The sequence below is a fragment of the Osmerus mordax genome, chromosome 13 (genome assembly GCF_038355195.1).
Source record: "Osmerus mordax isolate fOsmMor3 chromosome 13, fOsmMor3.pri, whole genome shotgun sequence".
NCBI classification, from domain to species: domain Eukaryota; kingdom Metazoa; phylum Chordata; class Actinopteri; order Osmeriformes; family Osmeridae; genus Osmerus; species Osmerus mordax.
Genome location: NC_090062.1, coordinates 7,642,170 through 7,780,656, shown reverse-complemented (window position 1 = coordinate 7,780,656; position 138,487 = coordinate 7,642,170). Strand labels below are relative to the sequence as shown.

The window sequence follows — 138,487 nt, the reverse complement described above, 5'->3', positions numbered from 1 at the left end:
TGTATGCTTACAATTTCAAGGGAGTCAGGTGGCTGAGCGGTTAGGGAATCGGGCTAGTAATCCGAAGGTTGCCAGTTCGATTCCCGGTCATGCCAACTGACGTTGTGTCCTTGGGCAAGGCACTTCACCCTACTTGCCTCGGGGGAATGTCCCTGTACTTACTGTAAGTCGCTCTGGATAAGAGCGTCTGCTAAATGACTAAATGTAAATGTAAATTTGTATAATAAAGATAGCTACTGTACACAGAAAAGCATTTAACTTCTTTGACCTACAGATAAAACATTTCAATAATTTTACTTTTAATTTGAAATCGGTTCTGTTGTTGACTGGAAGAATGTCAGCTTGTGTCACAATGTCATGCTGTTTAATGATTGTTAAGTCAACTATCTGTTTCTTTTTCACCAGGAAGCAGGACACAGAGGGAAGTTTGCGACATGGTCTCGATATCGCTGTTATTTCATTATTGTTCTTGTGGCTTTGACCCTAATTCTCTACAACACTGACCTAGTGGAAAGGACTGAGGACTTAGTCCCTAAATGGTGGATGAAGTTTGGTCAAGTTGGGAGTATGGTAGTTCCTGTCATTACTACATACTCAAACAGTACTGAAACTGTCATTCAGAATGCAACTGTCCAACAAGGAATTGAACTCAATGTCAAAAACATTAATACCACCATGGAGAATTCAACCGTGACAGAGGCACTAACTGTACCGAACCTCCTCCCGGTAGAACAAGCAGTGTCAACTGCACCTTATATTTCACCAGGATCTTTCCATGTGGAATACCCACATGAGTATCACTTCATTGTGGATGAACCTGAGGAATGTCAGGAGAAGAATCCCTTCCTGGTTTTAATGGTGCCAGTCGCACCTCACAACAGGGTGGCTCGTGACGCCGTCCGCAGTACCTGGGGTACTGAGAGTCTGATTCTGGGCAAAGTGGTGAGTCTGTTCTTCATGTTGGCACTGCCAAGTGGAGAAGGGGCAGAGAAGCTCCAAGAGCAAGTGCTGCAGGAGAGCAGAGAACATAGAGACCTTCTGCAGAGTGACTTCACAGACAGCTACAAAAACCTGACCATCAAGACCATGATGATGCTGAAGTGGCTGATCTTTCGCTGCCCCAACGCTTCCTACGCCATGAAGATTGACTCAGACATGTTTCTCAATGTGAACAGCCTGGTGCACATGCTGCTGACTGCACCACAGCACGACTACATGACTGGACTGGTGGCCAAATGGCCACTTGTTCTACGAAACCCTAACTCCAAATGGTACCTTCCTGAGAATGTTTTCCCTGACAAATTTTATCCGTCTTATGCTCTGGGACTGGGCTATGTCATGTCGTTAGACCTGGCCAAGAAGCTGGTGGAGGCATCCTGGAATGTTAAAGCCATTTACATAGAGGATGTTTATCTGGGACTTTGCATGAAACACCTGGGTATACAGCCCACTGACCCTCCCAGTCAGAACCTGTTTCAAGTTTTTCCTGTACCTTATAATCGCTGCAGCTATTCGAAGATAATAGCCACCACTACACACACTATCACAGATCAGGTTAACTTCTGGAAAGACTTGCACAAACCCGGACCTACATGTTAACATGACATTACAATAATATTATTTTACAGTGAGTCATAAACTTCAGAGATAGTGTTGGGAGGCAGAATTAAAGATGGGTTTTGTCGGTATGTCCTCCAATACAGGATGACCTTTGCTTTATACTACCTGCTCATGTTTGAGTAAAAAAAAAAAATACCTGGCACGCCACTCCCTCGGTTTGCAGACTCTGGGGCTAACCATGCAACGCAGCATACGTGAGTTTGGCCTGCTGCTGCTCTTTGTCTGCGTGGCTGTGGCCCTCTTCTCCCCGCTAGTCCATCTGGCCGAGAGCGAGAAGTCAGTGTTGATCAACATCAACACTGACTTCAGTCATTAGTAAGTAAGACTTTATTTATATAGCACTTTTCATACAAGAATTGCAGCTCAAAGTGCTTTACATAAAATCAACAAAAACAATAATACAAGTGTTGATCTAAAACGTTTAACAAACCAAACTAGCCGCACTCTATCTGCGGTCTCTCGAATCCATCTTAGATCCGAGCTGCCACTTGCAGTTTCTAATACACAAACATGACAAGGGGGTAGACAGGACGAGACTAGAAAGTTACAGCATAACATGAGGAGAGAGCTTTGTTACATCAGCATTCTGTATAATACAAAAAATAAACTATGTTGTGTGACAGTGTAGCAATATTTCAGCAATTGAGCATAAACAAAAAATACATTAAAACATGCCAACGCATTTATTATCTAAAGTGTCTACAAAGCATGTTTGTTCTAGCAATGACATGGAAAATAAGAAACATGTAAACTCAGCCTGTGTTTAGTTGTATGTTCTGCTGCGTCTCTATATTGATGTGCATTGATTTTTTTATGTGTGTGTGTGTTTCTAACTGCAGGGCTCACCTGTAAAATATAATTTTTTCCCTTGTTGTAACACCCTTATAACAAGGACATACAGTAAATTGGTCTTTAAAAAATTTGACAAACTGCTAATAATTTGGCCGTTTTCCACGTTAAGTAAAAAGTTCCTTTTTAGATTTGCAGACAGACAGACAGTTTATGCTACCTGTTCATGAAGCACTTTTAAATTGAAATTTAAAAGTGTAGGTCTTCACTTTAGATAGAAATTGCAAAGAAATCCAAGATGTCAGTGAGTACATCTACACCATCAAAAGGAGGAAACTCTAAGAGGAAGAGGTTTGGCAGACCCAAAGCCACTACAGAATTAGGTAACAAGTTTCAACAACCATCAACTGAGACTTGCTTACTTCGACCAGTGTTAAACTCTGCTTGAAGGTGTTGTCCTGTGAGCCGCCTATCACGCAAACTGTTGACTTTCAGAAACTTGTCTTCTGATTCTGTTTCTGAACAGCTTAAATTTCAATACAAATTGAAAAAAATGGGGTGTACATGCATTTACCAAAAGTGATGTACAAATAGCTCGTACAGTGGATGCACCATATAATCAGGAACTAGAAATATTATTATATATAAAATTCTAGTGGTTACCAAACAACTGTCTTTTTTAACAAGACAATAGCACCATCTCAACTCACCTCTATACTAGCATTAGCTTAACTATACAATTCTGCAGCTACGGCAGTGCAATGACAACCACAACATCATAGCTCTATGTAGTATTTCACAGTTGCCCAATCACAATCTTTAGGCCTACAAAGAAGCCACAATGTAAAAAAATAAATAAAGAGAACTCACATTCAATAGTTGTTGCTGAACATTACAGTATTTTCTACAGCAAAGATTTCATGTGGAAAAATCCACATCTACTTGAACTTGATCCATTGCAGTTTTCAAACTGATTTTGTGAATCTAATTTAGATAAAGCCTAAATGGATTAATACATGGAGCATTTACCATTACTATTTAAATACTGGATGTCTTCCAATACTGGACCCTAATGTGTCCACAATTAAAACAAATATTGCATTCATGTTACAAAATATTAATCAATAACACCTATGTTCACAATGATTCAGAATAATTAAATATGACTAATATGTCATTACATTTTACCTTCTACTGACCTACATACCAAAGGATACCAGTGCAAGGCCCTTTTGACATGGAAGGGAATGTCACAGCCCTACATTTGTCAAACTAACTAGAAGGATTTTAGAAATATGAGTTATAAAACAAACACAACTTTCATGTGAGAAAACTCACTACCAATTGTTTCTCTATGTTATCTAAATGAGACTAACTTGACTAAGGGACTGGGGCAGGCCACGAACGGGGTACAACACAGGTGCAGGCCACAGGAATGGTGACATAGTGTGCTTTGATCAAATATTGTTGGGGGTTGTAGGGACACAGAGTAATCTTCAGGACCCTCAGGGAAACATTCACAGGTACTGAGTTGTAGCTTATGTCTTCTTGCTTGTTAATGATACAGCCATCACACAGGCACTCTGCAATTGCGATTTTTTGTGGAATTCTGTCATCTTTCTCATCCATTCTACAAGAAACATTAAACAGGTTAGACATATCATGTCAAATCCCAATGAAAGTGCATGTCATAAAAGAGTGGGGCACAAAGTATCTCAAAAAACAAAATCTTAAAACACAGAGAATAGACCAGTGGCAAAACATTAGACTACAGGTCAAGAAGTTGCAGGTTTGAATCCCTCCGGGATAGTAATTTACTATACCTGAAAAACTAAAGTTACACGTTTGTCATATTTCGGTTAAATATTAAGGTCATATCGCTCTAATAGGTGCCATCTTACCTATACCGCCAGGGGGACAATGAGCGGTTGTTATACACCACCGACGAAGTTTGTAGTTGGAAGGATGAGCAAGTCTGTTTCAATTTCTGTGTCTTTGCTACAGCCGACGCAAATCTCCCAGCCCAAGAAACGTTCAGAAACCGTCTTGTTCGTAATTCGACAAGCGTTCGATTGAAGCAACCGTTTGCTGATGATTTCCAAGAAAAACTCAGAACACCCAAGATGCAAAGCACTGAAATCTGACATGACAAAAAAGACAATGCACAAAAAACTGCAACTCAACAATACCACGATTCTGACATTAAAATGCAAAAGCCTCGTCATATTAAAAGAAAAACTAATTTGAACACAAATGTCTCGGTAACCACCAGACTGATTTTTTCTTAGTAAAAAAATTTAATTGCGATTTTGAGTAAAAGCTTAGAGACTGACCCGTGCCATCCTGGACCAGCTTTCTCAGACAAACCTGCATGACACAGGTCGCCGTCCCTAATCTTCCATAGGCTGTCATTCAATATATAGTGGCAAATAATGACATCCGGGGAAATGTATTGGCTAGTAAGTCTAAATATTTACATTATTTCCCCTTTCCTCTCTCACAGTCCTTCCAGACAGTTCCGGAACTCTGAAATCCCCACCCCTCCCATTTTTTTTTCATACATGCCTTATATCCTAGTAATAGTAGTACATTGACCAAGCCATATATTTTAGCATTTGAATCTGGCATACTGGGGTATTTTGATTTTGATTTTTTTTGCAGTACCCTACTGGATATAATCAGTGTCCTATTTTGAATTGTATCATTGTGACTTAATATCTGCTGTGCAACTTGTCACAATAGTAAAACATTTTTTTATCACCATCAGCATTTAAACAGAATCAGAAATATATTTCACATAACGTACGCCCCTGCAGTTGCAGCTGTGGAATCTCTTAATTGTTGTGTTGCTTACACACTGCCCTGGCAGTGCCTGCATGGTAAAGATGAGAAAATTACCAAACATGTCCTTGTGACACATTCTGTGAGAATCACCTGCAACTAATATTAGGACTGCAAATGTTTAGTGGCAACAAATCTACAACAAAAAAGAACAACTCCTGGCATGTTCTGTCTCTTTTTCCTGGCCATGACCAGGGTCCATGACCAACGAACCTTGACCAATAGGCGGAAAATACAGTCTTTCTCAGAATTCAAAACTTTTTGTAACTTTGTGTGTCATACCTGAAATTCTTAAAGGCATAGGTAGTCATGGTGTGATGCAATGACTCCTCCCATTTATGATGGTGCTGAGTATAAATGTGTTGCAGATCTGTATTTGGAATCTGAAAATGAGAAAAGTGTAGACAATAAAGCCTCAATGCTCCTTATCTTTTTCTTTTCAAATTGACCCACACTTCCTTGTGGATGACATCACTTTAGTGTATAATGAAACCATGAAGCTATGTGACAGTGAATGCTGTGTGTAATGCAATAAAGGAAACTAAAGTTTTCCTAACTAAATAAACCTAAAGAATGGGTTACAAAGCAACAAGGCCAATGAATCCCTGGGCATTTTCACAAAAACTTCAGTTTCTGTGTATATGAGATATATATATACAGTAATTATTGTTGACCCTACACAATTGTGGCATTTATACTCTAATATTGCTAAATGAACAACCAGGTGTTCAATTGTAGGAAGAGATCAATAGGAAGATTACATCATATTGAATAATTAAGTTCAACTTACTGATAAATTAGTCGATTTGAAAGGTGGGTGCCTGCTCTCAAAGAGTTACCTGACAGTATCATCTGTCTGTACCACAAAATATGTAAACATTGCTTTTTTGAATGTATTTATTTTGTATTTTAATTTAAATATGCTTTGTCAGGTGACTATGAAATAGCCTAGTGCTTCTGGTGGATAAATGCAATACATGGACCATTGTATGAGACATAGGAAAACAACACTATGGTTACCCGTTGTGATACTTGAAACTTCAAAAAGTGTCATCATTGTTGTCTCTCAAAGAATGTGCTGACTGGATAAAAGTAAGAAAAAAAGCTCACGAGAACATTCTAAACTCCTCCTCTCCCTCCCAATCCCTTACATAAAAGAAAAAACCCTGCTCAGTCTTTATTTAGACCAGTTGGAACCCCAGGTATCCCAAACCTTAGAGACCCAGAGTAAGCTGCACTAATCAATTTCTTAGGATTCATAGCAGTCTACATATTTTTTAATGTCTCTGCAAACAACATTCAGAACTTGGCCAAGGAAGAGGAGTTCAGCTCCATATACCTCTGGCCATTATTTTTTTGTGGAGCAAGGTAGAAATAAAAATGTGAATTACAACTTCTTCATCCGTTTAGTAAATACTTTGAAGTATTAATGTTAACCAATGTTGTTTTGTTTTAGTCTTTCATTAGCAAAACAAATCACAAGAAACCAAATGATGACTGAAAGGTTTGTATGTTTACTGTTGACTTTTGTGTTTGTTTTGATTAAATATTCCTCAAGTTGGAAGCGGACTACCAAACACAAAGTCCCGCTTAGGAGATAAAATGGAAACTGGTATTTTTCATGAAGATTTTCATGTGAATGTGGGTCTTCAAAATGCTTCTGTATGGTTTTGACAACAAATCCTTACAGTAGGGCAACTGAAACTATGCTCTGACTTCACACTAAGCATTATGACACTCATCTGCTATGCAAAACTAGTAAAAGGTGTAATGGGTAACTGCAGTGTGTGTGTGACTGTGTGTGTGTGTGTGTGTGAGAGAGAGAGGTTTGTAACTTTAACAACCTAAATCTGCCATTGCTTTGGACTCTTTCAGTGCAAAAAAACATTTTGCCTAACTAAGTGTGGCTTAAGTCTGCTCAAGTCAGATGGCTGAGCAGTGAGGGAATCGGGTTAGTAATCCGAAGGTTGCCAGTTCGATTCCCGGTCATGCCAACTGACGTTGTGTCCTTGGGCAAGGCACTTCACCCTACTTGCCTCGGGGGAATGTCCCTGTACTTACTGTAAGTCGCTCTGGATAAGAGCGTCTGCTAAATGACTAAATGTAAATGTAAGTCCCATCCTTAGTTAACATTATTTTCCAGAACAAAACCGGTTTAGTAAGGGTATGGCAGACAATAGCTTCTTATTACAGGGCTCTCAAGTTTTATCAAAAGTTTGCCCTGGAACTTGAGAGACTTGTCTTATTGTTCTCTATTGCTGTGAAAGTACAAAGTCCGAAATCAATAAAGTCAGTTCTCAAATAGGTACAAGTTCAAGACAAAATCTAAGTAGGCCTATTTATTATACATTTATTATACTACCTAATTGTATAAAGTGGGACAAGTTATCCCTTATTTTCAGCTTGAGAAATTGTTGAAATGTGTGAGAATGAGAATGTTTCTCACGCATATTTTTAAGAGCTGTTCCTGCGACAAGGCACGAGCCAGTCTACTGTCAGCTCCAGTGCCTATCACTACTTGGCCAACAACTTTCCTTTCCATTCTTGTACACTGAGTAGGTGTGTTGTGTTCGACTTCATTGAAGACTTGAATGAAGTCGAACACCGCCGGCGCTGCAGTGTTTCCCAACCAGTGTGCCATCGTCAGGTGTGCCGTGGGAAATTATCTAATATCGCCTAATTAACCTGTAATAAAGTGAGGCAGATTCTTCATGCTTTGGCTTTTGCCTACTTTGTGAGTGCTTTGGTTCGAGTGAGTTCTAAATATTACCGACGCTTCCACCAGAGTGAGTTATTTTTCCAAAACGGAAGCTAGCTAGCTTTAGTTAGCTTCCGTTACCTAGCAACCTAGCATAATACTCGTACCAATGCTACCTGCTAGTTAGCCTCCTGATTGTACATTTGAAGCCATACTATAGCGTTTGTCATATAGTTTTTGTCTATCGGAAAATAGTCGAGGAGCAAGAGGAACTCATTGAACTGAAACAAGATCGTGGTTTAAAGCTAAACTTTGCTGATCTTCCTTTGGACAGTTTTTGGTTATCTGTTGCCAAGGAGTTCCCCATTCTAGCCAACAAAGCTATTTTGACATTGCTCCCGTTTTCAACCACATATCTGTGTGAGCTGAGCTTCTCAAGCTTGACTGCGATAAAAACTAAAAACAGAGAGAGACTGAGAGCAGTTGAGGAAAAGCTTCGTGTGTGTCTTTCTACCTTTACTGCCAGGATTATGGCAAGCCGTTTTATAATTTAACCAATGAATTCTTGACCAAAATTCGAATTCTTGATATCAACAATTGCATTTTGGATATCAAGAATGTTTCTCTGCACACAGTGACTTTACCAAAACACTGGAAATCTAACTCAAAATGAAATTATTCTGTCAAAGAATAACACTTGTTTTCACTTCACAAGGTACATGCAGTCAATCAAAGTACACCAGGTTTCAAAATACTGGCTATTGTTGACATAATAAAAACTGCATAGACTTATGTTTCAGGTATTTGCATGCAAACCATGCAATCCACCTTTACACAAAATTTCTTGGTTGGGAACTGTATGTCCACATGTACAATAATGTTCACATTCAAACACATTTAAGTAAAAAGCAAATCAGTTTTTTTCCCCTTACTGTTTACTAAAGGAAGTACAGTAGAAACACAGTATACAGTAATATAACAGAAAAAGTTTTAAAGTAATTCTTACAGTGAACAAAATATTGGTTTGTTGAAAGATGCGTATAATGGAAGCAACCGTTGACCGCCTCAACTTGGGTTGCACTCTTTCACCAGCCTCTCTTAGTGAAAGACCGTGGTTGATTACATGGTCAATGGCACGAAGTTCATCACTGACTACTGTTCTTGCAGCCCTTGGAATGCCACCACCACGCATTCTTACACCTCTACCTTGCCCTCTCCCTGGGCCCCTTGCTCTTCCTCGTCCAGACATTACAGTGTTTTCATTTTTCTGTTTCCAAAAACATAATTCCTCAAAGTCCTTCTTTTATAGTAATTGAAGGAAATAACCCCTGCCACTGAGTCTAAGCCAGACTGGAATCAGCTGTGGTTGGCCCACTTTACCCAACATAAATCAGCTGTGTGTCAAATTTTCAATTGTCTTTTTTTTAATTTTTTGCTGAGATATGTTGTTTTTGAACTAATATCATTGCAGAAGCAGATGTTTTTATACTGTAAGGTTTGGATAATTGTTTTTGCTATTGTGGGATGTCGTGTGTTAACATTCGTAAATACTACACAAACAATCCATCATTTTGTTGGGAGGTATAGCTTGTCTGTTAAGAAAATGTAAGTGTTGTGGAAATGTGTTCACTGACTGCATATTGTGTGAAAAATACATGAAATATGTGAATTGTGTTTACAGAAAAAAAAAGTGACAACTGTTTGGACAAATGCTTGTTAGCGACTAGCAATTTACAGCTTAATTAATCTGTTGAAAATAGTGTTGTGTAGACACAATAGATTTATTTGTACGTTTTTATTTAAGTCTCCACCTTCCATGTTTCAGTGAGTGCTGTTGGCCGTGTTGCGTCTTTGCTCCGCAGCTTCACTCGTTTTAAACCAACCAATCATCGCGCAACTCATCTATATATTCATGAGCATAACATAAAAGGGAGAATACCAGGGGCGATTCTAGGATCAGTCCTTTAGGGGTGCTCAGCTCTCAATGAGAATGTGACATGTATACAGTGCCTTGCAAAAGTGCTAAACCCCCTTGCTAACAGGCATGCAAACAGGTCAGGGGTAAAAAAGGTGAGAAGGATACGGTGAACCCCTGACCCTCTAGGGGGGTCCGGGGGCATGCTCCCTCGGAAGAAAATGTATTACATTTTAAAGTTAAATGCATGAATCTGGTAGCCTGGCTCTGCCCTCCTACGTAGTTCCACTGCATTTTGCTGCTGTACTGCGTCTGGGCTTAGATATATTTGTCAGATGTCTCCGGTAAACTTTTTACTGGTCCAATCAGCGAACAGAGGGAGTGTCTGAGAATGATGACGTTGATGTCGTGCGCTAGTTTGAGTTGTAGTTCCGTAATGGCGGCAGATAAAAATGCAAGCGAAACCATTTGGCCATTGTGGCAACGCTGCCGAATATCCAGACGTTAAAGCCGGAGCAAGAACAATCTTTGATCCCCACGGGGTTCGTTTGATTTTCCAGCTAGCTCCGTTAGTGGTGAAGGAGTTGGCTAAGGTGAACGCTAGCGATTGGTTATACCAGATCCAGAGTGGCTCTGGGAAGATCCAATAGTTTTAAACTTCAACAGAGTACCCGCCTTCAAGGAAGTTAACGCTTGTCAATGGATTGAGCCCAGACTCTCTGGGTCTGGTTAGGACCAGGCTATGAATCTGGTGCACTTTGAGAGCAAAATTAAGAGGCTAGATCTATGTAGAATCTGTGCTCTTGTAAACAATGTCATGTTCTTTTAACCATAAAGACATTTTTTGTATAGCGTACATCATAAAAAACAATTAAACAAATGGTATTACCTGTGTTGAACTACTTTAAAAAGCAAAAGTCAAAAGCATCACTTACTGTAAAGCAAACACACATCCAATAGAAATCATTTTTAATATTGTATTAAAATTGTTTCTACTAGATGATGTAAGATGGGTCTGTAAACCTCTCCCCACTCTGCCTCTGATTGTCTGTGAGGTTTAGGCATTAGGAGTGACGATTGGTTCCAGAGCCAGTTGAAAAGTTGGGAAGCAAGGGTAAAATGCTGTGTTGGCCACGGCCACTACCCGCCACGACGCTAATTTATCTGGATAACAATTAATACATGTATGTATTATTATGCAAACATTTAATGAATGAAAAAACTAAGGATGTCCCTTTCTTGATGAACCACCAGCATCAAATGATAATAAACAATAATAATTTTTATTTTTTTATTATTATTATTTCTAGGGGTGCTGAGATTAAATTTAGGGGTGCGTGAGCACCCCTAAAAAGGTTCTAAATCGCCACTGGAGAATCGTTTTATTCCAGGGCTATTTCACAAGGTTCATTAGGGCACATAGAACAGCACCAGAGCAATTTTCAGCCCAACCAATGTTACATACCCTATTCGGAGACCTTAAGGAATAATGTGAAATACCCTATAAAATCAGTAAATGACCCTTTTAAATGCAGTTTAACCTGAAGGTAGGCTCAGACAGGTCGATAACAGCATTCTGACTCAGAATATCAGCTGTCCTGAAAACGGACCAAATGTTCACATGCCTATAGCCTAGACTGAAATGTACTCTGGTTACTCATACTAGTCCCCTCAATATACAATGAGAATAATTTGATGCTGGGATTTACGGAACAGAAATGACATGGGGGGTGCATTTCAGGGCACAACACTGGCCCATGGATATGAGGTGCTAGCGATGAGCCTGTAAAAACCAAAAGTTTCGACTGGAAAGTTAATTTCTAGCCTACCAAGCAGTACACTAGCCATGGACAAACGTGGTTTAAGGTAAACTTTCACGGATACCCATGGATATGAGGTGCTAGCGATGAGCCTGTAAAAAAACAAAAGTTTCGACTGGAAAGTTAATTTCTAGCCTACCTAGCAGTACACTAGCCATGGACAAACGTGGTTTAAGGTAAACTTTCACTTGGCAATTCAGCAAAACAAAATTCAAGTAATTCAGTACGGCCAAGTGACATTCCTGCAAAACTCTTTGTTGCAGCAATTTTTGCTGATAAACATTTTGAGGGTTTTGTTTTTTTAATGAATATTGGATATAGAAACAAATCTAGTGTGTCGTGTTGTATGTGTGTGTGTCGTGGATGTACAGCCCCAAAGACTGTGCTGATCGTTTATGCTCACCAGAGCTCATCCTCATTCAACGCTGCAGCCAGCTTGCAAGACAGAGCAAGGCTACAAGGTCATAGTTTCTGACCTGTATGCCATGAACTTCAAAGCCTCTGCTACACAGCAGGACGTCACAGGTTTTCTTTTTCTGTCTCCCTAACCTAACACACACAATTAGACAAAATATCTTAAATGTGCACACATCCAAAGACATACACATATATGATATTGAAAACACTGTGACTTGTGCTAGGTGAGCTGAAGAAGCCTGATAATTTACAACATAGAGACGAGTGCATGCACGCATGGAAGGAGGGCTGCCTCACTTTGTGTTGTGGTATGTTTCCTGTGCACTCATGCATCTTTCTTTCTCACTGTGATTAGTATCGTGATTAACTACTTTCACTACTACTTTTAATTTCTCTCTCTCATGTGTATTTGTTGATGAACATGAACAGAGTCTTGACTCAAGGCTTTGCCTCTACCTTGCAGAGGATTTATAACAACGGCTTAACCCTCGTGCTGCCTTTCGGGTCACATGACCCAAAAGTTCATAACAAACCATCGTTGTGTTTACCCAATTTTACCCAATACAAAAACAAATAAAAATAATTTTCTTTTAACCATTCCAATGTGGGGGGTCTGAGACAGTCCGACAGTTAAAAGAAAATGCTTCACTTTGTTTTTGTATGAGGTAAATTTGTCGCAATACGAAGGTGGGTCACAATGACTGATGGGTCAGAATGACCCGAAGATAACACAAGGGTTGGTCCTCTTTGTTTTGTCTCTGTGTACAAGCATGAATGTCATACATTGGGGCGAGATTAAGTTTGTGATACTTTTTATCAAATGTATTCATTTTGTGTAAGTGTGGTACAACTTTATAAAGACTAAACCTACATTGTTTGATTAGGAGATAACGGGTTGAAAAAAACAAGGATTTTAGTTGTGTGAAATGGGTTCCTTTTCTTGTCGGACAAAAAAGCACTTTTGTCCACCACCGGAGCAATGAATAGCATGTTCAGTCCTGATGGTATCCACGGAAATATCAATGTAACATTATGGCCCTTGCAGGTGAGCAAGGACAGTATGTTGAGAAATAGAGAAAACAACATAGATTAAATGTGCAAATATAGATTTCCCTCCAAGTCACCTGTCTTGTACATTACAAAATGGCATTCTACACTTTTGTGGGTTCCAAGTCCTTGCACCGCAGATCTCCTGGTGCCCTGCTCACTGTCCACCTTTAGTGCGCACTACTATGTTAGAGGACTGGCGAACCAGACTGAGAGGCTTGACGCCTTGACCTTTGCTCCCTGCGAGCTCTTTGATCTCAGTATTCCAGGGTTTTTTAAACTTCGTCCAGATGTGAGGAAGGAACGCAGCTTTCACCCCAGCGGTATCACTGTAGGCCAACATCTTTGCAAACCCCTCCCCATCGACAACCAGCTGAAAGCTCCACCCCATGACAAGAAGACAACTCCCTGACTCTTAAGAGAAGGCCTCCAAGTCAGCCTATAAGTCTTATACTACTGAAAGTGTTGTTTAGATCTTCAACTTCGAAGTAAAAATAAATTAAAAAGATGATACTTTATACGGAATAAAACTTTGTAAATGACCGTCCTGTGTACTATGTCTATTGTGGACTATTAAATAGTCTTGCTGATGCTTTTTCATTACTGGAATAATTCACACTGAAAATAATTTGCAGAAAGATTTAAAAAGCACTCGGATGCACTGTAAGCTTCTAAAGAGGGGCGAATTGTGATTGTGCAGTTCGACACAATAGTCTGTCAGATGTGGGATTAATGTATCCTGGAATGGGTGAGCATAGACAGGTTTATATGAAGATAAATGATTAATTAAACTTTTTACCAAATCTCATTTGAATATCTGGTAAAGTCATCGTGGATTTTGCATTTAAATCTTATGGGGCTCAGAAGATATTTGGGAGGTCCCCCTATAATCGGAATGGTACAGTCTTATAGTGACGTCATCATTTGGGCAATGCTAGGCCGGAGGAGCTTGTTTTGCTAAATTGTTGACGCTATAGTTTAACATTTCAATATTGTTTGGGGTATTGGACATACAATTAGTTATCTTTACGAATTAATTATTTGACGTGTATCATTTCAGTCACTATCGTGCGAAAGCGCTCAGAACCCGCAAACATGAAATGGATGTTTAAAGAGGATCATTCTCTGGGTAAGGTTTGTTTCATGACAAGGCAAATTAAAATGTCTATCGTCCTTGCACTTTTCCTGCTCTATACAAGTTATTAGGCTACTTGATAGCCTACGTTTCCGTCTTAATAGGTGAAGTGGCCTAGAGTTGAGGTTTCAATTTGTCTTTGTTTCAAGAACGAAAGTCCCGAACCATAACATGGTGAAATTTCAAGAACTGTTTAACATAACCTGATATACATTAGCAGTTTCTCGTCTAATATCTTAAATATATTGTTGTATAGTTTAAAGTAGATTTATTTATTTTGTTCAAGGTATATGAAGTCGGTAGAATTTCTGCAAACCCACGCATATAAATAAACAGGCCACGACTTGGTCTGTTTGAAAATGTAGGTTAATACTAAACGCGTTTTGGCAAAGGCTACATTTTTCTGCGACAAAAACTCCATTCACTGTGCAACGAAAACTTGAAAATACATTAAATCTAATAGCCTAATAAACAATAGTCTGGTTAAACGGGTCCATTAGATAATTCTGAACCATTCTGTTTTTTACACACCTATTTAAATTAATTCCAACGAAAGCCAGATTTATTATTTTAATGTATACGATTTTAAAATATTATCAGGTGTGTCTGCGAATTGACAGGTTTACTGAGGGATTACCCAAGGTGCACCTGTGTCCACAGCTGCTCCTTGTTGATCTGTGGAGCAGAGAATATCATGTGACACCAGCATTCAAATGTTGTACCTGTTAGGGAGACTGGCTCTACTGTCAATAGGCAAGAGTAAATAGGTCTACTGCCGGATTTGCACTGGTCTAAACTGTCACTCACTCTTGACCTAATCTCTTACTCTTTTTCCATCTCTATCGTTTTTCCCGAACAGAACATCGGTGCATAGAGTCTGCTAAAATACGTAATAAGTACCCAGACAGGGTTCCGGTGAGTGAGAGCTGAACTACCACATTGTTTGTGTCAATATGAATGACTAGTGGCATAATATTTTGGTGAATAAATTAATGTCTATTACCCTGTGTACCTAGGTTATTGTGGAGAAGGTGTCAGGATCACAGATTGTGGACATTGACAAGAGGAAGTATTTGGTTCCCTCCGACATCACTGTGGCCCAGTTCATGTGGATCATCCGAAAACGCATCCAGCTCCCATCTGAAAAGGCCATCTTCCTGTTTGTTGATAAAACTGTGCCTCAATCCAGGTCTGAAATCACCAGGAAAATACATGCATTTTAGTATCCAATAGCCGAGCGACTATTAGTTTGATTAGGTGGAACGGAAGTTTATGCATTCAAGCCAATCTGGGATGAATCACAATCCTATTCTGAAAAACACTATTAAGAATAGTGCTTTTTTCAAAAACATATCTTATTTGACATTTTATCATAGGTAAAGCGGACTAAGGTTAAGATATCAGAGCCTTAACTCTCATATAAAACAAAAAACCTGCTCTCATTCAAGTGAATAGAACAGTTTGTGCCTAAACAGCTTTACTGATGAGAATTTCAACCGCTTTATTATTTTATTCCTGGTCTTTCCCATTGCAGCATTACAATGGGACAGCTGTACGAAAAGGAGAAAGACGAGGACGGCTTTTTATATGTGGCATACAGTGGAGAGAACACCTTCGGCTTCTAGAACTGCATCATCATCATCATCATCATCATTATCATGATCAGCCTTATCTACCGAAACACCTGGCCACCCCATGGCCACATCCTCCCCATCATCTACATTCAATTACAATCACCCTTACTCACCCATTGATCAAAGCTGAATGAAACCCCACAGAGAATAAAAGAGGCTAAAGAAGTTGAGGTTTATAATAAGTGTAATCACTTAAATTTAAATTATTGAATGCACCAGTCTATTCTGTTCTTGCCCAATGCTATATTACTGACATACATATATATCACAAAATATACATCCATATATTGAGTTATGTATAGTGCATACATTGGAATTATTATTTTTATATAGCTGGGCTTTGCAATTAGGAGATGCTTGGTTTGTTTATTTTGTCATTGTTTTTTGTTTGCTTCGAGTTTTGCTTTCTTCCTTGAAGATTATATTTAAATACTTTTAATTATTTGAAAGGTAAGGTAGCTGGATGACCTAACCAATAAAAAGTAACAGTATCCCCTTGTTTTTATCTGAAAATTGTGTTTTATTTGACAATAAAAGTTACTGTTGAGTTTGGTGTATGGGACTCGGGGTCAATCAATTTTCAAGGAGTGTAATGTCTATTCTGTAGCATGAGACTTTCAATCACATCCTGAATAAGCTTAAGGGAACCCCACTCCCCTGCACACACACACCTTTTGTTTTTACAAGGTTTTCAAATTCACCTTATTTAAATTGGTCTAGCTGAAATAAAATCCTTAGCAATAAGATGTCATAATCTTATGATTTAAACTGATAGTCAAAAACGGAGTTAAGTCAGCCACTAGATGGCCATATCTAGTCATACAGTACTTTCACAAAAGAGAACCAATGCAACAACAGTTACTTGTAAATGACTAAATTGTGTACTAAATTATAAATGCATACCAAGTGATGGTAATTTATAATAAATACTTTGACAACTACAATTAGAACTAAAAAGTGTGCATTCACTGAAACCATCCTACCTAAGTATTAACAAGTATTTTATGTTTATCTACATTTTGTACTCAAACATGTAACACAATTGGTATATGATAGTGTACATATTCTTCTAACTTACACTATTGCTCTCATTCTTGCAGCTGATGCGTCTTCGATGACCGTAGCCATAGTGTTGAAATACTTCCTCCTTTATTTAATATTTGGATTATCTCTGTTTCCTCAACCGCTTCCTGAGAGACCGTGGTCATTTTTACACTTTGTGTCAAAGGAAGCCAGTCCATAGACTAGGGCAGTGTTTCTCAACTGGTGTTGAACATTAATGGTAAATACAGACCATTCCTTGACCGTAATCAACTGAACAACGTACATCTGATCCTTGATTTTCTGCTGTACTTTCTAAATGCACTATTTATATGTAGCTTTGGATAAAAACATCTGCTAAATGGAGAAAAGGGAAATGTATTTAGATTCATGTTCAACTTAAAATATAGGGTACTTAAAATGTGTTTTGAGTAGACTTGAGTTTACTAGATCTGAGCATTCCCAAAACAAAAATGTTTTATAAAACAACAGTTTTGAGAATTGACCAATTCAATTATCAAGTGTGCTCTAGCTTAGTACAATAGCATATACTGACTGATTTTATACTGTATCCTTATTTTATATAAATAAAAGCATTAAAGGTGTTTATCTACAGTGAATATTAGCAACAAAATTGCTTGTCCTATTTTGTCATCTGACAATTTAATCAACATTTAGAAGCACCTTTGTTGTCTGTTGTAAATCTTATGATTCACAAATAACAAAGATCACTTTTACATACTTACAACTTTACAACCATAACCCTGTCATGCAGAGACAACTGTAATGATTGGATAACACTTTATCTTTTATTTCTGTTCACATGCAAATTGTATTTGTTCTCAGTATATACAGGGAGTGGGGGAGGTTACACTGTAACTAAAATGTATTCATCCATTGTACTTCCTTTGAGACCCAATTCTTTGTAATCCTTTTCTGTGTATAGGGATAAATAAGTTGGTAAAAATGTGAATACTTTTCCTTGTCAATAAAAAATATTACAATTGTTGCAATCCTTGAGCTAACAGTGGATCGGCTACCATACAGAATTGTGATGGGCTATGCTGTTTTGGTTGATGACATCAGTGGCATGACAGGTGTGGTTGAGGACATCACCGATGACATGACAGGTGTTGAACGGCTACCAATCTTTTCTATGTGGTTTATCACCCAGTCCTGAGAGGGGTTAACACAAAACTTCTTGTTGGCTTTTGTTGTAAACCTGTAAATAGACACATTGAACACAAACATTACTCATTATAACACACATTAAACACTTTAGAGAAAATGTCGGCTACTCAGCATACTTTTTTGAATAATTAATAGGCCTATTCATCCTACTTACACTATTGCTCTGAAAGGGCAGCGACTAGGGGTCGCGGCAAACTCTTTTAACCTGTTCAGTGGAATCTTGTAGTCAATGAATCTTGGACAGCAGGAGCCTTTTGTAGTATCAATGGCCTCTGAAGCTGTGAAAACATTATTACACGCTGATTAACACATAGAAACCGTACTTCATGCAATCCAATTATCTGTCATGTACTCCTCATCAACAATGACACAGACGAACACTCACCCTTAGACATGTATATGGAGCAGAGCATCCCCAGAAGGAGTAGAGCGGTCATGTTCTGCATGGTCCTCACAGCGATGGGGAGAGATGCTAGGCTGGACTGAGAGACTGAGATCTTTTCAAATGATCTGGTGTGGCTCTGTGTCTGTCCTCACCTCTATTTTATAAGGAGCTGAAGGAACTCACATCATGTTTCCTCTCATTCTTGCAGCTGGTACTTCTTAGAAGGCCCTCCATCTTCTTCAAATACTTCCTTATCAACTTCTTGTTTCATTAATTTGGTTATATTTCCGATTATGCAAATTCTTGCATTACGCAGAAAATATTTTCATGTCAATGGAAGCCAACTTGTTCTTCCTGTTATTGGTTTCATAATGCTTTGCTACACTTTGCTGTAAAAATAAAGAAATTAGGTTTAATAGTACAAAAAAAATGTTGTCTTCTAATTCTCACATATTCTGTAACATTCTACAGGTACCAGGTAAGTTATGTAAGTAATTCATAAATAATTGTGTTTCATGTCATTCCTTTGCAACAGCATCAGTAATGTGTTCACACATAAATCCTTCAAAACTCTGCCAATTTGGTTTTAATACATAACATCTTAAACACTCAATAGACAATACACATCTTTACTAGATCTATAGTCAAATGTTTTTACACATACCTGGCGATTACAGTGTACAGTATTGGAAGTTCTCATTCAATATCTAGTTTTTAAGAAGCACCTGGGGATGTTAAAGATACTATATTGATTCTGTTGCCTCTAAGTTAATATTTAGCAGTATGCTTGTAGCAGTTTGAGAGCTTGAGTGCACGTTTACATTTAGTCATTTATCAGATGCTCTTATCCAGAGCGACTTACAGTAAGTACAGGGACATTCCCCCAAGGCAAGTAGGGTGAAGTGCCTTGCCCAAGGACACAACATCATTTTTCACGGCCAGGAATCGAACCTGCAACCTTCTGATTGGTAGCCCGATTCCCTCACCGTGCAGCCTCCTCTCTAGCCAGTGCAATACTGTTTTGGTACAGTTTTTGTTCCACTGGTGTCTGTAAACTATTAGTATTGATGTCTGAAATATATAATGACTGTAAAATGTATTCGTTGTAATGCTAAAATATGTCTGCCTCTGTAGGTATTTTTGAGAAAGTATCTTGAACCCATAAAGGGGTTTCCTTGTACAAGAATGAGGATGATAAAGGCGAAAACTGACTTTTTGACTAAAACATTTTGGGTTTAGGTTGACTATCATAATTCTCAGATGTATATATATATATCCAAACGTCATACTCATCTAAATCTAGCTTGACTGGTATGCATTTCCCCAAAAGTGTGCTTTGCCACATAGTTCATTTAACCCTTTACACAGAAAAGGGTTACAAAGAATTGGGTCTCAAAGGAAGTACAATGGATGAATACATTTTTTATTTACAGTGTAACTCCCCCCCCCTCTCCCTGTATATACTGAGAACAAATACTATTTGCATGTGAACAGAAATAAAAGATAAAGTTGTATCCAATCATGACAGGGTTGTGGTTTTGACAAAACATTTTTGGTTTATGTTGACTATCATAATTCTCAGATGTTTTGAAACCTAAATACCTAAAATAATGCTTGGTTTGATAAACTAATTAAAAAGTTAAAAAATAAGTCACACAAATAAGTGAAAGCACCTTTATATGCTTTAACCTTGTCTTGTTGAGATTCGTCCAGGGTACAAATACAAGCAAACAAGCACGAAACAGTTTACCACCACATGAAAATGTTTTTTGATAATATGAACAGGGTATATCTACTTGTAAGCAGCTTCTTCTTTAAAATATACTTCCTACAGTCCTGAAAAGCTTTAGAGGAAACAGACACCAGGGGAACAAAAACTGTAACAAAACAGTATGGCACAGTATTGTTCCTTCTACATCACGTGCACTCAACATGTGGACATAAGCTCTCAAACTGCTACAAGCATACTGCTAAATATTAACTTAGAGACAACAGAATCAATATAGTATATTTAACATCCCCAGGTGCTTCTTAAAAAACTAGATATTGAATGAGAACTTCCAATACTGTACACTGTAATCGCCAGGTATGTGTAAAAACATTTGACTATAGATCTAGTAAAGATGTGTATTGTCTATTGAGTGTTTAAGATGTTATGTATTAAAACCAAATTGGCAGAGCTGTGAAGGATTTATGTGTGAACACATTACTGATGCTGTTGCATCAGTAATGACTAAATGTTGCAAAGGAATGACATGAAACACAATTATTTATGAATTACTTACATAACTTACCTGGTACCTGTAGAATGTTACAGAATATGTAGGAATTAGAAGACAACATTTTTATTGTACTATTAAACCTAATTTCTTTATTTTTACAGCAAAGTGTAGCAGAGCATTATGAAACCAATAACAGGAAGAACAAGTTGGCTTCCATTGACATGAAAATATTTTCTGCGTAATGCAAGAATTTGCATAATCGGAAATATAACCAAATTAATGAAACAAGAAGTTGATAAGGAAGTATTTGAAGAAGATGGAGGGCCTTCTAAGAAGTACCAGCTGCAAGAATGAGAGGAAACATGATGTGAGTTCCTTCAGCTCCTTATAAAATAGAGGTGAGGACAGACACAGAGCCACACCAGATCATTTGAAAAGATCTCAGTCTCTCAGTCCAGCCTAGCATCTCTCCCCATCGCTGTGAGGACCATGCAGAACATGACCGCTCTACTCCTTCTGGGGATGCTCTGCTCCATATACATGTCTAAGGGTGAGTGTTCGTCTGTGTCATTGTTGATGAGGAGTACATGACAGATAATTGGGTTGCATGAAGTACGGTTTCTATGTGTTAATCAGTGTGTAATAATGTGTTCACAGCTTCAGAGGCCATTGATACTACAAAAGGCTCCTGCTGTCCAAGATTCATTGACTACAAGATTCCACTGAACAGGTTAAAAGAGTTTGCCGCGACCCCTAGTCGCTGCCCTTTCAGAGCAATAGTGTAAGTAGGATGAATAGGCCTATTAATTATTCAAAAAAGTATGCTGAGTAGCCGACATTTTCTCTAAAGTGTTTAATGTGTGTTATAATGAGTAATGTTTGTGTTCAATGTGTCTATTTACAGGTTTACAACAAAAGCCAACAAGAAGTTTTGTGTTAACCCCTCTCAGGACTGGGTGATAAACCACATAGAAAAAAATGGTAGCCGTTCAACACCTGTCATGCCATTGATGTCATCAACCAAAACAGCATAGCCCATCACATTTCTGTATAGTAGCAGATCCACAGTTAGCTGAAGGATTGCAACAATTGTAATATTTTTTATTGAAAGAAGGAAAAGTATTCTCCTTTTTACAACTAATTTATGATAATGTGGGACATATTTCTTTTTTTAATAAATGGGGTCTTCTCAAGATATATTGCCATTGTTGTAACTTTGATGAAAAGTGTAAATAAAATGAATAGCACATAACAGGCTATTAAGGAATCTATGTCCGTTCCAGTTTGAAACACAACTACGGCTTTATTTTATTTTTTACTTCTTTCCACAGTTTGAGTTGAGTTGGTTAAACCATTGTTTAGAATTAATAAAGCCCACATAATCCTCGGTATGTTTCATGGTTTGCAGGTGGTTAACTACACGTACTACGTCATTGCGTCAAATTAGTCCGCCGTGTCCACGCAAAGGAGTGGCACGCACGACGCATGGCTCGTTCATCAGCTGTGCCACCACGTCATATCTTCCAACACAATCCTCTGTTATCCGCGCCCCATACCCAGTACCGCTATATCTATTAAACAGTTTTTCCCCACCGGAAGCCTTCATGTGCACGCAAAAGCGTCATGAATGAAAATCATTGTCTGAATTCACAAATCTGAACTTAAACCCCAGGACACGCTGCAAGGTATGACATTTATTCGTCGTTTCGGTGTTTATTCCGATTCAGTAATCCCCGTTTCCTCTTTGTAAACGGAGAGTTAGACATTTTCGAGCAAGTAGCTAAGAAAACAAGACATGATGACAGGACAAGTGCATGTTTTGGTTTTCAGTCAATAAGTTATCAGTATGTTTTTTTCTTCTGCTCCAGTAGCCCTATCAAACAGTAATTGCTGCATGAATAGCCTATCCAACGTCCCACTGAATGAATGGCAAACATACTGTTTCAAAGTGTAAAGCGGAACGAAGAATTTGTTCTCGTTTGAACGTAATTACAGTACCAATTTATCGGTGACCAATTTCATATGAAGGTGTGAAGCCACACCTTGTCTTAAATTTCGTATTTTCTTACTTGCATGCCCTGTTTGTCCAGTAAACGACTTGTAATTCATTTTAGGTCTGTGACACGTTTTGTGTATATAGACAATTTCGTACTGGGCCTGCAAAGGAATTTCTGTACATAATGTTACAATGCCTAATACCAAACATTTTCTTTTGGGATCATTCACAGCGTTGGGGCGGGAGGAGTTTTTTTTTCCAGGGATGGTTGTGGATCTTGATGGGGGTTGTATGGATCGGGCCGAGGACGGGGATGTTAGGGGGAGTTGCAGGGACTTGCTGGGGCCAGAACATAGACCAGACCCACCCAAAACCACCATCACCTCTACCAGGTCTAGGGCCAGAACTGGCAGTGTCAACAAAAGGGAGCAAGTGTCTCAAAATGGACTTCAGGCTCAGTCTGGACCCTCCCACTCTAACTCTGGCCTGTCTAAAGAGGCAGTGGTGGAGAAGAGGCAGGCCACTGCTACGGCAACTACCATAGCGAGATCAGGGCTGGCCACTCCCAGACCACCACTCCGACGCCCCCTCAGCCTGGAGGTCACACCCCAAAGCTTCCGGAGGTCAGAGCCAGCAACAGACAGACGGGTCCTACAGCCTCCCTGGCGCAGCGGTGGCCCTTCACCCCCCGCCCGCAGCCTGACCAGCCCCAGCCTAGGCCCCGGGGGCTGGATGCGCCGCAGCGAGAGCACCTGCACGGTTAACTCCTCTCTAGGTCTCCGGACCGCCAGGGGGCGCATGCGCCCGGCCACCTCTCTGCCCCATATTGCTCGGGGGGTGGGAACCAGCACTCTGCCATCGCCTTCCACCCCCCGTGGACCCTGCCTGCTGGTGGCCCTCCGGCCTGTTAACCTGGATCAGGAGAAACAGGCATTCTTCCAATCTGACTACAAGTATGAGCCACAGTTTGAGTACTCCCAGCCCGAGCCCAGCACAGTGCTGGAGAAGTACAAGGAGGGTTCAGGCCTCTTTCTTTCACAGGTAGAGAACACATAGATAAAACATATTGGAGGGAGTAAGATATGGGCTTATGACAGCTTGGTGTGATATGACACTGTCAAGAGAACTGCCTATTGTATCAATCTTGTTTTTGTCTTGAATAAAAGTACTGAAGATCATTTTTGAATCTCTATCTTAGAAACCCAATATTAATTCAAGTGTTGTAAAACTGCTCTTTTAGACATAAAACCTAAACCACCCTTTGACTCCTTTTCTGTCTCCATCCATAGGCTGTAGGGATCATGGAGTGTGTTCTGAGGAAGTTTGGCTCCTATGAGAACTTTGAGGAGGTGACAGGAGGAAGTGTGCTACCCAAGAGTCGAGTCTGGGCAGCAGCTCGAAAGTACCTGCAGAAGGAGGGCTGTGTTGGAGAGGTGAGCTTGGGTGTCGGTTAAGAACGTACCATCCTCAGTATGTTTTTATGTGAAGATCGTAGATCAATGATGACAATTCTGCTGGTATGTGTTGATCCCGGTTTGTAGTCTTTGTCTCGATGATGATGATGATGGCATGTGGGAACTTTAGGTGGTGGTGTGTCTGTCTGAGGAGCTGCTGTCTCAGGCTGTGATGATGGTGGAGAGTTGCCGGCCTACCCTGACCATCAACCTGTCTGGGGCTCGGCAGCACTGGCTGGAGGGCATGCTGAGGCATGAGATAGGTAGGTACAGTAGACTGCACCTACACAGCCCTGACACCCATAGGTACTATTTCACCAGGGTTTTAGACAATTATTTATCTTGTTTGTTTGTGCCCATTTTAAGACTTAAGGAGAAGGAATGTCGCCAAGCATAACAAGCTTGTGACTCAATATTGTCAGGATTCTTTCCATCAGAAATTCTATCAACCTTCTGTCTCCAGTTTCCTTCAGTTTGTATTTACAATGCTGAGTGTACATGACAAACCAGGACCTTTTTTTGACCAATATCACCCTTTTTCCGTATAGGCACACACTACTTGCGTGGCGTGAACAACAATCTGCAGCCCTGGGGCACCTCGGTGGGTAGAAAGCAGTATGGCCTCAAGCCAGCCAATCCCACGGAGGAGGGCCTGGCGAGCTTGCACAGTGTGCTGCTGCGGAAGCAGCCGTACCTGTGGCGTGCGGCCCTGCTGTACTACACAGTGTACCACGCAGCTAATATGAGCTTCAGCCAGCTCTTTGGTCATATCGCCCGCTTTGTCCAGGACCCAGCAGTGCGTTGGGAGTACTGCCTGCGTGCCAAGAGGGGCCAGACGGACACTTCCCAACCAGGTGAGCATAAATGGACATACACACAACGTGTGTAATGATGTGCATGTGCACATGGCCTTATTTATACTGGCCAAGTATTCTAAGCTGAAAAATACATAAGACTACACGTACAGAAAATATTCTACACCCATGTTGACCCAACTGCATGATATGAGAAATAAGTTTTCATTTATTGTTGCTTTGTCTATGTCAGGTTGCTTCAGTAAAGATCAGGTTTACTTGGATGGAATCCTCAGGATTCTCCGACATCGGAGGAACATCGACTTCAAGATGTTAACCTCTCTGGGAAAGGTCAGTCTGAATCAACTTAGTGTACCTTGTAGACCTCTCCTAGGTTCTACCTACTAAAATACCTTGATTATGTGCTATTCTATGAACTGTGTGTCTGAAGCTTTGGATAAATGGTTGCTAAATGTACAGCCACCCATGATAATATTACTAATAATGATGATGGTAAATTCTATCTTGCACCCTTTTTAAGGTGTCCTATGAAGATGTGGAGAGGCTTCGTCACCAGGCGGTACTCCGTCGTACGAGAATCCCTCACTTCATGCAGGACCAAGAGCGTTATCTCCAGCACCTGGACAACATTGTGACAGTCAATGAAATAGATGATGCCCAGCTGCAAGAAATCCTACCATGATTTTCTACCAGGTTGGAGGTTACATCCATGAAACCAGGGATTATACATGTACCACAGCAATACCATGTGTAAAACATAGAACCTGTGGAACATATCGCCAGTTGGGACACTTGGATTGATACAGTATTATAAATTACTTGAGTATTGATGCAAAGACAGTACATGGGACTTGGATTATCATATCGTACAGGGGTTCATACGACAGGTGGATTATTATCTCCATTCTCGAATCATGTACTCTGCCAGTATCTATGAATCCTGTGAACATCAACGTTTGTCCAATGCATGTCTGGACAACATTTCCAACAAAGTATTGCAAACACACCCCTTGCTTCCACATGCCTTTACTCGCACCATAAAGTTACCTCAATACTGCAGTGCTAGGATATAAGACCTAGCATCAACCTGTATACATTTCGGTGCACACTTACATATTTAAACTGCATCCAACACTTGTGTGTTTTAGCCTTTGTAACTCATGTACTGTAATTATGCAAGTATTTATTATTTTAAGTTTGTTGTTTCATTGTACAGAAAACAAAATGAATGTCTATGGTATTAGCTTTATACTGTATCTCCCTTTTTGCGGAGGGGTTAGTTTACGCCTTAGATTTTTCAGCTTTGCAAAAGGGCACCAAGGAGCTCTCCATATAAGAACCCAGGGACAAAGTCAACTGAGACCTAGTGCCAATGGACTCAACTTTACACAACTCTTATAATGTTGTGTTTTATAATCAGACCATGATTGTGTTACCGAGAGCGTCCTTGGTGGTCTTTGATGTCAACGCTAATGTGATGTGATCGCCCAAGCTTCCGTGGCAACCAACCTTTGATCCTTAAGCCTATAGAGACAGCTTAAGATGATGTGCTACCATGGCTACCTTAATACACGTTCATGCCTGTCTGACAGGCAGCCAAAGCTGGCCAGTCACCATAGCTTCCTCATTACTTTGCATGACAGGCAGGTGAGTGATTGGCTGAGGAAAATAAGGGGGAGGGGTGTTTGTGGGCGTGCCTTAGATGGGTTTAGAACCCATCTATTTTAGCTAGCTAGGATGTATTTGTAGATACTGCATTTTAACCTTGGCAGTTTCGAGTCAGTTTTAGGGTGTTTGTTTAGTAGACGGGGCAAAGCCCCTGGTGACTCAAGAATTGTTCTGTAATGACAATGAATAAAATTTTCATTATATAACTTCTCATGAATTACCAGTCCAAACAAATTGATACATCAAATTAAAAAGTACATCTTTTCAGTATCTGTATATCTTAAGTTTGCCTTTGAAATTAAAATATGTGATTATAATAATGATCAGTATTGCAGGTTTGTTTACATTAGACACACTGGCAATTTAGAAATAAGTGGGCTGCTCCGCCTCCATAAATTTTACCTGACTTTTGAAAAGTAATTTGCCTGGGTTCAGTCTAAACAAACATTTATTTGTATTGCACGAATGTTGCACATGTTCTGGAAATAATCTGATATTTCCAGGCTATTTATTAAAACAACACTCCACACTCAGTGCCATCTTTGATTCTGTCAAAATTAAATGTGACATACTCTGATCTTTTTAGACATGTATGTAAAAGTCCTACAGTTGATAGCAAGCTTTAAGCTTTTTGGGCCCTTACTGCCACAGAACATACTATTGCCTCACCATGTTCTGTACACATGAAAAGGCAGATAGAAAGGTCTTTCTGGAGGCTTATCCACTGAACTTACATGGTTGTTCTCCAAACCAGATGCTCAGTAGTGTAGTGTGTGGGCTCTGCCCCTTCAGTCCGTTTTTCTTCTGCTGCCTTTCTGGACAACGGCAAATAAAGACAGGCCTGCGAATGCCTTTGGGATACTCTCCAATAGAAGGATATGAAAATGTATAATCAATAACTAATAGACTTAAAGGTGAGTATTGAGATTTCTCAAAGTTTTTGTTTTTCAAACCTTACTAATTAACTACATAAACCATTTATGTTATGACAGGCCCCCTGTTTCAGTTGATCTGTGACCATTTGATTGCTTTATATTTGGGATATTTTTTGACTGCTTGTCCATGTTTCTGAAGTTCATGCAAAGTACATTCAGTACTGAAATGAATTTGACAGCAGTTCAAAATGTCACGTTTAAATTGCTTTTGTCTGCTAAATATACATGATTTATTTAAATGCTTGGTGAGTGTAATGAATGAAATCCGAATCATCAGGCATGGGATCATCTTTAATTAACCTGGATATTCCAAGCTAGTTTGAAACAATCCAGTATTTTGTAATCCAACCTTCTCACCCTAAATCTAAACTCAGATTTTGTTTGTCCATATGCTCCTTCCTTAATAAATAAAATAAAGAGATGACACACAACCTGACACAATATTTACTTATTTCGATCAGACTGCTCTGACAAATGTATTTGGGACTGTGTTATCCCTTCAAATAACTAAATGCTCATGATACATACATTTACAATGAGAAAATTCTAATTTTTCATAAAATAACACACACCCTCTTTAAATAAAAATGGTTTATTCTCTTTCAATATAGTATTTGTTCTATCCATAGCAGAAAAGAGCCTCCATGCCACTCAGTGCTATTACCTGGAATATAATCTCAGGTCACCACAGCTTCATACTGACTCACACATATCTTACAGCACAACACTGGCTTTATACTGATCCAACAACAGTCACTTTGCTCATTTTAAAACTGGGGTTGAAATGGGGAGGGGGCAGGACTGGGATATGTGGAGGGGGTTCGAGAATGCAAGTCACACGTCGAAGCTTGGGTCCAATGCGCTTTGTTGGTGACTGGGCCAAGCAGTGCCACAAGGGGCCCTGGGGGATTGTGCAAGAAGATATTAGGTTTGAATCCAAGTGTGTTTGTGTTTGTATGTTGCTAATTGACATATCGCTCCAGTATGGCTGTTGACTTGGAGGCAGCGGTTTCTGCCACGAAAAGGTCACAAGTTGAGGTAACAAAGGTTTTCCTGGAAGAGGGAGAAAAATACAAACCAAGATAAGGCCCTCAATATGGGATCTGCTCAAACATTCCACTTCATCTCTAAGATTGGATCAGTTCAAGTCATGTGGTGGTCACCCAACATTGCCCTTATGACTAAATGTGTGTACATGTTGGCATATCACCTCCTCTCTGCTCATCATGTTGCATTGGAGCCACTTATTGCCTTTGTGCCATCTGTGTTGGAGTTTGATTGTTCCTTCAGCACGGGATCTGAGGGATAAAGACAATAACCATTCCACCTCAAATATGATAGAACAGAATAAACCCACCCTTCAATGCACACAATACACAAACTATTTGCGCTTCAGAGACAAGCATGTGTGACACACATAAATACACAAACACATGGATTCTACATGATTTCCAGACTGACAAGTGAGTGTGTGTGTGAGTATGTCTGTGCATATCACTAAAGAGATACACTTACAGAAGTAAGGGTGTTGCATGGCCTCCGCAGCAGTCAGCCTCTGCTGGTGGTCGTAGCGCAGCAGCTTGTCCAGCAGGTCCAAGGCCTCTGGGCTCACCAGGTGCTGGTTCTCCGTCTGGACAAACTGCTCCCAGCGCTTCCTCGTCTGCCTAGGAAGAGAAAGAGGTGGGTGGATAAGAAGGGAGGGGAGTGGATGAAAAGCGGGGAAGAGAGGGGAGTGGATGAGAAGTAAGCAGTGGGGTGGATGAAAAGATGGAGACCAAGGAGAGCATCCAAATCAATGTTAGACAATAAAATTTGATAAACTCCTAGACTGACAACCCTCATCAAGCTAGCCCTGTCTAAAGGGGGGTGGTACACTCACTGTCCCAGCAGGTCTTTAAAGCGGGTGTCCAGTTCTATGTGGTACTTGTGCAGGTAACCAAACAGCTCATCAGTCCCCAAAACCTTGGCAATGCGGACAAGCTAGGATTCAAGGCAAAATACAGTCCAGGTGTTAATAGCTACTTCTAAACATGGGCCATCAACATATGCAAAAAAAAAAAAAAAAAAAGGTTAACTGTTCATAATGGATGCTGTGTGTACATGAATTGTATGTTATAAGTGGATTGTACAGAAGACAGATCAACTTCAATTCAAATAATACATTTGTCAAAAGACACTATTCCTCTCTTTATTGTGTTTTTGTGCTGTAGTTACCTGGTCGTAGTTGTCCTGGCCATGGAAAAAGGGCTCTTTCAGGAAGATCATGCTTGCCAACATGCAACCTAGACTCCACATGTCCAAGCTGTAGTCATACATCTGGAAACACAACACCATGTTCTTTGAGCATGGCTCTTCACTTGTTGAACAATGTCTCATTAAATGACACTACCGATACAAATGCACTGACAGTGGTTATCCTATGCAGTTTGTGAGTGTGGTAAGTGTTACCGGTCCATACCTGATAGTCGACTAGTAGTTCTGGCCCTTTGAAATACCGGGATGCCACTCTGACATTGTACTCCTGAGCAGGATGGTAGAATTCTGCTAGTCCCCAATCTATGAGACGCAACTGTGCAACAGAAAGACAGCTTTTACAATACCCCACTGAGCTCTAATATTCAATGGGAATGTGTAGACCTGCAATATTTTTTCTAGTAAATTACTGACACCTAGCGTTTGATTGTCAACATGACAGACTAGACGAGGCAAGTAGATGTTTCCAAATCTGTTGTGCCATGACCCATTTTAGGCCCTTTGATGTTTTTTTTGGCCTCCATGAAAAAAGCTGGGGTACACTTTGTTGTAAGCAGCACTTTTTCCTGTGTACTAAGTTTACTATTGTTTCAAATGACTAAATGAATGCACCATCTGGCAATGCCAATACCAAAGAATCGACACATTTCTATTCACTTGCTGTTGTACGTTGTGACAATTGGAAAAACATAAAATAATATTTTCCCTAATCTACAATAATAACATTGTTCAACTCAGAAGTAGATCAAGAATTAAGGGCTGAAATTCTTTTGTATACTGTACTTTTCTCATCTGATGGTCAATCATCACGTTGTGTGGCTTCACATCCCTGTGCATGATACCCATACTGTGGCAGTAGTCCAGAGCCTTTGTGAGAAAGACCAGACACAAGCATGGTGTCAGTCATCCAACAAATCAATATACTACAGAAACACAAAGGGACTGAGGAGAAAGACCTTGGGATGTTGTTTTAGGTTTAACTACTCTTACCTTGAGAAGCTCATACATGTAGAAACGGATATCAAAGTCTGTGAGCTTCTGGTAAAGTTCCTGTGAAAAAAGAAAGGTTTAGTTTAGTGAAACCTTGAAAGCAGTATAAAGACAAGTTGCTTTAAAAGCCATTCTATAAACAAAAACTTGAGCTTCAGATGGATGTAATTTGTCTGTAAATTGTTAGGAATTAAGAAGAGAAATTAGTGCTTTTAATGTTAGAGTACATTTTTATTTAAAAATAGGATTTCAAGTTTAGTGTCTTTTAGCATATTTAGACTTAGATCTCAGAAAAATTAATTAAGTTGAACTAGTTAGATACAATTCAATATTAGTATCTTTGGAGGAATGTTTTTGACATTGGACATCAATGACTTAACATGAATGGTATTTCCTTAGTAGTTTCACATGAATGATCTTGACCAAACATCAGTACCTTAAAATCTGTGTTATTGATGCACTCAAAGACAAGCGCTGGTGTTCTGGACTGCAAGAAGAAGACAACAGGAATGCTTAATTGATGGGGAGGACAAAAATCAGCTTGACATACTGATTTGAATCCTCAAGCCCTACAGGCATGAATTTCAAGTGTATCAAATATGGAGGCCAGAGGAGAACACTCATAAGAACAACTATTCACATGCACCAAAGGTAAAGAGGAGACATACCACAGGATCCTTCACTGTGTCAACCAATCGAATAATGTTGGTTCCCCCTCGCAGGTTCTCAAGGATTTTGATCTCCCGCTTTATCTTCTTCTTCTTGACAGGCTACAAACGGTAAATCAACGGTAAAATTCAAAAAAGGAATAACTGTGGGAAAAACATTCACATCGTGTTGGGATTTAGCCTAGCCTGTACTGCCAAAGGTATAATAAATAAATACAACTTGTTTGGCAATATCTTGCTTGTATCTACTTTAATCATTGGTTTAAGAGCTCACCTTCAGGATTTTTACCACCACTTTCTCATTGTTACTGACGTTGATGGCCTCAAATACCTCACTGTATTTGCCTCTTCCTAATTTGCGGACCAACTGATAGTTGTCTTGATTGCTGCGGAAATAATTAAAACAATTAGCAGAGAAGGACAGGTTAAGTATTAAAGAATTATACCAAATTCGATTTAAGGCGGTTACAAAGTTGCTGACTAGTCTTACATTTGTAAATCAAATTATTTATGCTGGGGTAGTTATATTACACTGTGTTTAATCCAAATCTTTACGCCGACAGAACACCAGTCCATCATCATGCCTCAAACTGATAGTTACCTCCAGCTTGGCACGTGTGCATCATAGTCCCAATATTCTCTGCTCTTCTGCGTGTTGACATCGGTATACACCCGAGCTTTGCTACTGGCCGCGGGACCGGGCATCGCGAGCTTGGGCGCTCGTTGTTGATGAAGTTCACCTTGCACAGCAGTCCTCTTGGCGCGAAATTGGAAGGCAAAGCACAGACTTTCTGGGATTCCAGGCTTTATTATCTCAGAGTACAGTTTAACATTGGTTTGGGCGACTTTCGCCAGGAGTTGCTGACTGCAGTCTACTGCCAAATTCTTCCGACCAGCAGCACTTGCGGTGCGAATAGTTAGTGCTACAATGAACGAGTGCCTGAGCCCCCTGAACAGCCTGTTAGGCAGGATGTGATGATGGCCCGCCAGCTTCAGGGAGGCGACAGGAGAAGGGAGAAAGAGGATGAGGTAGAGCACAATATTGAAAATGTGGGATTCAATTGCGTACAGCTGGCAAACGGTATCTAACTCTAAAAAAAGATCGGAACTAACTAATAAGCTAACTAGCAAGCTACACAAATCAATAGGCCGAGAACAGGTTTAGCTAGCTTAGCTAACGTTAGCAAGCTAATTTAATTTGAAAGACCCCCCTCTTTGAGGGCAAGGGCCGAACAACACTATAAACAAGCGGGTATAAATATGAAACAATTTGCTTTACGAAAATTATATTTGTCAATAATTAGCTTGACAAATCAACTACTACGATAGCATTGCTAGCTACGTGTGAGCTTATTTGCTATAGAAATGGTGGTTGACAGCTGGCTAGCCCCGCACTCACTCACTGACTCAGAGGAAGTCCTACCGACATGTAGCACGCTATCAATGCTGTGCTTATGACCCTCACCGGGGCGCAGAGTTCGAATGATGTTGGAGAAAAAAAATCACTAAATAAAATCTTTGAATACCCGTTCCGAAATAGATGTATTTTAACGCTATCATCTGCTGCAAGAGAGCACCGCGATTCCTGCCGTTGCTGGTCTCCCGTTGCAACAAACATCACCCGGAAGTAATAATGTACATCCAGTAACCCCAAGGTTTTGAGTAGAAGAACCTGCCCAAGAAACTACATTGATATAATGAATGTCTTTGGTTGCATCAAGGCGTCCATGTCATCCCCTACTGCATTTTTTTGTGGTTATTTACTCACAGGCGATTATTTAACCTTTGCATTTTAAATACGTTTTTTTTAGACAGCACCTACTGGCGACACATTTATTGTAAGCTACTTGGACACAAAAGACTTTAATGTGATCATAGATTTATTTGTTGGTGAGATTTATTTATTTTTTTGCGCTGTCTGTTTACAGTATGAACATGATGTACATTTTCAAAGATTCAATGCACATATCTCCATTGCCACACAAATGATGCTCTAGAGTGCATTTCCACATGAAATAGGTTGGGGGGCATATGCACCACAACATAGCTGACCAGCACTGACATGCAGAAGAACGAGGCATATTGTTGGCAAAGTGCTTATACTACATGTGACTGAATTCTTACTCCTGATTGACTGGTCAAACTAAACATCCCATCTTAAATCCTTCCAAAATACTTAAGGTTTGGTTAGAGAAACTGGGAATATAGTTTATTGTAAATATAAAATAGCACAATGTATAACTAGCATACATTAACATTGTTATAATTTGCCCTCAACATTTACACTAACATCAGTCATCACACAACTTTCCCAGAGGCAACTCAGAACAATAATGAATTTTTTCCAAATAAGGTTAAATTCATGGAAACATCCCACACACCAACTAAGGCAGACTCTTCTAAATAATGATTACCTATAGATTTTAGTTTTTTTCACACAGTAACTGCTGATCTGAAGTTGTGGTGAGTGAAAAAAGTGCAGTCAACATGTCCATAACATCTCTAGTATGAGTCTTTGCCCTCTTTGAAAATCTAAATGATCTGAGTATAAAAGCAGGTCGCAGAAGCACAGTACATTTGAATCCTTTACATGAGCATATACATCTATGCTAAGTATACAAACAGTATGTCAAATAATTAGTAGATGAACATTGAAGGTATGAGCCAGTACACATGTTGGAGTTTCTACAGTTTGAAATCATACAGGATACGGAGCTAAGTTCATTTGGAAATGGCAAGTAACAGTTGCCATTTAATTATTATACAAGAATTATCTACAACATATTTACAAAAAGGATATACAGTGATTTGCAAAAGCATTCACTCCCTTGTAAACAAATCACTCAGTTCAACCGCACAGTCTAATTTCAGCATTGTACACTAGACTATGCTCTTGAAAACTGTGAGACAGAAGGGGATATTTTAAATGACAGCAAGTCAAGGGTTTTTGGTAGCAGACCAGAATCAAAACTGAACTCTGAACTCAGTCTCATCTCCAGTTACATTTTCAGAGATGTTTTATACATTTTATTTTCGATAAATTAATGAATTTATGTTTATTTTTACATTTTGTCAATTTGGGTTATTGTAAGTAGGCGGGTAGGAAAAAGCCATTTTGAAATTAATTTGTAAGGTTGAAAAAAAGTGAATTGTTTAATAATAGGAAGTAAATACTTCGCATGGTACTATATAAGATATAACCTATTACACTTGAACGACTTTTATCTTTATACAGTTGTGAAAGAAACAAACTACTATAATTCAACGCCAATGTTCAATAATGAATTCACAAATACTCATGCAGAAACCTTTTCATTTAGCCTACTACAGCGGTTTTGGGATTAGCCTGCCAGAGTATTCAGAGTTATGAGAAGGGGTTCTAGCAGTGCAAGAAACTAAATTCAATGTAAAGGAAAACAATTTAAGGACAACACTAAGACCAACATAAAGGCACATGGAATTTCCTACCTTCTTTTTTTTCTATTTTTTTTTTTTTTTTTACTTTAGACAAAACACATCATGCAATGGTAGGAGGTCCCACACTCCACCTTTGATCTTCAACTGTTTAAAATACCTTTCTCCGTTACATAGATTCTTTTTTAAAGTTGCATTTTGTGATTTCTCAATGGCCAATGAACATGCCTTCTGTAGATGTGGGCCATCAGATGAAGTTAGGAAGAAAAGTCCCAAAGTCACTTATCAGGACAAATTGTAAGTTGAGGATAAAAAATGAGCAAACTTATTTCTAAAGATATCAGTTAATGCATGAAGATGAAGAGTCAATGACATCTCTCCGTTAACAAAAGGAGACAAAGGTTTTTATGCAACATGGAAGGTGAGGTACAGTTTGTGTCTATAAATGCAAAGAATGATTGTGTCTATACATAAGTAGGGTGGTATATGGTGATACCCCATGCCCAGAGGGCCTTACTCTCACTGTGCACAGGGCCTCTGGTTGGCTAAATCATGGTATGCAGGGGGCCGCAGGATAGCCACTTCCTTCTGCAGTATGTTGGACTGTATGCTCCTGCAAGGCTGTCAGGTCAACAAAACGCTCACCACACCACACACACTTGAACTGGGTTTCCCGGGAGTGTACACTCTGATGCTTGGCCAGGTGTTCACGTTGCTTGAAACTCTTATCGCAACTGGCACATTTGTATGGTTTCTCTCCAGTGTGAACACGTCGATGGCGTTGTAGCTCAGAGGAGTACTTGAAGCGCTTTTCACAGTCCGGACACTTTAGCGGTTTCTCTCGAGTTGGGTCACAACGGTGCTGGACAAACTCAGAAGATGATACGAAACGCCGGTCACACAGGGAGCATTTGAGAGGTTTCTCCGTGCAGTGAGAGTTCTGGTGTCGTTGGAGTGTTGAATTTTTCTTGTATCCTTTACCACACACATCACATTTGTATGGCTTCTCCACTGGTGCAGAGCTAGACCCTGATCCGCCACATTTGTGCCTAAGCAGTTCTCCCGATTGGCTGAAACCCTTCTGGCAGGAAGCACACTTAAACAGGCTCTCCATGCCGTGGACTTGCTGGTGGTACAGCAAGTGAGATGGTTGCAGGAATCCCTTGTCACACAGGTTACACTTGAATGGGCGGTCTGCAGGGTTCTTGTGTGTGCGGCGGTGGCGCACCAGGGCGTACTGCTGCTTGAAGCTCATCTGACATTCCTCACACTGGAAGGGACGCTCCTCAGAGTGGGTTCGTTCGTGCTGCCGTAAGTCTGACGGACGCTTGAAGCCTTTTCCACAAGAGCCACAACGAAATGGCCGTTCCCCTATTGGCTGGCACTGGTGGTGCAGGAGCTCGGACGATTCCTTGAAGTGCATTTCGCACAAATTACACTTGAACAGATGCTCACCTGAATGAGCGTACATGTGGCGCACAAGGTGCGACCTGTGCTTGAAACACTTCTCACAGACAGCACACTTGTATGGGCGCTCCGAGCTATGGGTGCGCTGGTGGTGGGCCAGGTGAGATGACTGGCTGAAGCTCTTGTCACACGTGTCACACTTGTAGGGCTTCTCACCTGTGTGCACTCGTTCATGACGTGACAGCTCTGACAAATGGCGGAAGCCCTTATGGCACACTGAGCACTTATAGGGCCTATCCGGAGCAGAGGCCTCAAACGCTGTTGGGGCTGAGGCTCCCATCGCAGCACCACCGCTGGAAGCTTCGCCAGTAGATGCCTGCAGAGGATTAGCAGCGGAAGAAGTTGGGGTGGCATTTCCAGAGCCAGGTCTGTATGTTTTCTCACAGATGGAACATTTCATGGGATTGTTTCCATTGTTGTGTGCATTGTGATGCTGTGCTAGCGAGGTAAGCAGGGAGAACCCCATCTTACACACACCACACACAAAGGGCTTCTGCTCCACTTGTACACACTGGTGTTCCAGCAGGTCAGTGGCCTGGCTAAAGATCTTCATGCACTGCGTGCACTGAAAGGAACGGTCCTGGTTTACCATGCATTGATGCTCATGTGGATTGGCCAGGTGAGAGATATCATGGCCACAGGCTCCACACTTATGTCCTCCCTCACCACCTACCTGTAAGGAGGGCTGTTGGGAGGGCACAGAGAGCTGTTGGCCATGCTGGCTGTGTTGTGGTTGCTGTAGGGCTGAGTCAGGTTGCAGGACAACCCCATAAACTGCACAGCCAAGAGGGTTGTCGGTGGCCGGGGGAAGGGTGTGCACCACTGGCGGTGGGACCACAGCGTGCTGCTGCTGCCACGCCTCCGTCATCCTGCCACTTCGCATGTATGGATTCAGCTTTCAACTTGTGAAGAGGCCAAGAAGTTTCAAAAGGAGCCCGTTTGAAGAGATAAAGATTTGGCTTCAGATAAGATGTCACCAACAGCGTACTATTAACAACTGGAATGTGATCGTCCATAAGAGACTCTAATTGTCATATGGTCCAAAATGATGATCTTATCCTCTGTTTTCACTTTACCAGATGAAACCCTACAAAAGGGGAAAAAAGAGTCAAACATAAATTGAGTCATCAAGTAATCAGTTGTAAAAGAAGCTAGTTATCTCCCTCAGTACTGTCACTAGGCTACTATTCGCCGATGTTTAACGTGCATCACAGAAATTGTAATTGCTGCTACAAATACTTCCCAAGTAACAATCCAATAGCACACAACATAATTTATTTTATAATCCAAGTAATCAATTAAATATATTTAAGTTATGTTTTTCCAATGTGCACAATTGTTACAAATGAAAATGTAATAAACCCCATCACACTTCGTTTATGACATATTAGGAATAAATTAAGATTTTAGTAGATTAAATTGTGTTTATCTGGAAGAGATATTGACAGTCGTTAGACATTCATCTGCAGGTATTTTAAGCAACGGCTGATTTCAACAATCTCAACAGTAAAAGCAAACTGCTGTATTGTCATTATATCTTTTGATCATGGCTTTGCGATGTGCGATTGATGATGCTAACGCTAGCTAGCTAACGTTATGTGTGCGAGCAACGGTTTAGCAGGCAAAAAATGTGTGGTGCCAATGAAAGATATTAAGATAGCTCTAATCGTAAAATTGCAGAAGGATGACAATGCACGTAATTTTTCGGTTACTGCATATTTAGCTAGCTGGCGTGCCTTGTTGCTTGTGTTAGTTAGCTACAGTAGCTTGCTATATGTGGCTCGCGCAGGCATCAAAATGGATTTCCATTTGCAATTTGTTATTACCAAATGGACCAAATGTTTGCAGTGGGTCACAGTCCAAGTCTACAAGTGAGCAAGTAATACATATCAAAATAAGGTCAAGCTGTAGCAGACAATCGTTACCGGCTTGTTATTATACAGATATTTCCCGTAATTATTAGCTTCGCAGTAAGGCCCCCTGATGGTCTGTGATTCGACGAGACCATGGACTCTCAGTAGCCCTCGACCTGGGCCGCCCTGGCTGCAGCCAGCATACAGAGCTGCTTGGTTACAAAATATACAGCCACTAGCTTCAACATTTTTCCAGACATTGTCAGTGACAACTTACAATTTCAATGTATAATTGTGAGGCGTGTTTCCTTTTCGTATTTTTGACCAGCAGTCGACGACCTTCGAAAAAAATATTCTGCTGGATTGAAGACTGGGCGAGATGCGACTGAAACCAAACGCCATCCACTTCAAGCGCGCACCGGAAACATCCAGAGTCTGCTGCATAGTAGCTTACTGTACACATTTGGCTGTCTTTGCAGTCCATTGTGTGGAAATTCACTAAATCCGTGTGTTTATTTGTTTTTCATAGTAAAAGGGTGCAATACAAATCGTTTTGGCTGCTTATACAAATGTACACAAACATCTACTTAATGGTTACCGGTGTCGGTGGAGGTAATCAGGGATGTGTGATACTTTTTTGTGTGATGGGTTTCACAACTTCGCTACATCATGATACTAGTACATACACCAGTTTTGTGTAACTGAACTAGACATGTGCTGTCTGATAGCAGTAGCCTTGTTAAAACAAATCCATAACGTATTACAATAAGTGGTGGGCCATTTTATTCCAAGCCCTCACTGGACAATTTTCTGTAAATTCCTTCATTTTCTTCGACTCAACAACATATTGCTCCCTATCTCTGCTCTAGCCTACTGCACACACAAGGTTAACGGACACAACATAATTGGATCGACCAATTATTACATGTGAATTGTTAGAAATGCATTCAGATTGTCTGTTCTTGTGAGTGTTTATTTTGTTGTTTTTTGTGTTATTTGTTTATTATTTTTAACAATTACCCTGTACTACTTTTATGGTCTGTGCCCTAGCTGAAACTCCTATACAAGTTTCCCGATGGTGTGTGTGCCTCATTGTATATAGGGCCTTTACAACCTTTCTCTTAACCTTGTTGTCCTTTTTTGTATTGTGTACTACTTGCTAAGATTTATCAACAATATGAAATGATTCAATTATAAGTACCAATGGTTTTCTCTGACAAGCTTATTGTTTTGAAACAATGTACACAACAAGTACACTTTGTTGTATTTTGCTAATTGTTTTCATAAAATAAATCCCCAGTTGCCGTTGTAGACCCTTACAATGTGGATGATGGAAAGAAAGTCTCCACATTGTAGTGTATTATTTATTTGACAAACATAATTGTTTCTTTAAATACACACAGTTAGGCTTCATGTAACATTTTTATAAATTAGAAATATTTGGTAAAAAGACAGTTGCAATAACCACACCAGGCACCTAATTTCAAACAATTTATTATTTTCTCCACATAACTTCGAAACAACCTCATAAACCAAAGAGTAAGAAAGAGCATGCTTGGGCATGCAATGATGTCACAACATGATGATGTCACCGGGTGCGAAGTATAAAACATACAGTAGCAGAGAGTTTATTTTTATATCATTCACAAACTCAGGACATTTCAGTTTCCACTAGAGTTAAAAGCTAGCGTTTATTTTACACTGCTCTCAATGTCTCATGTCGCCTGTGTTGCTGGATAAAGCGACGAGAGGCTGAGAGACTCACAAACTGACACCAGATTGAGCAGGCTAAACAAACATGCTGAAAAATATCCCATCTGGCCCAAAGTGCCATGAAGTGACACTGAATAACCCAATCTTTCCCCTTTTGGACTCTGGTCCGAAAGTAGGAGTGAGAGAGACAGACAAAACAGTGCATGCCATTTCAGGGAGGGTCCCCTTCCTTAATGTCAAAGAGTCCTCACCTCCCCCTAGCCTGCCCACATAAGGGGTGTTTTATCAAGGAAATAAACAAATTTGAGACAAAAAATGAATAAATACGAGGCACTCAGCATTCTCTCTGTCTTGCAAACTGCAAAAAAGTAACAAACTTGAGTAATAATGATATACATACATATATATTTAGAATCAGTGGTTATAACTTAACAGTCTCAAAGCTGTACAAAGGGGCAAGCCTGAATCCTCTAAACCATGTTCCTCATAGTCAGTATTTTAGTGTTTGCCTCGTGTTGATGCGTGCGAGAGTGTGTGTGTGTAATGTGTGTTGAGACTGGATGTGATCTGTTGTGTAAGTGGTAGGGTTAAGATAAATTCCATCTAATTTACAGTTGATTCAGGAAACAAATTTAAGTTTGATTCATGAATCTATGCTCGCAGAGAATTTTGCGGTATATACAATTCATTAATCAAACTCAACCTTCTTAAAATTCCAATTCCCTGATTTGACCGGATGTTCAATGGCGTTGATCTCAACTCTCAGCTTATAGTAGCAGTGATAAGAATGAATAATATCTGGGTGGATTGTGTACAAATGAAGACAGAACATTGATGTAAGAAGGGATAGAAAGATGCTCTTTAAACTCCACACACCCTCATGCAATGGCTGTGTGTGTGTGTTGGTATAATGGTGAAAAAAAGAATCATGACGGAGCCCTTTAAAATGGATCTACTATTGCAGCATAGTTTTGTAGCATAGTGCTGATAGATCAGGGGTTGGTGGATGGGGCCAAGGGGTACAGGGGTTTAGGCTATAGGGTTTAAGGTATAGGGTGGATGAAATGTGTCTGCCATGCTCTAGGATATAGCATGTTTAATGGTTGGTAGAGACACACAAGGTGGGGCATAGGAGTTGCAGTATGCTTGTCTTGGATGAGCAAAGTGCGCAAAGGTTCTACCATCTCCTGTCCGTTTTTAAAGCTGGTGTCAAAAACCCATGCATGTGTGTAACCTACTATAACCACACCATCTTAAAACTGCACTCTTAGCTTTCTTACAATAGATATCTATGATGTCCTGCTATAGTCGCAAGCAATAAAGAGGCAATTCAAAAGGAACAGTTGTGAAGTAGAAACTCATGTTTCAGATAATAACATCAGACAAGATAACAACAGACCAATAGCAGACTTGTGCCTGTGCTTGGGCTGTGGGCTCCAGTTGGATGGACAGAATGTCTGTATCGATAAGTAATATAATGTTGGTAAGAATACGCCTTAGTAGATCATACCTGTAGAAGCTTAAATAAAGAAGTGAATGAACAAAATAGCTACTCCAATATTAAGTAAAATGACCATGACCACCAGAATAGAGCTGGAGCCCTATGGAAGAGAAAAGAGAAGAGAAAAGTTAGAGAAAGTTAATTTGCTGTAGATTATGCTGTCTAATTAAGTCAAGCAACCGCACACCAGTTTAATTCCACTTGATAATTTGAATGTTTGAATGGAATCCACAACATTAGTTACCTGGTTAACGTTAGTGTCATTCAATCATAATTTACCATAACCATCCTGAGCAGAGCATGCAGTTCACTCACTGAGTTTGATTTAAGGGTGAGATGCTCCCCGTCCTGCTCCAGTGTAATAGGCTGGGACTTTAGGGGTGGGGAGAGGGTGAGGTCCCTGTGCAGTGGCCACTCCTCCAACTCTGCCCCCACATTCAGACTGTCCAGCATCTGTACAGAGTCCATGGATCCCTCCTTCACTGGACGCAGGCCACGGGGCCGCACCCTGTTGCCTTTAGGGCCTGGAGATTCCTGGCCCAGCCCCCGGGGCATCTGGGAAATGGAGTCCGGGGGCTGAAGCCTCATATCTACTGTGTAGTCACCTAGCTTCTCGTCCTCCTGCTCTGTGAGGCGTGAGTGGGCGGGGCTCCACCTAAGGGTGCTTTCAGCAGTCCAGACCCCTGGGTGGCCGTCAAGCCCTTGGTCAGCCAAGGCATGCTCGCTAAGCTTGTGGTTGGAGGAGATGTGGTGCTTTGTGTGGTGGTTGGAGTATACATGCTCTGGTGGGTGGTGGTTGGAATACACATGCTCTCGAGGGTTGTAATTGGAGGAGACATGGTCCTTTGGGTTGTGATTGGAGCAGGTATAATCATGGGTCTTGTGATTGGAAGAAGCATGCTCAGAAGTCTTGTGATTGGACATGTTATGCTCCAAGGCCTTGTGATTGGATAAAATGTGCACCTGCGGCTTGTAATTGGAAGAGGCATGCTCGCAGGCCTTGTGATTTGTTGAAGTATGATCCCATGTTTTGTGATTGGAGGACGTGTACTCTCTCGACTTGTGATTGGACGACACATGCTTAGAGGGCTTTTGGTTGGATGAGGAATGCTCCCAGAACCTGTAGGAGGAAGTGTGCTCCTGGGACTTGTGATTGGATGAAGTTTTCTCCCTTGGCTTGTGATTGGAGGGGGCTTGTTCATGGCCATTAACTTGGCCTTCTTGTTCTTCCAGGAGGGAAGGGGTGGTGGAGCGACTACTACCCCCTCGATCTGGGTACATATCCTCTGTCCAGTTGTTAGCCCCGCCCCTGGGGAGGTCCATGCCCCGGCCCTCCACCAATACTTGGATCTCAGCTCCGCCTTGGTCGTCCACGGCACTCTGGCGCATGAAGCAGGCGTTTCTGGGGCGGTGGGCGTGCTTGGATGGACTGCGAGGAGGTGAGGGCGGGATGCTCAACACAGGGCTGAGATCAGGTGTTATTACAGGTGGTGTGGTGTCAGGCGTGCACAGCTCGGGACTGTCTGTTCCTGTGGAGATGACCTCATGGTCTTTGTCCTTGATGTCCTGGTGCTTGGGCCTCTGACACTCGAGTCCTAACAAACAGTTGGAGGACAGAACTCAATGAGGTGTTTTGGCAGACATCCACCACAAGTACATTAGAAGTACACAGGGATTTCAGTGTTAGCAGAAACATGTACAACAGAAAGAGAATAAGAATGCATTCTAGACTGGCTGAGTCAAACCGAGACAGTCACAGTTAGCTTCTGTCTGTGTCGGCAAGGATTTAAAGATACAGTTCACTTGAATTCTACAATGTTTATAGGATTATCCTCTTCAAATCCTACATGGCTAATATGGTGAGTATTACTGACAGGCAAAAGTAACGAACATGGTGGTACGTTAATATTACATTACATTTATGCATACATATTAAAGATTAGCATGTTTATTATTTGCTCATACTCAAGGTACAAAGGTCGGATTTCCGCTTTAAAATCACAGATCACATGTATAATGAGAGCAAGTTCTTTTGTATTTCTTTTTATTTAAGCAGACTGAATTATAAGTATGTTCGTTTGTTAACATGTAAATGAAGGGGGTTTAATATTTGTCCACACAATTAACCAAAACTACAACCAAAACTATTCCCCTATGTTTAAAGGAAGAGGGGTAAACTGAACAGTGTATTAACATTAACCAAAGTATGCCTATACCAATGGAATTACAGTTATTACCCTTACTTATCAACATATGACTAGCAATGCAACAGTAAGTTACACAATGAAGTAGAGACTCCTTCCAGAAACTCCAGATTTTAGCATGGCAGGGTGACTACAACTGTGTGTAAAGTAGTTAACTGTTGATTTACTTAACAGCAAATATTGTAAGTGTTCCAGATCCCCCCCTTTGTAATGATGTAACAAGTTTGGTGCCATTTCACATGCAATCAAGAGACACATGGAGTGTAGCAAGTAACTACCCTTTAACTTGGATTTTTTTTCCCATATTTAGCAACTTAATTGCTTGGTGACAATATTAATCAACCATCAATGAATAGGTTTAAATGTGGTCTGTCAGTTCAGTTTAGTTCTCCTCATTGCACACCCTTTGATGTGAAAAAAAGAAAACTTCCCATCCCTTGTTGCCTGTCTTCACACTCTCTTACATGAATACACTCCCACACATTCACTCTCACACTCTTACTGGAACCATTTATTTGGTCACCATCTAAGTTTTAGACTCACCATTTCCATAGATGTGGAAGGAAGGCGAGAGCTCTTTGGCAGCAACACGAGCCATTCGACACTCCTCTGTTGCCTTCTGGGCCACACCCTCTGCTGCCTCTGCCTTTCCACGGGCGTGGCTCATTCTGAAAGAGAAATACAAGATGTAATCAGTCACAACAGGTCACAACTTAAAATACCACTTGCATGCAACATATTCAGCTCCCTACAATACAGAGGTTTTTCTTTGTATTTGGGGTGCTCTGAGGAGTGTTGTGTACACAGTTCCCTTCTGCCCTGGTTTTATTGACATTCTTACCTTTTTAAGGAGAATGTTCCAGTGAGTGTATTACTTTCCGGGACATTACTGTACAGTATATGGCCTGGTTTTTTATTGTTTTCTGTCTGATATTCTCATAATGTGTTTTGCCACCAAGACAGCCTTGGACATTGTGATACACTCTTTAATACAGGGAAAAGATCATTCTCAAAAATATATTTATTGGCAGTACAGGGTATCTATATACAGTTTATTTGGATATAGATCATAAGGCTCTTTAGGACATTTCTATTTAGTTTTGCCTGTTCCTGAATATGGTTGATTTTAGTCTTGCTTTTATGGCTACCTCACAACACCCTGAAACCAATGTCACACTGATAATAACAGTGGTTAAGTTAGTCTCAGTGAGTACTGGGACTGATTCCAAGAACTGAATTCAAGTGGTGTCCAGGCAGAGGTATCTTACCTGGACAGGGCAATCTCCGCCTTCTGTTTGGCAATGTCCGCAGCTTTCTCAGCTGCCTCCACGGCCCGGTCCACCTTCTCCCTGATCTTACTGGCCCTCAGTGGGATGAGATTCTTGCGTTTGCCGCTCACCAGTGCATTCTGCTTGTACTTGCCTTCTTCTTTGGTGCCATCGGGGAACGTGGTGCACCCATAGCCATGCCGCTTGTTGGCGGCCCACTCCCCCTCATAGCGCATGCCGTCGGAGCGCCGGCTCACGCCCCAGCCCGCTCGTTGATCGCTCCTCCACTCTCCGGCATAGGTCTCAGTCACAGTGGCGTCCACAGGGGCACCCTGCTCACCCTCGCCCAGGCTGGCATTGGAGTGGATATCAGAGGCTGCTGAACTGACAGTGCTCATGCCGGCCTCGCTGCAGAAGGAGCTCTGCTTGCTGAGCTGGCTGGCCAGGGAACTCTTGGACTCGGAGCGTCGCAGTTTCAGCCCGCTCAGGATGGATTGGCGGAAGCGGCCTTTCCTCTTCCTCTGCCGGTCAGCTTCACTTGGGGCGGTGAGAGCAAAACCGCCTCTCCCCACGGGGCTCCCGGCCAGGCCCGCCACAACACCGTCTGTCGGCGTGATGGTGGTGCCATCCTCCAATAGGGTGGGCGGGCCATGGCTGTGCTCGGAGCGGAGCGAGTTTATGGACGTGCGCAGGGGGAAGAGGATGACGGCTGCCATGCCGTACGGCACGCTCTGCCGCACACCGTAGCCATGACGCATCCCGCCCAACCACTGGCCCTGGTATGTTCCTGAGAGAGCGCGAGAGAGAGAGAGAGAGAGAGAGAGAGAGAGAGAGAGAGAGAGAGAGAGAGAGAGAGAGAGAGAGAGAGAGAGAGAGAGAGAGAGAGAGAGAGAAAGAGGAGAGAGAGAGAGAGAATTTAAGTAAGATATGTCATTTATGTTTACAGTAGACTGAAATTACCAAAGTAAGTGATTAGTTGGTTGGCAATGATAAGTAAATAACATTAAACACAGACAGTATGAATGAACACTGAATGAGCTTTGTAGTAGTAGTAGTAGGTAGTAACAGTAGTAGTAGTAGTAGTACTAGTAGTAGTAGTAGCAGTATTATTACTAGCAGTATTAGTGGTGCATGAATGTGCACTTAATACAGGAGATGAACAGAGATTATCAACTTAAAAGTGTTGTTGTCAGTTGACACTTGCTGCTTAAATCCCTAAAATCCATGGGTGACTTTAACAAGGTTTCCACAACAAAGTACTACATATTAGCCAATAAGCCACATTACTGTCCCCTCTTTATAAAGACATTATAATGACTTCTTTGAGATGGTATACTTATGTGCTATGCCTGCCAGAGTGAAGGAGCCGTTCTGGTGAAAGCAATATGTTGGTGGTCGAGTGGAAATGTAATGAAGGCAAATTGAGCGCATGTTACACTATAAAAACATTGGGATTGGTTCAACCCCAGGCCAAATATGCATGTTTATATTTGCTGTGAGGCTGGCTAGTCACTATGAAATAATATTGACTTAATTCTGAAATACAACGTAAAAAGTGACAGATTTTCGTAACAATCAGGCGTTAATATAACCAAACGTTTTGTAAAATCAACAATATTCAGCCCCACAATGCATTTTCATCAACACTTTCACACTTTTAGTAGGTTTTGGTAATAATCTGTGTTATGTCTACTCTGCCGTAACCTACATGAATTGTTTAGTAGCCTATAAACAACACTCTCGCACGATCTTTGTCTGGCTCATCGGAGGAGCTCTCCGTGGTGCTGAAATCATAGCCCATCTAGCCAGGCAAAAAAAGCAGATATTTTCTCAAAGACAATTGTCTTTAAGAAAATATCTGACCCAATATCCGACACATCCCGACTCAATGGTTGTGTGATTCTCTTTACAATATGTCCCATGTGTGTTGGAAGCACGTTTATTGGGTTGTGGAAAATGTGTCAGCTCGTGCGTGCTATATTCATCTGTCGGCGGTTCTCCACGTGAGCGACTGGAGAGATATCTCGTGACGCAGTCTTTTTTGCAGTCATGTTAGAATGATGTTCCCGCTAATTCATAAACCAAATCATGCCGCGGAGTGGTTTGCCAACGATTGCAGTGGATTCGTTTTAGGCTACAACTGCTGATAAACAACCTTTACACCAATGCAGCACTGACAGACCGTTTTTCCACGGTCCCCTGCATCACTTATTGACCTCGCTCTTTCCCTTCACCGCACCCCCGCCTCCTCTCTTAGCTCATCCGGGTTCTGGGCAATGGAAGCGGTGGAGCTGCATTGGTTATCAAACGGCCTAGATAAGCGCCCAAGTCAGAAAACGCCACTGACAATGCCAAAGCGCCAATCAGGGCGCAGAACAGAGATAGTCTCCAGTGACACGCTGACCTGCTGTCTCTGCGTTACCATGGCGATTTACAGTACAGAGGCGTCTGTGGTATAATGCAAGCAGAAAAATGAGTAGCCTATGTACAGGGGAGGAGGATATGAAATGCTGTAAATGTGAAGATGCAACAGGACTAAAATTAGGAGTTAGATACTAAATGAAGATGGATTCATGATTTATACAGATTGTGGCTTCAAGTTTTTACCTTTTTAACAAAGTTCCTATTATGAAATCAATTGTAGACTTGGATTATTGTGTAGTGGTAGATTTGACTGTGAAGCTCAATTACAAATGAGAAATGAGAAACAATTAACACCAAAACTATGGTGTGCAGGTGTTTCCATTTATGTTTTGGGTTTGATGTTTTCTGTATCTATGATATCAATGCGACTGTAGATTTACCATGTTTAGGCTTGGGTTGTATCATCCCACAGTATCATCTGGAGGGAAGCTAGTGAGAGACACAGTAACAGTGTCTATGAGCTACAACTTGACTCCACAGCAGATTGGACTGAAGGTTGAGGGTTTGAAATGAAAGGAATAGAAGTGAAGGAATTTGTTGACAATGAGTCTTGGTTTGAAAAGTAGTGACTCTGCTTGTTGTTGAGTAACATGTTGTAGGTGTTTAAAGTGAGGGTTGGCTTAGTTCTTACCTCCGTCAGAGTATGTCTCAGTGCCGTATCCATCCTGTAGGCCGTTGCTCCAGGTTCCCTCATAGCGGGCCCCACTGGCCGTGCTCTCCAGCTGCCCATAGCGACCCTTGAAGCCCTGTGTCCACTCGCCCCTGTAATCCCAGCGGCCTTTGCTCTCCACGCCTACACCGTGGCGCTTGCCCTGTGCCCAGGTGCCCTGGTAACTATTCCCGCTTGGCCAGGTGTACACGCCCAGGATCTCAAAACCGTGGCTCCAGGCCCCTGCATACTCACCCTGGCCCTGTGGCCCCGTGCAGACCCCTCGCCCATGGGCCTTGCCCTGCTCCCACCCCCCGCAGTACGACCCCCCGTCATCAAAGTCAAACCTGCCTCCAGTGGACATGCATGAAACAGGTTTAGGCAAATCCTCAGAACGTCAAGAAGAAAGGCCCGGCTGACAGCTAAAGGATCAGGGGAAAGAGGCCGGGGATAGATGTGGTAACATGGAAGTACAGCACTCTAGTTCTTATTCCTCTCAGTTTTTTTCAACAATACAATGAGAATACAGGTTGATCGCCTCAAATAGAGAAAGGTTTAATCCCAACAGCATAACTTCAGGATAAAGTGGATCCTCACGATGGAAGTGGCTTCCTTTTCCGTGCTGGATGCTACTGTCGGGCACGCTACTTCCCATGGGCATGCAGGCAGTGAGCGCTCCTCCTTCTCCACCTCCCCCTCCTCCTCCACCCTCCTACTCCACACAGCCTCGCCAGCTGGGGAGCTCAGCAACCCACCTGCTTTGCTGCTTTGTGGGGCGCTCCAGACAGACTAGGCCCAGGCTTTTCAAGTACTCCCAGAGGCCCACACAGCGGCAGCAGCGACCGTGCTGGGCTCAATCAGACATTACACCACCCCTTCAGCCGTGCCGCACCGGCACACAGAAATGGAGAGAGATACAGGAGAGGGATGGTACCGCACCAGCACAAAAAAAAGAGAGTAGGAGAGACGATGAGGGTATTTCTATAACATGCCCTGGAAAAAGCAGTGCAGGTTCCCTGCAAACACACACACGTCCATAATCACACACACCTCAGACGACCTGACAGGCTGTGTATATCCCCTTTGCTCCTCTTATTCCTTGTTCTGTTTTTTTTTTCTTCCTCTCGCTGTGCTCCTGCTGTGATCTAGTGATGAGCTGGTCTCCATGAGATGGGGATGCAGAAAAAATGCACAATTATGCTCTTCTGTGTCCTTTTGTCCTCTCCATTTTAGTGCTCACATGATTCTGGATGGTTATTTTATCCCATTTCCCTTAAGTCATATTGTGCTCTTTCGCTCTGCCTTCCCCTCTCTCTCTGACTAAAATCTGCTCATTACAGGACTGTTCCACCCCAGCCAGTACCCCTCCCCCACACGCACACTCCTTCCCTCAGCTCTTAAAGAGATAGAGACGGAGGGACAGGGGGAAGAGCAATGCACGCTGAGCTCACTGCGCTGTTCCTTTGGGTATACACCATGCTTTTCCTAATTACCCAGCCTAATTTCACTGTCCTCTTCAATCCTCCTAGAAGAGACAGGGAAGTCAGCAATTCATTTATCCCCTACTAGTGGTTTGTAGCTTTCAAACCTTGAATTCCATTTTTTTAATCTGCTATTCACTGCTCATTGAATTGTTCTACAAAAACTAAAAAAATGACACGACTCCAAAGTCTACTGTATTGAATTTTACTGGCCATTTCAAGACATATACAATGGTAAATTAACAGAATTCCCCTATGTTAATGTTTAGTAATGTTTAGTAAGGAAGATGTTCCTTAACCTCTCTCTCACATCATTCAATTCCTTTTTCATCTTCCCTTTTCTTCTAGTAAGTATATATGTCACCATCCTAGTAGAATGGCACTACAATATGTGATCTTGAAGACACACAAATGACCTTCTAAACAGTTTAAAATCTTATTTTTATTTAGGACAGCCATCTATATGGAGCCATTATACATCAATAAACATATTTCGACAGCACGACAATCTTTTTCACATGAAACATTGATTAACAGTGACAAGCTACATGCAGACGTGGTGAAACACTTCACTGTGGTACTTAGATGTAGGTGGGACTGGGTGAAACTTGAGGAAAGCCATTACACAGTTAATTTGTTATATTTGCCATTCACATGACCAAATTGATGACATAATGAAATACAAGTCATCGAAAAACAAAATAAGAAAGAGCTTTGGGAATGGCCATTTCACTAGTCCATAGGGGATATAATGTATAAACAATCAATTAAAGATCAATACATCAATCAAGAACACCCTGACCCTAACAGCACTGACTATACAATGAGAACTGACTTGGAAGGAAATATTTCACAAGATGTAAATGTTGATTTAAAGTAAAGAGCACATTTATACTGAAATGTATTAGGAAATTGCATTTTGGATCACAAATTGTATTTCCCTCCAATCAAACTACCATCAGATCCTTGAACCCCCCCCCCCAAAAAAACACCCAGTAGGCAAGCATTCAGAAAAGCTGTTATGCTCTATAAAATATATTTAGTGGAACAAATTAATGAATCACCACGGAATAGGCGGCAATGATAGTGGGTGTGTTTGTCACGATCTCTCCTTCTGGGTGGTTTTCTTTTTCACAAGGGAATATCAAAGACTGATTTAGCTTGACAGATTGTCTCTGCACAATTTCTGAAAGCCTTGATAAAGTCCCTGATCGTAAGATAAATACACAAATGCTAAGCATTAATGGCAGTTTGTATTTAGTACTTTTGGAATCAGATTACTATAAGACCTAATGGATATAAATAAAAACCTGTGTTGTGTTGAAGGCTTTGACTGCTGCAACATGTGAGCTGCAAAGAACTGATAATTAGAATGTGAACCAGATTTATCCCTAGTTATAAACCACAAAGGCCCCTGGGGCCATAAACCACATTTCCAAGATTTTCATTTCTACAACACAATTCTACAGTGTAACTTATGTAACTATGCCATATGGACTAACAAGCTAAAAAAAAAAGTGCCTCCGTACATTAGAAATGTGCAATGGCCCTAAACTGTTTACCAATTGTGTGAAATAAAAGGCACTATGTATCTTAATCTACAGAAAATATGCCTTAATGTTAAAATTAGAAACTTTTAAAAATGTGATGAACAAGGTTTGTTTGCAATCACAGAGGTAGAATACTTTATTTTCAGTTCATCTATAATCAGTTTCATCACAGATCAAGTCAAGACCAAATTGACTGATTCACACCCAGACCAAACTACTGGAGACCGATAACTAGTCTGTCAGGCCTGAACACTTGGTCTTATCACGGTCCCTATCTCTTCCAATTATAAAAAAGAAACATAGACCAGACCAAGTCTATCCACCCTGTAAACCATTAGAAAGGTATAATAAGGACTGTAAATACCATTCTATAGCATCAATGCTACATTAAATCAGGTCAAAAGGCATTTCACTCAAGAGGAAAATGTAAAGTAACAGTTGAATAAAAAGTAACCTTGAAAAACACTCCTGACAACAGATTCTTGCAAAAACTGATAAGTGAAATAATTACTATATGTAGCTTAACATAGTAGTAATATCACAAATTAATTTAAAGGGATTTATAGTAAACAGAAAAGCTACTTTCTTCAAAAACAATCTGTGATATTGAGTAGTGGGGTCGAACCCAATTTATGTTTTTAATCACAACAATTGATCGGCAATGTTTCATCAACTAGCATTTTTATTTTCAAAATTCAACATTGTTACATGTACTGCAAGTGGATATAAATGTTTACAGTAACACATGAAGAACATACATGGTATCCAACCCCCCCAAAAAAGAATAAAAGTTACAAAACTGAAAATAGCTGGATGCACAAGTCCTCCTCAAAGGGGAATCAGGAGTAATTTCCCTCGGTTGTGCCTATGAAGGTAGGTGAGGCCATTTTGGCGGGTGGAAAGGCAGGGTTGCCAGGTTTGCTTAGCCTAGGTGAGAATATCGTGTGCCTGCTGCTCCACCAGCATGGCCATGTTCTTCACATCTCCACACCAGAAGTCTAGCCTCTCTTTCATGCCTTTGATCTGAAACCACAAAGGGAAGGTTCAAGAGGATAAGTTGCTTGACGGTTAATCATCAACACCTGTCATGAAGACCACTGGTAAAAGGTGGAGGCATTTCCCTGCAGTTTTCAATTCCAATATGTATTTGTACTGGCAAGGCACATGTTTAAAATGTACAGTTTACAAAAATTGGACTGGGGGGAAAAAAACAACACCTGTCATAATGGAGTGTTAAACACTAAACGTTAGCTGGGTCACTTGAATTTATAGGACATATTTTCCAAACGTACTTACCTTTTAAAATAAAACATTGGACTTAAGAATTATCATGCACAAAAGACTTCCTATTGGCAGAGAAAGGCTTTAAGTAATGGTTCACACCACACCAACTCAAACTCAGTCTTGGGGTGGTGTACACTTACCTGTTGCAGGTCCAGCACCCTTGGTTGCACCCAGGTCATCTGAACCTTCTGGTCCACCTCATCGATGTTGCCTTTGATCAGGCCCACTGACAAAGCCTTCATTACCAAGAGTTCAACCTATAATACAAAGCAGACATACAAAACATAGAACATACCATCACTACAAAGGCATTAAAGCAAAATGTGTCAGGTTCACCATAGGAAAATGTGTTTATCTGTCAATCAATACCATGTATTATATATGTATGTATATTTAGAATAACATGACATTGGATCTTTCCAAAACATTGACAAATGCTGATTACTACATATAGAAAAATGTCCAGGTCACAATGGGCACTGACAGAACTATTTAGTGGTGCAGGGCAAAGATTAATGTCACCCACTGTGTAATTGACTAGGAACAACATTGGCAACCACTTATATATGTTAATGTTCTTCTACAGTCTGTTAGGTCAGCAATCAGGTCACCAATTTGAAATAGAATTGACAAATGCAGATGTGATTGACAGATGAAATATGTGCTTAGCATCAAACTGACCTCATTTACAGGGATTTTGGCACTCTGTGAGATCTCATGGAAGGTCAGCTGTCTGTGGTTAGCTGGGCGGGTGAAAGTCATCTACAAGTAAGGAGAGAAGGGGGAAAATTATTTTGAGATACCAAAGTATTAAACATTCACTATGAAGAAAAATCACCTTGTTAGGATTACCCACCTCCATCACACAAAGGAGCTGAATCTTCTGCATCAGCTTAGCCTCATGTGTTGCCAGGTCAGGCTGCAACAAGACACATTCATTGAGTTCTGTTTTTGATAAGGCTGCATGCATCCATTGTACCTTTCATTTTTTGTATACATATTCATAAAAAGAAAACTACAAAAGAAAAGCTACAGAGCATGCCTTGTCTTTTCCAAATACAATAGAATGCCCAAATGCATATTTTACCACACTGTCACTAACCTGCTGGCCCCAGGCAGACTTGAAGGTCTGGAATTTCTCCACATTGCCCCCATTGAAGGCATACAGTGTGTCAATAAGCCATTGCTTGTCTGTGCTTCTTAAAGACTCAAGCACTGGATGCATGAGCTGCAGAAGCAATCATAGCCATTTGTGGAATAAAGGTAAACAATAAGAACATGAATATACATTTATTATTTATGTTAGTTGCAACAATTTGTAAACCGTGAAGAATTGTGCACGCCCCAACACACAGGCAATGTTTATTTACCAGCTCCCCGAAGTTGTAAACTCCTTCCCCCAAGAGTCCAGCCAAGCCCAATGTGAAAGCCCTTTCCTGCTTCTCTGTCTCTATAAGATGGGAATCAATTATCAATCCTAAAAACTATGACATAACTAATAACCGCAAAACAGAGTAGAGTACAACAGTCAGCACTACAGGAATATTCAGAAGACTATTAAAGTCATTGTCAGTGTGATTCCCTGTGGGCTGGTTTTAGCAGCCTCTCACAGTACCTGCCAAGTCTTTGATGTCCACACAGCCCAAGTAGCGCAGAGCATCCTTGTAGTAGTTGGCGTGGTTCCCAACAATGCGATAGTATTTGCTGGACAGGTCATAGAAGCGTCCATGGACTGACGTTACCCCAGGCAAATTGTTTAACATCTCATCAACTTCCTCAATGATTTTCTGTCAGGAGGAAGTTTTAAGTCATGGAGGTTTATCAGCTTTGCAGACATCAGTCCTTTGAAAGTGTCTAGTTAATAGTATCCAATGCAATGTACACATATGTCTCAGTCTTACCTTTGTTGCTGGAAGGTCACTGATCTCTAGCTTTAGAGTGCCAATAGACGTCTTACACAGAATGACTGCTTCATCACTGCTTTTCACCTGTAATATAATAGTTGAGTGTATATCAGAATATTGTAAACACACTGTCTTATTTCTTAAAAGATCTTAATCTTATTAAAATATTGACAAATTCTGGCTTACTTTTTCCTTGGTTTTCTCAAGGAAGGTGATGGCTTCTTTTGGATCTGAAAATGTAATTAATTACACAGAATGCTGAATTGTACTGTAAAATATTACTCACAATAATTTAAAGGTGAAAAACTCATGGCATCAGAGTATAAAGTATATGAGCAGAGCAGACTACAAATAAGGACCAAGCATTTACCTGTCATACGTCTAGTAACATATAGGATAATCTCCACTAGGGACAATGGGTTGATTCTGGTAGAAAGAAGTCAGGTGGTTGGGATAAATGAATGCAGCAAAACAGTGATTCATGCAAGAAAAATAAGCTTTTAATAGTTAATAGACATCCTTACCTGTGTTCAAAGTCACTGAGAAAATTTTCGTACAGCTGCAAAATTACAATGAAACGTTAACTAGTGATGTAGTTATAGCAAGACTGATTAACTTGTCAATAAATAGCTTACTGTACCTGTATGAGGCCATCCCCTGTGGCAAAGCAAGGATCCTTTACAAAGTCTGTCATCTTCAGTGTCAACTGATGCCACAGCCTACCGGGAGGTAAGACCAAAACAGATTGTGAGCCCCATTAGCTCATCACATATATCAATACAAAAGTAAGTTAACAGGATTACTTTTTAAATCATGTGTCCACAGCATTCTGCGCGACTAAATTCGCATCTGACTGCTACTACCCCATAGAACTAGCTGAATATATACATAGCTTTGAATGTAGCAAGCTAACATTTATTCAGAAAACATGCCTAACACACACACACAGTTAACTCTTATAATGACTGCATTGTAACCGTCCGCTTAAAGGAATAATTAATTAGCTATTGTAGCCTAGTATAGTAGCCACAATGCAATGTCAACTAAATCAACTAGTCAGCTAGCTAGACACCACTGGTGTCACCAGTCTTGCCTAGATAGGATATAACGTTAGTCTAAAGACTGATTGCGAGGTCGGTAGAGATAGCACTACTGGTGTAAAGTTTATTTTCATTTTAAAGCTGTTAAGAAACTCTTCCAACGACACAAGACACCTAAAATGGCTTTATTTGAGGATATGCTAGTCACATAACAGATTGCTGGCTAGCTAGCTAGTTAACTAACTCCATCCATGACTCAGCGGATGAATGACATGGAAAGCTAACGAGACTGCTAACGTTAGAGCTAGCTTGCTAACCAATTTGTTTGAAGTCTTTACTTTTTGTTGTATAACTCCTCCAATGTATGCCATTCTGCCGCCATCTCTGGGGTTGAGCTGGTGCTCTGTTGTTGTTTGAGGTACCCGGTGACATCTTTCATTGTTGCGGTCTGTGTGATTTTCTATTCCGATTTTGAGTTGAGACAAATAGCTTTAGCTGTTATCTGTAGCCAAGCGTTTTAATAAAGACTGCCTGGAAGCAAAGGAGCATGGGAGTTGACCTGGACGGAAATAGTTACTAGGTACCGTAGTACTACCGTAAATTCTATAGCAAACAGTCACACACTAGTATTACGTTGAAACGTTGACGTTCTGTTGAGTTACACAAGGACATATATATATATATATGAAATATGAAGGTAGTTATATTTACATAGAATAATGGTCTCTGGAAGTACGCCTATATAATGTGTTGCAATAGCTTTATTATCTGTAGGAATTGGTCATCAACTATAACTCAATTCGGATCTGTCCCACTTTTACAAGTTTGCGTTAGATTTAGATGTTGTCGTCATGACGTTAAAGGAAGACAACAAACAGGGGATCCAGTCCATAGATATATATATCTATGATCCAGTCCCCCATACAACTTACTTTTCTCTTAATTTCAGCATATTTGGGCATGGCTGAGTGAATTTACGACAGAACACCTTTAAATTAGTATTGCCCTGGAATGCAAAGCGTTTAGACGAATTGCTTTCATGTAATACAAACACGCAGTGCCATCCACCAGCGGAATATTGTATGCTCTGCAATGACTTATTTATTGACCTCGACATTGATTCTCAAATGCAGGTTGTGTTTATATCAGAATATTAGGTCAAAAAGAATGATCGCACTAAAAGGTAAGCTACTTTGCAGAATAAATTAATTGCTTTCTTTAAAAAAAGCAACACTGAGGATAGGCCTATTATGTGAATTTGACACTTCTTTTGTTTTTTACAGACCAACAGAAAAGATACATTTGTTTGGCTCAAAAGAAAATAGGCCGAACAACAAGACTCACGGGATTACAAACCGTAGGCCTACTGTCTGGGTAAATGCAGAAAGACAAGTCATAGTGTTGCACGTCCAGTTAATATTTTCACTCTAAACTCCAGTCTAGAATCTGGACAAAAATATTGTGCAGGCCTATCAGCACTGGATTACACTTTTGCATTCAAACAACAAAAGGGATTACATTGTAAACTGGTGCACCCTGCTGCCTAACATAGTGGTCCAGAAGCTGTGTATCATTTGAATAGCATCAAATCCAAACAAAATAATAGACTCATCTTCTGCAGTTACTTAGCCAACTCTATCCTACAGGACCTTCTGCCCCAGGTGGATTGGGGTCCGTAGGGTGTACTCCCGAGGTGGTGGTGCAAGCTCCAAACAGCAGACCCTTGAGGACATTGCCAAGTGCATCAAAGGGAGAGAATACAAAAGGATTGTGGTGATGGCTGGAGCAGGGATCAGCACTCCTAGTGGCATTCCAGACTTTAGGTGAAGAGTTTTAGAGATGAGATTGATCTGATGACTGCTGTGTCTTTGGTCATAAACAGTAAATAGTTTACAAATATCCCTACAAATGTATGTTCCACAGGAAAATGTGTTGTTTTCTCCTTCTGTTGACAGATCCCCAGGCAGTGGTCTCTATGACAATCTCCAACAGTACGACCTGCCTTATGCCGAAGCCATATTTGAAATAAATTTTTTCCACCACAAACCTGAACCTTTCTTTGCCCTAGCTAAAGAGCTGTACCCAGGGAATTACCAGCCAAATTTGACTCATTACTTTGTACGTCTTCTTCATGATAAGGGCCAGCTTCTCAGGATGTACACCCAAAATATAGATGGTTTGGAGCGATGTGAGTAGATTAACTTTACTTATAAATCTGACACTTTACACTTACAAAAAATGATTGTCAATAGAATATGAGTTTGATTTGATTTGTATCTCTCACTATCAGTCACGCACTCTCGTTCTTGGGGCAACCCCCCCCCCCACCCCCCCCCCCCCGCTTCTCTTGTTATGACTTAGTGGCAGGCATTCCTCCTGAGATGCTGGTGGAGGCACATGGCACGTTTGCCTCCGCTACTTGCACTGTTTGTCGCAGTGTGTATAAGGGAGAAGACCTGCGTGTGAGTTGCTCAAACTTTTATGCATATTTAGTCATGAGTAGTACTGGGTATGATTATGAGCTGTTCACTATCAATACATTTTACCAAAGAAATAGGCAGTGTTCTTCTTTTCATTATTATTGACAGAGTGTTTGTATAGTATAGTATATCCCATTTTGTGCCCACTTTTCCTCATGTAAGATAAAACATGTGTTTTAGAGTTTGACAGGCTTCACATGACATGTTATGATGACCAAATACGTTCTACATTTACATTTAGTCATTTTTTCTCTCTGCTTTTCAAAATCTCCTAGCCCGACATAATGGAAGGTAATATTCCTCAGTGCCCAACCTGTAAAGGAACGGTGAAGCCTGACATAGTCTTCTTTGGAGAAGAACTACCCCAGAACTTTTTCAAGTACCTCAAAGACTTCCCACTGGCAGATCTCCTTATCATCATAGGAACTTCACTGGAGGTGAGAAGCTGACTCCCTTCAACTCTCTTGAAAAGGGTGTATTAGTCAAAAATCTATTATATGTAATTAATATTTACGGGCTGTCAGTCAAACCCAAAAAGTAAATCATTTAAATTCAGTCAACAAAATATACCACTTTAATGTGTTAATGTGACCTTGAGTGACTGTCGTTTTGACTTGGTCCTGCAGGTGGAGCCCTTTGCCAGTCTGGCGGGTGCCGTACGTAGGTCTGTTCCCCGTCTTCTTATCAACAGGGACCTGGTGGGGCCTTTTGCCTGGGGGACCTCTTGGCCCAATGACGTGGCCCATCTCAGTGATGTGGTCAGTGGGGTACGTGCCCTGTCAGATGCCCTGGGATGGACACTGGAGCTGGAAACTCTCATCACTGCAGAGACTGAAAAGGTTGGTCTTAAATAACCACTTAGGGAAAATGTATGCATGTACACACATACTGTACACAGACAACTTTGTGTTCAGAGGCCTTGAATTTTCAGTGATGACATGATATTCCATTTGCAGGCTACAAAGAGCAGGGAGGAATGACAGGGGATTCATTAATCTCCCATCCAAAACTTTTTAATTATTCTTTGATCAACAGAAAAGTATCTGGGTCTTTGAAACACTCATGGAACATTGTCACATTGATTGCCTAGATTTAGGAGGTCTTTGTTAAGCATCTGTGTTGCTGTTCCATGCTACCAAGGAACTCAGATTAGTTTAAAGCCATATTTATAAATGCAAATAAGTTAAATGCTTTTATTTCATAATAATTGTATCTGTGTTGTATCACTTCTCTTTTATCAATGTGCTGCCACTGACCCATGAAGTGACATGGAAAGGTAAAAGGTACTATTTATTAGTCCTCAGTGAAATGTGTAAATAGGATTGTCATTTCCTTCTGTCCGGTGTCAGACAATAAAATATGGAAACTGTTCATGAGCATGTCCTTGCCTTTCACCAACAGAGGGAATCAAAGTAGTTTTAGTTAATTAAAGTCTGTTTAAATCAATATCTTTACATTGGCGATTAACTTTTAAGCCTGTTACATACATGCTCTACAAAAAAAATTAGACAGACCAAGAACCCTCCATCACGTTTGCAGTCTTCAGATATATATAGAGTTAAAATGATCACATTTTAACAGGATAGTTGGAGAGTTCATGATGGCATTTTGAAAGTAATCTCACAAAGTCTCTGAGTCTCTCAACAGATAATTGGGGTTTATGTACAATTAGCATGCTGATTAATATCACTAAAGGTCTACCCTCTTTTTATGAAAGAGGACTAATGGTCTAAATTACTCTGGATATTTTACATATTTTGTTAAAACCTAGTAGACCATGATATGGCTTTTGCATGCATTTTGCAACTAACATAATTAGTACAACATTTTGTATTTAAGAAAATGCTCAACGTAACTAATGCATAGTTATGTTGTAGCAACCTAGTGTAGCGCTTTATTATAACTGCATTGTAGTTATGTAGGAATATGTGCTTTAGACTTATCAAGCGGGTTGGTTCCCTTCCCTCCAAATCTAACAAATTATGCACTTGTTTTGACGTTCCTGTAACATTACAAAGAGTCACATCAGTGTTGTACTTTCATTATAGAAAAGGATTGGTCCTTAACCTAATAGTATTGATTTTCTCACACAAGTGCCATTTATTGTATTGATACATTTTTATCAATAGAATCAAGGCCCTTCATCACAACATTCTGAATGATGAAATATGGTACTGTATTAGTAAATTAAATAAGTAATTAAAACATAGTAAATTGGAGCAATACAAAGCAACAGGGTAGCGGAATGTAATGTTTGAAAACATCAAAAATACATAGTCTGTGTCACATAGAGTGTGATAGGTAATTGGTCATTGACAAAAAAAGAAACTGTCTTGCATAGTCGAAACATGGCAACATTTACATTGTTTCAGTAGGTAAGTTCAGCAGTTCAACAGAAGACTAATGGACATACATTATTTGTGAGACAGTCAGGGAGCTATGTGTTATAATCATGCATTCCTCATGAAGAAGTTCTAGAAAGCCCAAAGTTAAATTATTTGAATGCTAAGCATTTTAAGCTTTGTTTGGAAAAGGCATTTTTTTTAAATGGCCACATACCCAAGCACCGTTAAGAATGAAAGATAGAAAGGCACAAGTTTAAGTATCAGAAAGATGCTTTTTATTGGAAAGCTTCCACTTAAAACGTGGATATGGCATAACAACAGTAGGCACTGTCAATGACCAAACATACATACTGCTGTATCAGGCAGAAATATTGGCTTTGGTAAAATGGCAATAATAATAAAAACAATGTGAAATAATAAAACAAATACATTTGGAGAGATTTGTTTTTGAGGTTAATAAAGTATTGTGTATTCATACTGTAGGCTTATATGCTTTTTACAACGTTACTTATGTTTAAACATCATGAGTACTTAAGATTAAGATGTAGTCATGAAACGCTAGAATATAACTGTTAAATTCTTGAATGCATTTAGACCTCTTTTTAATATGATTATTTTTTAATATTCTTATTCATGCAATGCCCCAAACAATTAAAGGATAGGTTCAGAATTCAACTACATACATCTATATGTAAGTCAATATATCACTCCTGTGGAGTGACAGGACATTCAAGGTTAATGCTGTTTGATTTTCAGGACAAAGTTAAATTTCAAAGGTGCCCTAACTTTTCATTTTATCATGTTGAGGCTGCTCCAGGTATACTGATATAAAGGTATAAAAATAAACAAAAAGGCATGTCTGCACCTTTTTATAGCATGATGTTAGCATATCAGAGCCTATCCTTCAAAGTGTTGGCATGACAATCACACATTGATGTGATCATATACAGTTTCTGATCATAGTGCTATCCATTATACTGACAATGTTTTAAGGGCCTTGCTAGTCTCCAAGCAGCTGCTTTTTTACCTAATGGTCTTAGTTCTAGACCTACATAGTCTCATTTGTCAGAAATTGAGACTCCTGCATAGGGTGACCTATGACTCATCATGATTAGGTAGATTCTCCACTCAGGTCACACTTCATTTTCAGAAGGCGCTTATATGCATGGGATATCTTACGTAAATAAAGACACTACATTAACATTGTTCATGGTTTGATGAAAACCAAGAAATGTGCAGAAACTAGTGATTGACATCACTGTGTGACACATTGTCTTTGAAGAGGGGTTGTCTAATGCCAGAAACAGCTGTGAAAGAACTTTTTGAAAAACTTTCGGAATTCTGTATTGAAGACGGTGTAGATGATGGGGTTGAGTGCGCTGTTGACGTAACCCAGCCAGGTGACGGTGCTCATCAGACCGTCCGGGATATCACATGACTTGCAAAGGGCACGGGTGGTGTGCACTACAAAAAATGGCGTCCAGCAGAATAGAAAGCAACCTGAAAGGAATAAAAGTAGAAATTAAAGGGAGGGTTAGGAGCCTTGTTGTTGTTGATGTTTGAAAGGTATGAAAAGTGAAGGTAGGTGGGAGGAATGCATATTTATTGCATATATATTTACATATATATTTAAACAAAGCAATTAAAGAGATGTTTTGATATGGGCAGTTAATGTCCACCTTATCCAACAGGGAAGCTATTGAAACATTGTCTGAGCGGAGAAAAACACATCAAACAAGCCTGGAGTAGGCCATTTCATTAAACGTTTTAGCTGAATATATTAAATGACTGTAAGGACATTAGCCTGGAATGTCAGATTAGCGTATAGCAGTATAAATGTGTTTATATTCACCTTTTACTGCTCAGGGAGAAAGAAAAGAAAACTTTAGGAACTACACTGACTATCAAAGACAATATTATATAAGAAAGGGAATTATAGAATATAGGGTTTCAGGTCAGTGTAATAAATCAATCTTGGTACAAGGCTTGTAGACATGCATTCAAACCCAGTTAATTTAAGAGGGTGCAATGACAATAAATTATAATTTACACTGACCCACTGTATTAAATTAATCATGTTCTCTCCCTAGCAAAGAACAACCTGAAACGGCAAAAATAATAATACAATTGATCAAATAGCCATGAATATTCAGTCAGGCAATGAAGTTGCAATGCAAGCTAGGTTTGCACCTACCATACCCTCTTCAAGCACCTTTGCACTGTGATACTTTGCTATATGCCACAAGACAATTTTTGTTGAGTGGCTTGGTGTCCTTAATTAATCCAGGTCATTTTAACACTGAAAAAAAATGGGCATCTACATGGGCATTAGAAACAAAGCCCTAAACTATAGCCCAATAGATTAACATGTTGGGGCATATCAGGAACAAATACGTATAATCTAAATATTATACGTATATTATTTATAGGTATATATATATTATATCAAAAAATGCATTTACTTCAGTGTGCCGAACATTCAAAGACCTGTTTTTAATCTTCAATTACTACAGTTGACATGAAAAGGCAAAGGTACAATAAGTAATCTTATGTTGGGTGTGTTTCAATATAGAAACTGCATTCTGTGTTACCTGCTTATGCTAATGACTTTGGACAGCCTAAACTGCTTCCTGCTGTCACCTACATTATCTGCTGACAACCCAATTGGTAAAACATTTGTTAGTAAATCTACTGTAGCAACCAATGCATGAGCATCTGTGAAAACTCTGTTTGTTAAATTCAGGTTTGTCCCCATTAACCCACAAATCTACTTTGGATAATTAGTAAAAACCCAAAACAGAGATGTGTTTAGTCAGTGTACACAGTATGCACGCGCAAGAAATGTTGCGGCTAAAACTTAAGAGACACTGTGTTACATAATAATTGGATTGAAGGCTTTAACCTATACTTAGTCGGTCAGAAATGGTCAACCAAAAGCACTTTCAACCTAGAACTTGGACAACTGGTTGGTTTGCTCAATATAGCCTTCCATGACCAAAGATGATATAAAACCATGATATTTCAGATATGATAGCATTACTAATTAGCTAACCTATCTAGGGTGACATATTTTACCTTTGTGGTGAAAATATACACCACATTATGTTCAATCTATAGACTTGTGTCTTGTACGGGGTGTGCAGGGGAGACCTGGGGAAAATGTACAGTCTGGTGTTGTGCCAAAAAATGACTTTCTGTCAAAAAACGTATTCCTGTCCGAGGAAGCTGTAGGCTATCATCCGGTTTATATGTGTCCACAGCTGCTTTGGTCTGGATCAGACAATCATAACATGCAAATACAGATACATTTATGTCTCCGGTAACAGCAAAAGTAGGCCTATGTCTGAAACTTTACTTTAACCAAAGTAACACAGTTATGGCAAAAGTGTTTGCAGTTTGTTGCATAATCAGTGAAATGACATTTTTGTGATTAAAGGCAATACTAGCCCAATTGTTTTGTATGTTTATTTGTGTTTGGCATGTCTAATATCCTTGTTAAGGCCTATGCTTGGAAACTAGACTATATTAACATGATTAATTGATGAGTTATAAAATAAATAATCTCTTTTGCAAGAATACTTTTGACTCTGACTTATTTTACCTGTTACAAGCCCTTAATTAAAAGCAATCCCGTCTTTTTTTACCAGTTTAAATATCTTGACTGCTGACACAAATCCGTTTTTGGCAGAATGTAATTTTTTGGCACAACAAGGCCAATATTTCAAATATCCTCCTATCAGAAAATGTAGGCTGCACAGAGACCGAGCTTGATTAATAAGAAGACAATATATCGTTGAGGAATAAAAGTTACTCAAATATCTTTGTTACACTATTTTGATCTCTATAAATGTAGGCTACATGATAATGCAATCTAACCATCCATAAATAGAAAACTGACTTCTGCCTTTAGAACCATCCCACAAGCCTGACTTGGTAGTCTAATGTTCAAACTGGTGCCCACTGAAATTATTTGCGAAATTGACTCAAAATTCATCAAACTAATCAAATGTATTTTATAGTCAGATTATGCAATGTGGCAGACATAGTTCTATGAATGAACAATTGCAACCATTTGCATGCTAGTGAGATTTTCACATATTTATTTTCAGAGAATAAGAGAATGACTTAGACAAGTATCATGTTGCCAGAGTCAGATCCACTGAAAAGCCACAAGTATTGTGGGAAGCAAGCACTTTTTATTTTCTTTATTCCAATGGAAGTAATTTCACTGGGAAAGATAACATCTTTCATGAAAAATTCACTCCATCAGCCTGACACCAAGAAAATGACTCAAAGCTTCAAATTATTCATGAAAGATGTTGCTGTGGCCCAAAAATTTGAATTCCACAAACGATGGAGAACTCCCTCTTGAGGTATATCAATGTGAACTATCCTATTAATTCTGTCCTCCAGGCTCTTGATTAGCGCTAACATTTCCACCACAGTAGATCCAGATGAGCAGAAGGATTGTATCACACTCATCATTTGTATTGCCTAGTCATTATATTGTAAGTAGAGAATCCATTCTCATTTCCAGTAAAAAGCTGAACTAGAGGCCTGCTCTGATTTAGGGCTGCCTATGAAAATCAGTCAGCTGCATAATATTTCAGTCAATCATATTATTTCTATTGTAGCTATATTAGAATGGTCAAATAAAAACACAACTAACTAAGTAACATCCACATGCAGACAGATCAAGATGTTTCTGTAGGTGCACTGGCACACCAAAAGTAATATCACAGATGATACCACAGACAACAAAACATCACATTTGACCAAAGCTACCTACCAACAGAGCTCTCGCTTCAGTCATAGGTATAACCAGGTCATTCTCAGATGCAACAAGTCAAAGTTCTCAGTGCCACTTACCCACCACAACAGGGAGCACCCTCATGGCCTTCCTCTCCCGGCTGTTAATATTAGCTCTTGTTTTCCTCGGTGGCTGCTGGTTGTAAGAGGACAGGTCTGGGTAAGTTACAGTTTCAATGGAACTCTTCCTGTACTCTGGAGGAAAAGGGCAGTCCGGCTGCACACAGTCCTCTTCCTCCTCCAGGCCAGACTGGGCCAGGTCACGTTCGATGATCCTGGGCAGGGGCATGGTCAGTGGGCCAGGGAGGGGGTCTACAGGGGGTAGGGCGGCGGCAGCATGCTGGAGTTTCCGGCAAGCCTGGATGCTGTTCTTCAGCTTGGCCTTGCGAGCCTCCTCCCAGCGCCGAAGACCCCGGAAAATTCCAAAGTAGAGGAGCAGCATGATGGGGCAGGGGATGAAAAAGGAGCAGACGGAGGAGTACACCACATAGTTGTCATCCTCCAGCTTGCATTCGCTGGGGTCGCGTTGGGGGATATCATTGGGATCATTGATGCCAAACATAACGGGTGATGCAACGGCAAGGGCCAGGAGCCATGTGGCGGACAGCAGGATCATCTGACGGTGGTCCACATGTTTTCGGTTGTAGTTTAAGGGAATGGAAACTGCAATGAACCTGCAGAACAAGAAGAGGAGAGGGATGATTCAGAATAAAAAGGAGAGGGGACTTGGTTACCTCAGGTCTCACTTTGTCTTCCCCTTTGTGAATGCTAGAGGGCTGACATTTTGCTCTTGATCACCCCAACACATTCACCTGATCAAAGTTACAGTACAAGGCTGGGTGGTTTTCTGTTGTTTTATTGAGATCTATAATACTGCATCAGGGCAGCAAAAGAAGATCACCTCTTTGCATTAATCAGAAGAAACACAGACATGAATCAATTCAATCAAAAAATTATAAGACGTTGGGAATTATAATGCTGTTTACTGGTTTATCTATTAACAATGCCTTGCATTATGCAACAGTTGTCTGCAGAAGTAAATTGTGCAATTAAGTGGGTAACCGCAGATTTTCTTGGCCAAGCCTCCCAGCAATCACAACTCAGATTTTTAAAACATAAATTCTATGTTCAGTCTGATGAAATGTCTCCATGGGGAGTTTCCAGCATTTCCCACTCAGAGATCTAATCTGGTACTCCTTTCTCCATCACTCTCACTGTCCTGCTTTGCGCAAAATATTTTTGCAGATTCTGACTTACTGGGGAGCTGAGGAGTGAATCTCATCAGAAGTACGTTCAGCAGATGCACATCAAAGTGTGAAAGTAACTAATTCTACCACATAATTGTTAAAAATTAAGAGCATGACAAACTGCATTATGTGTGTCATATACTATAGATTTATAGTATTTAGTATAGCATTAACATTACATATTTTTATCCGAAGAGATGTTGAAAGGGGATCCGAACTTATGACCTCTTGATCTAATGAAATGCTCTACAACTGAGCTGAACCCATCCCCACCCAGCTAAGGAGATTGGCAGCTTTGTGATTTTAATAATTGTGCATTTTAAGATACAGTTAATTCCAGTAAAACTGTTTCATTTCATGACAACCAGCCAGTCACACAACAATTTTGCAGTGAGCTAGCAGATGTGCTGGGTGGACCGGACCCAGACTGACCTGTCAATGCTGATAGCGCAGAGGTTAAATATGGAAGCGGTGCACAGCATCACATCCATGGTCATCAGGCCGTCACACACCAGCATGTTTAAGGTCCACACTCCACCCTGGAACTGGATACAGCACACACACACACACACACACACACACACACACACACACACACACACACACACACACACACAAACACACAGTTCTAAATTCTGACACAATCAAATATGCAACAGTATTTCACCAATGTTTGTGTTTGCACTGTTTATTTATTATGTGTGAGTGAACGTGCCATCATTCCTCTATCAGCTGATTAATATCATGATGCTGACTTCTCAGTCTGTCCTCAACCACCCAGTAAATGGGAGTCTGACATTGCAAGAAGACAGTCCCAGAGATTTTAAACAAGTAGCAACTCTAACACTATCAGCAGATTAACTATTGCACCTCAAGTAATAAGATAACGGTGTCCCAAATAAGGAGTACTTAAATTAGGGGTACTTAAATGGCATCTTTGCACACCTCTAACAAAGTCATGTGATGCAGTCAGAAATAGCTCTATATTTAGATGTATATCAGATACACATTTTCCCCGTGTGATTATGCTGGTGTTAATAATGTACCAATTATCTGATTCACATGCGTCTCCAAATGACGCATACGTGATTCACAGCTGTATAAAATGACTGACCTTTAGTAACAAGGCAATCGGAAAATTTGACAGCTGAGAGAAAGGACAAGGGAATTACATAAACGGGATGTTCTTTCTCTTTAGCTCTTTTTAGGTGCTCGGTCTTATATCGAATCATCACCAATTATAGCTTACTTAAAACTATTACAAAAGTCAGACAAGCATAAGCCTTCAGACATTCAAGAGTATCAACTAAAACACAATTATTAGGAATCAGTGCTGAAGCATGTTATCATGATCAACTTTATCCTACCCAAATGTTTGAAAAGTCAAACTTGACTCCTTTTTAAATATTGTAGTAGGACAAGGGTATTCGACATGCACACGCCCGCTTAAAGTAAAAAGCCTTGTCTAAAACCAAATGTCTGTCACGTTGACTTACCTCTGCATACACAAAGAGGGGCAAAACCAGAACAGCCAGCAGTAGGTCCGCAAAAGCCAGACTGACAATGAAGTAGTTTGTTGTAGTTTTCAACGCTTTCTCCTTGTAAACACTAAGGCACACAAGCACATTTCCTCCAATAATAACAATGATCAGCAATATTCCGAATATTAGAGCAGGATAGTTGTAGTCGGTGACAACCGGCTGTGTCGTATTGCCAAAATCGGTAAAGTTGTCCGACATGACTGCTTGTCGCCCCTCTCGCACCCTCCACCGATTGGCAAATTCCTTCTAGGACACCAAGTCCGTGCGAGAACGGCTGTGTCTAAACAGGTTTTCATCTATGCATAACTTTCAATTGCCTTTCCACGTTGACTTGATATTGACTATGTATGATAGGCCCTACATCAGGTCCCGCCTTTGGAAACTTGGCAAGCGGCAACCCCTTGAAACGCTTCCACGATTGGTGCTTCCTCGAGATCAGCACCAAAAGCAATGGACAGTCCCCGTGAAACGCGCACGGCGCTAGATGACACTCCAGCGTGTTTCAATTCAAGTTTCCATTTCAGAATTACACAGCCGTCCACAATAGCGTTGAAAAGATCAATAGCATATTACTGCTGTAGCCTATGTTCTTTGCCTTTCCCTCATAGCCTTTAACCTATCAGATCACAAGTATTGCGGGGTAGGTAGGTAGGCTACCTGAGCTGACTAATCAGAGCTTTAAATCCAGTGACTCAAAGCTGCTTAGGACTGTTGGCTGGCCTTAGTCGTTTTTCAAACGAGCCGTTATTATAGCTAAGTATCCTCCGATTACATCTGAGCTCTGACAGTTCCAATGTAGGTTTGGCACTATGCGTTTTTATTGCTGCACCAACTTTTAAATTAAATGTCAGACAGCGGTCAGACGTGGGATTTAATAAATAATAACAAATTCTGGGGAAATTGTGAGGAGTGCTTGCGTCCGTTGCAGATGGTTGCGTTTTTTAAACTTAAATTGTACAAGTAATATTTTGGTAATTTAAATGACATGGGACTGTCGTTGCAAATTAGCCTATTGGCTAAAAACCTTTTATGCAACACATCTACAACGTTATTTATGTATGTAATAATGTGCGCTGCATTGTCCCTGACAAATAAACGAATACAAAAATTAAATTAAAAAATAAGTATGCATACTTATTATTTATGAAGATTACATAGAAAGTTTACATTTGTTGCTGCTCATTTACACTTCAAAAATAATAAGAGTGTATAATGAAACAGTGTTCTGTATATATAGGCCTATATATGTATTTTTCTATATCAGCCTCCTTCAATCCTGGTCATTGATCCTGGTCACTGGGTCTACTGTAGCCCTGCATGTTTTTCGATGTTTATCTGCCCCAAATGACTGGTTTTGAAAACAAAAGTTGGAAGCAAGATAGATGACTAATAAGCCCTACAACTCCCCCCACTTGTAATGATGCTGCTTGTACACCACGGCACGATACTTGCTAAGCAAGTCTTACTAGTAAGTCGTATCTGCATCGTAACGTGTGCTGACGTTGTGAAGTTATAGCACTGAGGTCCTTTCTGCCACATTGTAAAAACAATTCGCTCATCAAGAGGAAAGAAATAACCAATTTCATCATCTTCAATTAAACACACGTCACTACAGCACTAACTACTCCAAGGAAGTGAATAGAGATTAAGAAAGTTTAATGGACTTAGAAAACACAAGAAACTCAAAAACTTTACCTGTTTTTAACACTACAAAGAAAGCAGCGACATCATTCAAACAAGTTTGGACTGACCTTGGCTCTATGTCAACCATTGTTGGATTCCAGCAAAGTCAAGCCCGTATCTATGATGATTGATGTCTCCAGGAGAGGGTTAGGCATGTGCACACACACACACACACACACTCACACACACATCTGCCTGGTGGGTAGTAGTAAGCATGTGCTCTGTGTTCAGAGTTTAAAAGGAGGTGAGAAGATGCTGAGATCCATCGTTGGTTCACCACAAACATGTTTGATGTAATAAGTGGACATTGTGTGTGAACTATTATGACCTCTCCCTCAACACAGACGACCCCCCCCTCAACACAGACAACCTCCCTGTCCTTAACACAATCAGTGACCTCAGAAATGTGTTGAGGGGGAGGTCGTCTGTGTTGAGGTGTTGAGATGTGATTGTATGATTTATCACATCATAATGTGTGATTTCAGAATAGTTCACACTGAAATACACTGAAATATAGGTCTTTAAAGGTGACCCCTGGCAAGGGTTCAAAGGTCATATCAGACAAAGGTTGACAAATTTGAAATTGAAATGTGTCAAACTTACATAAATTAACCTAAAAGCTAAGACCTTTCCAAAAATGGGTTTGATGTTTTACGACAAAGTATTTTTTAAATCCAAACCTGCCATTGCAGTGAGGTTTCTTTCCAAGTACAGATTCCAAGACTATTCATAATCTAAATAGACTACATCAGTGGCCAAACTCAAATTATCTTTTGGTGGCATATAATCCTGGTTTAGCACAAACAATATTAGAGTACAGACCCACTAGTGCATTTTTATTTATCCCCAAACTTAAAAGATGATAATTTGCTCTGCATAAGACATGGTCTAAACAGACCCCGCTATCAAATTAGGGTTAGGGTGGTACATGTTCGTGGCTTGGCCTGTCGAATATTTTCGACTAGTAAATACTTTTCTTCATATGGCCTTAGTTCTAAGCCAGATAGAGGCTCAACAGCACCACCTTGAAGTGTTCATTTTCCAAATTTAAAATGTGTCTTGTACTCCAATGTATGCATACCGAGCTGAAAATGTGCATGTTGCTCCATTGTGAGACATTCCTTGCAGTGTGACAATAACATTCAAAACGTGAAAATAATTCTTTTTACAGTTCATTATGCAAACGTATGAAAAAAAGACATGCCAACGTTAACTTTTGTAGTGCAGGTTATATATAACTTTTATTGATATATAATAAATTTACATTCTACATTTCTGATCAATCTGATCAATGAAATTGGGGATGATATTTGTGTAAAACACAAATGACTAAAATAACTACAAACGTATGCCATTAAACACTAGATCGAGACGTTGAACAACGCCATATTTGTAGTTAATTTAAATGTTTCAAAGTTTACATGTTTAGAAAACAGAACATCTTAACGATTTATATATATCACATACAAGTATGTATGAATAGATTATAATATAATGGAGGTGTTGAAGAGTTAATTTAATATCAATATTAAATGCCCTTGTTGGCAATGGAGTAGTAGCCTATTCTAAATTAGGAAAGATGGGATGCGAGGGATTACCCATGACCTTTGTGTAGGCTACTTGTATCATGGTGTAAGGCAAGATTAGTTGGTAGCGGTTTTGTTTGTCATCATGTGTAATTTCGCATAATTAAACGCATGGTAGCCTGTTAGACATTTCTAATTACTTCGTTTTGCGATTGTTTGAAATCTCGTTTGTTTTAAAGAACGACAGTTAGCTATCATTAGCTACAGGGTTCTGTTGGGAGGAATTCCCGAATAAACTGCACGTAAAACAGGGATTTTGCATATGGCACACAAAATAGAAGTGTAAACCCGTGTCATATATACGCAGAAGTATGATACTGGGTTTGAAACAACATGCGTAACTGTAACTAATAACATCTAGATACACTTCGCCGTGGAGTTGCACACCTAAGCACATTACTAGCCTGGCTCTGCCTTCCTAGACTTCAGCTCAATTTTGATTTTGCTTCTGTACTAGGTCTGGGATTTCGGTGTATTAGTCGGTTTTCAGAAACACATTTTTTGTAGGTCCAATCAGCGAACAGAGGGAGTGGCTGAGAACGATGACGTTGATGTCGTTCGCTTAAGTTGTAGTTCAGTAATGGCGGCGGAGTCACTGCCGAATATCCAAAAGTTAAAGCCGGAGCAGGAACTTTGCTAAGTTTTGTTGGTGGCCATGATGTTGTGGCCCTCCTCCCCACGGGGTTCGGGAAAAGTTTGATTTTCCAGCTACGGCAGGGGTTGGCTAAGGCGAACACTAGTGATTGGTTATGGCAGATCAGAATGGCTCTGGGCAGATCCAATAGTTTTAAACTTCAACAGAGTACCCGCCTTCAAGGAAGTTAACGCTTGTCAATGGAGCGATCCCAGACCCTCTGTACAAATGAAATGTAAGAGGGTCTGGTTAGGACCAGGCTAGCACATTACTTCATTATTATAAAATGAGACAGCTATGAACTCACAGGAATCTTCCTTTATTGTCCTGACAGACTCTGTTCGGACAAACAGACCTTATACACACCAACAGCTGACAAGCCTGTTTCCTGATCCTTCCTCCATCTCTAAATAAAGGCATGAATATGATTAAAATAAAATAGCGGCAATTAGCTTCTAACACATACCCTCGCTAAAGCTCAGGGCAGAACTGTTGGAAAGGAGCATCTGTTGGCTTCTGAGGACAACTTGAGAACAAGCACACATGCTAAAGGAACACAGCGCAGATGTTCAGGTCACCCCCGATTCCTGAAACAGATTGGGGAACAGAAAGATACAACCTATAAGAACGACAAATGCCAAGAAGAATCCACTGTGAAATTAGGTGTCTGTGTCACATTGCTAAAATAGCTATCTTATTTCTTACGTTCCTAACTCAGCCTCAATGATTACTTAAATGAGTAATGGTAGAACCATACTTATAGCTGTTCCCACAGTGCAGGTGAGGAGGGACAAATTGCTCTGCCGTTCTCAAGGTCACAGTAATTGATTTAAAGAAGCAATTCATTCAGTGCTCTCTGACAGAGAACTGCTTCTCATGTTTGCAAATTATCTTGTTAAGAGTTCAGACACACCATCTTCATGTCTTTGGCTAACACCTATTCTTTTGAAGTGAGAAATGTTTCTATATGTGCCACTAGTCTATGATTAAGTGAACTGTGCACCTTTGTGGCTAGAACCTCTTAGCTCATCAGAGAGTGGAGCAAGCCAGGTAATCAAGGCCCCAAATGAGCCAAAGTTATCCATACAAACGTGGGCTGGGCAGACGGGAAAATGGGTTTTGGATAGAACCATTCACCAGAGTATGACAGTGCAGGAATTGTGGGAAATAAGAGATATTAGTATTCTTTCATTGATCCCATGTGGCCTTTAGCCTTTGGCCGTTGGTCCCCTTTACAACAAAGAGCACCGGTACTATTAGTTTAAAATGCTCCAGTTCAGCATGCACTTTACAAAATGTCTTGGTTACCTGACTAGGAAGTGAGAAATGACTAAGCATACAGAACAGTGTTATTAGAATTTAAATGATCATCTCCTGTTTTCACGACAATATTACTGACATCTATGGTATCTCTGGTCCATCAAGGCCATGTCTGTACTGAGCAATGGGGTCAAACCTGGTTCACAGAGTTTGCTCTCTAATTGATAGGCTTAGTTAGCACATTGGAAGGATTCTGTATGTCAGAAGAGTTTAAAGGCTATGGAGAGACCGTCCTTGTGGTAGAATTCACTTTGGTAACAGATTATATTTGTTCTACTGTTTTGGAAGACTTAGTTTCTATGTTTTGGAAATGACGTTTGGACAGACATTTTGAATGCATGTTCAGAATAACGTTTTTTTAAACAATAATATAATATATTTATGGACACAACACTTGGCCTGGTTATGTTCAGAACCAGATCTGTGTACGGAGAATCATTTCTTTAAGATTCTGATGAAGATTTATAGATTGAATATCACTGACTTTGAAAATAAAGTACTTTAAAAAGTTGGAAGCAGGAAAATTAATTACACAAGCACCACACATTCTATTTATAAGTGTCATTTCACCTCAACCTGAGTGTTGGCGTACATCACACCATGTGTGCAATACCTCATTGTTACCATGCTTCTTTCTTGATGATGCCAAAGGCAGCGGTGAGAAGACATTCTAATCCCAAATGTTTTTAATGACGTTTAGATCACATGGAGGGAGGTGTTTTACTATTAATGTTGACTAAACAGTGATTGCAAAACTTTTAATTTGCTATGAACAAGGCAATTACTGAGAGTGTTGAGTTCATTGGAGAGAACATCCGTTGTTATGCCAAATGTTTATGTGAATACCCATTAAGTTTATAACTGGGCTGTAGAAAACTTAATGTGTCTGTAATGTGTTAGGCATCAGTTTACCCAAAACAATTCAGGACAGAATTAAGTGTGCATGGACTCAATACAAATTCCAGGTTTATAGGAGGAGGTGGGATCTTATCAAAAACGTACTGACTGTACTTTTTTTGTCTTCTGTATTTGTAAGGCAGTATAAAAGTGCAATGATGAGAATTGTTTTGGTTTGGTCTAATATTTAATTGTTTATTAGAGCATTTTCGCTTTACTGAGTTTTTTTTTGCCTTAGACTTACATGTTGGGGTCAATTGCTGTTGTTCTTTTTCAGTAAGCATGTGCCAATGCAGCATACATTTGTGTGGCGCTTTTTTTGGTTAAGACTCATGTCCAGCCCATATAATAGAAGATTTAGTGAGGCAGGATTGTGTTGGAAGAAGGTGACATCACACTAACTTCACAGGGTTAATAGGAGCAGCACTGCACTAATTCCACCAGAGATGATTAGCAATCTACTTAGAGACATTCCTTTTACCCATGCAAAGCTCAGAGAGCTCCCAGTCTGTGACCTCAGCAACAAGTGGTGAAAGAAGGACTTTCATAACATCAAAATGCTTGTTTGCTAGCAGTTAGCATTCCGCAGTAGTTTAAAGGCCAGTTTTTTACATGTTGGATTAAACAACCACAGATTGAAAGCAAGAGAAATTAGGGTTTGTTTTGAGTGTTTTGAAGATTTACCCAGCTATGTGATACGGAAAGTCATAGACTTGCTACATCTGTGATTCAAAAGGTTAAATTATGAAGTATTTTGATCGGTTAACAGTAACAGAAACTGCTCCACTATCTATAAATGTAATTTATCTTAATTGATTTAACAGTGCAGGATATTACAAATACAGTAGCAAATGGTAAGGTAGTGAAAGTTGCAAATATGATCACTTATGCCTTATGTATTTTTCCCCCAGTTAACTTCACCGTAGTCTACCTGGCATGAATGTGCCATGTGCCAGCGGTCAGCAAGATTGTTCCAATTAGGTTACTTGGGTGAACCAATTTGACCTGGGCTGTTCTTCCTTACCTGTAAGTAGCTGCTGTAGAAAAGCTTAAAGCACCCTGAGAGTTTTAAACCCTCTCAGGCTTGACAAGTTAAAGTATATACGGGTCTTGAAACATAGGTTTCTGAGTTCTATATGTGGTTTTAGACATCTACATAGACAAATGTACCTGTCATTATTCATCCTCGGGCTATCTTTAATGTATTTGATTTAGGCTAGCTGTGGCTGCATCTCTCTAATGCTCTCTGCTGGTTGTGATATGAACTCTTGGAATGCTACGCGACAAGATAATTGAGGGGGCCAAACAACACAGGCCGATAACATTACTTTTACACCTCCCCTATTTTACAGCTTCTGTGTTACTTGAGAAATTAAAATGACACCATTTTATTCTAATTTGTAACAGATATTATTACATATTAATAATTACATGGTCTCAACTGAAGTTAAGTCTACACACTAAAGTCAAGCTACACAGTTAAGGAGCATGAAACAATCCATGTAGACATTTATTGAGTTTCTAGGCAAAATTTTGTAAATACAACCCAAACATTGGTTTAAAGCTGAACAAAGTCACTGCTTCAAGCCAAATGTTGTGTGTTACTAGGGGCTGTGTTCTCTCTGTGGCTGTGGCATGTCATTAGCAGGGTTCCGTCATGCTAGCACAATGTGCTTGCTTCATGTGACACCATGACACTGGGCACTTGTTGTTCCCACACCAAGGAGTAGAAGGGGGTGGCTCAATGTGTGTGTGTGGCAGAGATAGTGTGTGAGTGAGCGGGTGACAGTGGGGAGGGTGTGTAGTGTGCTGACTGGGTGAAGCCGTACATGTGTTCCAGTATGTACCAGCGTTTTGGGCTTCTAAGGAGAGCAAGAGACATAGGAAGGTGGAAAGAGAAAAAAAAGAAGGGTTTATAGTTTATCACTTTTGTGACTCCACACAATAACATCTGAAATGCAGAAGTCATTTGCTCAGATTAACTCAGTATTACATTATGTCAAATAATATAAAAATCGCAACCATGTCATTTCATGGATTCCAACATCTAAATAATTTAATTTAGGCACAAAATAGTAAAGAGTCCTGAACCATTCGTGCATTCCATTGAAGGCCTTTGTGAGTGGAGCATGGGCACCAATACAGAATGACCCCTCTGACTCAAACAGATGCAAGTATTTTTGTAGGAGGCAGCAGTCCACTGTTGGCAAGCTCTTTAGGCAATATATGACCGTAAGATGAAGTCACAAACATTGCAACTGTAGTCGACTCCCACTCGCCAGGCTACACAGTCAGTGCTTTATGTGGAGAAGTACCAGCTGGTACCAAGGGTTCCTCCGTGTCCTGCTGACTTTATTTGTGGCGCGTCTGAAATCAGGACATGGAACAGATTCATAAGAGCAAAACTGTGAATATCTTCCTTGGCTTTCTGCTGGCTTTATCAATATGTTGTGTTTGTAAGGCCCAAAAACGTGAGTACTGCGAGAGCGCATTGTCTTTCTCTCTTGATGATGTCATCCTGGCCTGTTCAGGCACAAAACTTGCGGATGTTTTCGCTCAGACTTTCTTTTCTGGTTGGCTGGATTTGGAGACTTGCGTCTTACATGTCAGAATGATTTTGAGCTGATAGTATGAAATCTGAAAGGCCTTCAAACTGTTATTTGGTTTCCCATCTGGGATGGGAACAAATTATAGGTTTCCCATCTGGGATGCACATCACTTATTGAAAGTACTGACCACTCTTGATGCCCAATCAAATGTGCCTTTTTTCATTTAGACCAATGATGTGTGTATAGAATTACTCAAATTTAAGTATTCTGTATACATGAAGACATGAATAACACAACAACAGAACAAGGTGCAATGAGGCCTTCATGCCACCATGGCACAACCTGTGGATATGCCAAGCAATTGCGTACTTATAACTTGTCTTTGTTTATGTTGTTTCTCGGTCTGTTGAGCAATTTTTTCCAAAAACATTTTGTAATGTCTTTCAGTTTGTACAGTTTCTTCCGACCCTGTATTTATTCAAGAAAACAGCACAGTAGACCTGCTGGTTGCAAAAATCAACTCTAGCGAAGATGTAACACTAACCTTAACAGAAAATCCGGAGGAGGGTTTCTACCTGAAGGGTTCTGAACTCTGGGCTATAAAAGGATTGGATTATGAGGTATTATAAAAAGACAATGTTATTGTTTTGGAATATTTAACCTCACTTTATTTATCATGTGTCTTTGACCTGTAGGGCTACTTTAGTGACATGCAAAGCTATTGTGTAGTCGTCATATGAGATAAGTACACATGCAACTTTGTTCAGAAGGAAAGCTCTATCCAAAAAATGTCAGTGACATTCATGATTTTCTGTTCTGCATGCGAGTCTTGTGGAGTTAACAATTTTAAACTCAGTTATTTTATCTCCATCTGCTTCTCAGACCCTTCCCAGTGTAGACTCCTTCTTTGTACGGGTGCGATGCAACAGAACAGGCTCTAGATCTGTGAGTAGAGATGCCACCTGGACCTTTCTTAGTATCTGGTTTCAATACTTTTGGGCGGTCTGTCAAAAGTTTATGTCATTTTTCTTGATTTATGCACACATTTCTGCAAATCATGAGTAGATTAAAAATTACAATAAGCAGACCTGCAAGATAAGACTTGTTAGTAGGGTGTTAATGTTTTAAAGGCTTTGATGTTCCATTCAAGCTTTCTAATCAGACTATTCATCATGCACTTTTCAAGGTGAATGTGTCAATTGAGGTTTTTGTGGAAAATGTGAACGACAATCCACCAAACTTTGCTCAAAACCATTATGTTCTAAATGTGAATGAGGTAAGACATTTTCATTCTCTTGCACAATTACATAAGTAAAGGAAAGCTGACCAGAGCTTTAGCATTAACTCTGTCACTCATAGCTTTCCCCAGTCAATAGCAGCGTTGGACTGATAGAGGCCACAGACATTGATTCTGACCTACTGTACTACCGACTGGAATCAGCGATGGTAAGATAATATTTTGCTTTCTATGACCATACTGTATTTACCATTTCCTGTGGATAAAACAATTTCCCTCTATTTGCAACTTGTCTTTATTATTATTATTATTATTAATACCAGGACAAGTATTTCCGACTAGAGAATGTGAACACTCCAAAGATCCTTGTGCAAAACATTCTGGACTATGATGCAATCCAAAAGATTTCCCTTGTCTTGCATGTGCAGGTAATGTCAAAGCATTTTGAAGACATATTGGTTGCTCAAGTCTATAACATGGTAATATTAATTAATAACAATGCAACAATTGCCTCTCGATGCAACATAGTCCAACTTTAGTTCAATAATAACAGATAAAACTGTACAATGACAATGTTGGACTGACCTTTTTGTAATTCAATATTTAACAAACACCACTTCACCCACCAGGTGAAGAGTTACATCTGACCTTTGACCCTAAGTTACATCATTCCCCAGGACACCTATAATGGCTCAGCTTCCAGTGAACCCTTCTTCACTTCAGTCACCACTATAACGGTCAACGTTAAAGACATCGACAACCGCCCACCATGGTTTCAGCCCTGTGTACGGACCAACATTGGCCCAGCCAAGCTGTGTGTCAGCACAGGATACAAGGGCAAGGTCAATCTCACAGAGAGAGAGGTAAAGCCCATCGCTTCTCTTGACTGGTTTCACGACTAAAATGCATCATCACAGGATTAAATAGTACACTGTAATACTGATGAAGAGAGTTCATATAAAAGGCAATTCCAGATATTACTAACAATAAAATGAAAAGCATTTTATAATTCAAATATTCATAATTTGCTCATGCACTGTAGTTAATTACAACTTACATTTGAAACATACCAGAATGTGACTGAAATCACACCTTACCCAACAGTAATTGTAACTGATCTCATTCGACAGGGCTCTAATTATACAGTAATAGTAATTAATTTGTTAAATGAAAATCTGTAACATTCCATACTAGGCATGATCTGAAAGAGGTGTGAGTCTCAAAGTAATTTTTATGTTTCAGACATGAGTTCACACAATGCTTTTGATCCATAGGATGGAGCCTTGACTTTGGAGCCTGGTCCTGTATATGCCAAAGATGGGGATAGAAATAGAAGTGAGCAGATCAGCTACAGAATACTCAGAGGTAACTGGATGAATGGCTCTTCTAAAATACATTACGAAAATTAAACTTATAACAATATCTTATTGACAATATGTTGTGTATATTTTCATCTAGGGAACGAGGGAAACATTTTCCAGATTGATGAGGAGACTGGCAACATAACCATGGCCAAAGCTGCTGATATCGTAGGACTGATAACTCTCACTGTTCTGGTAACAATGTTATAATTTATTTTGTATGTGTGTTTTTACATCAGTGTAACGATACAGTGAGGACCACCTGTTTCTACAGCATCACTATCCCATCACTTCAGCCAGGAAGTGTTTGATTAGACATTTTTGCTCACTTAACTTTACCATTGTTCTCAGTGGAGAAAAAAACATCTGTACTGTTGATACTAATCTTCAAGGGCATACATATGAAATAACTAACCAAAGAAACTTAACTACTAGTTACATTAGTTCCTAATTACTAAATATATTTGGGGTGTAAGTTTGTTGTAAGTTAGAATGGCAGGGCGCTAATGTCGAGAGAGATTTGAAAAGTCTGAAAAGTCATTGGTTTTCAAGGCTTCCCAGGTCACAAACAGAGACCAGTTTGCCACCACAGCAGTGACCATCGAGGTGATGAAGAAGAGCAGAAATCCTCCTCGCTTCGAAAAGGACCGCTACGAAGGCTACATCTACAGCAACTCGGTACCCGAGAGCATGATCCTCCGAGACCGCACTTCCAACAGGCCCTTCAGAGTCAAGGCCCGGGATGAAGACTTTGCCACTGTAGGAATTGTCTAATTTGACATGGCATCTGTCAATGGGATAATCAATTTGTTATTAAAATCAAGTCTTCTGCAAGAAATCAATCAGACACGTCTCTATGTCTCTCTAAATCTGTCACTTTTCTCTCATTTTTTGTTTCAGGGTATCAACCCAGATGTGAAATATGAGGTGCAGTACAGCAGTTATGTCAACGTGACTACCGAGGGTTTTGTGATTCTGAAGAGAGTTGTCAAGACAGAGTCATTTGCATTGCAGGTCTGAGATACTTTGTCAACAATCAGTTTTTTTCATGAATTCAATGACATCAAAATGTTTTTGATTACATTAGGTTTTCTTGTTAATGTTATCATGGATGAGTAGCTGCGTGCGGTGGATGTCTCAACAGGGGAGTTTGGTACAACTGCCCTCTCAGTCCAGGTAATACCAGGTAAGACAATGAGTGACACAGAGAAAGGTAAATATCATGGGGAATGAAAGTATTCCTGTACATTGGTCATGTTTATATACACTTAGACTGGTGAGCAGACAATATAATAGAAATCATGTTAATAATTCCCAACTAGGGTGGTTAATGTCATTGTTTTCACTGTTCACTGTGAAATTGTAAGTTTGAAGGCTTGCTGCAAGACACTTCCTAGAGCACCACTGTATTCATTGTCACTTATTTCCCTGTTGACCTTTGCAGCAGTGGCAGTCCCATCCCCCTCTGGAGCGGGCTACCGTGCTGGTGACATGGCGCTTCTGGGCCTGATCATGGCGGCCGTGTTGGTCCTCTGTCTCATTGTGATTGGCTTCCTGATCTCTCGTCTGAGGAAGGGGAACACCAGTTTTCATAAGCTATCTGAGGTCAGCACTCAGAATCAGAATGGGTTTTAATCGCCATGAAAGTTTGCACAGACAAGGAATTTGCTTTGGCAGGAAGGTGCATACATTAAACATATAGGGATCTTAAAAATTAAATATGAGGTCTAACTATACTAAGAATGGGATTTATTCGCCATGAAAGTTTGCACAGACAAGGAATTTGCTTTGGCAGGAAGGTGCATACAATAAACATATACCTAAAATTTAAATATGTGGACTATCTATACATAAACTAGCAGTACTATGTGGATTTAGAATTAAAATAAGATATACTATAAAATAAAATAAAGTCCTTTGAGTTATGCTTCAAAACACTTTTTTCTGCCATTTCCCCAAATACCCTATCTCTCAATTGGTGAGGCAGTTCAATAGTGTTGAGTGGTGAACTGCCTACAAGCAAAGGGATTATCCTCAATGGCTGCATTAATATTTATCAGATGAAACACACAGAAGGGCTCTCTGTTAAAGAGAATAAATGAACCTACAGGAACGTTCCGAAGGCTGTAGCATCTGTGGCTGTGAACAATGCGCCCATGCTGTATCCTAAATACAGCATGGGCGCTGCTAAAATGACTAAATGTAAAATCCTATGGCTCATTAGATACTGTTTTAATGAGATCCTCTCACCTCCTGTCCTTGTAGTGCTTGGGTCCTTGTCTGCGGTTTGGTCAGCCCCAGGGTCAGCCCAAGGACACCATGCAGTACACCAACGACGGCTTCCAGAATGAGGGCGACATGGGCCGTGGGGGCTCCAGGCGCCTGGAAACAGCCAGCCCCAGGCGCACAGTGACCCCAGCTCGAGATAGAGTGATCCCCATGGAGCAGCGAAACCGCCACTGCTCTTCCTGTGGAGTATATGCTAACCACGTAGGCAAGGCTCGACCGGCTAGCTTCTCTGGGAGAGGGGCAAGACAGGGAGAGGAGTACGGAGTGAGATCAATCCTCAGCAAGGAGAGGAAGAGGGACGAGAGGCAGAAGACTGTGTGGTTCAAGGAAAATGAGGAGTCGTCGGAAATTGAGGTTGAGATCATCCCAGACTCTCTGGGCCAAGAGGAGAAGGCAACGGACGAGGTGGATGAGCAGGAGATGGAGGGGGGAGGTGAGAGCATGGCTACCCAGCAGACAGATTTGGGTGACGGGCAAGGGGAGGTGAGTGGGGGGCCTGTTCAAGAGCCTAAGGATCAACTCATTGCTGACTCGGCAGACCAAGGGGACGAGAAAAAGGAGGCGGATGGCTGAGATCATGGAAGCAGTGAATGTCTTCGAGCCTTAAAGAGAAAGCGTTTTACATGAAAAGTCGCTTTTGTAGAGATTGGACACAATGGATAAAATGCTGTTTTCATTTCACTTTTTCGATGATTTTTTGTAACAGTTTTTCACACTCCATAAAGGCTCCTGATGAAGCAGGACAGACTCAAGGAGACACTATTTATTTCTGGTGGGAATATCCTATATTTGTCAGCGTCTTTGATAATATTATAACCATCCTTTACATAGTATGTGTAGACAGTAAGTCTACAAGAGTAACAAGAAACAAAAGACAAGAGTACACAAAAGGGGGAAACCCATCACTCCTCAGTTCCGAAGAGTTGAAGTCTAATTTCAGATTTAGTTGTGAATGAAGTAAATGTACCGTAGTAGCGTTTTATAAATCATCTTAATTACCATGGAGTTTTACTAATGTGAGAAAAGACTTTTGGGGGTAAACGGGCATTTTCACTTTGCCACAACATGAAGTCTGGGAAGGAAGGAAATAATGTCTACTGAATACTACACATAGATATATATGTATATAACACACATGTTTGGGACTTGGGACATTTTAAGTTGTTTATTGTATCTGTAGATTGTATTTATTAAAAAAATTGTCAAGACACTCACGTATTGATTCTACCATTTATTGCAATGGAAATAGGTTTGTCTTTGGCGGTGTGGTTATGTCTAAGGGGGAACTCCCTGCCTTGGAGCATAGCTAGCATTCAAGTCCTCTGAAGGGGAAGGTCTGGACCTTCAATTAGAAAACAACTCCCCTGGAGAGCGCTGAAGCGAGACTATCTTGCTCCTCCCTCCCCCCCCCCCCCCCCCCACCGACATCTGTGGCTTGGTCTCTGCCCGGGTCATGACCAAGGATGTCTCCTGGCCAACACAATCTGCATAGGGAGAATCGGACTGATTGTGGCCTAGGTCGAGGGCGCCAACCCAGACCTACTCACACATTAACTTTCACCTACTACAGATATCACCACCCCCCCACCCCCATCCAACGCCTTCGCCTGCTTGTTTCCCCACGTGTTTTTGTAAATGTTGTTGTGCTTATGTGCTGAGGTTTTTGTCTGTTCCCACACTGTACTCCTCTAGGAGCATTGTCTGGGTGTTGCCTTTTTCTCTCCTCCTCTCTCCTCATGTTATGCTCGTCCTGTCTACCCCCTTGTCATGTTTGTGTATTAGAAACTGCAAGTGGCAGCTCGGATCTAAGATGGATTCGAGACCGCAGATAGAGTGCGGCTAGTTTGGTTTGTTAAACGTTTTAGATCAACACTTGTATTATTGTTTTTGTTGATTTTATGTAAAGCACTTTGAGCTGCAATTCTTGTATGAAAAGTGCTATATAAATAAAGTCTTACTTACTTACTTACTTACTTCAATTAACACACTTGCAGCTGATTGCGTGAGTGATGTCAGATGATGATACGACGCACCACTGCCCGAGTGCCATGCCATAACTAGCTCCGCCCATTTCCCTCAAGAAACTCACTTATTAGGTGCGTTCGACATGATGACCTGACTTCATGCAGCGCTGCAGCCGGCTGCAGGCGGCTGACTTGAAACAGTGAATTCTGGTTAGACTTTTTGTCCGACTTGAGAGGGCGCCGAGGCTAGGTCACTGTGACGTAGCCATACCAAGTACCGTGAGATCGATTCGAGAACTGCCGGCTGTGTAGCCCATAGACATATATACATGTCTATGGTGTAGCCGAGCGCATTTTCTCAAGAGCAACTGCAAGGGTTCTAATGACGACACAGCTATTTCATGATTGGCCAGACTCACACCCGACAACTTTGACGCGTGTTTTGTAATTATTCTGACACCTTCAGTTTCGCCAACGCTCAAATCTGGACCAAACAGTTTCATTGAATTAAACATTTGTTGAAGAAAGGGTTTTAGTGCGCCTCTTCACTAACGGAAAGACTAAGTTTAATTATAAATAAAGTAAAGTAAGCAAACAGCGCTTGATCGGCCATGACTGACGTCAACGCAGCAAACCACGAGAAGCTGGAATGTCCGACTTTACAGAGACGTTTTCAACTCCTCCCCGACTGCAAGCGGCTACTCTCGCCGGTCGTTTCATGCAACCGCAGCCCATGTCGAATGCACCTAATGCCATGTGACTAGTAGGCCTACTTGTCTCTGCGTTCTGATATATTTCAAAATATCTTGCGCGAGAAGCAATAAAACTAACAGTGACTGAGCACCCTTGGTATCACTTCTGTATTTATTTTTACCCCATGATCTTAACAGTTTTACAGTTTTTTGCTTTCGTTTTGGTGTAATTGATAATCACTGTCTGTCACATTTAAGCATGTGATTCTTCCACACTACATTTTAAATGAAAGGGCGCTATAATTTTTTGGGACATTACGCCCCTTTTTATTCTTGCACATTTGATCTAGCCTCAGTATTTCTGGAACGTGAAAAAAAAAAAAAAGTAGTTCTGGAACGTCACCCCAATCACATGATTATGACTCAGCGCTACCATCAGTTGATAAAAGGGCTGTTGTTGTTGATCACAGAAGTAGAACTGCGAGGTCATTGTGCTGGCTTTGAGAGTTGTAATTTGCTCAGCACAGATAGTTTACCTGCAGCTGTATAATGAAGATTCTGTACCTGTGTCTGTTTGCCGGACTTGCTTTGACTAATGACGCCCTTATTCGGTAAGTCACATTAGCTTACAAGTTGCTAGCAAGCTAGCTCCAGCTACATGGTCAAGCAATGCTGTTTTGTTGTTAGCTAGCGAGCAAGCTAAGTAGCTAGCTCTTTCCAAATTAAATGATCTAAGCTAGCAGTCAGTTACGTGCCTTTTAGCTACTAATGACAGTCAGGCAGTAGCTAGTAGTTGACTAGCCTCTAACGTTACATCAACAAAAATGTAACGTCAACGTTGACATTAGCTATGAATGGTGTTGTATTCTACTGGCGAACTAGCTTATTTTTCTTTATATAGTACATAGTGTGTCATATTACCAGTAGTAGTAGCCAGTTAGTTAGCTAGGCTAAGCTACACAGTTGGCCGTATGAAACCATATAGTAAAACTATTAAGCTAGCCAGTTATTTGCCTTTTTTAACTAGGCGTTACTGCGCAATGAGTGCACACACTATTAGTGAAAAGCTTTGTTGCTGCAAAATTGTTAGACAGTTTGTTGTGCAGTTAATTTGGCAACTCGACGTGAATGAAGGTACAGACGTCATTATGAAGAGAGCTTCGAAGCTCTGTCGAAGCACAGATCTGTGCTGTTGTCTTTATTGTGGAAGTCATTAACGCAGCAGTCTTGCTAGTGTTAGGCCCAGGTTGCAAACAGTGGCCAGCCAAATGCAACTCTTGTCGTTGGCATACCAAATAACAGGACTTTGGAACTCTTCTTTTCCCTTTAGGTTTCTGATGGTCAGTGCCACAGAGAACTGCAACAAGGAAACAGTCTGAGAGAAAGAATACAATGTCCAGGGTGACTGACTACGAAGCTTGCTGACCAAACGTTTCAAACAGATGTATTACACACTCTTCGCTTTCTGTTTCTCTCTTAGAATTCCGTTAAATAAATTCCGTTCCATTAGACGTCAACTAACCGACTCTGGAAAAAAAGCTGAGGAGCTTTTGGCTGGGCAACACTCCCTTAAGTACAACTTTGGCTTCCCATCCAGCAATGGGCCCACTCCAGAGACCCTGAAGAACTACCTTGATGTAAGCTGCTCCACACTCAACTAAGCAGTGACCTGTGGACTGTTAGTCTTTCTTTTTCCTTAATGCACTGTTTTGAAGCTAAAAGCCAAGCAGTAGGAGAAAATGCTACAAAGACTTTCTTGTGTGGCAATTTGTCAGGCCTTCCTTGTTAATCCTCCTTGACAAATTGGAATAGTACTGCTAGTAAAGCCGACTACCTCAACATCTATAATTGTAAGATTTCTGCTCCGATCAAATTTTACATTTGTCTTTGGTGGTAATCTCTTTTGTAGGGGTGTGACAGAAGAGTAACCTTGGTCATATGACTGGTGACTCAGATGGGACTGCTGAGCTGTAACCTTTCTTTTTCCTGACCAGTTGACACAAGCTTATATATATATATATATATATATATATATATATATATATATATATATATATATATATATATATATATATATATATATATATATATATATATATATATATATATATATATATATATATATATTTATATATATATATATATATATATATATATATTTATATATATATATATATATATATATATATATATATATATATATATATTTATATATATATATATATATATATTTATTTATTTATTTATTTATTTATTTATACTGCAGCATAAATACAGTGCAATGTTGATAATTTGTCTTTTCATTTTAATATCTCAAAATGTTTTGCTTACTTTTGAATTCATTTGTGCCTAAGAATTTTCCACAGAACTGTTGTATATGCGCGTGTGCATAGTGTCACAGTAAAAAGTGTAAAAAAGCTGCAGAGTTTAGGCCTCTGCAGCTTTTCTACAACAATAGATGATTCCCAATCACATGATAAACCATTCAGTCTTGTGCTAATCACAGGGCATGAATCTACCCCCCGTCTCTTGGTCAGGCCATTTAAATACAGGGTAGCTAATGTTGAGAAGCACTGTCATTTTTGCCGAAATACCTACCCCCCGGTAGTAGTCAGGTAGCGCGTTCATATGTATTGGAGGACTTTTAAGGGACGGGATGGGATATTTTTGGTTTAAATCCTTTCACCCTTGAGTTAAAATTGCTACGTCCTCAAAATGTACCCATCTTGCCTTTTAATAGCAACTTTTACCAAGTAAAGCTTGCTATTTGTAAGCTGTTGGAAGAAAGCTTACATGTACTGTTTTTCAATGGAGAGTGTTTTTTTAGAACCAAACAGGGATAACCTAATCTAGAAACTCTGGTTGAATATCGTCTAGAAAGCCTATTAGTCATTAAGTAATAGCCCTGTCTTGCATACAGTCATGTGAGGAGGAAATTGAGTCAGGCGTAGGAAGTGTCATAATTTTTTTGCTGAGAAATGTGCTTTGAGCCAGTAGCTGACCATTGGAGCATTAAGGGGCTAAATAACAGATTTATATTCTTTGAAAGTATTTAGTGACACAGTTGGAAGCCCTTTTAGTGATAGTCATAGAATTTGTTTTGCTGAAGTCGAGACCTGACAGGAACAGGCATGGTTTTGCAAAAGCACCCATACCTACCCTTTCTGCTGTGGTGCGTATGTTTACTGTGCTTTACAGAAAACACACAAGACTATTGAACCACAATGCTTGTGTTGTTCTGTGTGTTTAGGCCCAGTACTATGGAGAGATTGGCCTGGGAACCCCTGCACAGCCCTTCACTGTGGTGTTTGACACAGGCTCTTCCAACCTGTGGGTACCCTCAATACACTGCTCCTTCACTGACATTGCCTGTCGTAAGTATGCTACACAGACTTGGAACTTTCACTGACTCAAGCACACACAATAGCTGAGCTCAGGACTATTGAGTAAGACAGTGAACCTGAAGCTTGTTATGCAAAACACTAACAGTGCGACTTGTCCCCTCACAGTACTTCACCACAAGTATAATTCTGCCAAGTCCAGCACATATGTGAAGAATGGAACTGATTTTGCCATCCAGTACGGCTCTGGTAGTCTGTCTGGATACCTCAGCCAGGACACATGCACGGTATGACAACCACAACCATTGATCTTTATAGATGTTTATGCTTGATTGAGAGGATGTGTAAACACTGGGTTGGTTCCAGTGAGACTTTTAATGACTGCATGGTCTCTTTGTTTGTCACTCTATCTCTGCATGTGCCTGTTTCTGTCTCCTTTTGGGTTGTCAGATTGGTGACCTATCGATTGAGAAACAGGTGTTTGGGGAGGCCATCAAGCAGCCTGGGGTTGCCTTCATCGCAGCCAAATTCGACGGCATCCTGGGCATGGCCTACCCGCGCATCTCTGTGGATGGAGTGGACCCCGTCTTTGACAACATCATGAGCCAGAAGAAAGTTGACCAGAACATCTTTTCCTTCTACCTGAACAGGTGACACAGAGACGCAAGCTTTATTTTAGGTGGCGAAAAATATGATAATATGGGGAGAATTCTGAAGTGTTGATATGAATGTCAAACAACTGTTTGTGTGCGGGCGCATCCAGAAACCCTGATACCGAGCCTGGTGGTGAGCTACTGCTGGGAGGAACCGACCCCAAATTCTACAGCGGAGACTTCCACTACCTCAACATCAGCCGCCAGGCCTACTGGCAAATCCACATGGATAGGTCAATAAAGACGATTAGGCATTTTGCTGTCTTCATGTTTGTGGGGGGGGGGGTACATTATCTCCTCTTTTTTTTTATATTCTCCCATTTACCGATTACAGTTAGTAAAGCAGTTCAAGTTCCCAGTTGTGAGACTGGATGTGGAACTGTGTTTCAGTATGGATGTGGGAAGCCAGCTGGCCCTGTGCAAGAGTGGCTGCGAGGCTATTGTTGACACCGGCACGTCCCTCATCACCGGCCCCGCGGCTGAGGTCAAGGCTCTGCAGAAGGCCATTGGAGCCACCCCGCTCATTCAGGGAGAGGTATGGATCTGAAATTCCTTTACCAAACTGGAGAGATCGACTTTGTATTTGTTTTCAAATTCCTAACTCATAGCATACTGGCCTTATATAGATACCGAATTGTGTAAACGTGTAGTAGTGCTGGGTTTATTTCATACAATGCTCTGCATTTGAGATGGCCTGCTTAGTTAAAAACTGTATTTCACTGTAGTTCACTAGGGGTTCTTCAGTGTTTCATTTATGAGGTATGTCTTGTGGTGTTGTAGTACATGGTGAACTGTGACAAGATCCCAACCCTTCCCATCATCACTTTTAACCTGGGTGGACAGGCCTACACTTTGACCGGAGAGCAGTATGTACTCAAGGTGAGTAGAACATTGGCTGAGATTGTCAATTATCAGGGATGACCAGCAGGGGGGGGCGCAGTGTCTCCATCTCCATAACAATAATCCACTGGAAAACCTACTCAAGTGGCATGTTGTAGCATGGACAAACTGTCAGGATTGTGTTTTGACTGTTTATTATTATTATTAAGAAATATTGAGTTTGGACCTTCAGGTATTATATTTAGATGATCGATCATAGGGCTTTGTGTCTGACTGAATGGATGTGTGTATCCTTCACCTCTTTAGGAGACCCAGGCAGGAAAGACCATCTGTCTGAGTGGATTCATGGGTCTGGATATCCCTGCCCCGGCTGGGCCCCTGTGGATCCTGGGGGATGTATTCATTGGCCAGTACTACACCGTCTTTGACCGTGATAATGACAGAGTTGGCTTTGCCAAATCCAAATAATCTTAATGCTCAAGAGAAGCAAAGTTCTTCAGTACGCAATGCGTTTTTTTTTTTTTTTTTTGACAAGATCAAAATTGCGAAGTATCTATGCTACACGAGCGCTTGTTGCTTTTAAGATCTGGAGTAGCAATAGTTTTGTTTAGATTTAAAATGCACTGAACTAGGGCTGCAACTAACGATTATTTTAATAATCGATTAATCTGACGATTCTTTTTTCGATGAATCGGATAAAAAACAAAAAAGCATTAACTTCCAACCCTTTATTCAAAAACAGAATTGACAGTGCAAAACATCTTCAGAATGTGCACAAACAAGCACACAATTTTGAAAAAGTTATTAATATTAGTCTGGATGTAATGCTATTTTCCAAGATGAGCAATTTATAGTTTTTTTAAAAACTTTATTGAAAATTGAAAGGTTGTGGAAGTAGGCCAGACTTGATTAGAATAATCTGGTGTATATTTAAGATTTGTTGACACAATTTTGAAAAAGGTTAAGATTTGCGAGGTCTTCCGAATGTGAGACGAATGTCGAATATGAAACTAACTTCACCTCGGTCAATGAACACACTGTTTCGATGTATTTAGTGTGAAATGCTTCCACACCTTGGGTCGTACTGATTTATCTGCCTCCGCCATGTGTTTCAGAACAACGTTACTCAACAACGTCTCTCCGATGGCCTTTCCTCTACCTCCGCTCCGCGCTCAACTAAACCTTTTTTCTAATACTTAAACATCTCCGCTACATATTGAGTGGTGTAATAATCGCGCGACACAACGAATCGATAATGAAATTCGTTGCCAACGCTTTTAATAATCGATTTAAATCGATTCGTTGTTGCAGCCCTACACTGAACAGAAAAATGTGTTTAGTTATTTGTGGATGTGTGGAGAAAGAACATGGTTATACTGTGGCGCACATGATCAGGGATTAGGTGATGGTATCAGCAATGCCCTTAACATCTGTGTGATCTTTTTTTTTTTTTTTATCAGGGACGAATTTTAAGAAGCTGAATTTTAAATTTGTTTTTGTGTATGTATTTAGACTATGAACATCTTGCTACTGACTTTTGTGATGTACATCAAATGATTTGAACTGAATAAAACAACTTTAAAATCAAACACTCATGCTTGTACTTCACAAACAAATATATTTTAATTATTTGAATACAACCCATAGGGCAATCTCAAATGACAGATTAAAAAAGAACAAACAGCTGCTTGAAGACAGCTGATTTATGATTGGGCTGGCATTTCAGGATGAAAGTGCATGGCCTATTGGCCTGACAAGGACCTATTTCTATAACGAGAACGCTGCCCTACACACTGGCTTGGCAGTAATCTGTCTTAATCCTCATCTTTCTGTTTTCTCATCTTAGAGGTGAGATATGATACTCTTGTCATTTTCTAGTGAATGTGCTCAATGTGGATATCTTTTGGGGTGTGCAGACAGTTAAGAGTTTCATACGTTTATACTTACATTCCCAAATGCAATATTGTTGAAGTTGATGTATTTGTTATTTAAAGTGAATTTATGAACTGCTGTCTTGTACTTCTACTTGATACAGTAGTTGTAGATAATAACAATACAGCAAAATGGATCGATGTTATGTTACTGAAATACATTTTAAATCTAGTAAGTAATTAGTATTATTACTATATTAATTTACAATAAAATAACTTTTTTTCCTGCATGTTTAAATTACATTCAAACTACATTCCAAATGATACATTCGGAATGTAGTTTCAAGAGTTATATTTGTTTATCCATATTATTTACTGTATTATTTCAATATTAGTGTATAATACAAAGGTCAGTGGATGAACTATATGTGTATCATTGATAATTGCAGGTCTTTGTAGAGTCCTGATTCAATGGGTGCTGTGTTTTTACTAAAGTTGTCTGACATCAAAACATGGATAGATGACATATCCACATCCTACGGCCAGGATGTTACTTGCTCTAGCCAGTGCTGACCCTAACACACGTGCATCACTTGGGAAGCTGTCGATCAGCTTCATCCTAATTGGATCAATAAACATGACCAGTTTAGAAGACAGCTGGTGTTGTCACTGAAGACGGCTCTGTGAGGTCAAGCAAAGCGGAAAAAGTTCACAGGGCACTTATTTTTACCTACTTTTTACATCTGAGTTAGCTCATTCCTGTATTCTATTATTTTAACACAACCTCTTTTTATACATTTTAAGAAATGTGTTCATTGATTTATGTGGTTACAGTTTTATTTCCCCATAAATGTTTTTGCTGTCTACTTTCACTTCAATATCATTTCTGAAGTAGAACAAACATCTTCCACCCATGCAGGATTTATCTTTATGGATTTATAAATAAACACTTACATTAAAGTTTTCTTGTTATTTGAAAGTACTGTGTGAAAGGCAACGTACCTAATTGAGTTTACTATTTATTACATTGTGGAACAGACTAGAAGTAAAAAATGTCATCCAATGTGTGCAAAATTAGACATAGACATTATACATAGACCTTAGAGTTGCTTTTTTTTAATATACCCCAAAAGAAGATAACCTGACCACAACCGCAAAAGGACAAAGCTGTTCTCAGAGTGGTGCTTAACCCATTCAATGCACAGGTATATTTGTGTAATATGTTTTCACAACTTAATAACATATTAGATGTACTCATATGTTGATCCTGCTGTTACATTGCCTATTACACAGTTTTGTATTAATGCAATTACACTGTAACAAGTTAGAATTTAATTTGTTAGTGAAAAATGCTATATTGCAACTATATTCTTACTAGTGTCAACTGATACCATTGTTGATTTTGCAACTACTGATTCTTGAGGACATTTCATGGAGGATATTCCTGGGACACACTAGACCATTGGTGTAAGGATGTCTGGACGTCCATAAACAGTGCACTGATCCTAGAACTGCCCTATATATACCCTCATCATACATCTTCTCACTTGTTTGCCAGTCACACACCTCCCTCTGTCCCAACAGAACTGCTCTTCTTCACTCATAGGTGAGATTATTTCCATTCCTTTATGTATGCTTGACTTGTTTATCATCAGGTTTTATGTATCATGTGTTTTCCAATAAACAGATAGTTATACTATCTGCACACAGATGTCTGAGAAGATGGGTGGGGTTGGTTTATATCCACAAAAGAGTATGCTTTTATTGATAGCTCACAGCGGGGTCAGTGCCCACCTTGGCAGTGGGTTTTTGGTACTACATTTACTACATTTAAGATGTGAAAATGGTTGTCTGATAAAACACACCGTCCTCAGTTGCTGTAATTTATTAAATCAATGGATAGATGTACAATTAAAAATGAATTCAGTTAAATAGATTAATTCTAATAAATTTATTTAGGTAAAAACAAAATATTTTAAATAGGTAAATAATTGTCATACCTACTTCATTGTGTCAATATCCCAAAAGTAGTTGCGTCACTTGCAATCTAGTCTAAACTATTCAGAGTAGGGGCACCCAGTGGGACCTTTTGATACGTTTTGTCTTGGAAGACTGAGAAAGAAAAATTCCAATGAAGGCAGGACCATTCTCAGCTGTTGTGGTTTTGGGGTGTGCATGTGTGACCACCTCAGTGAGGAATTCACTGAATGAGCATCATATGAAGACAACAGATGCTCCACACCCTTTCCAAATATAGAAATGTTTTTTGCTTTAACAAGGTTTCAAAGTCTGAAGATAAAACATGTCTTAAAACTCTGGAGGATAGGAACACAGGCAAAAAACATATAACAAGTAAACCTTTTCTATTCAAAGGGAGGGTCTCAACCACCAGCAAAGATGTCTGAGTAAGTGAGAATTCTGGTATTGTTTTCTCAAATGCTTAGCTATAGTGCTTTTGAGAATCAATGGTAGCATAGAGACAGCAAATGAGTGGCATTGATTAGATAACCTACCTTTGGTTATTACATTTTACATAATTGTATTCTTTGTTCCCTCAACTTCTTTAAAGTAAAAAGATGACATCAAGCCGCAGGCATCATCTGAAGGTAAGTACACAAATGTAGACATGAACAAAGTGAAGTTGAACCCCCCTCACTGAGTAAAAAGTTAATATGGCATTTTAAAATGTCTATGGACAATTGTATTTCATTCACTGTTCAGAGTTTTCAGAGCTCTAGATTAAACCATGTCTGTAACAGTAGTCACCACAGCAATATAACCAAGAGCAATAATAATCTGTTTAAACTGCCTTTTTTGCTGTTTAGTTATTTCTCCATTACTGAAAACTATGCAATCCCCATGAAACCATACGCAGTCCCCATGACGCCATCAAATCTAATATAATAGTTAATCTGGCCTTGTGCAAAGATACTGTGTAACTGGCCACAGTAACCCTTGTATCTGATCTATGTTCCAGAGTTTAATACTCCACATAGGTCACAAATGGTTGGAGCAAGAGGCCATCAAGGCTGTGGAAGAGAAGCATAGATACATGGAGGAGAACTGCCCTGTTTTATCCCTCCCCGGAAGCATGCTGGAGCTGCAGGTACTCTCCATCTGGTGAAAGTCATCTGGATTTCTTGGGGCCCACATTATATCTGTCCATTATCTGCTAAGGTTGTATATTATCTGCAACTGCCATATACTGGTAGTCTGCAAGGTGATTTTATCTCAACAATTCTTTACTTTTTCTCTAGGATCTGTGCAAGAAGCTCCATCATCAGATTGATGTTGTTGATGAGGAGAGATATGACATGGAAAACAAGGTCACCAAGACCAACAAGGAGGTGTAGCTTTTTTCCAACTATTTACATAGTAATCATTTTTTGTTTTACGTATTCCTATGTATTCCATTCTTCATACTTACAAGACACACATTGTCTATTCTTCAACGATAATAGTTCAAGGGTAATTTACAGTATACAGTATACAATATGTTTTTACCATATATTCATATTTTTTTATATTTGACAAAGGCTACACATTTTGTGAATTAGTTTGATCCTGCCAGTAGAAGGAGGGCTTGTCTGAATTTATTTTTATCTCTATGAACAGATTGAAGATTTGAAAATAAAAGTGCAGGACCTGAATGGAATGAAGTTCAAGAAGCCTGCCTTGAAGAAAGTGCGAATGTCTGCTGATGCTATGCTTGCTGCTCTGCTGGGCTCTAGACACAAAGTAGATCTGGATCTGAGGTCCCACTTAAAACAAGTTAAGAAGGAGCACAAGGAAGAGGTGGGTCAACCAAACTTGCACAGTTATTCAGTCATTACCTTTCAAAGAAGAGCTAATTTTAACTCTAGGTCCTTAGCTTACAGTATCTTCACATTTATTAAGGCAGTACTAGCAGATTTTTACTATGACGCTTAATCACAGCATTCATGTCTTCTCTTACACAACAGGAAATACAGACCGGTGATTGGCGAAAGAACATTGAAGATAAGGCTGGTATGGACGGAAGAAAGAAGATGTTTGAGTCTGAGGCTTAAATCCTTTCTAAATGTCTAAATACATTCAGTTGCAATCATATACTTACATGATCTCTTGTATGTCATTATGAAGTTTATTATGTTCTCTTCCCAACCTCTGTAAAGTAATTAGTGCCTGCCCCCCAGGTTTTAGATGATGTAAAAAAAATCTTTTGTGTCTATGTTCAATGTGTTAGACTCTAGACAGCCCACACAGTATACAGTAGCATACTGCATTAGTATGTAATAAAAAGCAACAGAGGAGTTTGTAACAAGTTCTGTATCAGTTGCAATACATTCAAGCATTACAAACCAGTTGCAGCTGATGCAAGCACATTTTCGTAAGCATACCAAACTTCATTTGGTAAACGAAATACTGAACGAAACATTGTCTTTGGATGTAAAAATGGGGATAGGTAGAGTTCATTGTTAAAGCATTTTCCTGCAGATTAAGAGGTCACAGGTTAAAAACTCCCCCTGTACGTCGCTTTGGGTAACAGTGTCTGCTAAACTAGTTTATGATCATGTAATAAACTTGACTGGTCTGAGATTCTCCTCCACAAGATGGCACAATGTGAACAAGCATCAGTGTAGTGCTCTGGCACATATGCACACATACATACTCACAATAACTATACATTACTGTTGTGTCGATAGTTCTCTTCCAAATATCATGATTTAAAAGGGACATATCATCACCTTCCTTTTAATGTACTCATTTGCACCTCTCTCTTTTTCTGAATCTCACTCTCTCACACACAAACACACACCACACAAAAACACATATAAATGGAAACGTATCAAACATGCAGAATGTTACAGTTATACCCAGTTGCCTTTTGTAGCACCATCTCATTGAGAGATAATGTGAAATGTTTCTAGGAACCCATGATTAACTTCTCGTTCAGTGTGACCAATTTAAGCATCCTCTAAACTCTAAAAGTCCTCCAAACTTTCCTTCTATGGTGAATCAATGAATCAAGTGTCTGCCAATACACCCTTCTTCCTCCTTTTTCAATGTGATCCTAAAAAGCTTAAGGAGCTCAAATAGACTGCTACGCTGGGTGCCCTTCTTCAGTATGACCCTATAGTAAGGGGCCCAAGACAGTGGGCGGATTCTTCCACCACAATATCTTTGGAGTGACTGATGCCCAGAGGAACCAGTGCTTCTACTTCTAACAACAATTTAGAGGATTTCAAAGAGAAGAATACTGTTACAACCATCATAGATAGCCATTTTACGTAATTTTTTTTTTGGGGGGGGGGTTGTCTGATGATATCTGTGTGGATGACAGTATAGGTTTATGTGTTAAAGGTGTTGTGCTGACATGAACTAAAGGAAACTAAAAGATCTTTGAGAGGTTCTCCTTTACTCTGGGTTCACACAAAAGTCATTATTTATGGACAGAGTTCCAGTTCAGAGGCCCAGTGTCCTCTCTTTACCAGCAGGGGGAATAAGTGTGCTCTACATTCACCTCTGCAACGGTAACCCTCAACTAACCCACATTGTGCCTGAGCATAGCACACACACATCAATACTACTGAGGGTTTATGTGTGAGGGGCGTCAGTCCACTATCACATTATCATTGTCTTCATGTTCCATTAATACTAGTTAGTGGTAGAACATGTCACATTGTTTGTTTAGTCTTGTTTAGTGTCGATACCCTCCCAATGTAAAAACCAATATGTCATTAAATGTAATATCCTCAATAACATTCCTTTATGGGTTTTAATGAGGCTAAATTAAAGAAGAATTAAGTCATGTAAACTCCTACAGTAGCTCACATTTGAATAACTAACTTCAAGCAAAGTCCCTGATTGAGGATCAACCTTCACAAAAGAGGACTTTTTAAGACTCCTTAGATGTTGAAAAGTTTTAATTTCTATACATGGTTAACATAACACACATGATGCAGAAGCAGCAGGGGATTATCTCTAATGTCAGTTTTCAGGATGGGAAGGACAAGAGACCTTTAATCTGAGGTTAGATTGGGGAGTTTGACAAGAGTAGAACATAGTAGTTTTATGAAAAATATTGTTCCATCTAAAACAGAAGGAGAAACACTTTATGGCATTTGAGAAAGTTTGAAATCACAGTTTGAGGTGGAAGTGAAATGGTTGTTTACTACAAGTATTTTTGGCCTTGAGTGTGGACACTGTGCCCGAAAACACATCCCACGAAAGATAGCCTTGGCTGACAATCACATGTAACACTGCCAATATTACACTCCTTCAGGGAAGACAAATGGGACAGAAATTAGGAAAGGAAAGAGAAAGGTGAGAGAGAATAAAGTTTGATATGATGAAACCACTGTAATGATGTGCTTTGTAAGGTAAATAACCAATTGAAAACATGCATTTCCATTTGCTGGGGTGTTTGCGTAAACACCCCTCAATTTCTTACTGTTTAAGCTGGTGTGTAAGTGACCTCATATCAAACACACCACTCAAGCAACTACAAGTGGATGCTCCAAAATGGTTAGGTTGTTCATAGTAAACTATTTTGTTGAAATCATTTCATATTTAGTACAGTATTTTGTGTTACCCTAAATGACAGTCACTACCAGTACGTGTTTGATAAACTTAATAGACATCATAGAGACAAAATCCTTTAAGCTGAGGTGTTTGACAAGGACAAATGGATACAAAAATAATCTTGTTTTACCCTGACTATATCCATTTTGGTGACCTTGAGTGATCTCTATTATTACATATGGAGAGTTCAGTTTTTAATTTCAGTTAAGCAGCTGTTCTATTTACTCTCCAATGTTGTTTTAGAAATACAAGTGGAAACAGCTGATGGGATTTTTTGGAATGAACACACACAAAACAAAATCATATGTACAGTATGCACACAGACGCTGTCTCTCAACAATACTGTAGGAAAAGCTAAATCTGTGGGACTTTGAACTTTTCTGTGCTGGGGTATTGGTTCCACTGGTTCTGATCACAAACGCCAATGCAATATTGCATAGGCCTATACAAAATTTTACTATACATACTATTTATTAATACTTTTCTAACATACATTTTCATCATATATTGCACTGTGACTTGACCAGTAAACGTCAAGTCACAAGTTTTAGTGGCCTCAATGCTATGTGCTGCTGCTTTGACTCTGTTTTTCCCCGAACCCTGCTTTACAAGGGACCTGGCAACTCCAATGGTTTGGTGTGGGGGGTTGAGGCACCAGACAAGGATGCCCATTGGGTACTGAGTGATTCCTTTGTCCAACAGCAGCCTTACATGTAATCATGAAAGAATTAGCCTGCATCTGTTGGTGAGTGAGCTTTGTCATGTTGCCCTGGTAACCGTTTGGTGGAGTGTTTGTGAGTTTGTGGGTCCCGTGAGAGGGTGAGGAGAGACGGGTGGACTGCTTATGTGGGAGTATGTGTGTGTTTGGTGTTGTGTGTGTAGGGGGTTCTTAGAACTTTTGATATGGATAAACTAATAGAGAGACTAGGTAAGAATCGCTGTTGTCATCCTGTGTTAACAAGATGTATTGATAGCCACTGTTACACAATGATGAGACCAAAACAGCTTCATACATTGTGTTGTTGTCTTACTGTCATCTTGCGTAAAGAGAGGGCCATCATGAGAGACAAAAATGAAGGAGCGACAGACAAGAGAAACAGAAAGGCAGTTAGATGAGAGAGTAACAAACAGAGAAAAAGAGAAAGACCTAGGAAGGCATATGCAGAGGGGTAACAAAATCTTCCCCTCTGACATCTGTTGCTCGTAGCACAGTCATAACCATAGATGGGTCCAACCAAACAAGACCATTTCTTATTCATCAGCCTCTCAGGAACAATTAGTAAATTAATATGCACGTCTAACTGGGGAGGTTGCTACCTGATGCCAACAATACCTCAGACCCATGACCAAACTCACATTGTCTGTGGACAGTCAGTTGCATTGTTCTCAACATCCAGAGTTCTGTGTTCAGAGCTGTGTTCTCTCACGATTTAGCCTCCCTTCTCAGTTTCTTTGTGGGGTGTGATTATGCCTTCCTAATCCAACTCTCGTTTTTTTCCAAGAAAAGTAAAGAAAGGCCCACCCACTGTATGAGGGCAAGGTGGTTGTTGTTGTCTGGTGAGGTGTGGATAGAGGGGGTGGATATCAAATAATAGATTATAGGATTTAAATTCACCTGAATATAATGGAATGTATGAATTTACTACAGTTTTTTGCTTCTGGTGTGGAGCTAATATAATCATATATATTTATTAATTTCAAAAGATCTGTCATACAACAGGATATCTGAATATTAGGCTAAAGTTAGGTGGCTAATTATAGTCTGCTGTCCCACAATTTCGATTGGTTGGCACTAGAATCATTAATACACATTCACATGTGAATGTCATCTATCAGTTCCTTTTCAGTGCATCAGTTGTGTAAACATTGTGCAAATAACCAAAATGTGTGCCGTTATCAGGCCAACTCTATTTACACTGAACAAAAATGCAACATGTAAAATATTCAGTCCAATTTTTTCAAAGAGACTAAATAAATAACACAGAATGTTTGCGCACAAGAAGTTTATCTCTCGCATGTCAAATCCATTTATTTGGGGCTATTGAATTCCTTTAAACTGACTGTTATCTTTATGAACTGTAACTCAGATGTTTTTGAAGTTTTGACATGTTTCTACTTTCGCTCAGTGTTTTGAATATGAAGACAATTATTCTTTTTGGAACACAGTATGAGTCTCACCCTCTTTTGCTTTCACGCTTTCTTTAAATAAGTGTTTGTGTGTTGTGGTGGGATATTTATCAGAGAGGCATTGTGTTGAATATCATCTTTCTTTTCCCCAGGGGAAAGTTACATGACCCTAGAGGTCTCCTGCCGATTCACAGTGGGGAGGGGGGAGGGAGGGATGCATGGCCAGGTTTTCAAAAGCATTCAATGAGAACCACATGCGGGAATGAAGGAGGAGGGGAAAGGGAGGAGGAGAATAGTTGACGCAGGGCGGTGACTTAAGCCTAACTGACTTGAGACACATAGAGACTGAGAGAGAGATAGAGTGCGAGAGAGTGAGGCAAGGTCTTTACATTTCCAGCAAGCATAAGAGGAAAGAGGAGTTCTAAAGGAAGTCCTGTGTTTATGTGAGAAGAGATAGACAGACAGACAGACATACAGAGAGAGAGAGAGAGACATAGATAGAAAGACAGAGCAAAATAGAAAGAGGGGGAAAGGAAAACTCCACACGAGTCAGAGACCCTTTCCTGGAAAATCCCTCACCACTGCAACACTATCACCATTGAGACAGAGCAACACTAGAGTATTAGTCAGATAGAGGAGTGTGATTGTCATCTGGGCAAAGACATAAGCATTTAAGAAAACATGTCCAACTCCATCCTGAAGAGAAACTCCAGCAAGCAAGGCTTGCAAAACCTGTTAAGGTAAGGGCATCTCGTATTTGTTCTGGTACTATAAGATGTTTTTTTTTGTCTATAGTCCTGTACAGAAGGTATTTAAGCGTGTTTTGGTGCAGATTATCTTTGTATGTAACACTTACAGCTTTCCTCTTTGTTACTTATATAGTTCAAAGTTAAAATTGAAATAGCTAAATAATATAACCCATATAGAATGGTTTGATGGATGGAAGTTAGATAATGGAAACACCAAAAATGTATGATATGTACAAGTCATTAATTACTGGAAGGCCATATGCAAATAGTTTTTAGTAATTTGTTCATTTACTTGTCTTCTTTTAAATGTTGTACATTTTATATCTTTATTTATGTATGTGTGTGGTGAACTTGTGTGTATGTGTTCTTCAGCGAGACAAAAGGATATCTTAATGCTACAGTAGAGGGCAAGTCAGATTAAAAATTACAGATACATTCTAAGTCATGCCCTCTGTCTCAATGGTCCACCCCACCCCTCCCCTCCTATTCCCTCTCTCCGGCCTGCCTGCTCTTGAGTGACTTAACTGGAGGAGTAGGACATCTATGACCCACTTAACAATTTCACTCTCAGGGAGCCATTCACTGCAATTGTTGGCCAACTATGACTCTTCCTTAGCAAAATAAAGTAACTCTGCAAAGGGACTTATGATATGTATGTATTTCATTGGGATGGGCTTAGCTCATTTTAATGGGAGGAAAAATAGATTTTCCTCCAAACCACTCGTCGGCTGGCTCTGCTCTAGTGCTTGACTGTGCAAAGCTAACATCATCCAGAAAGTTTACTGTAAATCTCAAGCTCATAACCATTGTGCTTTGAGCTAGTTCCTTCAAGGAGAGGTTAGATCACACAGTGATCTGTTGGGGTCATGTGTTATCAGTGGGCCACGACATGAGACATATGTGTACTAGAGTATGCCCAACTGTAATGAGAACATGCTATATCAAAAAGTAATAGTTTATTTATGATGTATGAATGAATGTTTCATCTAAATCAATGATTGTTAAGGAGAGCACTCATGTAATGACAAAACAATCAGATAGTCCTTTTATCTCCAGTCCACTCTCTTAGTCTACTACTTAGCTTTTCCTGCAACGACACCAAAACGCTTGACCCTTTCCTATTACTTTTATATATCTACCATCTACTGTATTTCAACCAAAAACAATTGGCTTTTATCACTAAATGTGTATTTGCTAAATGGCTTTGGTTAAGAGTCTATGTAACGGGGCTGACATGAAATCTTCTGTGCTTGAGGTTTTGCTGTCTCACAAACAACATGATTGATTTCTTTGTCTGTTATTCATGCCTGAGGCCAATGGTTGCATGTAAGGCGAATTGGTTGTTAGAGATCTGCAGTGCGTCACTTCATGACATCACCAGAAATGACACTAGGGTCTGGGTTCAATGGCTTCTTTTATGGTCGTAACTTCCCTAATGGTGATGACCTCATCTGGCTGTGCCTCATCCTGACCCCAACGCCTCCCCGCCCTCCACTTGTTCCCTTCGCACTCTTCACTACTGCCACTCCTCAATCTGTCTCCCAGATCTCTTCCTTTTCCTCAATCTCTCATGAGTGTAAAAAATTACACGTCAGACAGATTGTACGTGTTTGTTGTTCTGAGGGAAAGGAGAGGAAATGATGGATCACAGCTTGAGGCTCGTCTAAAGTGAGTTGGGGTGGTCCCATTTCCAGGCTGTCCTAATACTATACATACATTATTTGTGTGCATTGTCTCCTATGAATGCCATCATGTTTTTTTATTTTTATAAATTGTCTGCAAAGAAACAAACAAGTTCAATATGCTGTAATGCTCCGCCATCTGTTTCTGTGAGAAGAACAGAACACCTGATTGTATTCATAAAGTCTTTGGATAATCAAGATCCGACTAATAAAAAACAAAACACTGCAAACAAACAAGGAAGTGTTGCCAAGGGAATGTAATTGCCAATCTCCCATGCTAACAGTAATGGATTCAAGTCTTTTTGGCAACAATAGCCTGTTGACCCCATCCTCAGCTTGGAGAGAAGGGTTCTTAGTACGGGGGGCATTAAGAGTTTAGTCATCTTACGTCTTTAATTCCTCTGTCCCAATTGTTTGGAGACTGAGAGGCACCTCTGTTAGTAGCAGGACTTTTCCTGCTCAGACAAACCAAATCTCCAATCCTGAAGCAACCTATTTCTCCAAATTGGCAAAAACATGTCTATATGAAGGATTGTTTATTGCTAAGATTTGGTTGATGCACCAATTCCATATATAAGTCTTGTACTAAACAATATAATGTATTAATTGCATTCCGTTCTCTGATCTAATTGAGTCATTTCTAATAAAATAAATATCATGAAACTTTCACACTGTCTATGAAAGATTACTTTTAATTGGCTGGCAAAAATCTGCTGTTCATTTATTGGTTAAGAGAAAGAGAGTTAGAGAAAACTGAGTTTTATTGCATCATTGCATTGATGAGGAGAGGCAACAGAACAAGCAATAAACCCTTTTTGGAGGCGTTTTGCTCTCTGTGGCTAATCAGTTCCATGGGAATGGAGAACATAGAGCTTTCATGTGGTGTAATGCAAACTATTTTCCAAATAAGATCTATTTATTTGGAGTCACTTTGGTCAATGGTATTTAATTGTGTCCAATTTCATATTTTATATGTTATTATAATGGCTTTCCCCTGAAATGAAATTACTCAAAAATGCCAACTTAAAATGTGCTACAATTTTGTTGTAGTAGCAGTGATTGTCAAACTAGTTTCGGTTATTGCATTGTCTCTCAAGGAATCTAAAGGAGGAAATGAAAGATCCTGAGAGTGTGGATCCCATGTTCAGAGTTCAGATCAGGACATCCCACTCCTTTCACCCCACAACCCCATATCCTTCTCCTCAGCCCTGACCGCTCACCTCTCCAGAGTCCCTCCCCTCCACCTTCCTTCCCCTTCATCCTTCTTTTCTTCCCTCCTACTGTCTTTTGACCTTGTCACCTTTTTCTTGTATACTTCTCTCTTTCCCTCTCTTTTACTTGTCAAATATAGCTAATATTATGGCTGGGTTGGAGATAAAAGGGGAGGGAGTCAACCGACCTACAGTATACAGGAAATACAAGCTTACAGTAAAATATCAACTCAAAATAAATTTACTAACTCAAAATAATCACATAATCTACTTCAACCTACATTAACGGCAAATTCACACTTACTACCATTTCATCTCATACTTAGCAATTCCTAAGTACCTACAAAAAGTCCATGGTATTGTTACATGGTAGTTAATATCACATGTAAAATGTTACCAAAATATTTTTTTGCATAAATTGATAGGTATCTCACTATAATGAGAAACAGAAAAGAGACAAAAAACAAATAAAGTTAATTAGATTTTTAGATTTTTAATTAAATTAACATTGCCTGCCTTTTTCAAAGAATTAGTGTCAGTCAAATGTGTTTCATTTCAAACTAGTTAAATATTGAGTGAAAAAACAAAGACAACTTTTGTTCTGTCACAATCATACGTTTTAATCATATTACTCATCTTTGTCAACACTCTCCACAGTAACAAGCTTGTTCACTGGTGTTCATTGGACAGGCATCTGACACATTTTTACAATTAACATGAGCAGAGTCATTGTGCTTGTTTGTGTTTCTGATGCGGTCTGATGTACGTCTTCAAAAGGGTGACAGCCCAGAGGAGTGTGGAGGACGCTGAGGAGATTGAGCGGGAGCGCCGACGGAGAGCCAGAGAGAGGCAGCAAGGCCAGGGACTCCCCTTCAGCCCCACAGGGCCAGCACTGGACAATGGGCTCCACACAGAGGGTGCACTGTGAGTACAACATGAACAAAGATGTTCTTACGTTGCCTGTACTCCATCATTGTGCATCATTGACTTGACAACTCTGGCATCACTCTGGCAACTGACTACCGATGAATGTCCTCATACAACGCCAACCTCTACTATTTCTAAAGGAAAAACAATGCAATATTACAATCTAAAATTACTTTCACAATGGAACACTAGCCACTGGTAAAAAAATAAATAAAAAAAGATTATTAGTCCAGTTAATTACTAGATTAGGATTAGGTAAATTAGGTAAAATTGGAAAGTAATGGTTAAAAGAACAATCTTGTCTTTAGTCTATCCTCTGGCTATGTTCAAGAGTTGTGGTTTGTATTAGCGGTGTTCTATGATTTTATAGTCATGAAACAGACATGTCTTTGTTTGAAAAACAAACAAACAAGTATAGTCTTTTAATCACATGATGTGAACAGCCTCAGTCAGATGGAGGCCCAGTGGTGCTGATTGTAGGAAAGAGTGTAATGACCATGGTAAATTCATTATCATCTGCCACTGGAGTGTTGTACCACATACACACACTCCATTCTAACCATAGGGCTATTGCTAAGGGCACGGGACTTGCACAAACTTGTTTCAAGTTTGAGCACAAGGACAAGTGAGTGAGTCACGTTCAGAAAAGTAGTGCAATGTTTACAGAGGGTAAAACTCTGGTTCATGAAGCGTAAAATGTTTGCTTGTACAACAGTTTTGATAGGGGCAGCCTTTGGTTTTGTTTACAAAAAACATACATCTCAGAAGTTAGTGGGGGGATAAAGTCTGATCGATTTCAGAGACTAAATGCTAGTCCACAGTCATGGAACAGAATGTAACTTAATGTAATGCATGTTGTAATCCATATGAAGAAGTTATACAAATAGGACATAGAGGAAGGGGAAGCTAGAGTTGCTCACTAAGTCAGGCGGGAAGTCAGGCACAGCGGTCTAGATGTGTTAGGTCAATTATGTAGGTCTCCATGGTTACCACATCCGTTTCCATGAAGCCCAAGGCAAAAGTTAAGCTTGCACCTGCTATCTAGATAAGACCCTGACATTGCCCTGGTGGCCTCTCCACTTCAATAAATAAAACCTTACTGAAGGCCTAAGCTGTATTCTGCAGGTGCTTGGTTGTTGAGGCACACTTCCCCTGACCTCAGCGTAGAAGCTATGGGACCTGTCCAAAGACAAGCTGCATTCAACCTACCATTGTTCAAACATTGTATGCGGATTGCTGACAGTAGCCTCCTTATTGTTTTCACAGTGGCCTTTTGCCACCCAAATTGTTGAGTAAAACAATGGACTTCCATTCCAAATAGCATTCTATGTTCCTTTGTTTTCAACAACTGATTCATCTGAGAGCTACTAGATGGTTAAGTACAGTATGCATCTTTGTGTGTCCTAAACGTTTTCAAATGCCAATGTGTGTGTGCCATTTCTCCTCAGGTGTGAGAGTGAGCTGAAGTCTGGTTGCCAAGTGGCTCTTGAGGAGGACGAAGGCTTTAGTGACTGGACACAGAGGTTGGAAAAACACAAACAGCGCCACATAGAGGAGCAAGAAGCCAGGGATGACCGGGGACTCCAATTTAATGGAAACTATAGACCCAGTCCGAAATCAGATTCAGTACCAAATGAACATGAGGAAGAGTGGGAGAGAAGCATTAACAGAAAGACACAAGATGTCTCAAAAACGTTCACAGATGACAAGGTGAGTCTACCTGATAAGTCACTACCTACAGATCTAGATGTCAACAAATCACTCACCATCACTAAACTACAATGTTCAATCCTAGGCGACAGAAAAGAAAAAAGAAGTGAGGATTTCATACACCTCCAAAGTCTTCATGCCGCAGGACACAAGACACTTGAACACTACTGGAGATGGAGTGGAGAGGACAACATATTTAGTTGCAGGAAAACTTAGCCCTAGGTAAGAACCAAAAGTAGTAAATAGCTCTAGTTCCAACTTTTATGTGTACTATCTTATGTATCTCAGTTCCATGGCTCACTTCTCTGGATCTTACTACAAATTGAAACAAAAGTGACATGGCAAAATCAGTTAATGTCATAATTTCCTGGACAAGAGCTTCACTTCCTCTCGTTAGGCACGCTTAAATCCATTCAGTTGACATAGTTGGTAGTAGAAGAGAGAGATATGGCTGACAGAAGGAGATCCTACTCTTCATCTTACACTAGACTCAGGTAAACTGGGTTCTTGAAATCTACCATCACCGAATTCCATTCATATGAATTCATATGAATGGTTACCACATGAATGAAACATTCCTTCATAAAAATGTTCTCGGCACTTCTCCTCTTCCCTGTTCTCTCCTCCTCTGTCCTCTCCTTTCCTCTCTTCTCTTCTCTCCCCTCCAATCTCCTCCTTCCACTTCTTCCTCTCAACAGAAGAAGCTCCAGCCTGGCGGATCAGGGGGACGTGGATGGGGAAGTGGCAGACGACTCCTTGGAGGCCGAGCAGAGACTGGAGAAAATCAAACGCAGCCATGCAGAGAAAGAGAGCCAAGAGCTGGAGGAACTGAAACAGAGACAGGTCCTGGAGCAGCAGGAGCTGGAGGAGCTCAACAGCAGGAGGGAAGACAGACGCAGGCTCAGGGAGGAGGAGGAGCGCAGGATGGAGCAAGAGAAGCAACACAGACAGATGGAAGAAGAGGTGAGGTCGAAGATGCCGATTTTTCACTTTACAGCATACAAAATGTGCAATTACAAGAAAATGTTGTCATGTAATGTTCTACCGCTTACAATTTGTGAGTGTACAATATTTCGAAATTCGTTTCCATGTGAAGGTAGCCTATGCTGCAGTACAGCTAGTTGTAAGTAATAACTCTTTTGGCAGGAGGAGAGACAGAAGATGCGTGAGGAGATTGAAAGGAGGAGGGTGGCAGCCACAGAGAGGAGGTTGAAGAATCTCAGCGTCTCCAGCAATGAGGGGGAAGATCCTCTTAGCCCCTTTATTCCAATGAGTCCTACCTTCAAGGTACTCCTGAAGACTACACACTATACTGTAACTTCTACAGTCATGTCAAACACATGCAAGTAATCTCAAACGCTACTTTGGCATTTAGCTTTTCATTAGTACTGTACATGCATCATCCATTCATGTTCTCTGTAAATGCATTGTCTTTTTCATGCTTCATGCCAATCCAATAGAAACTCCTCATTCAGTTTTATCCAGTAAGTCTTATGTTATATGTGTTGGTTGAAGGCTGTGATGACTGTGATTGGCTCTGGGATTTCAAGTTAGAACATTTCTTCTGGTTTTACATTGACTGCATCCAACACAATACTGCAAGCACATTACAAACCTCCCATTGTACTCCTCCAATCTGCCTCACCAGATCGCCACAATTTAACATCCTTGAGCTGTCTTTCTGAAAGAGTTGAGAAAGGTTAATCTGACTTCCTGTGTTGACATAATCTAGCTGTATTTTGTGTGTGCTATGTGTGAAATGCATGTCACCAGCATTGCTTCCTCAGTGTAAGTCGCTCGAATTGATGCAATTGTCGAAACTGGGTATCCGATGCCCCTTGCTGAGCATATGAGTGCTTCGCTCTAGAACCATTCTAAAGTAACATTCTATGTTAAATTAACTGCAGTGTCTGAAGGCATGACTTGCAGAATGGTTCTTTGCTGTACTGTAAACTGCACTGTCTGTCTTGCCTTTTGCCAATGTGCTTTCCTGTGCTGTGTGTGTACCTACACAGAATGAAATGGAGGAGAGAGTAATAGCAGAGAATACATGCACGGTAAGTGGATGAGGTTGATCAGGGGTCAGAGATGTAAATGTGATTACTGGACATCTTGTGCATGCTTGCTATTTGTTGTCCTGCTTTTTTGAGTCCCGGATTGCCCCTTTCAAAGATATTTTGTTATTCTTCCATCAATTGAAATGTTTCAGCATAATGTAATGTAGTTACCACTACAGAATGTTCACAATCTCAAGTGCAACACGCCTGCAACACAAAGAAAATGCTTTGATGCCAATCCAATGTTCTTTTTTTCCACCCCTTAGATTAATGAAAGGACAGAGTCTCTAAACCGCTCTCTGAAGAAAAGGTGAGTCAGTACTGCATGACTATATGCCTTAGTTTAAGAAAGGCTATATGGCCACCGAAGGATCCAAAGGTGAGAATACCCTGGTTCTCATCCTCAACACACATTAAGGAGTCAGGTGGCTGAGCGGTGAGGGAATCGGGCTAGTAATCCGAAGGTTGCCAGTTCGATTCCCGGTCATGCCAACTGACGTTGTGTCCTTGGGCGAGGCACTTCACCCTACTTGCCTCGGGGGAATGTCCCTGTACGTACTGTAAGTCGCTCTGGATAAGAGCGTCTGCTAAATGACTAAACGTAAATGTAAATTAAACCCAAGAGTGCAAGTGGGTACTAATTGAGCAGAAGGAAGGATCACTGTAAGTGGATCCTGAACACCATGAAAATGCATGACAGTGAGATAGAATAGTATTGGACTTGACAGCTGCTACGGTCTCTCTTTTTGTATTGCATCCCTCGTTGTCAGTAGGTGATTTACAGTCGGACTGCTGTAAGTTAAACCAGATGTGGCATCCATGTTTTTTTTTTGGAGCTGCTAGGCTCCTTATTGTCTGCAGTCGCACAATATTGACACTAACCAGTAAGCTTGCTGTGCTATGTACAAAAATTGATTTGAGACATTGAGGGATGAAAAACAAAACAGTTGAAAAAACTTTAAACCAGACATGCAGTGTCTGAAGAGTGCTGAAGACTTTAATTTGGGGTTGCAGCCTTTTGCATTGCCAGCAATAAAATGGTTTGGATAGGTGATTTAAAGCCTCAAAATAATCATTAGGTATGTTTTTGCATTGGGCACAGTCATGGGGAATGTTTACACCAACAGTTTGCTGGAGGATCACACACTGTGAACCTGATTGAACACATACTACCTACCCTGGCTCTCCTGACAGAGATGATAAAATCATAATATTAACTCGAACACATTCCTATACAAAGCATATATCTCTGTCTCAGTGGCTGAAAGAGACTTTGAATGACAAAATGGAATTAGTATTTAGAAAGCACTTGATAAACTTTTAAATGAATACTGTAAGTGGCCATCATATAGACCACACACAAACAATACAAAATTCAGTAGGATTAAAAACCCATTTCCTAAAACATTCCTTTGTTTAAACAGTAACAGCCTTAGGAAGACTCTGCCACCCGTGGCTGTTTCTAAGATCGACAACAGGCTGGAGCAGTACACTCAAGCCATTGAGGTAATGCTACACCCCTATCTCTATGCAGTTGCTTCGGTTTAAAGATAAAAAGGCTAATATGTATTTATTCATTATTATTTATAGGATAGTATCACCCAATACATTAACAAAAAGTCAGCCTTTGAGCACACCTGCCCCAGTCACTCGTCCTGTAAGGTCATGTTGCTCTCTTATAGACTCACGTAAGGTGACATTGTGCCCATACAATTTGAGACATGATCAAAGGTGTTTCACACAATGTGAATTTCTGGGCACCGCAGGCTGTGCTCACCTGTATTTGTTCCAAGCCAGTGGACAGGGCTTGTTCTTCCTGTAGGGAGGTGTGCTGTGCTGCCAGGTGATGAGCTCAGAGCAGATGTTTCTGGGATGTGAAATCCTCCTTATTGTTCAATGGCACATATACCATTACCATAAAATCTAGACAGGACATACATACAGTGAAAAAAAACCCTGGTCTAAATAGACTGAATATCTCAACATCCTAAAATGATTTCCCCAGGTTTCCCAGAGCCTTGCATGATGTAATCAACTGAGCCTTCAATCCTTAACCTCACTAGATTTCCACAAAGGAAGCCAAGCCAGCCAAACAGGCTTTGATGGACCTTCCAAGTCCCACTGAGCCTGTTGCAGCCAAGAAGAACCTGTTTGAAGCTGGAGATGCCTGGGGCCAATGCTCCACTAAAGGCACACCATCCAAGGTAAGGCCTTTCATTCACATCTTTACAAATCGTTCAATAATCAAATGTTGCAACTTGAGAAAAACTCTAGTGAGCATATAATCAATGGAAATTGACAACAATGAATAATTTTGAGGCCTGTCATTTTGTCTCATCGGTGACAAAGGATTATTCATCACTGTCCCAGGACCCAGAGGGTATAAAAGTCGGTGTGGCTAACCTCATCACCCAATGGGTGAGAGGGAGCTCTGATGGTTCCTGCAAAAACTCCTCCTCCAAACCAGCAGTAAGTAAACAATGACTCCCAACTGTATGTCAAGAGATATTCATGAATGTGTCCCCTGTATATTTCGATCAAGCTTTGAATCATCAATGTATTTTTTTATTCATTCTGTTGAAGAATAATTTAAAAAGTAATGCACAACTACTCTCCATGACAACTTTTAGGCTTTTAGGATGGTCCTCCTTCTGCACAGATATTTTCTCTTACCTCTCAGTTTTCTCTTCAACTGTCTACATGTCTGGTATCCTTCTTACCCTTTCCTTACGCGAGGTACCTCTCTATTTTCTCTCTTTTTCATACCTTTATATTCCTCTCTAAGTTTTAGTGTGAATGGCTTCATACAAACCTGTGACTCATTAGTAATGCACTCTATAAAAGTCAATTAAAACAAATTGTGTAATGAAAACACTTTACACATCAACGGGAGTCAGGTGGCTGAGCGGTTAGGGAATCAGAATAGTAATTTGAAGATTGCCAGTTCGATTCCTGGCCGTGCCAAATGACGTTGTGTCCTTGGGCAAGGCACTTCACCCTACTTGCCTCGGGGGTATATCCCTGTATTTACTGTAAGTCGCTCTGGATAAGAGTGTCTGCTAAATGACTAAATGTAAATGTAACTTTCCACACAGGTTAATCAAATTGAAAGAAAGTATGCCCCCTTGTGGAAAAGTACTCTTAACTCCAACCACTGCCACATTGCACCTATACTTTATGTACCAGATAAACAGTCATGGTATACACTTTAATATAGTGTGTCAGCTTGATTCAAGTGTTTGCTTTTATTTTTACAGGAAATAAAGCCAGGTGATGTGCTAAACAAGAAGAATCTGTGGGAGAATTTAGGAGACACATCATCCTCTGGGAGAGGCGAGAGGGTATGTTTCAAGTAATGTTTAGGTACATTGTAAAACTGACAATAATGCAGTATTGCAATATTATTTGTTTTCAGTTATCTGGCCATGGTTTAAATATTATTTAAAGATCTGTCAAATGTATTTACTCACAAATTTATTTTCAGGGGGCCTCTGGTAAAAGATACAAATATGTGGTAACAGGACATGGAAAGTACGAAAAAATCCCAGTGACTGAGGACTATGACGAATACTGAAATTGAAAATCAAGTAAGTCACTAATCATCAAAATGAAGTGAATTAAAACATGACTGAATGAACAAATTATTTGTATAAAACGATTCCTCCTCTCTCAGACAACTGTATTTATAACTTTGTTCGAGCAGTCTACAGTTACATTATACTGTATTCATTGCATACCTCGATTTCCTTCGGATCACAGCATGTGATCTGGGCGTGTTGTTTCAGTTTCGTAGACGGAACTTGTCCTTGACCGTGGTGCTGGTAAGCAATTGACTGGTTAAGTGTTAAGGCACTTGGCGGTCAAAACAACAATGTTGAGACTATTGCTTATCATTTAGCTTTATATAGACATCTCAAAAGACATTATGCACAGCTACTCTATACTGTACATGTCTATAAACTATATATACAGTACTATCTAATAAATAAAAACTGATTCAATAAAATACACAAAAATGGTTGGCTAATGGGGTTTTCATGGCGTTTTATCCACTTTTCAGTGACTGTTATGAAACAAACATCCGATAGCAGCTGGCTAAAACAAAAGTTACAAAATTAATTTTCACAATTAGCTTTCATTCCAAACGTTTAGCAGAGAGAGAAAACAAACACTTGGCTGAACAAAACATGCTTACAATAACCATTGCAACACAACAATCATCATCTTGGACTCACTCTTGTGTCCATGTGTATTTCTTTACATCTCCCTAACATTATACCAATGAGAACATCACAATGAATCTACAGTTCAATGTGAAAAAGTGACCATACCCTTCCTAAATTCTACTTTCTTATCCATTCGGTACAACTGCGTTCTGTACTCATAGAGCAATCCATGTCCCACCTCATTCATTGAACAAGTTATAAAGGATCCATTATCTGTTATTTCTACTTCACCTTTTCTTCATCACGAAGGGAATCGATAACATGTCTTTAACCGTCTCTTTCTATGTCCACATACCAACTCGTCAGATATAGTTATTTCACAGCTACACTCGTCATTCTCCCTTCTGCCGTCTTGATCCAGGAATGTACAAACAAGATCACATTTTGTACCATAGGCATACTTAAGAGTCTACTCTACAATTACAATAATCAATGCTTAAAAAAATATATTTTTTTCCTGATTCATGCTAGAAACACAAAACCCAACATCAAAAACGATCTGCATGCATCAAAAATCTCCGCTTGAGCTTTTCATATGGATAACTTGTGTAAAAGCCAATGCTTTAGCTTTTCAACATTGCATATTGCTACATATTGATAAACACTCTTCGAAGTTACACTCCTACTTGTGTGACAACTGATAGATCCTGTGATGTGTATGACTAAGTAATTGACATAATAAGATTAAGGTTCTTTTTGGAGTGAAAACATAAACATAATATATCATTTATCAATTGAAGTGTGTTAAACTGTAACTCAGTTCAGGCATCAGCAGTTGTCTGTTTTAAAGTGCCAAACCCTTTGGCAGTTCTATTAAAGTCCTTAGGTTCCTCATCCTGATTTTTACGACCAATCAGACCCATCTCAAACACAGATGCAATTTTGGTGAGAGGCTTTTCAGCAGCCTCCTTCAGCTTCCTAGCATCAAACCGTGGGCTGTATAGAAGAATTGGCAACCGACTGACAAAAGATGGGACTTCTATCTGGTTGTCTTTTGACGTAATATTTTTTGAATCATTCTTATTTGACTTTATCTGCTTCATGATGTTCTCCTTAGTGGAGAACATCTGAAATAGCATAGCGTCCCACATCTTCAATGCCCTTAGTTCCATATTTTCCTTGACTACCTCCTGTGCTTTAGGCTGACCTTTGGATTTATTGTCCGGTTTTCTCTTGTCAGTGTTATTTTCGCAGCCACTGGAGTCCTTCACAGATTCTGGGGGTTCTGGAAACTGGGGTTCATCTGGTTCAACAACCATGTGTTTTTTAAGTCGTGTCCATCCACTGAGTTTGGCCTTCAGGCCCTTGGGTTTAAGTACTGCCTTGGATATTTCCGCAATCTTCTTTTTGTCAACAGTTGAAGATGCTGTTGATGTCGGGAACTTCGTAGAGTCCGTCTCTTGTGTTGATTTCCCCGGGGAAGCTGTAGCAAGTGGTTCCGTAACTTCCTTGTCTGCCAGTCCAGCCTTTGACAGAGATGGCGGAGACATTCCTCTGTTTGTGGATGGCCCTTTTACTGAGACTGAGGCCTGAGGCAAAGAGGCAGGAGTGATAGAGTCAATCACAGCGGCTTTAGATATGGATGGTTTCATCACAGTGGCTATTGCAGGGTTTGAGGAGGATATACTTTCAATGGCAGACTCTATAGCAGGTTGCATGTTTATGGTAGGCTTGTTAGTTAGGATGGACTCAGAAGAAGATTTTATTGAGTCTTTGGTTTCTATAAGAGATTTTGTAAGTTTGGTTTCTACGACAGGGCTTAAGGAGGAATTTTTCTCCATCTGCTTTGCGGAGGGTTGATCCTTTATAGCAGGTTGGTTAGTTGGGGCAGGCTCGGGAACAGGCTTCATAGGGTCTTTGGTTCCAATATTCAATTTTGAAACAGGTTTAGTTTCTGAAGTAAGATTTAAGGGGGCCTCTAAATCTGAAGAGGTCTGTATTAAAGGCTGTGCATTTACATTATTCTTGTTAGTTTGTTTACATTCGGGAAAAGGGTAATCTTCTGTATCAATTGTAGGATTGGTTACATTTCTTAAATTTACAGTAGGCTTGTTAGTCATTTTATGCTTGGAGATGGGTTTTGGGGAAGCTTCCTTCAATACTAGAGGTTTTGGAAGTTGTTTACCTTCAATTGTTGAGTGTGAGAAGGATCTTGTTTCAGGGGTGAACATGGTGGAGGGCTTTACTTCAATGGCCAGCTTTGTTGGTTGCTGGCTTCCCATGGTTGAGTTTGTTAGAGGGCTGATTGGAACAATATGTTCCATGGAAAGACTATTAGTTGACAGCAGTGTGTCTAAAGCAGGTTTACTGGCCCTTGTCATTTCTGTGTGAGACTTTCTAATCTGCACAAACTGAGTTTCTGTGCTGGGTTTGTTGGAGAGTTTGGTTTCTGTCATAGGTTTGCTGGTTATTACATTTCTTATGATATGTTTGTTTGGAAGATTTTCTCCAGTGATTGGTGTGCTGGGCAGATGACTTTCAGATGTCACTATGTCAGGCTGTGGTCCTACTAAACATTCAATAGGCTTGCTCTGTAATTCTGTTTGAATGGTATATGTTTTATGGAGATTTGATCCTATTATAGCCTTGATGGGTAGATCATTGTCTATAACGGGCTTGCTGTATTGTTTTGTTGTAGGCGTCTCATGCACTTTTATATCTGGTAAGGGTTTGTTAGATACATTGAATCCTGTGGTTGATGTGCTGTTGAGATTGTTTTGTATGCTAGGTTTTCTGGACAAACTGTTGTCCATAGTGGCCTTGCTGGAAATATTGCATGAAGTTTCTGGGCTAGGTATGCTGCAATGTTTTGTTTCTGCAAATGGTAGATAACAGGGCTTTATGGTTTGAGTTGAAGATTTTGAAGGTAATATGGCTTCTACAGCCATCTGAGGTGGTACTTCGTTTACAGTTGACATTGTGCTGAATGTGCTGGGTTGTGCTTCCATACTTAGTTTACTGGGCAATGAAGTTTCTATGACTGGCTTCTTGTATTTTATTTTTGGCTTTTTAGGTAGAGCTGACTCTGTAGTGGGTCTGCTAATCATCAACGTTTCTGAGATAGGCTTGTTGAAAATATTTGATTGTATGTTAGGTGTCCTGGACAAAAAGTTTTCTGGGATTAACTGTCCTACAACATTTTCTATGCTAGGTTCATTTAAAAGTCCAGAGCGAACCATAGGATTGTGGCATAATTTGGTTTTACCAGTAGATTTGTTGAGAAATGTCGGTTCTACAGAATTTTGTGGTATCTTGGTTTCAACTGCATTTTTGATATCATGTTTGGCTTCATTAGTAATTTTACAAGGCAGTATTGATTCTACAGTTTGCTTGCTTTGTACAAGGGTTTCAGAGGTAAGCCTAGCATCTGATCTGAGCATTACTGGTAATTCATCTATATGAGCATTACTGGTAATTAACGTTCCAGTTGTAAGGTTGTTGGAGCGGGTGGTTCCTGTGGTGGGTAGAGCATCGATGACTTGCTGTGTTGAATGACTAGCTCCTACAGGATTTACATTGATTGGACTTTGAGTACCAGCTGGGTCTAACCTTGTACTTGGTTGTGGGTGATTTGTTAAATTCAGCCTTGTTACAGAGGAATTTATAATACTTTTGGTTTGAGGTCTAATAAATGTAGGAACCATCTCTGTGTTTTCGTTTTCATAAGTGATATTTGGGACATTTGGCATTTTCTCAATTTCAGCATTTGCAAAATGCATTTCCATATTATTGAAAGGAAATGAGTATCTTGTCACAGCATTACTATCAATGAAGACTGAAGGAGTTTCATTTGTATAAAACTCCACTGGAAATAATTCTGCACTTATTGTTTGCACCTCACCTGCTTTAGGTATTGGTATTGGAGCCTCAGAATACGAGGCTTTAGGTGTGGACACTTCAGGTTGCATAGTTTGTGGCCCAAAGGCCAATGAAAACTGTTGTTTTCTTGTGTCCATGTTAACATCTTCTGATTGGATTTCTTCAGATATGTCTGTTCTGAAGGTTTTTGGCTGGTCTGTTGGAATATCTGAGAAGCCTCTTGCAGCTGAAAGTGTTTGCAGAACCTGAGCATCAGAATATTGTACCAATGAGGCTGTTTGTTGTGCAATGACAGCTTTAGTAGAATTACATTCTTTTATGGATACTTCCGATATAGCAATAGGAGATCCAGTTAATCCATTAGAATTTAATTTGGATGATGCCAATTCATTGACATTGGGGCCCTTGGGACCATAGTAAGCAGAGTTGGTGCGAATCCCACCATAAGCAACATATTCAGATGGGGTAAGTCCATAATATGTTGACCTTGGTCTTGGTTTTGGGGATGTCATCGGAGATGATGGAGGTATTTGAGATCCTAACAATGATGTTAGGGATTTCCGTGCCTCAAGTACAGGTGAGTTTGGTGTTTGATATCTGGGAGACAGAGGATTTGGGCTGAGTGGTACCTGTGCTGTTATTGGTGTGTCCCCACTTGAATATGTCTTTGGTATACCTTTGGGAAATGTTGATGTCATTGGAAAATCATACCCCGATTGAGAGGTTTCAAATCTGGAACTTTCATCAATTTGAACTTTTAGCATTGGTGATTCTGTCAGCAGTGGTCTTGGAACTGCCATCTCATTTACTGCAGTGTTGGATACTGGAATTGCATTTGGAGATAAATCAGCAACAGCTGCTCCTAAGCCAGTTGTTTTAAAACTGTTGTGAGTTGAATTGCTGTTATCACTTACTAAATCATTAGAGAGTTTGTTTGAGGCAGTATTGTTCAGTCCAATTGGTTTTAGTAGACATTCTGCTGCTGAGGGAGTTTTGATTGTACTTGTAAAAGGCACAGGTGATTTAAACGTATATGACTCTTTAATAACAGCAGCATGCACATCCCGAGAAGAGGAAAAAACAGGACTTGCTGCAAATAAGAGCGGGTTGGGTTTTGAGATCTCAAAAACAGGTGTTGTTCCTCTTGATGGAAGACATGACGATGTCTTTGGTCGACCAGCTAAGGTCTTTGCCACAGACATCTTACATGAAGACAATGCTTCATTTTTCACATCGGATACAGTATTGGCTCTGTGTAGAGAGGATAAAGATGCTCCTTGGTATGATGCGTTTATTCCCATCGTGTCATTAACAAAGGGCTTTGAAATTTCATAAAAAGTTGCTTTGGATGTATAAATCCTTGTCTGTTGGACTTCAGGCTTAATTCCTGTAACACCTTCCAATATTGACAATTGTGAGCTGTCCATCTGTGATGGCAGTAGGCTAGCCATGGAATTGCTTTTACTTCGCCTTGCTGCAAAAGTTGATGTTTGGCTTGTAGCCATCTCCTTTAGCTTCCAGGGTGTCAGCTTCTCAGTGGAAATAAGAGGTTGTGCCTGAGGGGCTAAAACTGATACTAGTGCTGGACCAGGAGGTGGGACTGGAACCAGAGCAGGTGCCAAGGCCTGGCCACTGGGGGCTGCTGGAAAAAGAGTCAAACTGTGAGTTGATATCTTTGGGGAAGCTGGAGCAGACTGTGGCACTTGGGGTGATCCTGGAGGACATACAGTGGAGGCTAATGCATAGGAATTCACTCTTGATGAATCAGAGCTGTTGAGAGTCACTGGAACTGTAGGTCTTTGAGGTGGCGCTAAAGCTGAAACAAAAACTGGGGCTGGAGCTGAAACTGGGGCTGGAGATAAAAGTGGGACTGGAGCTAAAAGTGGGACTGGAGCTAAAGCTGAGACAGAGGCTGCAGATAAAACTGGTGCCAGGGCTGGAGATGGAGCTAAAACTGAGGCTGGAGGTAAAGCTGGGACTGAGGTTGGAGCTAAGACCTGGACTTGGGCTGGAGCTAAAACTGGGGCTAGAGCTAAAACTGAGGCTGAAGATGAAGTCAGAACTAGGGCTGGGGCTGGAGTTAAATCTTGAGCTGTTGCTGGGGGAAGAGCTTGAGCTAGGGGTGGGGGTGGAGCTGGGGCTGGAGCTAAAGGGTTAACTAGACCTGGGGCAAGAGCTGGTGATAGCATCACCTGAGTTTGCACAGGTGGAGGTGGGGGCATCATGACTGGGGTGGCATCCTCAAACCAAAACGATGAGCATTCATAGAGTGGAGCCACCTGATGCTCAGTCCTGACTTGAGAGGTGTAAGATTGTGGGGGAAAGAACCCTGTGTGGCCTTGTGGGCTACTTTGGGGTTGTGGGTAGGGAGATGCTGAATGCTGATATAATGGTCTGATGGGAAAAGTAAAATGTTCTCCATAGTAGGAGGACTCAGGTGTCCTGGGTGGGGTTGACTGGTCACTGTGCTCAAGATCAGTGCTTGCTTCATTCACGGGAGATAAGCAGGAGCGAAAGGGTATAGGTGTCTGCGAGGGGCCAGACTTTTTTTTGGCACTCTTCTTTTTCAGCTTTTGTAGCCGGGCATTGTCTTTGCTTGGTTTGGGTAACAGGGGTGGTGGGTATTGCTCAGAGAGAAGGTCTGGCTGTAATCCATTGTAGTGTCTGACCTCCATCAGCTTTCCAACCCCTGTAGAAAAAACAGTAGACATAAGGCGAAGGTACATTTCACTGCCAGTATTATATTTAAACAATTGTTACATGGACCACCCAGTACTGCATGGTCACAGTATGATGTTGAAGCGGGGTTGAGTACAAGTAAACACATAATTTTGTCCTAACATTGTATGAATTGAATCACTGACATTGCCTCTTTTTTTCAGGTGGACAGTGCCATGAGGATTTTTAAGGAAAGATAAGTTTTGATGACTATGGTGACCACTTACCATCTTGTTGACATACATTCTTTGCATTTCAAACATGCCTTCGACAAACCCTTACAAGATCCTCTTTGAAACAAGGCTGTCTTGATTCATTTATTTCTCCATTTGAAAATACACTGCCTACCTAGTATACCCTTCATAAAGTTCTACAAAACTGTTTGTATCCTTCTGTTTCAATAAGACATTCTTTTTTTCTATAAGACAATATTACTCATTGTTGTCCTGTGAATAATTTGTTTTCTTGATGTACTGTGTCCAAGCAACACAATATAAATAAAATCAATTCGTCGACTTGCCTTGTTTATCAATGGTTCTGCAATGATTCCACTTGAGGTACAATTCTGAAAAGGTGACTGTCCAGAGTCACCAGCATGCTTACAGGTACTAAAATCCACAGCTGCTTTGAGTCTTTATTTAACCCTAGCTAACAACTCAATAAAAACTGTAACTTGGACAGGTTTAGAAAGATATGGCATTGAATGACAAAAGGCTCATCAACAGAGTTTGGACAGTGATCATAATGGTGTCCTAAAGGTGCTAAATGACTATCTAAAGCCTGAACAATATAAAATATACAACATATAACATGCTATTGGTTGACATAGAATGGGAGATATTCAGTCAAATGATACCCTATGGGACTAAATTGTTAATAATTGTTAATAAGTGTATTGTATAAAATTAATAAATGTTAATAAATAAGTGTTTATGAAACAACCTTGACATATAATTACCACATTGAAAATGATCATGGTAATTTAGAGTTTCTTACTAGATTCGGTTGGATAAAGTACTCACCAACATTTCTTTATTCTTAAATTGGTCTTTTAGCTTCATGGATTCAGAATCACCAGTACACATTTGTTCCACATTCTAATAATATAGGTATGTGTTCTTTGGTCTAACTTCTATAATTGATTTGATTTACTGTTGACATTTACAATATCATGTAACAGTACAATGTTCTTCAAAAGCCTGTTGAGCTCATTATAATGGGAGTGGATACGTTTTGTTTTGTTTCTCAAACATCCACCTAATGGATGTCTGGATACCTCTTTAGACTGTGCAATTTACCCATGGCCTAATTTTAGAGGGTGGTAGGGGAAAGACAACCTATCATGAGCCAGCCACCTGCTCCCTGCAGTTAAGAGCTGTCTTTGAGGCAGTGAATCAGTTTCACTGATGGAAATGAACCCCTGTTTAATCAGCCACTACTACGCCAATGCACAGTTTAAAGTTATAAAATAATATACTTTTCTATGATAACATCTTTATAATGATTTTGGTGGTCTGTGATTTATCACTGCCTTAACTGATTAAATGTAATACCTAATAATAAATAAATGTTTAGATATGTGTTTATTATTAAAACTAAAAGGTGAAAGAACCAATATATATAGATGCTCCTCAAAAATACTGCTTATGTTACACATTTTATCAAAAGTAAGTAAGTTGTTCAATTTTCTTTATCCCTATTAGAAAGTAGGCCTTGTTGTAAAAGTGGCAAAACCTACACTACTGAGACAAACATTCAACCCAGTACTTGGCACAGGAACAAGGTCACCCTTTTAAGGTTATGGGGTAAGATATCTGGGACACATCCAACACTCCAGTTCAAAAGAGGGAAGATATGATTAGCTTTCCAATAAATAATAATAGCTTGCACTGTTTAACAACCTCAAATTAGGCTTCACTGTAAGACACATGAACTAACCACAAGTAAACGGTGGTAGACATAACTCTGTAAAGGCCACAGTATCCACATTATGTTATACTTACCAGTTCATGTAGAAGATGAATACCTTTATTGGTAATGCTACAAAAAAGGACAATTGTTTTTTAAATACATATAGAAAGCAACCAAACAACACAACTAAGAAATGTGTTTACAAATATAAGTTATAATATTTATGGTAATGCTTAGGAAGCCTTTGGTGGAATTACATTCTTCATGCACCTTCCGTCCATTCATTACATTTAATGGACGATTATGTTAAATAAGAAAAGATTCAGACGGAAGGGTGTGGTTGAAATGAATGTACTTTAATACTGGAATTCTGTCCATTCAAACATTGCAAAAACATATGCATGCAATGTAGAGTTTTAACTACTAATCTTAATTCTTAGCTGTAGGCCTGTACCCTGTCTCTTGGTCATGAACCCAATACAGTACAGTAACATGATTCTGTCCATGAACAGATGGTGAAATGCATTGTGTTTACCTTTGTAAGTGCTAGTTGGGGGGGTAAACTGCTTGCTTCCTGCTAATCCAAGTTCGAAGTGTCACAGGGCCAGTCTCATCTTGAAATGAACTGCACCCTGCCTGGGGGAGCGGGCAACAGTCTCCGTGGCCATTCCAAAAATAAAAATCTGTTGCCCTCAATACATATTCCACTGGGACTGCGCTGCAGGCCCCTGACAGTCTCACCCAGACAGGGGGTTTCCAGGCCACCTGAGATATGTACGGCAGCCCTACAGGGAGCGCTGCTCTGAACTCCACTGACCTGCATCCCCTTGAGGTAGCTATGAGCCAACTCAGCCAGGGTTTTTTATCCCATCTACAACGTGGTCTACCAAAACATATAGGCTCGCCATTCCAAGCCTCGGGGGGAGACTGAACCCTCCTTCAATTTGTTGGGTGGTTATGTCTGTGGGTGTGTCTACTGTGAAGATGTACAGTACATGTATAAGTATGCTAATTTTACACATGATAATGTATGAATATGCAAGAAAGCTACATTATATAAATGTATCAGTATTGATGCTACAGTACATATAGTACAATAACGACAATACAATTAAGTTAAATAAGAGGTTTTACTTGATTGAGTAAAGCTTCTTCATGGTCTTGAACAACCCATAATACCAAGTCACTCTATTCACACATAAACAACTCTAGAATATGTTGAATCTGCATAATACAATATAGAGAAATTAGAATATATAATATTACAGAGAATCCTTTAACTATATACACAAATGTGTGCAGCTACCAAATCCAGAAAATATTTACAGAATTTTGTAAATTAATAATCAGATAAGCAATGAAATCTCAGTGGAAAAGTATATAAATATTGTGGATATAATATTGTGTGGAAAAAATATGGCAACTCTCCCTCTTCCCCCCCCCCCCCCCCCCCCCCCCCCCGTCTCTCTCTCTCTCTCTATATATATATATATATAATAGAGTAGACATAGTACCAGTCAAAAGTTTGGACACATTTTCCCATTCAATTATAATTATATATATATACATATACAGTATATTTATATATGACAATAAAAAACATTAAAGAACAAAACATTTAATGACTGTGAAAACTACTACTTTGTGTAGGATGAAGACTCAGTACAGTACCTCTACTGACTGGCTACATAGTCACTGCTTTCCCTAAAGAAAAATAAGAAGGTGCTTTGTCTGAATGCCTCTGCCATGAGTCAATTCCATCCACAGAATGCTAAGAGCTTGCCATTGCTTGTCTTCTTGCTCCCCCTAGGATCATTTTTGCTTGCCTAGTGCTATGGTAAATATAGCTGCGGACATCATTTCAGCTGCTCCTTTCTAAAACTTGAGCCACCCTCCTTCCGTCCAGAGTGTTCCATCAATCTCCTTATTCAGTGTCGGGGGATAAGATGTCTCCAACCCCCCCTTAGACGTTACCCCCTTACCCCCACAACCTCAGCCAATAAGGGGCTTCAAAATATCAAATATCATTATAACACAAGGACTTATTCTCTGACCAAAGTTGACAGAACCTTACAGCCAATCGCCACCACCAGAGAGCCTACTTCTTTCAGCTTTTCAGAGGTAAGATAGACAGACAAAAGCAGTTGGATGGATGTGAGGGTACTGTTGTCCAATAACCTTCCTTTAACATAGGTGATTCTTAAGTGATTCTGTTGTATACAAATTTGTATTCCAAATTTCAACTCTTGGATGAATTAGAATGGATGAGGTTATAGTAAACCTTATTTATATAGAAATATGACAAATGTCTTACAGGAAAACGTACACCATGTAAATAACAGCTAATTGTAATTTAAGCTCCGACTGCTCGAGTACTGTAGTCATTTGAGCTAGAACAGGTGGCTGGGTGACATGTCTTCTATTTGAAAAATTTAAAACATCTGTTATGTTTACGTCTAACTGTTTGCAACATAACTAATTCAATTTCGTATACTTGGTGCAGGAAATTATAGACGTTTTATAATGGAACATCACATCGTTTGTAAATGTGGTGGTAAATGTTTTAATTTTAAAAGCACTGACTATGTAAGATCTATATACAGAAGTTTTTACTTTGATGTACAGTATGTGTGTATAAAAGCTTTTAAAACGCATGTAATGTGTTCCTATAATGTGATCAACTGTATTCTATAAAAGGAGAAGGCTATTTTGACTAGGCTATGTATTTGGCTACATTTCGTCCTGCTGTTTAAAAATGATATCTAAACCTTTAAAGTGACCAGAGAATATAGAAAATTTAAGTTAACAATGACAGCTTAGAACAGGATAGCTAATATTAAGCTTACAGTAGCCCAAACAAGAACATTTCCGTGCTTGGGGCATAATGGTTAGTTCTGGGGTTTGACAGTGATTTATCTTCATACATTTAATGGCTCACTTTACAGAGAAATATTTTAAAAATCTACTATTCCTGCTTCCGCGAAACAAGCAAGTTATACCCTAAGTAGAGTAGCACATTATACCACAGACATTCGGTATATTCTTCTACTGACAGCCACTTTAATGGAGCATCTTTTATGGAAATGACCATGTCCATATATGGATAAAGCAAAAGGATTAAGACAGCTATTTGGACAGAGGTCTCAGCTGATGCTCAGAAACACGATCCTGACCTGGCCTAATCCTTAAAGACATCTTGGCAGCGATGGAAGGTCAATAGGGAAAATGTCATTCAATGACAAACATATATAGCCCTGCCCTAAAATGGATTACAACAGCAAAATGTCCAATTAGACTAAGGCTTGAATTTGCTATGCTGTTACTTTTTCCTGTAGGTCCCGTATGATACATTTTATCATAGACCCATTACAGCCTACAGAGGTATATGCAAAAGTTAATATCAAATGTTGATATTAATGATTGATATTTATGTCTTTATGGTGTTTCCAACCCTATGAGCTGCTAGGAATTCGAGAGAGGTTATCAAATTAGAGAGTATTCTGTAAATCCCGACACATTCATGACAAAATTCACATTCCTTCACTTTCTTATGAGATTTTTTCAGAAAATTATTTTGAGATGTTGCAAACTCAAAGCTTCATAAAGTTTGCGATCAGCCACTGGACGCTGTCTGCTTGATCTTCTTCTATGCACAAGTGATTCCTGTACATAAAACTATTTTGCCTTGTTTCAGGTTTACATCCACTGTGAACATGTCTGACACCGAAGCGTAAGTGCTATGCCTGATCCGGTCATTTTACTGACCAGAGGCAATTATTAGACTAGCTTGCTGATTGGCAGGCTGGTTGGTTATCATCATACATTATTTTAGGTCTTTATATTGGCCTAGCATTCTACTGTATTTCTCAAGCTAATTTTTGTTTCTCTTTATTTTTCAGCGATAACCTAGGTAAGCAACAATTGTAATTAGTAACAATCCAACCATTATTGTTTAGATGACGCTTCTGTCAAGTGAGGCCCACAGTTGAATTTGATGAATACAACTTGTGCTAAATAGGAAATGAAATGCGTGAAAATTGTGTTTATCCAAAGTTCTTGTCTCCAATGTTTGACACAGTGTTTCTCATGAATATGTACACATTAATAATTGATCATTTTGTGCAGGTTCGGCTTTGATCCCTAAATAATGGTTAATATGCTGCTGCCCACGTTTCGCATTTTACAAACCTTGATTGTTACTGTGAACCTACCCTGAGTTTTTAATTCATATTTTCAGGGGAAGTGGTTTTTACAGGCTCATTGGTCTAAATACACAAGAACATTTTGTTTTTAATGATTAAATCATCTTTAATTGGCCAAAATATAAAAAGCATTTGAACACTTCATCAACCTGGAATTATGTTTAGAAAACCAAGTGTGCCAAATGCTGTCTTTCTAGACTTTTGTAAACAAGTTATATGGCATTTATACCAGCCATGGCCTGATAAATCATAGTTGCAGTTGGAAATTGGTTTGAATTAGATTTGTTTTTGTTTGTTAAAATGCAATTTTTATTGTCTCGAGAGACAGCATAGCCTTACTATGCTTCTATGTATGAATTAGATTTTTATGAATTCTATGAATTTTATGAATGACGTTCTTTTTTCATTGTTTCACCACATCTTTTTGCGGATAATGAAGAGGATGAAGGTAAAAAGGAGGGACAATTTGGTCTTAAAAGCGTATTTTTAAATTACTAATTTGTCAACTCTACACCCTTAATATCAATTGTGTTTGACAATGCTTCCTTTGCTGACCTGGGGACTCCTCATGTTTGTGATTGACTAATTTCTTAATTAAAACCTCTGTCTTTAAAGATCATCATGTAATTCATTGAACCTCACGTTGTAAAATGTTTTGTTTTGTGTGAAATCAGACTTCATAGTCATGGTTCATCTCAGTCTTCACACTCAACAAAGCAAGTTAAAGGTGCTCTGTGCTCTCCTTACTGGCCTTACTTGAATAATTACATAAAAGTAATATGACGGAATCCTATCTAATTATAGGTTTCCATCACATAAAACACTTTATCTCTACAAAATCAGAATGGGTTTTAATCGCCATGAAAGTTTGCACAGACAAGGAATTTGCCTTGGCAGGAAGGTGCATACATTAAACATATAGGAATCTTAAAAATTGAAATATGAGGTCTAACTGTACTAAATGTATCATTCTGAATATAAATTCAGTAACTAACTAACTACATGTATATATTGTGTGCCCCTACCATTAACTGGAATGTTATGTTTTTTTGTGTAAACTATCTGCAACTAAATTTGGATACAGCTTCAGCTAGGGATAAACACACCTAATGCAAACGTGCTTGATGCGTACAACAAGAAAATTCATTGTTTGCTAAGATTTGTCTGTCAAGTGGGAAACATACAGTACAGTATTATGCTATCAAAAAACACCTGCTGGCTAGGAAACTATTATTAATAATAGTGTGCCATGTTTGTCAAACACTAGTTAATTAAGGGTGTGCTCTTTTTGACTGAGTGACAGCGAATTAAATAATTATTTAAACACATGAAAAATGTGATTGGGCCATAGATTACTCCACATTTTTTGGTGTGTGTTAAGTTTTCAACCCAGGTATCTCCAGTACGTAGAAAACCATCATTACCATCAATATCTAACGGATCATTTCTCTCCTGTTGTTGGTCATTGATCCATCTCTATCTTTTCGGTCACCTCTTTTCCATCTCTCTCCCATTTGATAACATGATTTCCTGTTCCCTATTTCATCTCTTTACTCTCTCTTGTCCTCACACTTCTTCTCCTCTGCATCAGTGGTCATGCCTATTCCCTCGCAACGCTGCCCACTCTTAACCCTTTCTTTGTGTCCCAATCGCTTTCTTTTTTCCTCATGCCTTCATGATCAATAACCTCCGAACCCTTCCTCTCCCTGGTTGCTCGTTGCATGCTGCGTGACCATAGCCGAAGAAGTAGTAGAAGTAGAGGTAGCCCCAGAGGCAGCCCCTGAGCCAGAGGTAGAACCAGAACCAGAACCAGAACCAGAACCAGAACCAGAGGTAGAACCTGAACCAGAGCCAGAACCAGAACCAGAGCCAGAGCCAGAGCCAGTGGCGGAGGAAGGTATGTGGCATGGGGTATTCATTCATCCTTCCCAGCCAGAACAGTGCATCTGTTTCTAGCTAGACCAAACCCACTAATATAGCACCGCCTAGTGGTCCTGTCCCAGCCCTTTGAAGTAGCTTACTGGAGGTACCTCCTCTTCATAACTGCCCACTATGAAGACATAGACATACTTTATATGCATAGTCAGTTATGCGTATTCCTGTAGTTACTGAGATGGCCATTTACACTGTCAAAGCACCTCTCTCTCCCTACTGCTTTAGCTGCATTGTCTCATGCTGCTTACTTGCTTTTGTGATGCGGACTCTAGTAGCTATTAGCTACTCTGTAGTATGTGTTACTAAGTCAGCCATGATGCTACAAACTAAGCTAATTTCCTTACCGCATTTATCCTCACATCAGTCATCACGCTGGAAACTATTGTGATAACACTACTTCTAAGATACAGTGTATATCTTATTACCAAAAAGATTACTTTATTGCTCTTTTGTATATAAATGTGAGCTAGCATATGTCACCATATTAGAGATTGAGGTAGATTATACATGTGCCAGTTTGTTGCTTTCTAGCATCGGTGCTGAATGTGTGATTTTATGTAATTGTTGATTATAGCAATGTTTGTAGCTTGTAAAAGAGTACTCAAAGGCACAAAGAAAGTTTTCACGGTAACCAACTATTACATCGCATTTCAAATTAACCTGCTTTTACTCGAAGAAACTTCTACATTCCAACATGGTTCTGAAATTTCTAAATAAAATAAAAATATAATCTGATGTGCTGACATTGACACTGGTTAACATCAGAATTACGTGGATAATGGGTGAGGATTTCTTCATGTAAAAGACACTTCTTTGCCCCTTCTGAGGTCTTTTATACATTTTTGTTTTCAAATGATAGCTAATGTTTGCTATACAATAGCTACAGTATGTGTCTACTTATATTCATCTTTCACATTGGGGTGTCATACAAAATCTAAATTTTCAATGCTGTTATTGATGGCCTCTATTTAACTTTACTTCAAATGTTCATACTGTATTATTTTCAAAGGTAGAAATACTGTAATGTGTACACCTCAATTTGTGTGAATGTGTTCATAAAGCTCTGCATTGTACACAGATAATGTGCTGTCAGGCCTAGCGACTTCTGTTGAGCCTATGGTTGTGTCACTAATGATGTTCTGCTTTTGCTTTGGACGCTTACTGCATGCAGAGGCCTATGAAGAGGAAGGTATGTTGACCCACATTCTTGTATGTGTACTTCTTATTGGGCTGTCAGCTCTGTCTCCTTATTGGCTGGTGGGGGGAGGGGTAGTCCAGGAGGCTGGGGTCTCTTCATGTTAGAGAGTTTGTTTATTACAAGCCTAAACCTATGTCCACAATACAAAATACTGTAAAAATCTGTCCCTTTATCTAAAGAAATTCCCGTGGCCCAAGCAACACAAATTTCAAATCAGATGAGGCTTTAGTCTCCTCTAGAAGCGTGACACCGAGAGAAAGGGTGAAGGAATATAAACTGCTGACTTGTCCGCCGCGGGGGTTGACCCCACAGCTCATGTCCCGCTCTGCTTCTTCTCTTTTTTGCATGACGTTCCAAACCAGTCGAGGAAGGAGACCAAGATGGTAGTTTGTATTTCCTGTGTTGTTGCTTTGCCAGTGCTTTGGTCAAGCCCAAAAACTAATTACTCCCCCAAATTTTATTAACTTACTGTTGTTGTTAGTTCGTTATTTTTTTACTCTGGAGTACAATTAACAGTTATACTATCATCCAAGTAGAGAGTTAATCTTGGATTGGAAAGTAAAATATGGTAAATAATGTAGTTAGGTTTGCGAGTGTGCATCATAATATGTCTAGAATATAGATCTGTAGAACAGAGGTTTGTATACAGTGAGATATTCTGCATCATACTAATCCCTTTTAGCACTTCCAATGTGTGTCATTTTACCAGTTGGATTTTAAAACTAATGTTCACCCAATTAACAGGAACATTAAAAAAGACTTATACACATTTTACTTTATCTTTCAAAACAAAGCATAACCGGGATCCCTGAAATGTTACTAAAAGTGTGTCCACGTGAATACACCTCGAAATTAACCACCAATGGGGTGTGTTGCCTAAAACCTTGAACTCATGAGACATCTAACCTTGTAACATATTCTTCTTTTTTTAACCAAACAGAAGAAAAGCCAAAGCCAAAGTAAGTATTTAATTTCACCTGTCAGTGTCACACCCTTCACCTTGTATTGCATGTTTATAATTTTAGCAGTTACTACAGTGTAGCACCATATGCTATATAATGGGGTACTTCTTACCAAATAAATTATCTTCAATGAATCTCCGTAGACCTACTGCTCCTAAGATCCCTGATGGAGAGAAGGTGGACTTTGATGTAAGAAGATTCTTGGATTCATATCCCTCTCCATGTTTCCCCTGCCTGCACACATCCCCCCACCACAATGCCATCGTAAAGTTTGACCAACATGGTCTGACTCAATGTAACCCCCAAACATCCATTATGATTCTAACAGGACATCCATAAGAAGAGACAGAACAAGGACCTGGTTGAGCTGCAGGGACTGATCGACGCTCACTTTGTGGGCAGGAAGAAGGAGGAGGAGGAGCTCCTTGCTCTCATGGCCAGAATTGTTAGTGAATACAGCAACGTTTTCCCACTCTACTCTCAGTACAGCACAGCACACTAGTTCCACATCCGTATCAATCCACTCAATATAGCTAAGTGGAGCCTCTCTTAGCCAAGCGCATATAAAATACATTCTAAGCCTCTCAAATAAACTGTTTGTGTGTGGCCTGTAGGAGAAACGTAGGACTGAGAGGGCTGAACAGCAGAGAATCCGCGCTGAAAAAGACAAGGAGCGCCAAGCGAAACGTGAGGTGAGTGCACCCCTGCTAGTCCAAATCACCCTCACCCCCATGGCATACTAATGTGTATTTACAAAATGTAAAGATGTTAAGGTACTTTTGGTTTCCCTTTGGTGTGCCTTAGGTGCAACTGGTTCTTCGCATGAACAATCAAATGCAGGCAACTTAGGTGCCACAGTAATTCCTCAGTATTTGGTTTGTCCTGGCAGGCTGAGAGGCTGAAGAGGGAGGAAGCGGATGCCCATAAGAGAGCTGAGGAAGATGCTAAGAAGAAGTCTGCTCTGTCCAACATGGGCTCCAGCTACAGCAGCCATCTGCAGAAGGTACTGTACATGTAACATATGACAGAAAATAACTCCCGAGGCCTGAACTTCTCAGTTATTCAGAATAGCCAGGTACCAGTGAAGGTAAAGTTCATAGCCAACTATTTTCAAACTCAATATAATGTTCAATTTCACTGGTATTACAGTTTTTGATGTCAAGTCAAGTTTATTTATAGAGCACATTTACTAAACAACAACCGTTAAACAAATTACTATACAGTCAGAGTAGGAAAAGCCATAGAACAACACAAAACAAAAGAAAAAAAGAAAAAAAGGAAAGGAAACTGTCATACTGTGTTTAAAGCCAAAGAATACAAATGTGTCTTAAGACGGGATTTAAAAACATGCAGTGTAGGGGCCAGCCTAACATGTATAGACAACGCGTTCCAGAGTTTGGGGGCTGCAACTGAAAAGACATGATCACTCCTGTGCTTCAACCTAGATCTTGGGACACTCAGAAGCAACTTATTATTGGACCTTGATGCGACGTGTAGCTTGAACAGATCAATTAGGGGAGCTCTTGTTGGCATGTTCCTGTTAAAAGATGAGCAGCAGCAAGCCTGCAATATTTTCTTTTTCTATTACTTAAAGGCTGACTCGAAGAGAGGTGGTGGTAAGAAGCAGACTGAGAGAGAAAAGAAGAAGAAGATTCTTGCAGACAGACGCAAAGCAATCAACATCGATCATCTGAATGAAGAAAAGCTCAAGTGAGCTGTTCTTTCTTTAGCGTTATCCATTGGCAGCCAGTGATGTCCACAGCTTAAGGAAATACACATACATTCCTACGTTTCACTGTGCAGTTTATACTGTATGTTCGTGAATGGTCCTTATTGAATGTAAACTTTTAAAATACCAGCCTAACACCATGCTCTGGACATTATTTTTATCTAATTTTATTGAGTTTTTATCGTGGCTGCAATAGACACACTCTTTGGGTGAACGGTCTGTAAAATGTTTCTCTTTCTTTGCCATGCTTAGGGAAAAGGCTAAAGAGCTGTGGGACTGGATGTATCTTCTTGAGGCTGAGAAATTTGATCACCTTGAGAAACTGAAAAGGCAGAAGTATGAGGTGAGTGGCTGTTCATAGGGAATATGTTGTCATGTACACAGTTTTATTTTCACTCGTGAATAATGACGGGTCTGTAGACAGTTCCTCTTGTCTTTCTTCCTTCAGATTATATGGTGTCGCTCCACAATCTTCCTTATTTTAAAGCAAACTATGCTATAACAAGGGGATTCTGATCAAAAGGAGCAATGTCATATTTGTCAACAGGGTTTTATGAACAGGCACTTGAAATAGACTACATATCTTGCTCATATTTTCTGTTATCCATTCATTCATTTTTTGGTGTGTATTACAACAATCAAAAACAACAACAATCCAAATCACAATTGTGTTTATTTTATGACTAGTAAATAAATCAAATTAAATTATTTAACAAATGTGTAAAAGAGGGCTTGAACGCATCCTCCAGCACTGATGCTTGATTCCCATGTGAACCCAAATGTCCTTTGATATCCTTCAGATCACCTCACAGCATAAGAGAGTGGAGGAGCTGAGTAAATTGTGAGTAATAGTGACATGCTCCAAAGACAGGCACAAGCCACAAGGCCGGGCCTCGGGAGCGCATGGTCTGCATGCCTGGGAAGCTTTTTAATATGGACCATGGAAGCCAGTTCCCAACTGGAGGGCAGGCGCCCTCAAGTGGAAGTGGAAGGTTATTTGCAGATGATGATATGGACGTTCAACTGAACTTATAATATTACATGGATATTGGGTAAAATGCACACAATTTAAGCCTTCAAAATAGCAATTTTTACAAGTAAAATAGTAATGCATTTTAGATGATGCTTACCAAATAAGTGAGATAATTAGCTAGTATTATTCCTTGCATTTGGGTTAAGTATGTTAGTGGAATACACACACACAAACTTCACCAGAGAAACAAACAAAAAAACATTTATTCGACTTTTACAATATATTGAGACTGATATAATTGATTTTCATAAGGTTTATAAACTCATTAAGTCCATATAATTAGTTGTTCATTTTTGAGTGGAATTGAAATACCAAAATGGAGAATCATTATTTCTGTCTGAAGGTAAGTAAGTGTTTTCTGGTCAGTCTGCTGGTCAGCTTTGTCTCCATGCTATCTGGCACTTTCTTCCCACAGTTAGGCGCTTCATGTAAGCTGCTATGGCAACACTGTCTTACTCGTTTGTTGTCTTGCTGTCCTCCCTATCTTTTCCTTTTCCTTTTCCTTTTTTCTTTTTTTTTACTTGAGCTGGAACACCAGAGAGACCACATATATCACTGACACACTAAAGTTGTAAGTAAAGAGGAAAGAAAGAAAAAAGAAATAATGAAAAATAACAAACAGTAAAAAACTAAGGAAAGTTATCATTGCAAATAATATTCAATATGAATAACATAAAGTTTAATCCATAGTTACAAATCAATATTTAAATGTTTGTGTTCTGTTGAATAGAATTGAGAGCACATTCAGTAAAGGCTAGTGATATATGCCATATCGAGTAGAGTATGTGTACAGTATGTGTGTGAATGCTCTAGGTTTTCCACCTCAAGTAATAATGCGGCCCTCACTCACAGGACTGCTGTCTCCTTCAAGGTGAGCGTGGGGTTCTCAGAGGTCAGAAGTACTCCGCTACTGGTTTAAAAAGTTGCCATGTGTCATTTTGCAGGTTGTATCCCTCAGAAATCGTATTGATGAGCTGCAGAAGCAGTAAGTGCCACCTCCCACTATATTTCACCCCCCCCCCCCTTCACCATACTAGCATGGGAAACTGATGCATTTGCTATTTCAAGAAAGGGACTCTTTTCAGAAGAAATGCATTTGTCATTGCCATTGTCATCTTAAAGTAAAAAGAGAGCTTACCACATTCTGCACACGTATGCAACAGATGCTGGTAAGGAATATTTGTTCTCTGTTGCATTGAATGATGCACAACACATGAAATGTCCTCATCAGTCATTGTAGCTTTAGAAATGGCAAACATAGCAAATGATATACTCCATTCAGACTATTGCAACACCATCCACATCCACCCACTCAACTGTTCTATAACCGTGACTGACCCCGCGTCAACTCAGAGGTATTTAATGTTTCTCTATGGTTGTTACATCTCACTTTTGTTGGATGTAACAGAGAAAGGTGCGATCCACATGATCTCAGTTTTATGTTTGTGTGCAGGTTTAAAGGGGAAAGACACTGATGCACACACCCACATTCTCTCAATGTCTTTGTTTCACTACACACTTATGCCTAGCCTAAAAGTAACCAATTACATTATTGTTATTACATTGAATAATTTAATGCACAAATATTAAGACTGCTACCTGTATCTAAACTTACCTACATACAATTGCTTATTACAATAGTGTATTCTATCTTTTACCCTTTGCCTATTATGTCAGTCATGTGGATCACAAAATGTGTGTCGTTTTTACTCGTTTTCATTCTTCCGGAATGAAAACAAAGAAAAACCTTATTACATGAATCTCCAGTCTTATGACTCAGTGGGCATACATGAAATGAGCTGCTGAATAACAAGACGGTAAGTATTGCATGGCATTATAGAAAACAGACGCATGATTTTTAACAAACAAATTTGTGAATACATATTGTTGTCTACGTGTAGAAGTTGGCCTGGACTACTGTTTCGTTCAGAATTAGGAAATATTAATGGGGTTTGTAATAGTCATACTTAATTATTTGGCTCATTTGTTTGATCATAGTGCAACGTGTTGGGCAGTCATGTTCATCTGATCAGTGTTTGCCACTAGTAAGCAATGCACTTTACAACACCACTGACCTGTTGCTTGCGCTTATTGCGCATTTGCAGCAGCAAGAAGGGAGCCGCCACCCGCCGCAGAAAGTAGACTACACATTCAAGAGGCCACAGAAACAGCCCTGGAGCGACAAAACCTTCAATACCGTCTGTCCATTACAGCTCCTCAGACACCATATAGACCTACATCAATTGCACAAAAACGACAACATCTTGACGTGTCACTGCCTGTTTCGCGTTATGTGGAATTATGTTGTCATGAAGTCAGTCAGTTTCTTTATTGTGTTCATAAAGACCTGACTAGGCCTATAGGTTTTTATGACTTTTTTTGTAAATAAAGGGTGAAGCCTCTGTTTGTCTTTTACGTTTTGCTTAGAAATATATATCACCTTTCATCTGAAATCGTGCATAACAATTTGGTATACAATCTCATAAGGGAGCACATGGTTTAGTAGACCTAGACAAACAGGGTAAAAACAAATAAAAAAGTCAAGACAATGAGACAACACATTTTGAAAATCTCACATAGGAATTTCCCTCCAACATTTTTATAACTTCCAATGAAGGATAACACGTGTCTAAGTGTATTAAATCGATCGAGTAGGTCTATACCCTTATAAGGTCTGGCAGGCTAGGTCTAAGTAGACAGAAACTACTAATAAACCATGCCAATCCTTAAGGGATGTAGTTAACGTTCATTAAGATTTTCTTATTGTAGTTAACTACAACTAACGTTCAGTTGGATGTGGGTAATTCACCTATTTAATTCACCTTTTTACATCCACATCCATAATTATTGCTATTATATTTGTAGACAAAAAGAGCGAAGAGAAAGGGAAAACAATATTGTCATCCCAGTGACAGAAAATGCCATATGTATAAATATTTATTCATTAAAATGTTGACATTCACTCATATTGTTATTGGCCGGGTTTCCCAGATTCGTAACGAATCTGGGAAACCCGGCCATTATAAATAGGCCTATAGTTAAACATTGTACACAACAATCCAAGACTTCGTTTGAACAAGCAATTAAATAAGCATACGATTCTGCATATTATTTTTTCTGACAACTTATTTACAAATATACAAAATGGTCCTCATTTTCCGGATTGTTTTGTCTATAAAAGGCAATTTTAACCAACTGGAATCAGGAAACATAACAAAAAAGTCCACTGTAGGCTATTAAGATTATTTCACTTGGTATTACTGCTATTCCTGAATCAATAGCATCACTTACAGGCCTAAACATTTCAATATAGACCTAATTTAGGCTGTTTTAAGAATGTGGTCGCTTTGCCAAAGGCTGGTAACTTCACCATTGCCTCGTAGCCAGCGATCTATGGCAAACAATTGACCTATGGCGTAGAAATTCCATACTGAATCAGGAATACATTTGTTCTCAAGAATGTTCAAAAAGTTTTGTCCCCCGGCACTTCTCTCTCAGAATCCATGGGATTCTCACAACACCTGGTAGACAGTGTTGGGGTCATGCGATGCCGGGACGCAGTTGGTTGGAGACGGTATAGGTGCTCCAGTCTCACTAACGACAGAACCCTCTTGAGGGGAGCAAGGGCTACAGTCGGACCCCTCCTGTACTGCGGGGCAGCTTGAAGTATCCGTTGTAATTCGCTCGACGATGCTTGATAAACAGTCTAAACTGGAAATTACAGAGTTCTTGGTTCTGGAATCTGCAAAAAAAAACAGCCCATATTATAAATAAAACATTATATAGGCCTATATATATCACATTTTTGTCATGAATAACAAATAAAAACCCTACAAAAATATAGCCCTTCGTTTTCTCAGTTTGACAAAGTTTGTTGGTTTGTCTCCGGAAAGTCCGGTAATGAATGAGCTTATAAATTGTAAGAGCATAGTTAGAGATCAATCTTACCATTTGGTGCTTCGTTAAAATAGGTGCGATCATAGTTGTCTCTTCGTCTTGGTGGACATGAAGGCCCATTAAAGTCCATCTAAAGATGGTAAAAAAATAAATGATCAATTCCAGAATAAAAGAAAGGGCCTTGTCGACTTGATTTAAAACATTTGCTATCTTATTTTTTGTATTTCGTTAGATCCTAAATTATAACATTCTACAAAAAACTGTTAGCAAATTTCTTACCATGCCGTCAGAGCAGTTGGAGCGAGGACTGGACGCATCTGAGTCTCCACTATAGTGATCCAGAACGGGGTAATAGTTCTCCTCCTGTCCGACCCGAAGCAAGGCCTGGAGGGACTCGATATAGCTGATGGCATTACGCAGTATTTCTACTTTGGGGAGCCTCTGGTTTGGGTTCGTGGAGGTACATCTTTTCAGGGTCTCGAATGCGTCATTGACCTTGCCAAGTCTCCTCCTCTCCCGCATAGTAGCAGCTTTCCTACGGTCTGCATTGGTGGTCTTCCTTTTGCAGGCTTTGCATGCCCATAACAGGCACCTGCCAGCCTGGTGGTGCCCACTCGGAGCTCGAATATGCTCGTCTTCGTTGTGATGGTGATCCTCCGGCTTTAGAAGACCAACATGCACCAGTCTCGGGTCGAGGTCTTCAAAGAACTGCATGTCACTTGTATTAAAACAAGGGTCGTCGTAAAAATCATCTGCAGAGGTAAAAGGAATATCCGGCAACTCCATGGTTTTCTGTAAAAATATTCTGTAGGAAATGTAAAACAGACCCTTTTCAACTCTTGTTTATTTCGTGTAGGTTTCTTACCTAAAATGAACTCTTTTTTTATTTGCTAATGGTAAACTTGTTTTGACTGAAATGCCCTTGGTTGCTTGTTTGACTGTGTGGCTTTACCAATTATATAAAGTGGTCAGTAAGTTTGGGGCGTGTCTTTTCGAAGACCGTTATGTCAGATGACCAATAAGCGATGGTCTGGGAGGAGCCTGCTATGACTGTCTTGAAACATCAAGAAGGATAGTTTAGAAGAAAAACAATTATTGTACTTCATAAGTTTAGATTTATTCAGTATAAAATAGGCCTAGGCTATATATTAAACCCCTTGAGTTTATTTAACGAAATTGTCTTATATCAATTAAGATGACTCTAATCAGGACTAATGCTCAACCCTAGGGCTATAGGTGACTTGTAAATTCAGAAGACTTAAGATAACTTTAATTTATTTTAATGTTGAATCATGTGGTAGCCTACGTGGTTTATTCCGTCCTCTACTTGACTTTTGTTCTTTGAGATTTTGAGTTTGTCGAACTCCAAGTGAACATAAGATAATTATCACGTGAATTTGTCTAATTGTTAGTCAGATTAAACTCCTATAGCCCACTTTCAAACTGGAATTTGTTTACCAACTTAATTTTATAAGTAGGCCTTCTAAATAAAATATCGTGTGACGCAAGGAAACCCCGACCTAAACCCGGTTCATCAGTCGGTTCAAACTGAGGAACGGTAGATGGCGATGTGGACGTCCAACACCCACAAATTAGGAGGGCAAACCAAAAATAGTAGTTTAAAACAAGACTTAAATATATAATGTCAACCGTTGCAGTTTAATGTGTAAGGAGGCATTACATTAAATTACATCTTACATGAGTTGTAAGCGTTCAGATGGTCCATCTTGTCATGCGTTACAGTAGGCTATTATTGCCAAACCGCCGAAAATGCAGACAGGGCAGTGGCTGATCAAAGTCAATCTAACCTCTCTTTTATTTAAAATCTAATAACGATAAACATTTGTTTGATTACTGCAAATACAAAAAGCAACATGAATGCTATTTATCTCATGGAAAATGCAAATGAAAAACAACGCCCAATAAAATGTAGCTAATTCAAAGAGAGATCAGTGCTTTGTGAATGGCGAACATTTAATTTATATTAATAAGTCTGAACTGTAGTTATTCAGATGACAAATGTATATGTATATATATATTTATTTAACTTATTTTGTTCTGCTGTTTCTACAGAAATGATTGCCAACAAAAAAGTCTTTAGGCCCGTCTCCACAGCCCATCTGCGTATTTTAAAGATTCGATGCAATGTAAACGTACAGTGATTATAATAAAGATGGGTGAAGAATAATGACCTCCACAGATAATATACAACAATAGATTGATCGAAATGTAGGCGTATAAAAAAACGAGACCCACAAGTAGAAACTCCAGGCTGTCATTTGTCCTGTCCACTTCCCTGGTGATGGTGTCAGAAGGTCAATTAGGCCTTTGATCATGGTGTTGAGTGGGACACCAGCCTGAAGTGACCAATGCTTGCCTTGCTCAGGACATATTCTCATGCAATGCTCAATCTTCTGCTGTTTGAAATACTTTCTGTATAAATTATTTTAATGATTTAATTACTTGAACTTCAAATTTGTACAACCATGGTCTGTGAGATAATGGTTATTCATTCGACTACTACTAGTGACAACAGTATATCCTGAATGCAGCATTTGGGCTTTAAAAAGAAAAAATAGAGAACAGACTTTACATTTCTGCAACAGAAATTGCAAAATTGCATGTACCAAGAGTGTCTCACTGCAAAAAAGTGAGATGTCTATGAAGACATTTCCCAGACTGTGACTGCATCTGGCTATTTCTTTCCCTGCATGCACCTCCCTGGTTGTCCGGAACATAGCTGTAATTGACACCATTGCTGGCAATAGAGCCTAGATCCTTGAAAAGCTCCCTAGGTTTAGGTCTACCCTGATCTAGTTCCAGCAAAAACTCTGTAGTTTTTCCAAATACAATTTGTACATGTTATGAATTAAGGTGCCTCATTCTCTTACGACTTAAACATACCAGACAAAAAACAAGAAGCAAATTATTTTATAACAGAATATACATGTGGTGTGGTTAGTTGTGGTAGTTCATGGACATATTTGATATGATATTGGGGGATAAGCATCTTTTTATGGGCCATGTAAGCTTGTAAGAAGTGTACAGTAAGTTTGACTAAAAGGTTTCACTGATGTTATGGAACATCTTCAGGGAAAGACAGCCCAGAGGGAGAGTATGAGAGAGATAGAGAGACAGAGAGACATAGCGGAAGAAAGAGGGAGAAAGAGAGACTTGCTGTGCGCAGGCTGTGTGTCTATGTGTA

General features: G+C 39.9%; 18 protein-coding genes across 24 annotated transcripts in view; 10 read left to right on the top strand and 8 right to left on the bottom strand.

Moving 5' to 3' along the window:
* LOC136955694 (beta-1,3-galactosyltransferase 1) overlaps positions 1 to 2,375 on the top strand; it is a 3,016-nt gene extending 641 nt beyond the window's left edge. The window contains exons 2-3 of the mRNA XM_067249426.1: positions 121 to 163; positions 406 to 2,375. Coding sequence (XP_067105527.1) covers positions 121 to 163; positions 406 to 1,599 — 1,237 coding nt within the window. The 3' untranslated portion in view covers positions 1,600 to 2,375. The remainder of the gene's footprint in view (positions 1 to 120; positions 164 to 405) is intronic.
* Positions 1,799 to 13,559, top strand: nqo1 (NAD(P)H dehydrogenase, quinone 1). Its single transcript, XM_067249425.1, is given in 8 exon segments — positions 1,799 to 1,928; positions 12,055 to 12,127; positions 12,129 to 12,208; positions 12,325 to 12,454; positions 12,530 to 12,584; positions 13,041 to 13,137; positions 13,235 to 13,366; positions 13,369 to 13,559. Coding segments are annotated over 8 exon segments (888 nt in total).
* A 493-nt stretch (positions 13,560 to 14,052) lies between these two features.
* LOC136955358 (gamma-aminobutyric acid receptor-associated protein-like 2) lies at positions 14,053 to 16,471 on the top strand. The gene is made up of 4 exons (XM_067249044.1): positions 14,053 to 14,276; positions 15,142 to 15,197; positions 15,299 to 15,471; positions 15,817 to 16,471. The coding sequence occupies exons 1-4, from the start codon at positions 14,243 to 14,245 to the stop codon at positions 15,905 to 15,907; spliced, it is 354 nt and encodes a 117-aa protein (XP_067105145.1). The 5' UTR covers positions 14,053 to 14,242; the 3' UTR covers positions 15,908 to 16,471.
* A 1,421-nt stretch (positions 16,472 to 17,892) lies between these two features.
* LOC136955359 (eotaxin-like) lies at positions 17,893 to 18,667 on the bottom strand. Its single transcript, XM_067249045.1, has 3 exons — positions 18,534 to 18,667; positions 18,303 to 18,426; positions 17,893 to 18,179 (listed from the first exon to the last, which is right to left on the bottom strand). Exons 1-3 carry the CDS (start codon positions 18,592 to 18,594, stop codon positions 18,017 to 18,019), a joined length of 348 nt encoding a protein of 115 aa, XP_067105146.1. The 5' UTR covers positions 18,595 to 18,667; the 3' UTR covers positions 17,893 to 18,016.
* Positions 18,668 to 22,319: 3,652 nt separating this feature from the next.
* kiaa0895l lies at positions 22,320 to 27,208 on the top strand. Of its 2 annotated transcripts, XM_067249073.1 has the most exons (7): positions 22,358 to 22,440; positions 22,984 to 23,792; positions 24,041 to 24,184; positions 24,336 to 24,468; positions 24,754 to 25,059; positions 25,253 to 25,350; positions 25,541 to 27,208. In XM_067249073.1, exons 2-7 carry the CDS (start codon positions 23,016 to 23,018, stop codon positions 25,700 to 25,702), a joined length of 1,620 nt encoding a protein of 539 aa, XP_067105174.1. In that variant the 5' UTR covers positions 22,358 to 22,440; positions 22,984 to 23,015; the 3' UTR covers positions 25,703 to 27,208. The 2 variants fall into 2 exon arrangements, with proteins under 2 accessions (XP_067105175.1, XP_067105174.1); XM_067249074.1 differs by lacking the exon at positions 22,984 to 23,792 and having other exon boundaries at positions 22,320 to 22,440.
* A 719-nt stretch (positions 27,209 to 27,927) lies between these two features.
* csnk2a2a (casein kinase 2, alpha prime polypeptide a) lies at positions 27,928 to 33,140 on the bottom strand. 3 transcript variants are annotated; one of them, XM_067249307.1, is made up of 13 exons: positions 33,061 to 33,140; positions 32,136 to 32,290; positions 31,809 to 31,920; positions 31,535 to 31,636; positions 31,303 to 31,353; positions 30,867 to 30,926; positions 30,660 to 30,743; positions 30,082 to 30,192; positions 29,838 to 29,939; positions 29,503 to 29,603; positions 29,139 to 29,287; positions 28,834 to 28,921; positions 27,928 to 28,676 (listed from the first exon to the last, which is right to left on the bottom strand). In XM_067249307.1, the coding sequence occupies exons 2-12, from the start codon at positions 32,237 to 32,239 to the stop codon at positions 28,848 to 28,850; spliced, it is 1,050 nt and encodes a 349-aa protein (XP_067105408.1). In that variant the 5' UTR covers positions 32,240 to 32,290; positions 33,061 to 33,140; the 3' UTR covers positions 27,928 to 28,676; positions 28,834 to 28,847. The 3 variants fall into 3 exon arrangements, with proteins under 3 accessions (XP_067105408.1, XP_067105406.1, XP_067105405.1); XM_067249305.1 differs by having other exon boundaries at positions 32,136 to 32,524; positions 33,000 to 33,133; XM_067249304.1 differs by having other exon boundaries at positions 32,136 to 33,133.
* A 1,480-nt stretch (positions 33,141 to 34,620) lies between these two features.
* LOC136955506 (zinc finger protein 319) lies at positions 34,621 to 37,457 on the bottom strand. The gene has a single exon (XM_067249222.1). It carries the CDS (start codon positions 37,296 to 37,298, stop codon positions 35,499 to 35,501), a length of 1,800 nt encoding a protein of 599 aa, XP_067105323.1. The 5' UTR covers positions 37,299 to 37,457; the 3' UTR covers positions 34,621 to 35,498.
* A 3,675-nt stretch (positions 37,458 to 41,132) lies between these two features.
* On the bottom strand, positions 41,133 to 48,391 carry jph3a (junctophilin 3a). Its single transcript, XM_067248981.1, has 5 exons — positions 48,010 to 48,391; positions 44,955 to 45,741; positions 44,230 to 44,354; positions 41,798 to 43,077; positions 41,133 to 41,582 (listed from the first exon to the last, which is right to left on the bottom strand). The coding sequence occupies exons 1-5, from the start codon at positions 48,389 to 48,391 to the stop codon at positions 41,502 to 41,504; spliced, it is 2,655 nt and encodes an 884-aa protein (XP_067105082.1). The 3' UTR covers positions 41,133 to 41,501.
* Positions 48,392 to 51,722: 3,331 nt separating this feature from the next.
* psmd13 (proteasome 26S subunit, non-ATPase 13) lies at positions 51,723 to 55,893 on the bottom strand. The gene is made up of 13 exons (XM_067248902.1): positions 55,625 to 55,893; positions 54,887 to 54,965; positions 54,771 to 54,805; positions 54,617 to 54,672; positions 54,433 to 54,476; positions 54,244 to 54,330; positions 53,958 to 54,129; positions 53,713 to 53,792; positions 53,445 to 53,570; positions 53,199 to 53,261; positions 53,024 to 53,104; positions 52,483 to 52,599; positions 51,723 to 52,081 (listed from the first exon to the last, which is right to left on the bottom strand). Exons 1-13 carry the CDS (start codon positions 55,723 to 55,725, stop codon positions 51,986 to 51,988), a joined length of 1,137 nt encoding a protein of 378 aa, XP_067105003.1. The 5' UTR covers positions 55,726 to 55,893; the 3' UTR covers positions 51,723 to 51,985.
* A 526-nt stretch (positions 55,894 to 56,419) lies between these two features.
* On the top strand, positions 56,420 to 59,135 carry sirt3 (sirtuin 3). 2 transcript variants are annotated; one of them, XM_067248903.1, is made up of 8 exons: positions 56,420 to 56,469; positions 56,570 to 56,660; positions 56,933 to 57,109; positions 57,242 to 57,474; positions 57,648 to 57,748; positions 58,042 to 58,203; positions 58,393 to 58,605; positions 58,723 to 59,135. In XM_067248903.1, the coding sequence occupies exons 1-8, from the start codon at positions 56,454 to 56,456 to the stop codon at positions 58,744 to 58,746; spliced, it is 1,017 nt and encodes a 338-aa protein (XP_067105004.1). In that variant the 5' UTR covers positions 56,420 to 56,453; the 3' UTR covers positions 58,747 to 59,135. The 2 variants fall into 2 exon arrangements, with proteins under 2 accessions (XP_067105004.1, XP_067105005.1); XM_067248904.1 differs by lacking the exons at positions 56,420 to 56,469; positions 56,570 to 56,660 and having other exon boundaries at positions 57,059 to 57,109; positions 57,426 to 57,474.
* Positions 59,136 to 61,402: 2,267 nt separating this feature from the next.
* Positions 61,403 to 67,906, bottom strand: drd4b (dopamine receptor D4b). The gene is made up of 4 exons (XM_067249424.1): positions 67,664 to 67,906; positions 66,600 to 66,712; positions 64,981 to 65,594; positions 61,403 to 61,611 (listed from the first exon to the last, which is right to left on the bottom strand). The coding sequence occupies exons 1-4, from the start codon at positions 67,904 to 67,906 to the stop codon at positions 61,403 to 61,405; spliced, it is 1,179 nt and encodes a 392-aa protein (XP_067105525.1).
* Positions 67,907 to 76,169: 8,263 nt separating this feature from the next.
* On the top strand, positions 76,170 to 82,642 carry cdhr5a (cadherin-related family member 5a). Its single transcript, XM_067249126.1, has 14 exons — positions 76,170 to 76,299; positions 76,825 to 76,997; positions 77,260 to 77,322; positions 77,564 to 77,653; positions 77,737 to 77,823; positions 77,938 to 78,042; positions 78,292 to 78,477; positions 78,889 to 78,979; positions 79,073 to 79,170; positions 79,528 to 79,734; positions 79,876 to 79,989; positions 80,095 to 80,161; positions 80,420 to 80,580; positions 81,241 to 82,642. The coding sequence occupies exons 1-14, from the start codon at positions 76,209 to 76,211 to the stop codon at positions 81,835 to 81,837; spliced, it is 2,130 nt and encodes a 709-aa protein (XP_067105227.1). The 5' UTR covers positions 76,170 to 76,208; the 3' UTR covers positions 81,838 to 82,642.
* Positions 82,643 to 84,371: 1,729 nt separating this feature from the next.
* Positions 84,372 to 90,343, top strand: ctsd (cathepsin D). The gene is made up of 9 exons (XM_067249082.1): positions 84,372 to 84,531; positions 85,401 to 85,557; positions 87,171 to 87,294; positions 87,430 to 87,548; positions 87,712 to 87,911; positions 88,025 to 88,147; positions 88,305 to 88,449; positions 88,695 to 88,793; positions 89,061 to 90,343. Exons 1-9 carry the CDS (start codon positions 84,470 to 84,472, stop codon positions 89,220 to 89,222), a joined length of 1,191 nt encoding a protein of 396 aa, XP_067105183.1. The 5' UTR covers positions 84,372 to 84,469; the 3' UTR covers positions 89,223 to 90,343.
* A 1,839-nt stretch (positions 90,344 to 92,182) lies between these two features.
* Positions 92,183 to 95,201, top strand: LOC136955388 (troponin I, fast skeletal muscle-like). Its single transcript, XM_067249083.1, has 7 exons — positions 92,183 to 92,231; positions 92,999 to 93,030; positions 93,195 to 93,231; positions 93,603 to 93,731; positions 93,883 to 93,972; positions 94,241 to 94,420; positions 94,588 to 95,201. Exons 2-7 carry the CDS (start codon positions 93,023 to 93,025, stop codon positions 94,672 to 94,674), a joined length of 531 nt encoding a protein of 176 aa, XP_067105184.1. The 5' UTR covers positions 92,183 to 92,231; positions 92,999 to 93,022; the 3' UTR covers positions 94,675 to 95,201.
* Positions 95,202 to 99,647: 4,446 nt separating this feature from the next.
* On the top strand, positions 99,648 to 118,924 carry LOC136955385 (caldesmon, smooth muscle-like). 2 transcript variants are annotated; one of them, XM_067249080.1, is made up of 14 exons: positions 99,648 to 100,056; positions 103,736 to 103,882; positions 105,334 to 105,595; positions 105,681 to 105,817; positions 106,294 to 106,558; positions 106,742 to 106,882; positions 107,611 to 107,652; positions 107,919 to 107,962; positions 109,077 to 109,158; positions 109,716 to 109,856; positions 110,002 to 110,121; positions 110,910 to 110,993; positions 111,137 to 111,239; positions 118,580 to 118,924. In XM_067249080.1, exons 1-13 carry the CDS (start codon positions 99,998 to 100,000, stop codon positions 111,224 to 111,226), a joined length of 1,614 nt encoding a protein of 537 aa, XP_067105181.1. In that variant the 5' UTR covers positions 99,648 to 99,997; the 3' UTR covers positions 111,227 to 111,239; positions 118,580 to 118,924. The 2 variants fall into 2 exon arrangements, with proteins under 2 accessions (XP_067105181.1, XP_067105182.1); XM_067249081.1 differs by lacking the exon at positions 107,611 to 107,652.
* Positions 111,286 to 120,898, bottom strand: LOC136955384 (mucin-2). Of its 2 annotated transcripts, XM_067249078.1 has the most exons (3): positions 120,862 to 120,898; positions 120,419 to 120,455; positions 111,286 to 118,386 (listed from the first exon to the last, which is right to left on the bottom strand). In XM_067249078.1, exon 3 carries the CDS (start codon positions 118,370 to 118,372, stop codon positions 112,640 to 112,642), a length of 5,733 nt encoding a protein of 1,910 aa, XP_067105179.1. In that variant the 5' UTR covers positions 118,373 to 118,386; positions 120,419 to 120,455; positions 120,862 to 120,898; the 3' UTR covers positions 111,286 to 112,639. The 2 variants fall into 2 exon arrangements, with proteins under 2 accessions (XP_067105179.1, XP_067105180.1); XM_067249079.1 differs by lacking the exons at positions 120,419 to 120,455; positions 120,862 to 120,898 and having other exon boundaries at positions 113,138 to 113,407; positions 114,004 to 118,582.
* A 1,441-nt stretch (positions 120,899 to 122,339) lies between these two features.
* On the top strand, positions 122,340 to 133,787 carry tnnt3b (troponin T type 3b (skeletal, fast)). The gene is made up of 12 exons (XM_067249122.1): positions 122,340 to 122,447; positions 124,021 to 124,056; positions 124,226 to 124,236; positions 128,602 to 128,620; positions 128,767 to 128,812; positions 128,952 to 129,068; positions 129,238 to 129,315; positions 129,513 to 129,626; positions 130,218 to 130,333; positions 130,605 to 130,695; positions 131,153 to 131,193; positions 133,491 to 133,787. The coding sequence occupies exons 2-12, from the start codon at positions 124,040 to 124,042 to the stop codon at positions 133,525 to 133,527; spliced, it is 687 nt and encodes a 228-aa protein (XP_067105223.1). The 5' UTR covers positions 122,340 to 122,447; positions 124,021 to 124,039; the 3' UTR covers positions 133,528 to 133,787.
* Positions 133,788 to 134,306: 519 nt separating this feature from the next.
* On the bottom strand, positions 134,307 to 136,190 carry LOC136955416 (myoblast determination protein 1 homolog 1). Its single transcript, XM_067249121.1, has 3 exons — positions 135,562 to 136,190; positions 135,334 to 135,412; positions 134,307 to 135,127 (listed from the first exon to the last, which is right to left on the bottom strand). The coding sequence occupies exons 1-3, from the start codon at positions 136,066 to 136,068 to the stop codon at positions 134,898 to 134,900; spliced, it is 816 nt and encodes a 271-aa protein (XP_067105222.1). The 5' UTR covers positions 136,069 to 136,190; the 3' UTR covers positions 134,307 to 134,897.
* Positions 136,191 to 138,487: the final 2,297 nt, after the last annotated feature.

Excerpts from the sequence above, each read along its gene's own strand:
- jph3a (XM_067248981.1), bottom strand. The coding sequence starts at position 48,391 with ATGTCCACTGGAGGCAGGTTTGACTTTGATGACGGGGGGTCGTACTGC. Across the intron at positions 45,742-48,009 it reads TGAGACATACTCTGACGGAG|GAACATACCAGGGCCAGTGG; the intron begins GTAAGAACTAAG and ends GCGCTCTCTCAG. Across the intron at positions 44,355-44,954 it reads GCGGAGATTGCCCTGTCCAG|AATGAGCCACGCCCGTGGAA; the intron begins GTAAGATACCTC and ends TTTCTCTTTCAG.
- csnk2a2a (XM_067249307.1), bottom strand. The coding sequence starts at position 32,239 with ATGCCCGGTCCCGCGGCCAGTAGCAAAGCTCGGGTGTATACCGATGTC. Across the intron at positions 30,927-31,302 it reads TCAATAACACAGATTTTAAG|GAACTTTACCAGAAGCTCAC; the intron begins GTACTGATGTTT and ends CTTTTTTCACAG. Across the intron at positions 29,288-29,502 it reads TTTAAAGACCTGCTGGGACA|GCAGACGAGGAAGCGCTGGG; the intron begins GTGAGTGTACCA and ends TTCTCTTCCTAG.
- psmd13 (XM_067248902.1), bottom strand. The coding sequence starts at position 55,725 with ATGAAAGATGTCACCGGGTACCTCAAACAACAACAGAGCACCAGCTCA. Across the intron at positions 54,477-54,616 it reads TGTTACTAGACGTATGACAG|ATCCAAAAGAAGCCATCACC; the intron begins GTAAATGCTTGG and ends TTACATTTTCAG. Across the intron at positions 53,571-53,712 it reads TTTACAACTTCGGGGAGCTG|CTCATGCATCCAGTGCTTGA; the intron begins GTAAATAAACAT and ends TTGCTTCTGCAG.
- cdhr5a (XM_067249126.1), top strand. The coding sequence starts at position 76,209 with ATGGAACAGATTCATAAGAGCAAAACTGTGAATATCTTCCTTGGCTTT. Across the intron at positions 77,323-77,563 it reads ACAGAACAGGCTCTAGATCT|GTGAATGTGTCAATTGAGGT; the intron begins GTGAGTAGAGAT and ends GCACTTTTCAAG. Across the intron at positions 78,478-78,888 it reads TCAATCTCACAGAGAGAGAG|GATGGAGCCTTGACTTTGGA; the intron begins GTAAAGCCCATC and ends TTTGATCCATAG.
- LOC136955359 (XM_067249045.1), bottom strand. The coding sequence starts at position 18,594 with ATGCAGAACATGACCGCTCTACTCCTTCTGGGGATGCTCTGCTCCATA. Across the intron at positions 18,427-18,533 it reads CTCCATATACATGTCTAAGG|CTTCAGAGGCCATTGATACT; the intron begins GTGAGTGTTCGT and ends ATGTTTTCACAG. Across the intron at positions 18,180-18,302 it reads TGCCCTTTCAGAGCAATAGT|GTTTACAACAAAAGCCAACA; the intron begins GTAAGTAGGATG and ends GTCTATTTACAG.
- LOC136955358 (XM_067249044.1), top strand. The coding sequence starts at position 14,243 with ATGAAATGGATGTTTAAAGAGGATCATTCTCTGG. Across the intron at positions 14,277-15,141 it reads TAAAGAGGATCATTCTCTGG|AACATCGGTGCATAGAGTCT; the intron begins GTAAGGTTTGTT and ends TTTCCCGAACAG. Across the intron at positions 15,472-15,816 it reads AAAACTGTGCCTCAATCCAG|CATTACAATGGGACAGCTGT; the intron begins GTCTGAAATCAC and ends TTCCCATTGCAG.
- tnnt3b (XM_067249122.1), top strand. Across the intron at positions 128,813-128,951 it reads GAGAGAAGGTGGACTTTGAT|GACATCCATAAGAAGAGACA; the intron begins GTAAGAAGATTC and ends TGATTCTAACAG. Across the intron at positions 131,194-133,490 it reads GTGGAGGAGCTGAGTAAATT|CAGCAAGAAGGGAGCCGCCA; the intron begins GTGAGTAATAGT and ends GCGCATTTGCAG.
- ctsd (XM_067249082.1), top strand. The coding sequence starts at position 84,470 with ATGAAGATTCTGTACCTGTGTCTGTTTGCCGGACTTGCTTTGACTAAT. Across the intron at positions 85,558-87,170 it reads CCCTGAAGAACTACCTTGAT|GCCCAGTACTATGGAGAGAT; the intron begins GTAAGCTGCTCC and ends CTGTGTGTTTAG. Across the intron at positions 88,794-89,060 it reads GAGAGCAGTATGTACTCAAG|GAGACCCAGGCAGGAAAGAC; the intron begins GTGAGTAGAACA and ends TCACCTCTTTAG.
- LOC136955506 (XM_067249222.1), bottom strand. The coding sequence starts at position 37,298 with ATGCGAAGTGGCAGGATGACGGAGGCGTGGCAGCAGCAGCACGCTGTG.
- LOC136955388 (XM_067249083.1), top strand. Across the intron at positions 93,732-93,882 it reads GAAGCATGCTGGAGCTGCAG|GATCTGTGCAAGAAGCTCCA; the intron begins GTACTCTCCATC and ends CTTTTTCTCTAG. Across the intron at positions 93,973-94,240 it reads TCACCAAGACCAACAAGGAG|ATTGAAGATTTGAAAATAAA; the intron begins GTGTAGCTTTTT and ends CTCTATGAACAG.
- kiaa0895l (XM_067249073.1), top strand. The coding sequence starts at position 23,016 with ATGGTTGTGGATCTTGATGGGGGTTGTATGGATCGGGCCGAGGACGGG. Across the intron at positions 24,185-24,335 it reads AGGAGGGCTGTGTTGGAGAG|GTGGTGGTGTGTCTGTCTGA; the intron begins GTGAGCTTGGGT and ends TGGGAACTTTAG. Across the intron at positions 25,351-25,540 it reads TGTTAACCTCTCTGGGAAAG|GTGTCCTATGAAGATGTGGA; the intron begins GTCAGTCTGAAT and ends ACCCTTTTTAAG.
- LOC136955416 (XM_067249121.1), bottom strand. The coding sequence starts at position 136,068 with ATGGAGTTGCCGGATATTCCTTTTACCTCTGCAGATGATTTTTACGAC. Across the intron at positions 135,413-135,561 it reads CCAACTGCTCTGACGGCATG|ATGGACTTTAATGGGCCTTC; the intron begins GTAAGAAATTTG and ends TACCATCTTTAG. Across the intron at positions 135,128-135,333 it reads TTTTAACGAAGCACCAAATG|ATTCCAGAACCAAGAACTCT; the intron begins GTAAGATTGATC and ends TTTTTTTTGCAG.
- LOC136955385 (XM_067249080.1), top strand. The coding sequence starts at position 99,998 with ATGTCCAACTCCATCCTGAAGAGAAACTCCAGCAAGCAAGGCTTGCAA. Across the intron at positions 105,596-105,680 it reads AAACGTTCACAGATGACAAG|GCGACAGAAAAGAAAAAAGA; the intron begins GTGAGTCTACCT and ends GTTCAATCCTAG. Across the intron at positions 109,857-110,001 it reads CTAAAGGCACACCATCCAAG|GATTATTCATCACTGTCCCA; the intron begins GTAAGGCCTTTC and ends TCGGTGACAAAG.
- drd4b (XM_067249424.1), bottom strand. The coding sequence starts at position 67,906 with ATGTCGGACAACTTTACCGATTTTGGCAATACGACACAGCCGGTTGTC. Across the intron at positions 66,713-67,663 it reads CCCTCTTTGTGTATGCAGAG|TTCCAGGGTGGAGTGTGGAC; the intron begins GTAAGTCAACGT and ends TGCTGTATCCAG. Across the intron at positions 61,612-64,980 it reads GGTGCTCCCTGTTGTGGTGG|GTTGCTTTCTATTCTGCTGG; the intron begins GTAAGTGGCACT and ends TATTCCTTTCAG.
- sirt3 (XM_067248903.1), top strand. Across the intron at positions 56,661-56,932 it reads ACCGTAGGCCTACTGTCTGG|GACCTTCTGCCCCAGGTGGA; the intron begins GTAAATGCAGAA and ends TCTATCCTACAG. Across the intron at positions 57,749-58,041 it reads ATAAGGGAGAAGACCTGCGT|CCCGACATAATGGAAGGTAA; the intron begins GTGAGTTGCTCA and ends AAAATCTCCTAG.
- LOC136955384 (XM_067249078.1), bottom strand. The coding sequence starts at position 118,372 with ATGGAGGTCAGACACTACAATGGATTACAGCCAGACCTTCTCTCTGAG.